The sequence below is a fragment of the Bubalus kerabau genome, chromosome 2 (assembly GCF_029407905.1).
Source record: "Bubalus kerabau isolate K-KA32 ecotype Philippines breed swamp buffalo chromosome 2, PCC_UOA_SB_1v2, whole genome shotgun sequence".
Classification (NCBI taxonomy): Eukaryota; Metazoa; Chordata; class Mammalia; order Artiodactyla; family Bovidae; genus Bubalus; species Bubalus kerabau.
In genome coordinates this window covers 45803508-45945676 of record NC_073625.1, presented here as the reverse complement: position 1 = coordinate 45945676, position 142169 = coordinate 45803508, and the positions used below count along the sequence as shown (strand labels likewise).

Sequence of the window (142169 nt, the reverse complement as noted above, 5' to 3'; positions counted from 1 at the left end):
GTCCCTGATCAGAGAGCTCCGGGCAAGGGCTCTGTGCCCAGGCCTGGAAGCCGGGTTCCCAGCACGCCGGAGAGAAGAGAGGGGTGCGGGCCTGTTACTGGGAAGGACCGAGCGAGCTGCCAGAGCGGCGGAGCTCCAGCTCTGCGCCCAGGCGCGATAGCACAGAGCCCCGGCCGAGAGGCTGCTCTGGCCTGGGTGAGCCTCGCCCAGCGCTTCCCAGCTTCTAGCGTTCTCGCCCGGGAAGGAGCAGGCTGCGGGAGTGTGGGAGACGTGACTGGCGCCTGGCTGGCCTCAGCTCCGCTCTGGCCTTCCCTTTGGACCTAGGAGACAGGCCTCTTTGCAGAAGGCTCATGGGCCGGGGTTTGCAAACTGCCAAAGCCTCCTGCAAGCAGAGCTCTTTGTCAGGCAAAGAGAGCGCCCAGGTCTGCCTTCCCAAGAGGTTGCTTGGCCGCCCAGACTAAGCACTGGGCGGAGGGAATCAGGGTCCCAGCGCCCCTGGCTGGGGGAGGCAGCAACACAGAGAGGGATCCTCCGTTTGTGCCCAGAAAGCGCCTGCCAGACTGGGCTTCCCTGGAGCTCTCCCCCAGCGTAGAGTCGTGTGGATGTGGTTTGGGGCCTTCCCTGGTGCGTTTGGGCTAGGGAGAGCACAGCCCCAGCGCAGGGGAACCAGTCCCTGAGCAGAGAGCTCCGGGCAAGGGCTCTGTGCCCAGGCCTGGAAGCCCGGTTCCCAGCACGCCGGAGAGAAGAGAGGGGTTGCGGGCCTGTTACTGGGAAGGACCGAGGGAGCTGCCAGAGCGGCGGAGCTCCAGCTCTGCGCCCAGGCGCGATAGCGCAGAGCCCCGGCCGAGAGGCTGCTCTGGCCTGGGCGAGCCTCGCCCAGCACTTCCCAGCTTGTAGCGTTTTCGCCCGGGCAGGAGCATGCTGCGGGAGTGTGGGAGACATGACTGGCGCCTGGCTGGCCTCAGCTCCACTCTGGCCTTCCCTTTGGACCTAGGAGCCAGGCCTCTTTGCAGAAGGCTCAGGATCCAGGGGTGTGCAAACTGCCAAAGCCTCCCGCAGCAGAGCTCTTTGTCAGGCAAAGAGAGCGCCCAGGGCTGCATTCCCAAGGGGTTGCTTGGCCGCCCAGATTAAGCGCTGGGCGGAGGGAATCAGGGTCCCAGCGCCCCTGGCTGGGGGAGGCAGCACCACAGCCAGAGGGATCCTCCGTTTGTGCCCAGCAAGCGCCTGCCAGACTGGGCTTCCCTGGAGCACTCCCCCAGCGTAGAGTCGTGTGGATGTGGTTTGGGGTCTTCCCCGGTGCGTTTGGGCTAGGGAGAGCACAGCCCCAGCGCAGGGGAACCAGTCCCTGAGCAGAGAGCTCCGGGCAAGGGCTCTGTGCCCAGGCCTGGAAGCCCGGTTCCCAGCACGCCGGAGAGAAGAGAGGGGTTGCGGGCCTGTTACTGGGAAGGACCGAGCGAGCTGCCAGAGCGGCGGAGCTCCAGCTCTGCGCCCAGGCGCGATAGCGCAGAGCCCCGGCCGAGAGGCTGCTCTGGCCTGGGCGAGCCTCGCCCAGCGCTTCCCAGCTTCTAGCGTTCTCGCCCGGGAAGGAGTAGGCTGCGGGAGTGTGGGAGACGTGACTGGCGCCTGGCTGGCCTCAGCTCCGCTCTGGCCTTCCCTTTGGACCTAGGAGCCAGGCCTCTTTGCAGAAGGCTCAGGGGCCGGGGGTGTGCAAACTGCCAAAGCCTCGTGCAAGCAGAGCTCTTTGTCAGGCAAAGAGAGCGCCCAGGGCTGCCTTCCCAAGCGGTTGCTTGGCCGCCCAGACTAAGGGCTGGGCGTAGGGAATCAGGGTCCCAGCGCCCCTGGCTGGGGGAGGCAGCACCACAGCCAGAGGGATCCTCCGTTTGTGCCCAGCAAGCGCCTGCCAGACTGGGCTTCCCTGGAGCTCTCCCCCAGCGTAGAGTCGTGTGGATGTGGTTTGGGGTCTTCCCCGGTGCGTTTGGGCTAGGGAGAGCACAGCCCCAGCGCAGGGGAACCAGTCCCTGAGCAGAGAGCTCCGGGCAAGGGCTCTGTGCCCAGGCCTGGAAGCCCGGTTCCCAGCACGCCGGAGAGAAGAGAGGGGTTGCGGGCCTGTTACTGGGAAGGACCGAGCGAGCTGCCAGAGCGGCGGAGCTCCAGCTCTGCGCGCAGGCGCGATAGCGCAGAGCCCCGGCCGAGAGGCTGCTCTGGCCTGGGCGAGCCTCGCCCAGCACTTCCCAGCTTCTAGCGTTCTCGCCCGGGCAGGAGCAGGCTGCGGGAGTGTGGGAGACGTGACTGGCGCCTGGCTGGCTTCAGCTCCACTCTGGCCTTCCCTTTGGACTTAGGAACCAGGCCTCTTTGCAGAAGGCTCAGGATCCGGGGGTGTGCAAACTGCCAAAGCCTCCCGCAGCAGAGCTCTTTGTCAGGCAAAGAGAGCGCCCAGGATTGCCTTCCCAAGCGGTTGCTTGGCCGCCCAGACTAAGCTCTGGGCGGAGCGAATCAGGGTCCCTGCGCCCCTGGCTGTGGGAGACAGCACCACAGCCAGAGGGATCCTCCGTTTGTGCCCAGAAAGCGCCTGCCAGACTGGGCTTCCCTGGAGTTCTCCCCCAGCCTAGAGTCGTGTGGATGTGGTTTGGGGCCTTCCTCGGTGCGTTTGGGGTAGGGAGAGCACAGCCCCAGCTCAGGGAATCCAGTCCCTGAGCAGAGAGCTCCGGGCAAGTGCTCTGTGCCCAGGCTCGGAAGCCCGGTTCCCAGTATGCCGGAGAGAAGAGAGGGGTTGCGGGCCTGTTACTGGGAAGGACCGAGCGAGCTGCCAGAGCGGCGGAGCTCTAGCTCTGCGCACAGGCGCGATAGCGCAGAGCCCCGGCCGAGAGGCTGCTCTGGCCTGGGCGAGCCTCGCCCAGCGCTTCCCAGCTTCTAGCGTTCTCGCCCGGGAAGGAGCAGGCTGCGGGAGTGTGGGAGACGTGACTGGCGCCTGGCTGGCCTCAGCTCCGCTCTGGCCTTCCCTTTGGACCTAGGAGCCAGGCCTCTTTGCAGAAGGCTCAGGGGCCAGGGGTGTGCAAAGTGCCAAAGCCTCGCGCAAGCAGAGCTCTTTGTCAGGCAAAGAGAGCGCCCAGGGCTGCATTCCCTAGCGGTTGCTTGGCTGCCCAGACTAAGCGCTGGGCGGAGGGAATCAGGGTCCCAGCGCCCCTGGCTGGGGGAGGCAGCACCACAGCCAGAGGGATCCTCCGTTTGTGCCCAGAAAGTGCCTGCCAGACTGGGCTTCCCTGGAGCTCTCCCCCAGCGTAGAGTCGTGTGGATGTGGTTTGGGGCCTTCCCCGGTGCGTTTGGGCTAGGGAGAGCACAGCCCCAGCGCAGGGGAACCAGTCCCTGAGCAGAGAGCTCCGGGCAAGGGCTCTGTGCCCAGGCCTGGAAGCCGGGTTCCCAGCACGCCGGAGAGAAGAGAGGGGTTGCGGGCCTGTTACTGGGAAGGACCGAGTGAGCTGCCAGAGCGGCGGAGCTCCAGCTCTGCGCCCAGGCGCGATAGCGCAGAGCCCTGGCCGAGAGGCTGTTCTGGCCTGGGCGAGCCTCGCCCAGCGCTTCCCAGCTTCTAGCTTTCTCGCCCAGGAAGGAGCAGGCTGCGGGAGTGTGGGAGACGTGACTGGCGCCTGGCTGGCCTCAGCTCCGCTTTGGCCTTCCCTTTGGACCTAGGAGCCAGGCCTCTTTGCAGAAGGCTCAGGGGCCGGGGGTGTGCAAACTGCCAAAGCCTCGTGCAAGCAGAGCTCTTTGTCAGTAAAGAGAGCGCCCAGGGCTTCCTTCCCAAGCGGTTGCTTGGCCGCCCAGACTAAGCGCTGGGCGGAGGGAATCAGGGTCCCAGCGCCCCTGGCTGGGGGAGGCAGCACCACAGCCAGAGGGATCCTCCGTTTGTGCCCAGAAAGCGCCTGCCAGACTGGGCTTCCCTGGAGCTCTCCCCCAGTGTAGAGTGTGTGGATGTGGTTTGGGGCCTTCCCCGGTGCCTTTGCGCTAGGGAGAGCACAGCCGCAGTGCAGGGTAACCAGTTCCTTAGCAGAGAGCTCCGGGCAAGTGTTCTGTTCCCAGGCCTGGAAGCCCGGTTCCCAGCACGCCGGAGAGAAGAGAGGGGTTGCGGGCCTGTTACTGGGAAGGACCGAGCGAGCTGCCAGAGCTGCGGAGCTCCAGCTCTGCGCCCAGGCGCGATAGCGCAGAGCCCCGGCCGAGAGGCTGCTCTGGCCTGGGCGAGCCTCGCCCAGCGCTTCCCAGCTTCTAGCGTTCTCGCCCGGGAATGAGCAGGCTGCGGGAGTGTGGGAGACGTGACTGGCGCCAGGCTGGCCTCAGCTCCGGTCTCGCCTTCCCTTTGGACCTAGGAGCCAGGCCTCTTTGCAGAAGGCTCAGGGGCCGGGGATGTGCAAACTGCCAAAGCCTCCCGCAGGCAGAGCTCTTTGTCAGGCAAAGAGAGCGCCCAGGGCTGCCTTCCCAAGCGGTTGCTTGGCCGCCCAGACTAAGCGCTGGGCGGAGGGAATCAGGGTCCCAGCGCCCCTGGCTGGGGGAGGCAGCACCACAGCCAGAGGGATCCTCCGTTTGTGCCCAGAAAGCGCCTGCCAGACTGGGCTTCCCTGGAGCTCTCCCCCAGCGTAGAGTCGTGTGGATGTGGTTTGGGGCCTTCCCCGGTGCGTTTGGGCTGGGGAGAGCACAGCCCCAGCGCAGGGGAACCAGTCCCTGAGCAGAGAGCTCCGGGCAAGTGCTCTGTGCCCAGGCCTGGAAGCCCGGTTCCCAGCACGCCGTATAGAAGAGAGGGGTTGCGGGCCTGTTACTGGGAAGGACCGAGCGAGCTGCCAGAGCGGCGGAGCTCCAGCTCTGTGCCCAGGCGCGATAGCGCACAGCCCCGGCCGAGAGGCTGCTCTGGCCTGGGCGAGCCTCGCCCAGCGCTTCCCAGCTTCTAGCGTTCTCGCCCGGGAAGGAGCAGGCTGCGGGAGTGTGGGAGACGTGACTGGCGCCTGGCTGGCCTCTGCTCCGCTCTGGCCTTCCCTTTGGACCTAGGAGCCAGGCCTCTTTGCAGAAGGCTCAGGGGCCGGGGGTGTGCAAACTGCCAAAGCCTCCCGCCAGCAGAGCTCTTTGTCAGGCAAAGAGAGCGCCCAGGGCTGCCTTCCCAAGCGGTTGCTTGGCCGCCCAGATTAAGCGCTGAGTGGAGGGAATCAGGGTCCCAGCGCCCCTGGCTGGGGGAGGCAGCACCACAGCCAGAGGGATCCTCCGTTTGTGCCCAGCAAGCGCCTGCCTGACTGGGCTTCCCTGGAGCTCTCCCCCAGTGTAGAGTCGTGTGGATGTGGTTTGGGGCCTTCCCCGGTGCGTTTGGGCTAGGGAGAGCACAGCCCCAGCGCAGGGGAAACAGTCCCTGAGCAGAGAGCTCCAGGCATGGGCTCTGTGCCCAGGCCTGGAAGCCCGGTTCCCAGCACGCCGGAGAGAAGAGAGGGGTTGCGGGCCTGTTACTGGGAAGGACCGAGCGAGCTGCCAGAGCGGCGGAGCTCCAGCTCTGCGCCCAGGCGCGATAGCGCAGAGCCCCGGCCGAGAGGCTGCTCTGGCCTGGGCGAGCCTCGCCCAGCGCTTCCCAGCTTCTATCGTTCTCGCCCGGGAAGGAGCAGGCTGCGGGAGTGTGGGAGACGTGACTGGCGCCTGGCTGGCCTCAGCTCCGCTCTGGCCTTCCCTTTGGACCTAGGAGTCAGGCCTCTTTGCAGAAGGCTCAGGGGCCGGGGGTGTGCAAACTGCCAAAGCCTCCCACAAGCAGAGCTCTTTGTCAGGCAAAGAGAGCGCCCAGGGCTGCCTTCCCAAGCGGTTGCTTGGCCGCCCAGACTAAGCGCTGGGCGGAGGGAAGCAGGGTCCCAGCGCCCCTGGCTGGGGGAGGCAGCACCACAGCCAGAGGGATCCTCCGTTTGTGCCCAGAAAGCGCCTGCCAGACTGCGCTTCCCTGGAGCTCTCCCCCAGTGTAGAGTGTGTGGATGTGGTTTGGGGCCTTCCCCGGTGCGTTTGGGCTAGGGAGAGCACAGCCGCAGTGCATGGTAACCAGTTCCTGAGCAGAGAGCTCCGGGCAAGTGTTCTGTTCCCAGGCCTGGAAGCCCGGTTCCCAGCACGCCGGAGAGAAGAGAGGGGTTGCGGGCCTGTTACTGGGAAGGACCGAGCGAGCTGCCAGAGCTGCGGAGCTCCAGCTCTGCGCCCAGGCGCGATAGCGCAGAGCCCCGGCCGAGAGGCTGCTCTGGCCTGGGCGAGCCTCGCCCAGCGCTTCCCAGCTTCTAGCGTTCTCGCCCGGGAATGAGCAGGCTGCGGGAGTGTGGGAGACGTGACTGGCGCCAGGCTGGCCTCAGCTCCGCTCTCGCCTTCCCTTTGGACCTAGGAGCCAGGCCTCTTTGCAGAAGGCTCAGGGGCCGGGGATGTGCAAACTGCCAAAGCCTCCCGCAAGCAGAGCTCTTTGTCAGGCAAAGAGAGCGCCCAGGGCTGCCTTCCCAAGCGGTTGCTTGGCCGCCCAGACTAAGCGCTGGGCGGAGGGAATCAGGGTCCCAGCGCCCCTGGCTGGGGGAGGCAGCACCACAGCCAGAGGGATCCTCCGTTTGTGCCCAGCAAGCGCCTGCCAGACTGGGCTTCCCTGGAGCTCTCCCCCAGCGTAGAGTCGTGTGGATGTGGTTTGGGGCCTTCCCCGGTGCGTTTGGGCTGGGGAGAGCACAGCCCCAGCGCAGGGGAACCAGTCCCTGAGCAGAGAGCTCCGGGCAAGGGCTCTGTGCCCAGGCCTGGAAGCCCGGTTCCCAGCACGCGGGAGAGAAGAGAGGGGTTGCGGGCCTGTTACTGGGAAGGACTGAGCGAGCTGCCAGAGCGGCGGAGCTCCAGCTCTGCGCCCAGGCGCGATAGCGCACAGCCCCGGCCGAGAGGCTGCTCTGGCCTGGGCGAGCCTCGCCCAGCGCTTCCCAGCTTCTAGCGTTCTCGCCCGGGAAGGAGCAGGCTGCGGGAGTGTGGGAGACGTGACTGGCGCCTGGCTGGCCTCAGCTCCGCTCTGGCCTTCCCTTTGGACCTAGGAGCCAGGCCTCTTTGCAGAAGGCTCAGGGGCCGGGGGTGTGCAAACTGCCACAGCCTCCCGCAAGCAGAGCTCTTTGTCAGGCAAAGAGAGCGCCCAGGGCTGCCTTCCCAAGCGGTTGCTTGGCCGCCCAGACTAAGCGCTGGGCGGAGGGAATCAGGGTCCCAGCGCCCTGGCTGGGGGAGGCAGCACCACAGCCAGAGGGATCCTCCGTTTGTGCCCAGCAAGCGCCTGCCAGACTGGGCTTCCCTGGAGCTCTCCCCCAGCGTAGAGTCGTGTGGATGTGGTTTGGGGCCTTCCCCGGTGCGTTTGGGCTAGGGAGAGCACAGCCCCAGCGCAGGGGAACCAGTCCCTGAGCAGAGAGCTCCGGGCAAGGGCTCTGTGCCCAGGCCTGGAAGCCCGGTTCCCAGCACGCCGGAGAGAAGAGAGGGGTTGCGGGCCTGTTACTGGGAAGGACCGAGCGAGCTGCCAGAGCGGCGGAGCTCCAGCTCTGCGCCCAGGCGCGATAGCGCAGAGCCCCGGCCGAGAGGCTGCTCTGGCCTGGGCGAGCCTCGCCCAGCGCTTCCCAGCTTCTAGCGTTCTCGCCCTGGAAGGAGCAGGCTGCGGGAATGTGGGAGACGTGACTGGCGCCTGGCTGGCCTCAGCTCCGCTCTCGCCTTCCCTTTGGACCTAGGAGCCAGGCCTCTTTGCAGAAGGCTCAGGGGCCGGGGGTGTGCAAACTGCCAAAGCCTCCCGCAAGCAGAGCTCTTTGTCAGGCAAAGAGTGCGCCCAGGGCTGCCTTCCCAAGCGGTTGCTTGGCCGCCCAGACTAAGCGCTGGGTGGAGGGAATCAGGGTCCCAGCGCCCCTGGCTGGGGGAGGCAGCACCACAGCCAGAGGGATCCTCCGTTTGTGCCCAGCAAGCGCCTGCCAGACTGGGCTTCCCTGGAGCTCTCCCCCAGCGTAGAGTCGTGTGGATGTGGTTTGGGGCCTTCCCCGGTGCGTTTGGGCTAGGGAGAGCACAGCCCCAGCGCAGGGGAACCAGTCCCTGAGCAGAGAGCTCCGGGCAAGTGCTCTGTGCCCAGGCCTGGAAGCCCGGTTCCCAGCACGCCGGAGAGAAGAGAGGGGTTGCGGGCCTGTTACTGGGAAGGACCGAGCGAGCTGCCAGAGCGGCGGAGCTCCAGCTCTGCGCCCAGGCGCGATAGCGCAGAGCCCCGGCCGAGAGGCTGCTCTGGCCTGGGCGAGCCTCGCCCAGCGCTTCCCAGCTTCTAGCGTTCTCGCCCGGGAAGGAGCAGGCTGCGGGAGTGTGGGAGACGTGACTGGCGCCTGGCTGGCCTCAGCTCCGCTCTCGCCTTCCCTTTGGACCTAGGAGCCAGGCCTCTTTGCAGAAGGCTCAGGGGCCGGGGGTGTGCAAACTGCCAAAGCCTCTCGCAAGCAGAGCTCTTTGTCAGGCAAAGAGAGCGCCCAGGGCTGCCTTCCCAAGCGGTTGCTTGGCCGCCCAGACTAAGCGCTGGGCGGAGGGAATCAGGGTCCCAGCGCCCCTGGCTGGGGGAGGCAGCACCACAGCCAGAGGGATCCTCCGTTTGTGCCCAGCAAGCGCCTGCCAGACTGGGCTTCCCTGGAGCTCTCCCCCAGCGTAGAGTCGTGTGGATGTGGTTTGGGGTCTTCCCCGGTGCGTTTGGGCTAGGGAGAGCACAGCCCCAGCGCAGGGGAACCAGTCCCTGAGCAGAGAGCTCCGGGCAAGGGCTCTGTGCCCAGGCCTGGAAGCCCGGATCCCAGCACGCCGGAGAGAAGAGAGGGGTTGCGGGCCTGTTACTGGGAAGGACCGAGTGAGCTGCCAGAGCGGCGGAGCTCCAGCTCTGCGCCCATGCGCGATAGCGCAGAGCCCCGGCCGAGAGGCTGCTCTGGCCTGGGCGAGCCTCGCCCAGCGCTTCCCAGCTTCTAGCGTTCTCGCCCGGGAAGGAGCAGGCTGCGGGAGTGTGGGAGACGTGACTGGCGCTTGGCTGGCCTCAGCTCCGCTCTCGCCTTCCCTTTGGACCTAGGAGCCAGGCCTCTTTGCAGAAGGTTCAGGGGACGGGGGTGTGCAAACTGCCAAAGCCTCTCGCAAGCAGAGCTCTTTGTCAGGCAAAGAGAGCGCCCAGGGCTGCCTTCCCAAGCGGTTGCTTGGTCGCCCAGACTAAGCGCTGGGCGGAGGGAATCAGGGTCCCAGCGCCCCTGGCTGGGGGAGGCAGCACCACAGCCAGAGGGATCCTCCGTTTGTGCCTAGAAAGCGCGTGCCAGACTGGGCTTCCCTGGAGCTCTCCCCCAGCGTAGAGTCGTGTGGATGTGGTTTGGGGTCTTTCCCGGAGCGTTTGGGTTAGGGAGTGCACAGCCCCAGCGCAGGGGAACCAGTCCCTGAGCAGAGAGCTCCGGGAAAGGGCTCTGTGCCCAGGCCTGGAAGCCCGGTTCCCAGCACGCCGGAGAGAAGAGAGGGGTTGCGGGCCTGTTACTTGGAAGGACCGAGCGAGCTGCCAGAGCGGCGGAGCTCCAGCTCTGCGCCCAGACGCGATAGCGCAGAGCCCCGGCCGAGAGGCTGCTCTGGCCTGGGCGAGCCTCGCCCAGCGCTTCCCAGCTTCTAGCGTTCTCGCCCGGGAAGGAGCAGGCTGCGGGAGTGTGGGAGACGTGACTGGCGCCTGGCTGGCCTCAGCTCGGCTCTCGCCTTCCCTTTGGACCTAGGAGCCAGGCCTCTTTGCAGAAGGCTCAGGGGCCGGGGGTGTGCAAACTGCCAAAGCCTCCCGCAAGCAGAGCTCTTTGTCAGGCAAAGAGAGCGCCCAGGGCTGCCTTCCCAAGCGGTTGCTTGGCCGCCCAGACTAAGCGCTGGGCGGAGGGAATCAGGGTCCCAGCGCCCCTGGCTGGGGGAGGCAGCACCACAGCCAGAGGGATCCTCCGTTTGTGCCCAGAAAGCGCCTGCCAGACTGGGCTTCCCTGGAGTTCTCCCCCAGCGTAGAGTCGTGTGGATGTGGTTTGGGGCCTTCTCCGGTGCGTTTGGGCTAGGGAGAGCACAGCCCCAGCGCAGGGGAACCAGTCCCTGAGCAGAGAGCTCCAGGCAAGTGCTCTGTGCCCAGGCCTGAAAGCCCAGTTCCCAGAAGGCCGGAGAGAAGAGAGGGGTTGCGGGCCTGTTACTGGGAAAGACCGAGCGAGCTGCCAGAGCGGCGGAGCTCCAGCTCTGCGCCCAGGCGCGATAGCGCAGAGCCCGGGCCGAGAGGCTGCTCTGGCCTGGGCGAGCCTCGCCCAGCGCTTCCCAGCTTCTAGCGTTCTCGCCCGGGAAGGAGCAGGCTGCGGGAGTGTGGGAGACGTGACTGGCGCCTGGCTGGCCTCAGCTCCTCTCTGGCCTTCCCTTTGGACCTAGGAGCCAGGCCTCTTTGCAGAAGGCTCAGGGGCCGGGGGTGTACAAACTGCCAAAGCCTCCCGCAAGCAGAGCTCTTTGTCAGGCAAAGAGAGCGCCCAGGGCTGCATTCCCAAGCGGTTGCTTGGCCGCCCAGACTAAGCGCTGGGGGGAGGGAATCAAGGTCCCAGGGCCCCTGGCTGGGGGAGTCAGCACCACAGCCAGAGGAAAACTCCGTTTGTGCCCAGCAAGCGCCTGCCAGACTGGGCTTCCCTGGAGCTCTCCCCCAGCGTAGAGTCGTGTGGATGTGGTTTGGGGCCTTCCCCGGTGCGTTTGGGCTAGGGAGAGCACAGCCCCAGCGCAGGGGAACCAGTCCCTGAGCAGAGAGCTCCGGGCAAGGGCTCTGTGCCCAGGCCTGGAAGCCCGGTTCTCAGCACGCCGGAGAGAAGAGAGGGGTTGCGGGCCTGTTACTGGGAAGGACCGAGCGAGCTGCCAGAGCGGCGGAGCTCCAGCTCTGCGCCCAGGCGCGATAGCGCAGAGCCCCGGCCGAGAGGCTGCTCTGGCCTGGGCGAGCCTCGCCCAGCGCTTCCCAGCTTCTAGCGTTCTCGCCCGGGAAGGAGCAGGCTGCGGGAGTGTGGGAGACGAGACTGGCGCCTGGCTGGCCTCAGCTCCGCTCTGGCCTTCCATTTGGACCTAGGAGCCAGGCCTCTTTGCAGAAGGCTCAGGGGCCGGGGGTGTGCAAACTGCCAAAGCCTCCCGCAAGCAGAGCTCTTTGTCAGGCAAAGAGAGCGCCCAGGGCTGCCTTCCCAAGCGGTTGCTTGGACGCCCAGACTAAGCGCTGGGTGGAGGGAATCAGGGTCCCAGCGCCGCTCGCTGGGTGAGGCAGCACCACAGCCAGAGGGATCCTCCGTTTGTGCCCAGCAAGCGCCTGCCAGACTGGGCTTCCATGGAGTTCTCCCCCAGCCTAGAGTCATGTGGTTGTGGTTTGGGGCCTTCCTCGGTGCGTTTGGGCTAGGGAGAGCACAGCCCCAGTGCAGGGGAACCAGTCCCTGAGCAGAGAGCTCCGGGCAAGTGCTCTGTGCCCAGGCCTGGAAGCCCAGTTCCCAGCACGCCGGAGAGAAGAGAGGGGTTGCGGGCCTGTTACTGGGAAGGACCGAGCGAGCTGCCAGAGCGGCGGAGCTCCAGCTCTGCGCCCAGGCGCGATAGCGCAGAGCCCCGGCCGAGAGGCTGCTCTGGCCTGGGCGAGCCTCGCCCAGCGCTTCCCAGCTTCTAGCGTTCTCGCCCGGGAAGGAGCAGGCTGCGGGAGTGTGGGAGACGTGACTGGCGCCTGGCTGGCCTCAGCTCCGCTCTGGCCTTCCCTTTGGACCTAGGAGCCAGGCCTCTTTGCAGAAGGCTCAGGGGCCGGGGGTGTGCAAACTGCCAAAGCCTCCCGCAAGCAGAGCTCTTTGTCAAGCAAAGAGAGCGCCCAGGGCTGCATTCCCAAGCGGTTGCTTGGCCTCACAGACTAAGCGCTGGGCGGAGGGAAACAGGGTCCCAGCGCCCCTGGCTGGGGGAGGCAGCACCACAGCCAGAGGAACACTCCGTTTGTGCCCAGAAAGCGCCTGCCAGACTGGGCTTCCCTGGAGCTCTCCCCCAGCGTAGAGTCGTGTGGATGTGGTTTGGGGCCTTCGCCGGTGCGTTTGGGCTAGGGAGAGCATAGCCCCAGCGCAGGGGATCCAGTCCCTGAGCAGAGAGCTCCTGGAAAGGGCTGTGTGCCCAGGCCTGGAAGCCCAGTTCCCAGCACGCCGGAGAGAAGAGAGGGGTTGCGGGCCTGTTACTGGGAAGGACCGAGCGAGCTGCCAGAGCGGCGGAGCTCCAGCTCTGCGCCCAGGCGCGATAGCGCAGAGCCCCGGCCGAGAGGCTGCTCTGGCCTGGGCGAGCCTCGCCCAGCGCTTTCCAGCTTCTAGCGTTCTCGCCCGGGAAGGAGCAGGCTGCGGGAGTGTGGGAGACGTGACTGGCGCCTGGCTGGCCTCAGCTCCGCCCTGGCCTTCCCTTTGGACCTAGGAGCCAGGCCTCTTTGCAGAAGGCTCAGGGGCCGGGGGTGTGCAAACTGCCAAAGCCTCCCGCAAGCAGAGCTCTTTGTCAGGCAAAGAGAGCGCCCAGGGCTGCATTCCCAAGCGGTTGCTTGGCCGCCCAGACTAAGCGCTGGGCGGAGGGAATCAGGGTCCCAGGGCCCCTGGATGGGGGAGGCAGCACAACAGCCAGAGGGATCCTCCGTTTGTGCCCAGAAAGCGCCTGCCAGACTGGGCTTCCCTGGAGCTCTCCCCCAGCGTAGAGTCGTGTGGATGTGGTTTGGGGCCCTCCCCGGTGCGTTTGGGCTAAGGAGAGCACAGCCCCAGCGCAGAGGAACCAGTCCCTGAGCAGAGAGCTCCGGGCAAGGGCTCTGTGCCCAGGCCTGGAAGCCCGGTTCCCAGCACGCCGGAGAGAAGAGAGGGGTTGCGGGCCTGTTACTGGGAAGGACCGAGCGAGCTGCCAGAGCGGCGGAGCTCCAGCTCTGCGCCCAGGCGCGATAGCGCACAGCCCCGGCCGAGAGGCTGCTCTGGCCTGGGCGAGCCTCGCCCAGCGCTTCCCAGCTTCTAGCGTTCTCGCCCGGGAAGGAGCAGGCTGCGGGAGTGTGGGAGACGTGACTGGCGCCTGGCTGGCCTCAGCTCCGCTCTGGCCTTCCCTTTGGAACTAGGAGCCAGGCCTCTTTGCAGAAGGCTCAGGGGCCGGGGGTGTGCAAACTGCCAAAGCCTCCCGCAAGCAGAGCTCTTTGTCAGGCAAAGAGAGCGCCCAGGGCTGCCTTCCCAAGCGGTTGCTTGGCCGCCCAGACTAAGCGCTGGGCGGAGGGAATCAGGGTCCCAGCGCCCCTGGCTGGGGGAGGCAGCACCACAGCCAGAGGGATCCTCCGTTTGTGCCCAGCAAGCGCCTGCCAGACTGGGCTTCCCTGGAGCTCTCCCCCAGCGTAGAGTCGTGTGGATGTGGTTTGGGGCCTTCCCCGGTGCGTTTGGGCTAGGGAGAGCACAGCCCCAGCGCAGGGGAACCAGTCCCTGAGCAGAGAGCTCCGGGCAAGGGCTCTGTGCCCAGGCCTGGAAGCCCGGTTCCCAGCATGCCGGAGAGAAGAGAGGGGTTGCGGGCCTGTTACTGGGAAGGACCGAGCGAGCTGCCAGAGCGGCGGAGCTCCAGCTCTGCGCCCAGGCGCGATAGCGCAGAGCCCCGGCCGAGAGGCTGCTCTGGCCTGGGCGAGCCTCGCCCAGCGCTTCCCAGCTTCTAGCGTTCTCGCCCGGGAAGGAGCAGGCTGCGGGAGTGTGGGAGACGTGACTGGCGCCTGGCTGGCCTCAGCTCCGCTCTGGCCTTCCCTTTGGACCTAGGAGCCAGGCCTCTTTGCAGAAGGCTCAGGGGCCGGGGGTGTACAAACTGCCAAAGCCTCCCGCAAGCAGAGCTCTTTGTCAGGCAAAGAGAGCGCCCAGGGCTGCATTCCCCAGCGGTTGCTTGGCCGCCCAGACTAAGCGCTGGGCGGAGGGAATCAGGGTCCCAGCGCCCCTGGCTGGGGGAGGCAGCACCACAGCCAGAGGAACACTCCGTTTGTGCCCAGAAAGCGCCTTCCAGACTGGGCTTCCCTGGAGCTCTCCCCCAGCGTAGAGTCGTGTGGATGTGGTTTGGGGCCTTCCTCGGTGCGTTTGGGCTAGGGAGAGCACTGCCCCAGCGCAGGGGATCCAGTCCCTGAGCAGAGAGCTCCTGGAAAGTGCTCTGTGCCCAGGCCTGGAAGCCCAGTTCCCAGCACGCCGGAGAGAAGAGAGGGGTTGCGGGCCTGTTACTGGGAAGGACCGAGCGAGCTGCCAGAGCGGCGGAGCTCCAGCTCTGCGCCCAGGCGCGATAGCGCACAGCCCCGGCCTAAAGGATGCTCTGGCCTGGGCGAGCCTCGCCCAGCGCTTCCCAGCTTCTAGCGTTCTCGCCCGGGAAGGAGCAGGCTGCGGGAGTGTGGGAGACGTGACTGGCGCCTGGCTGGCCTCTGCTCCGCTCTGGCCTTCCCTTTGGACCTAGGAGCCAGGCCTCTTTGCAGAAGGCTCAGGGGCCGGGGGTGTGCAAACTGCCAAAGCCTCCCGCAAGCAGAGCTCTTTGTCAGGCAAAGAGAGCGCCCAGGGCTGCCTTCCAAAGCGATTGCTTGGCCGCCCAGACTAAGCGCTGGGCGGAGGGAATCAGGGTCCCAGGGCCCCTGGCTGGGGGAGGCAGCACCACAGCCAGAGGGATCCTCCGTTTGTGCCCAGCAAGCGCCTGCCAGACTGGGCTTCCCTGGAGCTCTCCCCCAGCGTAGAGTCGTGTGGATGTGGTTTGGGGCCTTCCCCGGTGCGTTTGGGCTAGGGAGAGCACAGCCCCAGCGCAGGGGAACCAGTCCCTGAGCAGAGAGCTCCGGGCAAGGGCTCTGTGCCCAGGCCTGGAAGCCCAGTTCCCAGCACGCCGGAGAGAAGAGAGGGGTTGCGGGCCTGTTCCTGGGAAGAACCGAGCGAGCTGCCAGAGCGGCGGAGCTCCAGCTCTGCGCCCAGGCGCGATAGCGCAGAGCCCCGGCCGAGAGGCTGCTCTGGCCTGGGCGAGCCTCGCCCAGTGCTTCCCAGCTTCTAGCGTTCTCGCCCGGGAAGGAGCAGGCTGCGGGAGTGTGGGAGACGTGACTGGCGCCTGGCTGGCCTCAGCTCCGCTCTGGCCTTCCCTTTGGACCTAGGAGCCAGGCCTCTTTGCAGAAGGCTCAGGGGCCGGGGGTGTGCAAACTGCCAAAGCCTCCCGCAAGCAGAGCTCTTTGTCAAGCAAAGAGAGCGCCCAGGGCTGCATTCCCAAGCGGTTGCTTGGCCTCACAGACTAAGCGCTGGGCGGAGGGAATCAGGGTCCCAGCGCCCCTGGCTGGGGGAGGCAGCACCACAGCCAGAGGAACACTCCGTTTGTGCCCAGAAAGCGCCTGCCAGACTGGGCTTCCCTGGAGCTCTCCCCCAGCGTAGAGTCGTGTGGATGTGGTTTGGGGCCTTCGCCGGTGCGTTTGGGCTAGGGAGAGCATAGCCCCAGCGCAGGGGATCCAGTCCCTGAGCAGAGAGCTCCTGGAAAGGGCTCTGTGCCCAGGCCTGGAAGCCCAGTTCCCAGCACGCCGTAGAGAAGAGAGGGGTTGCGGGCCTGTTACTGGGAAGGACCGAGCGAGCTGCCAGAGCGGCGGAGCTCCAGCTCTGCGCCCAGGCGCGATAGCGCAGAGCCCCGGCCGAGAGGCTGCTCTGGCCTGGGCGAGCCTCGCCCAGCGCTTCCCAGCTTCTAGCGTTCTCGCCCGGGAAGGAGCAGGCTGCGGGAGTGTGGGAGACGTGACTGGCGCCTGGCTGGCCTCAGCTCCGCCCTGGCCTTCCCTTTGGACCTAGGAGCCAGGCCTCTTTGCAGAAGGCTCAGGGGCCGGGGGTGTGCAAACTGCCACAGCCTCCCGCAAGCAGAGCTCTTTGTCAGGCAAAGAGAGCGCCCAGGGCTTCATTCCCAAGCGGTTGCTTGGCCGCCCAGACTAAGCGCTGGGCGGAGGGAATCAGGGTCCCAGGGCCCCTGGATGGGGGAGGCAGCACCACAGCCAGAGGGATCCTCCGTTTGTGCCCAGAAAGCGCCTGCCAGACTGGGCTTCCCTGGAGCTCTCCCCCAGCGTAGAGTCGTGTGGATGTGGTTTGGGGCCCTCCCCGGTGCGTTTGGGCTAAGGAGAGCACAGCCCCAGCGCAGAGGAACCAGTCCCTGAGCAGAGAGCTCCGGGCAAGGGCTCTGTGCCCAGGCCTGGAAGCCCGGTTCCCAGCACGCCGGAGAGAAGAGAGGGGTTGCGGGCCTGTTACTGGGAAGGACCGAGCGAGCTGCCAGAGCGGCGGAGCTCCAGCTCTGCGCCCAGGCGCGATAGCGCAGAGCCCCGGCCGAGAGGCTGCTCTGGCCTGGGCGAGCCTCGCCCAGCGCTTCCCAGCTTCTAGCGTTCTCGCCCGGGAAGGAGCAGGCTGCGGGAGTGTGGGAGACGTGACTGGCGCCTGGCTGGCCTCAGCTCCGCTCTGGCCTTCCCTTTGGAACTAGGAGCCAGGCCTCTTTGCAGAAGGCTCAGGGGCCGGGGGTGTGCAAACTGCCAAAGCCTCCCGCAAGCAGAGCTCTTTGTCAGGCAAAGAGAGCGCCCAGGGCTGCCTTCCCAAGCGGTTGCTTGGCCGCCCAGACTAAGCGCTGGGCGGAGGGAATCAGGGTCCCAGCGCCCCTGGCTGGGGGAGGCAGCACCACAGCCAGAGGGATCCTCCGTTTGTGCCCAGCAAGCGCCTGCCAGACTGGGCTTCCCTGGAGCTCTCCCCCAGCGTAGAGTCGTGTGGATGTGGTTTGGGGCCTTCCCCGGTGCGTTTGGGCTAGGGAGAGCACAGCCCCAGCGCAGGGGAACCAGTCCCTGAGCAGAGAGCTCCGGGCAAGGGCTCTGTGCCCAGGCCTGGAAGCCCGGTTCCCAGCATGCCAGAGAGAAGAGAGGGGTTGCGGGCCTGTTACTGGGAAGGACCGAGCGAGCTGCCAGACCGGCGGAGCTCCAGCTCTGCGCCCAGGCGCGATAGCGCAGAGCCCCGGCCGAGAGGCTGCTCTGGCCTGGGCGAGCCTCGCCCAGCGCTTCCCAGCTTCTAGCGTTCTCGCCCGGGAAGGAGCAGGCTGCGGGAGTGTGGGAGACGTGACTGGCGCCTGGCTGGCCTCAGCTCCGCTCTGGCCTTCCCTTTGGACCTAGGAGCCAGGCCTCTTTGCAGAAGGCTCAGGGGCCGGGGGTGTACAAACTGCCAAAGCCTCCCGCAAGCAGAGCTCTTTGTCAGGCAAAGAGAGCGCCCAGGGCTGCATTCCCAAGCGGTTGCTTGGCCTCCCAGACTAAGCGCTGGGCGGAGGGAATCAGGGTCCCAGCGCCCCTGGCTGGGGGAGGCAGCACCACAGCCAGAGGAACACTCCGTTTGTGCCCAGAAAGCGCCTGCCAGACTGGGCTTCCCTGGAGCTCTCCCCCAGCGTAGAGTCGTGTGGATGTGGTTTGGGGCCTTCCCCGGTGCGTTTGGGCTAGGGAGAGCACAGCCCCAGCGCAGGGGAACCAGTCCCTGAGCAGAGAGCTCCGGGCAAGGGCTCTGTGCCCAGGCCTGGAAGCCCGGTTCCCAGCACGCCGGAGAGAAGAGAGGGGTTGCGGGCCTGTTACTGGGAAGGACCGAGCGAGCTGCCAGACCGGCGGAGCTCCAGCTCTGCGCCCAGGCGCGATAGCGCAGAGCCCCGGCTGAGAGGCTGCTCTGGCCTGGGCGAGCCTCGCCCAGCGCTTCCCAGCTTCTAGCGTTCTCGCCCGGGAAGGAGCAGGCTGCGGGAGTGTGGGAGACGTGACTGGCGCCTGGCTGGCCTCAGCTCCGCTCTCGCCTTCCCTTTGGACCTAGGAGCCAGGCCTCTTTGCAGAAGGCTCAGGGGCCGGGGGTGTGCAAACTGCCAAAGCCTCTCGCAAGCAGAGCTCTTTGTCAGGCAAAGAGAGCGCCCAGGGCTGCCTTCCCAAGCGGTTGCTTGGCCGCCCAGACTAAGCGCTGGGCGGAGGGAATCAGGGTCCCAGCGCCCCTGGCTGGGGGAGGCAGCACCACAGCCAGAGGGATCCTCCGTTTGTGCCCAGCAAGCGCCTGCCAGACTGGGCTTCCCTGGAGCTCTCCCCCAGCGTAGAGTCGTGTGGATGTGGTTTGGGGTCTTCCCCGGTGCGTTTGGGCTAGGGAGAGCACAGCCCCAGCGCAGGGGAACCAGTCCCTGAGCAGAGAGCTCCGGGCAAGGGCTCTGTGCCCAGACCTGGAAGCCCGGATCCCAGCACGCCGGAGAGAAGAGAGGGGTTGCGGGCCTGTTACTGGGAAGGACCGAGTGAGCTGCCAGAGCGGCGGAGCTCCAGCTCTGCGCCCAGGCGCGATAGCGCAGAGCCCCGGCCGAGAGGCTGCTCTGGCCTGGGCGAGCCTCGCCCAGCGCTTCCCAGCTTCTAGCGTTCTCGCCCGGGAAGGAGCAGGCTGCGAGAGTGTGGGAGACGTGACTGGCGCCTGGCTGGCCTCAGCTCGGCTCTCGCCTTCCCTTTGGACCTAGGAGCCAGGCCTCTTTGCAGAAGGCTCAGGGGCCGGGGGTGTGCAAACTGCCAAAGCCTCCCGCAAGCAGAGCTCTTTGTCAGGCAAAGAGAGCGCCCAGGGCTGCCTTCCCAAGCGGTTGCTTGGCCGCCCAGACTAAGCGCTGGGCGGAGGGAATCAGGGTCCCAGGGCCCCTGGCTGGGGGAGGCAGCACCACAGCCAGAGGGATCCTCCGTTTGTGCCCAGCAAGCGCCTGCCAGACTGGGCTTCCCTGGAGCTCTCCCCCAGCGTAGAGTCGTGTGGATGTGGTTTGGGGCCTTCCCCGGTGCGTTTGGGCTAGGGAGAGCACAGCCCCAGCGCAGGGGAATCAGTCCCAGAGCAGAGAGCTCCGGGCAAGGGCTCTGTGCCCAGGCCTGGAAGCCCGTTTCCCAGCACGCCGGAGAGAAGAGAGGGGTTGCGGGCCTGTTACTGGGAAGGACCGAGCGAGCTGCCAGAGCGGCGGAGCTCCAGCTCTGCGCCCAGGAGCGATAGCGCAGAGCCCTGGCCGAGAGGCTGCTCTGGCCTAGGCGAGCCTCGCCCAGCGCTTCCCAGCTTCTATCGTTCTCACCCGGGAAGGAGCAGGCTGCGGGAGTGTGGGAGACGTGACTGGCGCCTGGCTGGCCTCAGCTCTGCTCTGGCCTTCCCTTTGGACCTAGGAGCCAGGCCTCTTTGCAGAAGGCTCAGGGGCCCTGGGTGTGCAAACTGCCAAAGCCTCCCGCAAGCAGAGCTCTTTGACAGGCAAAGAGAGCGCCCAGGGCTGCCTTCCCAAGCGCTTGCTTGGCCTCCCTGATTAAGCGCTGGGCGGAGGGAATCAGCGTCCCAGCGCCCCTGGCCTGGCTGGGGGAGGCAGCACCACAGCCAGAGGGATCCTCCGTTTGTGCCCAGCAAGCGCCTGCCAGACTGGGCTTCCATGGAGTTCTCCCCCAGCCTAGAGTCGTGTGGTTGTGGTTTGGGGCCTTCCTCGGTGCGTTTGGGCTAGGGAGAGCACAGCCCCAGTGCAGGGGAACCAGTCCCTGAGCAGAGAGCTCCGGGCAAGTGCTCTGTGCCCAGGCCTGGAAGCCCAGTTCCCAGCACGCCGGAGAGAAGAGAGGGGTTGCGGGCCTGTTACTGGGAAGGACCGAGCGAGCTGCCAGAGCGGCGGAGCTCCAGCTCTGCGCCCAGGCGCGATAGCGCACAGCCCCGGCCGAGAGGCTGCTCTGGCCTGGGCGAGCCTCGCCCAGCGCTTCCCAGCTTCTAGCGTTCTCGCCCGGGAAGGAGCAGGCTGCGGGAGTGTGGGAGACGTGACTGGCGCCTGGCTGACCTCAGCTCCGCTCTGGCCTTCCCTTTGGACCTAGGAGCCAGGCCTCTTTGCAGAAGGCTCAGGGGCCGGGGGTGTGCAAACTGCCAAAGCCTCCCGCAAGCAGAGCTCTTTGTCAAGCAAAGAGAGCGCCCAGGGCTGCATTCCCAAGCGGTTGCTTGGCCTCACAGACTAAGCGCTGGGCGGAGGGAATCAGGGTCCCAGCGCCCTTGGCTGGGGGAGGCAGCACCACAGCCAGAGGAACACTCCGTTTGTGCCCAGAAAGCGCCTGCCAGACTGGGCTTCCCTGGAGCTCTCCCCCAGCGTAGAGTCGTGTGGATGTGGTTTGGGGCCTTCGCCGGTGCGTTTGGGCTAGGGAGAGCATAGCCCCAGCGCAGGGGATCCAGTCCCTGAGCAGAGAGTTCCTGGAAAGGGCTCTGTGCCCAGGCCTGGAAGCCCAGTTCCCAGCACGCCGGAGAGAAGAGAGGGGTTGCGGGCCTGTTACTGGGAAGGACCGAGCGAGCTGCCAGAGCGGCGGAGCTCCAGCTCTGCGCCCAGGCGCGATAGCGCAGAGCCCCGGCCGAGAGGCTGCTCTGGCCTGGGCGAGCCTCGCCCAGCGCTTCCCAGCTTCTAGCGTTCTCGCCCGTGAAGGAGCAGGCTGCGGGAGTGTGGGAGACGTGACTGGCGCCTGGCTGGCCTCAGCTCCGCTCTGGCCTTCCCTTTGGAACTAGGAGCCAGGCCTCTTTGCAGAAGGCTCAGGGGCCGGGGGTGTGCAAACTGCCAAAGCCTCCCGCAAGCAGAGCTCTTTGTCAGGCAAAGAGAGCGCCCAGGGCTGCCTTCCCAAGCGGTTGCTTGGCCGCCCAGACTAAGCGCTGGGCGGAGGGAATCAGGGTCCCAGCGCCCCTGGCTGGGGGAGGCAGCACCACAGCCAGAGGGATCCTCCGTTTGTGCCCAGCAAGCGCCTGCCAGACTGGGCTTCCCTGGAGCTCTCCCCCAGCGTAGAGTCGTGTGGATGTGGTTTGGGGCCTTCCCCGGTGCGTTTGGGCTAGGGAGAGCACAGCCCCAGCGCAGGGGAACCAGTCCCTGAGCAGAGAGCTCCGGGCAAGGGCTCTGTGCCCAGGCCTGGAAGCCCGGTTCCCAGCATGCCGGAGAGAAGAGAGGGGTTGCGGGCCTGTTACTGGGAAGGACCGAGCGAGCTGCCAGAGCGGCGGAGCTCCAGCTCTGCGCCCAGGCGCGATAGCGCAGAGCCCCGGCCGAGAGGCTGCTCTGGCCTGGGCGAGCCTCGCCCAGCGCTTCCCAGCTTCTAGCGTTCTCGCCCGGGAAGGAGCAGGCTGCGGGAGTGTGGGAGACGTGACTGGCGCCTGGCTGGCCTCAGCTCCGCTCTGGCCTTCCCTTTGGACCTAGGAGCCAGGCCTCTTTGCAGAAGGCTCAGGGGCCGGGGGTGTACAAACTGCCAAAGCCTCCCGCAAGCAGAGCTCTTTGTCAGGCAAAGAGAGCGCCCAGGGCTGCATTCCCAAGCGGTTGCTTGGCCTCCCAGACTAAGCGCTGGGCGGAGGGAATCAGGGTCCCAGCGCCCCTGGCTGGGGGAGGCAGCACCACAGCCAGAGGAACACTCCGTTTGTGCCCAGAAAGCGCCTTCCAGACTGGGCTTCCCTGGAGCTCTCCCCCAGCGTAGAGTCGTGTGGATGTGGTTTAGGGCCTTCCCCGGTGCGTTTGGGCTAGGGAGAGCACTGCCCCAGCGCAGGGGATCCAGTCCCTGAGCAGAGAGCTCCTGGAAAGTGCTCTGTGCCCAGGCCTGGAAGCCCAGTTCCCAGCACGCCGGAGAGAAGAGAGGGGTTGCGGGCCTGTTACTGGGAAGGACCGAGCGAGCTGCCAGAGCGGCGGAGCTTCAGCTCTGCGCCCAGGCGCGATAGCGCAGAGCCCCGGCCAAGAGGCTGCTCTGGCCTGGGCGAGCCTCGCCCAGCGCTTCCCAGCTTCTAGCGTTCTCGCCCGGGAAGAAGCAGGCTGCGGGATTGTGGGAGACGTGACTGGCGCCTGGCTGGCCTCAGCTCCGCTCTGGCCTTCCCTTTGGACCTAGGAGCCAGGCCTCTTTGCAGAAGGCTCAGGGGCCGGGGGTGTGCAAACTGCCAAAGCCTCTCGCAAGCAGAGCTCTTTGTCAGGCAAAGAGAGCGCCCAGGGCTGCCTTCCCAAGCGGTTGCTTGGCCGCCCAGACTAAGCGCTGGGCGGAGGGAATCAGGGTCCCAGCGCCCCTGGCTGGGGGAGTCAGCACCACAGCCAGAGGGATCCTCCGTTTGTGCCCAGCAAGCGCCTGCCAGACTGGGCTTCCCTGGAGCTCTCCCCCAGCGTAGAGTCGTGTGGATGTGGTTTGGGGTCTTCCCCGGTGCGTTTGGGCTAGGGAGAGCAGAGCCCCAGCGCAGGGGAACCAGTTCCTGAGCAGAGAGCTCCGGGCAAGGGCTCTGTGCCCAGGCCTGGAAGCCCGGTTCCCAGCACGCCGGAGAGAAGAGAGGGGTTGCGGGCCTGTTACTGGGAAGGACCGAGCGAGCTGCCAGAGCGGCGGAGCTCCAGCTCTGCGCCCAGGCGCGATAGCGCAGAGCCCCGGCCGAGAGGCTGCTCTGGCCTGGGCGAGCCTCGCCCAGCGCTTCCCAGCTTCTAGCGTTCTCGCCCGGGAAGGAGCAGGCTGCAGGAGTGTGGGAGACGTGACTGGCGCCTGGCTGGCCTCAGCTCCGCTCTCGCCTTCCCTTTCGACCTAGGAGCCAGGCCTCTTTGCAGAGGGCTCAGGGGCCGGGGGTGTGCAAACTGCCAAAGCCTCCCGCAATCAGAGCTCTTTGTCAGGCAAAGAGAGCGCCCAGGGCTGCCTTCCCAAGCGGGTGCTTGGCCGCCCAGACGAAGCGCTGCGCGGAGGGAATCAGGGCCCCAATGCCCCTGGCTGGGGGAGGCAGCTCCACAGCCGGAGTGATCCTCCGTGTGTGCCCAGAAAGCGCCTGCCAGAGTGGTCTTCTTGGAGCTCTGCTCCAGTGCAGAGACTTGTCGATGTGGTGTGAGGCCTTCCCCTGTGCGTTTTCCCCTAGCACAGCCCCAGTGCAGGGGAACCAGCCCCTGATCAGAGAGCTCCAGGCAGTGCTTTGTTCCCTGCCGCGTGCAGGATCTACGCCCTTCGCAAAAGTCATAAGGAAGTGGGCCGTGCATACGCAAAGGCGGGAAGGAGCCTCAGGATTCCCCCTGCAAGTTCTCGAGCATCTACCCCCAAAATAAGTGTCTGCCTACTTTCTGCTTTGTGCTCTCACCTACACCTCTGACTTTACGGGGGGGGGGTGTCCCCCACTACCTGTCTCTAAAAAAACAGTTAACTTACAGCTCCAGTTAATAATTCCTGGGAATGACAATGTTCCAACCTACAAACTCTTTTGGAAATCCTTTAGCCTGCCTGTATGGGTTTTCCGGGTACATGTGATTGGTCAGAGCCTCCCAATTGTGAGAGGCAGGAGATGTTCTAAACTGTCTAAACACAGATTCCTTTCAGTAGTTAAATGATTGATTAGAAATTGTATTGGTGAAGGGTTTTTCACTTGTTGGGCCAATTTTTGCTGTTAAGTCTCCATACCCCTTACCTACTGTGTCCTTGGCAGTGTATTGATTGATATAATGGGTATATAGAAATGTAAGTAGTAGCCTCAATGTTTGTAACCTTGGACCCTTGAGTTAATTCTTTTCTTGACTGAGCCCACCTCACCTTTGCTTATAGGAATGCAGCTTTGTCCAATGCTTTTTTGGAGTCTGGCGCCTGACTTTAGAATAATCAACTTTAGAGAAAAATAAGTTTCTTAAAATGTTAACAGGCCTCCTGGACAGAGATGATGTAAATCACCTGAACTTTTGCATAAGATAAGTTTGCAGGAAGAAAGCCTGGCTTACTGCAGGACGCTACCCCTTCCCCCATTATCCTCTAGGCATACCTTAAGGTATTAAAAACTACTTTGGAAAATAAAGCTCCTGCCAGACTGGGCTTCCCTGGAGCTGTCCTCCAGAGCAGAAATGTGTGGATGTGGTTTGGGGCCCTACCTTGTGCAAACGTTTGGGCTCCCTATCACAGCACCAGCGCAGGGGAACCAGCCCCTGAGCAGAGAGCTCCAGGCAATGCTTTGTGCCCAGGCCTGGAAGCCCAGTTTCCAGACGTGGGAGAGAAGAGGCAGGCTGGCTGCGGGAGCTTGCAAGCTGTATTGGGATGGACCGAGTGAGCTTCCACAGCGGCGGAGCTCCAGCTCTGTGCCCAGGCGCGATAGCGCAGAGCCCCGGCCAAGAGGCTGCTCTGCCTGGGCGAGCCTCGCCAAGCCCTTCCCAGCTTCTAGCGTTCTCGCCCGGGAAGAACAGGTTGCGGGAGTGGGGTAGACGTAACTGGCGCCCGACTGGCCTCAGCTCCGCTCTTCCCTTCCCTTTGCACCTATGATCCAGGCCTCCTTACAGAGGGCTTAGGTCCCGAAAGAGAGCTCTGTCAGAGGGAAGGGAAGCGCCCCAGGCTGCATTCCCAAGCTGTTGCTTGGCCGCCCAGACTCAGCACTGCACGGAGGGAATCAGGCTCTCTGTGCCCCTATGTTGGGCACGCAGATTCACACACAGGGTGTCTCCGTAGGAATCAAGAAAGATCCTGACAGAGTGAGGTTCACTAGAGTTATACTAGGGAGCAAAGACTTGTCCATGTGGTCTTGTCTTCCCTTGTGCGTTGGGGTCTCTGGGCTCAGCCCCAGCTCCGTGGAAACAACCCCTGAGAAAATATCTTCAAGATACGCTTTTCCCAGAGGCTGGGAACCAGGGTTCGTAGGAGGAGAGAAAAGCAAGCCTCCATCGGGCACGAAAATGCAGCCAACCTGCCAGTGTTTGGAAGCCTCTATTTGGAAGGATTGGGTTAGCTTCTCCTATAGGAGACCTCCAGGTCTGCTCAGAAGTCGGTAATTCCAGAGGCAGGGTGCTGGTTCCTGACTGCCCTTTGCCAGCCTTGCAAAGACATTCCTAGATTCTAGAGTTATTTTCCATGAAGCAGTAGGCTTCGGGAATATGTCAGACGGGACTGGCGCCTTATTGGCTACAGCTCAGCTATTGCCTTTCCATTCAAACTAGGACAAGGGCCTACTTTATGAAGGGTAAGGGTCTTCTTCTTTGCAAACTGCCAAGGGCTACAGCAAGGGAAGCCTAAGCGGATGGATTCTCAAGCAGGTGCTTTGCCACAAAACATCAGCACCCCACGGAGAGAATCAGGCTCCCTGTGCCCCAATGTTGGGAGTGTAGCTTCACACACAGAGTTGTCTCTATAGGAGCCAAGAATGTTCCTGAGAGATTAGGTTCACTAAACCTCTCCTACAGAGCATAGACCTATCCATTTGGTTTTGCCTTCCCCTGTGAGTTGGGTCCCCGATGTCCGCCACACCTCTGGGGAAACTGTCCTTGAGAAAAGATCTCCAGGAACAACTTCGCTGAGACTGGGAAATGCTGTTCACAGGAAGTAAGGCAAGCGAACCTCATGCAGAGAAAAAGAGGCCTTACTGTCCCTGGAGGAGCAGGCTGCCAGAGTATGTGAAACCTGACTGCTGCCTTACTGGCCTCAGTTCCACCATTGCCTGTTCATCCTAGCTAGAACCCAGGCCTACTTGGAGAAGCGTTTGGGTGCGGATTTCTACAAAGTGCCAAGGGCTACAGCAGTGAGAATTCTCTCAGCGGTAAGGGAGAGCATTGTGTGGATTCTCAAGCTGTTTTCTGAACGACAGCATCAAAATGAACAGGAGAATCAGGCTCTCTGTGCCCCTATGTTAGGTATGCAGCTTCACACACAGAGGTGTCTCTATAGGAGCCAAGAATGTTCCTGAGAGATGAGGTTCACTAGAGGCCTGCTACAGAGCATAGACCTGTCCATATGGTTTTGCCTTGCCCTGTGAGTTGGGTCCCCAAGGTCCGTCCCAGCTCAGGGGAGGGAGCCCCTGAGAAAAGATCTCCAGGGACCGTTTTTCACCCAGGCTGGCAAACGCAGTTCACAGGAGGTAATGCAAGAGAGCCTCCTGCAGGGAAAAAGAGGCCTTACTGTCCCTGGACGATCAGGCTGCAAGAGTGTGTGAGACCTGACTGGTGCCTTACTGGCCTCAGCTCCGCCATTGCATATTCCTCCGAACTAGGACCCAGGCCTACTAGGAGAAGGGTTTGTGTGCGGATTTCTAAATACTGCCAAGGGCTATAGCAATGAGAACTGTGTCACAGGTAAGGAAGAGCATTGTATGGATTTTCAAGCTGTTGTTTGAACGACAGCTTCAAAGCTGCACAGAGAGAATCAGGCTCTCTGTGTCTCCATGTTTGGTACGCAGCTTCACAGACAGGGGTGTCTCCATAGGAAACAAGAACATTCCTGACAGAGTGAGGTTCACTAGAGCTCTCCTAGAGAGCAAAGACTTGTCCATGTGGTTTTTCTTCCCCTGTGCGTTTGGGTCTCCAGGTTCGGCCCCAGCTCCGTGGAAACCCCTGAGAAAAGATAGTCAAGATCCGCTTTTCCCAGAGGCTGGAATGCGGGCTTCATAGGAGGCGGGAAAAGCAGGCCTCCTTCGGGCAACAAGAGGCAGCCAAGCGGCTTGTGTTTGGAAGCCTCTATTTGCAAGGAATGGGTTAGTTTCTCCTGACCGAGACCTCCAGATCTGCTGAGAAGATAGAAATTCCAGAGGCAGGGTCGAGGTTCCTGACTGCCCTTTGCCAGCCTTGCAAAGACATTCCTAGATTCTACCATTATCTTCCTGAAGAAGCAGGCTTCGGGAAGATGTCAGACTTGACTGGAGCCTTATTGGCCTCAGATCAGCTATTGCCTTTCCATTCAAACTAGGACAAGGGCCTACTTTATGAAGGGTAAGGGTCTTCTTCTTTCCAAACTGCCAAGAGCTACAGCAATAAGATCTCCGTCAATGTGAGGGAAGCGTAAACAGATGGATTCTCAAGCAGGTGCTTTGCCACAAAACATCAGCAGCTCACGGAGAGAATAGGCTCCTTTTGCCCCTATGTTGGGTGTGTAGCTTCACACACAGAGTTGTCTCTACAGGAGCCCAGAATGTACCTGAGAGATGAGGTTCACTAGAGCTTTCCTACAGAGCATACACCTGTCCATGTGGTTTTGCCTTCCCCTGTGAGTTGGGTTCCCAAGGTCCGCCCCAGCTCCGGGGAAACAGCCCCTGAGAAAAGATCTCCAGGAACCGCTTTTCACCCAGGCTGCGAAATGCTATTCACAGGAAGTAAGGCAAGTAAGCCTCCTACAGAGAAAAAGAGGCCTTACTGTCCCTGGAGGAGCAGGCTGCCAGAGTGCGTGAAAACTGACTGGTGCCATACTGGCCTCAGCTCCGCCATTGCATGTTCCTCCGAACTAGGACTCAGGCCTACTTGGAGAAGGGTTTGGGTGCAGATTTCTACAAACTGCCAAGGGCTACAGCAATGAGAACTCTCTCAGAGGTAAGGGCAAGAATTGTATGGATTCTCAAGCTGTTTTCTGAACGACAGCATTAAACCTGCAGAGAGAATCAGACTCTCTGCCCCCATGTTCGGTACGCAGTTTCACACACAGAGGTGTCCCCATAGGAGCCAAGAACGTTCGTCAAAGACTGAGGTTCACTAGAGCTCTCTTAGAGAGCAAAGATTTGTCCATGCGGTTTTCCCTTCCCCTGTGCGTGTGGGTCTCTGGGCTTGGCCCCTGCTCCGTGGAAACAGCCTCTGAGAAAACATCTCCAAGGACCTCTTATCCCCCAGGCTGGGAAGTGGAGTTTGCAGGAGGCGGGATAAGCAAGCCTCCTTCGGGCAAGAAGAGGCTGCCAACCGGCCTGTGTTTGGAAGCCTCTATTTGCAAGGAATGGGTTAGTTTCTCCTGACCGAGACCTCCAGATCTGCTGAGAAGATAGAAATTCCAGAGGCAGGGTCGAGGTTCCTGACTGCCCTTTGCCAGCCTTGCAAAGACATTCCCAGATTCTAGCATTATTTTCCATGAAGGAGCAGGCTTCGGGAATATGTCAGACTTGACGGGGGCCTTACTGGCCTCAGCTCAGCTATTGCCTTTCCATTCAAACTAGGACAAGGGCCTACTTGGTGAAGGGTAAGGGTCTGCTTCTTTCCAAACTGCCAAGGACTACAGCAATGAGACCTCTGTCATGGTGAGGGAAGCCTATGCGGATGGATTCTTAGCAGGTGCTTTGCCACAAATCATCAGCACCCCACGGAGAGAATCAGACTCCCTTTGCCACTATGTTGGGTGTGTAGCTACACGCACAGAGGTGTCTCTGTAGAAGCCAAGAATGTTCCTGAGAGATGACGTTCACTAGATCTCTCCTACAGAGCATAGACCGGTCCATGTGGTTTTGTCTTCCCCTGTGAGTTGGGCCCCCGAGGTCCGACCCAGCTCCGGGTTAACAGCCCCTGAGAAAAGATCTCCAGGAACAGCTTTGCGCCCAGGCTGGGAAATGCAGTTCACAGGAGGCAAGGCAAGGCAAACGAGCCTCCTGCAGTGAAAAAGAGGCCTTACTGCTCCTGGAGGAGCAGGCTGCAAGAGTGTGTGAGACCTCACTTGTGCCTTACTGGCCTCAGCTCCGCCATTGCCTGTTGTTCCGAGCTAGGACCCAGGCCTACTTGGAGAAGGGTTTGGGTGCGGATTTCTACAAACTGTCAAGGACTACAGCAATGAGAATTCTCTCAGCAGTAAGGGAGAGCATTGTATGGATTCTCAAGCTGTTTTCTGAATGACAGCATCAAAGCTACACAGAGAGAATCAGGCTCTCTGTGCCCCTATGTTGGGTATGCAGCTTCACACCCAGAAATGTCTCTATAGGAGCAAAGAATGTTCCTCAGAGATGAGGTTCAGTAGAGCTCTCCTACGGAGCATAGACCTGTCCATGTGGTTCTGCCTTCCCCTGTGAGTGGGGTCCCCAAAGTCCACCCAGCTCGGGGGAAACAGCCAGAGTAAAGATCTCCAGGAACCGCTTTTCGCCCAGGCTGGGAAACACTGTTCACAGGAAGTAAGAGCGAGCCTCCTGCAGAGTAAAAGAGGCCTTACTGTCTCTGGAGGAGCAAGCTGCCAGAGTGTGTGAGACCTGACTGGTGCCTTACTGGCCTCAGCTCCGCCATTGCATGTTCATCCGAACTAGGACCCAGGCCTACTTGGAGAAAGGTTTGGGTGCGGATTTCGACAAGCTGCCAAGGGCTACAGCAATGAGAACTCTCTTTGAGGTAAGGGAAAGCATTGTATGGATTCTCAAGCTGTTGTTTGAAGGACAGCTTCAAAGCTGCACAGAGAGAATCAGGCTCTCTGTGCCCCTATTTGGCTGTGCAGCTTCACACTCAGAATTTGACTCTGTTGGAGCCAGAAATATTCCTGAAAGACTTAGGTTCACGAAAGCTGTCCTACAGAGCAAAGACATTGGATGTAGTTTTGCCTTCCCTTGTCAGTATGGGTCCCCTAGCTTGGCCCCAGCTCCGGGGATACAGCCTCTGAAAAAAATCTTCCAAGAAGCGATTTTCCTCCAGGCTGTTAAGTGGAATTCGCAGTTTGTAAGTAAAGGAAGCCTGCTTCGTGGAAGAGCAGGCAGCCAACTGGCCCTGTGTTAGGAAGCCTGTATTTGGAAGGAATGGGTTAGCTTCTACAGCGGGAGAACCTCAGATCTGCTCAGGGGACTGAAATACTAGAGTCAGGGTTGAGGTTCTCCCCTGTCCTTTGCACGCCTTGCAAAGACATTCCTAGCTTCTAGCGTTAGTGTCCCTGTAGTAGCAGGCTGCAGGAGCGTGTGATAAATGACTGGCGCGTTCCTGTCCTCAGCTCCACTATTGCCTTTCTATTCGAACTAGAACCCAGGCCTACTTTGAGAGGGGTTAGGGCCCAGTGTTTCCAAACTGCCAAGGGCTACGGCAATGCGAGCTCTGTCAGAGGTAAGAAAAGAGCAATTGGTTGGATTCTTCAGCTGCTGCTTGGCCGCACAGCTTCCGCGCCGCATGGAGAGCATGAGACTCCTTGTGGCCCTATTTTGGGTATGCAGCAACACGCACACAGAGTGTCTGTGTTCGCTTAGGTACAGGCTTATGTACACTAGAGCTCTCCTACAGAGCAAAGATATGTGGATGTGGTTTTGCCTTTCCCTATGAGTTTGGGTCCCTTACCTCAGCCCCAGCCCCGGGGAAACAGTCCCTGAGAAAATACTTACAATAAGTGGTTTGTCCGTCAGCTGGGAAGCGAAGTTCACAGAATGCGGGTAAACGAAGCCTCCCTTGAGGAAGGAGAGTCAGCCAACTGGTGTGTGTTTGCAAGCGTGTATTTGGAAAGAACGGGTTAGCTTCTACAATGGGAGATGTCCAGATCTGCTCAGAGGACCGAAACTCATAGTCAGGGTTGAGCTCAGTGTCAGGGCCAAGCATCTCACATGCCATCTGTGAACCTTGTTAATGACATTCCTAGGTTATAGTGGCATTGCCCATGAAGGAGCAGGCTGCGGCACTGCGTCAGACATATTTGGGCGCATTACTCTGGTCAGCTCCACTATTTCCTTTCATGTACATTTTGGTCTCTAGGCCCGGTATCGAGGGGCGCACACAGGGTGTTTTCCCGCAGGATCCAAGAATGTTCCAGACAGTCCTAGGCTCACTAGCTGTTGCTAGGTCGCACATTATGCTATACTTATTGTTAATGATAAAAATACTATTGGAGCTCTAATTATTTTTTTTTCTTTTTACTTGCAATGCTAGTGATAGAACCAAAGGCTGCTATCTATATCAAACAAGAGAAACGTAAAGGAAACTAAGCAATTTTATGTAATCACATTGCCGTGGTCCTATACAGTAAACTAGAAATTCAAGGGACATGACTTTTCTGAATGCAGGAAACTCTGGTTTCATTCCTGGGTCTGGAAGATTCCCTGGAGAAGGTACAAGCTACCACTCCAGTATTCTGGCCTAGAGAATGCCATGGGCTGTATAGTCCATGGGGTCACAGAGTCAGGCACCACTGAGCCACTTTCACTTTCACATGCGGATATTATGTAAAAATAATGTGGTAACAGATCTAGAACCTTTGGCAAGCTAACGAATGAGTAATATAAATATGAATAATCAACTTTGTCCTGCATGGTGATTACTGTCTGGTATTTGCTTTGAGAGCACTTGAACTCCTCATTATTAAAGAGAAATAATCCTTTCCTCTCTGAAGCATTTGTGGACCATTCAGTTGGGTGTGGTGAATAAAATACTTAAGGATCTACTACATAAAAATGCAATAGTCAAAGCACAATATTTTTTCCCTCTGTTTCTCAAAGGATGGAATATTTTGTATTTGCCCTGATTTTATGTCTTGACTTCATGTACCATTGTATAGTGACATTTTTAGTTGAAATACAGTAGGACTAAAAATATTGATAGAATACTAATAAATCATGTTGGTATGTGTGGTTGTCACATAGGATTCACAGGAGATTTAAATTCACAGTTGTCAACGTAAAGGATTCGTGCTATTTAGCTTCTTCATGAATCTATACCACAAATGAAGAGCTTTTCACAACATATTTCACTGAGGGAACTACAAGGATGATAGGCGTAATACTACGTGTCAACTCCTGGATTTCTAAGCATTGCTCACAATACAGATCTGCTTTTCAACATCAGGGTTCTTTCAGTGTCCTTGAACAGCATTTGTTTTCCTGTTCAGTTCAGTTCAGTCGCTCGGTCGTGTCCGACTCTTTGAGACCCCCATTGAACCGCAGCACGCCAGACCTCCCTGTCCATCACCAACTCCCAGAGTTTACCCAAACTCGTGACCATTGGGTCGCTGATCCGCTGTCGTCCCCTTCTCCTCCTGTCTTCAATCTTTCCCAACATCAGGGTCTTTTCAAATGAGTCAGCTCTCCAAAAACTGGAGTTTCAGCTTCACCATCATTCCTTCCGATGAACACCCAGAACGGATTTCCTTTAGGATGGACTGGTTGGATTTCCTTGCAACCCAAGGGACTCTCAAGAGTCTTCTCCAACACCACAGTTCAAAAGCATCCATTCTTCTGCGCTCAGCTTTCTTTATAGTTCAGCTATATATTCTGTATACAGAAGAAAAACACTCATGAGTATAAAACTTGTTCACATAAAACGAGTGTATGAATTGTTATCTTCCCGACCCAGGGATCAAACCCACATCACTTCCATATCCTGCACTGGTAGGCAGAGTATTTACTGACTGTGCCACTGAGGAATCGATACACATTTCAAGAACCACTGCCATCAGCTTCTCCTGTTCATGACCGAAGTAGGAGAAAGAACGCTGGAAGAAGTACCCGTAAGCATATTATTTAGTCAAGGAACTGTTGTTATGCTGGGTACTCCAGTTATTACTGGGACAAGTCGGTTCCTCCAATGATGATGGGTATACCTGAAAAATTCTTACAAATTCATGGGATGCGATGTCAATATGATCAATGTGTTCATCTTATGCTACTGCTTCAGATAGACCTGCTTCAGCATGAAGGACTGCACTTAAAGGGATGCCTACTATTCCAGCTCAAGCAACAGATACTGCAGTGCAGATCACTGTCCTTTGTTGAACAGGATCAGCAGTTTGTCAACATAGGTAACACGCCAGAGCAAGCCTTGGGATGCAACTCTGAAAACAGGCTAGGCCCTCTTTTTCCCAAGCCCTGCGATAAAATACGAATCCAAAAAAGAAAAATAGCAACGATTTTGTCAGGACTTCCTCACTTTTGCGTTCTGGATGGCAGGAAGCACACACTGAGGCCAGATGACTGCAGGATTTAATTGTGAGCTAACATTGGCTGGGGTGGAAGCTCATCACTCTAGGAAGAATGTGGCTAAACTAAACCGTTTGACCTTCATTCACTTCATGTGCATAGAGTTCCATAATCCTTCGTTAAGGAATTCAGTAAGTTGTACTTCCTTACCCCTTCACCATCTCTTGGTTTACACGAATGTAAGTTCCTAGTCTAGCACTTATTTATACAACGAGTGTTACAGGTAGTAATAGTGCATAAATGATGATGAGCAATGACAGGAAGTTTATTTCTTCTCTGTTCGAATTCTCTATTTTTATACAACCAAGCAGTGAAATATACTTACGAATGTGAATATTTTAGTGGTGTGTAGAAATACACAGTGTTGGCACAATAATTATCAGGGTATTGTGTCTTTTTCATATATTCCTTTGGAGATTCTGTTCCATTATACGCTATCATAAGATATTCAATACAGTTTCTGAAACTATAGAGTAGGTCCTTGTGGTTTCTTTCATACGTAGTACTATGTAGTTGTTAATACTTCAAACAAAAACTGGTACACAAGTATTCATAGCGACCTTATTCACAATAGCCCAAAGGTAGAACCCATTCAAGTGTCCATCGGTGGGTGAATGAATATGCATCACAGGGTATATTCAAAAGCTTGAACAGTATTCTACCATACAAAAAGATAAACTGAAATGGTTCTGCCACTGCGCAAGACACTACAGAAATTACTCCAAAACTAACACATGGAACAAACAGATATTTCAATTCTAATTCATGCTATGTACCCAAAAGGTTTGGAAAAGGGGCTGAAAAAATGCATATTGCTGCAGTCATAGTCACAACAGCGTGATTCACACTGGCCAACAAACGGAGGCAATCTAAGTGTCCATGGACAGCCAGTTCCATAAACAAACTGTGGTAGACACACATTGGAATCTGATTCGGCTCTTCAAAGTCGGTAATTCTGACAATGCCACAATGTGGACGAACCTTATGGTCATTATATTAAGTGAAATAAACCAGACCAAAAAAGGAGAAATGTTCCGTGATTCCACTAGTATGAAATATCCAAACAAGTCAAGTCCAAAGCCAGAAAAACAGAAAGTGATTCCCAGGGATCCAAGACAGTTCATGTTTCACAGAACCCGCCCAGTTTCCCTTGGGGAAACTGACTTCTCATGACATCTCCAAAACCGATTATACAAATAATTGGAAGTCATATCCAATCAAATGAATGTAGATATAATTTTACAATGTATACCAACCTCACTCAAACGTCTCAACAGACAAAAGGCAAAATTGTATCTATGGTACCTCAGCTTTGCTTAAAACTGTACCTACAGTACCTTAGTTCTGCTTATGAAATTTAATTAAAAAAAAAAACACACTAAAGTCTATCCAAAAACGGACATAAAAATTATAACATGAACTTTAAAAAATTATAAATTTAAACTGTGAAAAACCTTATTCACACAACTTAAATGCAAGCCACAGAAAAATGTACTGACAAAATACATATATGATAAAGGATCGTACTCCAAATATACCAAAATATCTGGAACAAACAACATCATTAAAAGTGTGTAAATCTGAACTCCTGGTCAAATGAAAGATACAGATAGTAAATCAGCATATCAAAAATACTCAAAATCATATGTCATTAGGAAATTACAAGGTAAAACAGCAGTGAAGTAGCACTGCACACCTATTAGATCCAGTAAGCTCAAAAATGGGGGAGGGGGCGCGGGGCTTCTCTGGTGGCTCAGTGGTAAAGAATCTGCGTGACGATGCAAGACACTCAAGTTCAATCCCTTACCCAGGAAGATCCCACGTACCAGAGAAACTTAGCTGGATTTTTCCACAGCTAAACAAGGCTCACCTGTGACCTGAACACTACACGCCTAGCACTTACTAAACAGCTTTGAAAAAGTGTCCAGACAAAAAGTATCACACAATTACACACAGCTCTACTTCTAACAGCTAAAGACTTTCAAATATCAGGATGTCTTCGGGCGATGACTGTGTAAGCAAATTGGGATACATCCAAAGTGAAGGGAAGCAAATGCTACCCCAAAATATACCACTTCAGCATGAGAATTAGTTGGATCTAATTAACTTTCTTTTTTTTAAGAGGACACATGCTCATCTCTCACACCCAAGTTCAAGACGGCTCTTCTGTGAGTCACATTTACAAGAGAAATCTCATTTCAAAGGAATCCTCAGCATATACCAGATAGAAGGATGACAGTCTTGTGAAACTCTTTTTTTTTTAAATCAATAGGAAAACCTAAGATGTAAATCTGTAGAACGACCATATCCTTCCTTTCCTTTGGTTTTATTTTTATTAATATTGATTTTTTTTTTGTATTTGGCTGCACCAGATCGACCTTCATTGAAGCCAGCCAGATATTTAGGTAAAGGATGCAACTCTGCGTTGTGGCATGGGAGATCTAGTTCTCGGAAAAGGGATTGAACCTGGGCCACCTTCTTTGGGAGTGTCCAGTCTTAGCTACTGGACCACCAGGAAGCCCCTGATTTGGTTTTAGATGAAGATGGTATCTAAGGTGATATCTTGGGCCATTTCAGTCACTGACTCAGTTTCCTGAGTTTCTTCAAAGCACGCACGAAGGTACACATAATAAACCGGTGTGCAAAACAAGGAAAGGGAGTTCATACTACAACACTGTATGCTTACAAATAGCTAAATGGTAAATGGCATGTTATTTATTTTTAATTACTGTGGAGAAAAAAAAAGAATGCAGGATTCACACATTTTATAACATGAATAAACATTAAAACCATCTTTAGAGAAAAATATCCATATAGAAAAGGCCACACAGATCCCATATTCACTGTCTGCTCTAAGTCCATCAAGTTTGTCCAAATCAATGTACATCTCCATAGCATTCCTAAAAAAAAAAAAGCGGGGGTGGGGGGGTGGGAAGAAAAGATATATTCATACAATTGAACAATTGCTGAAAGGGAAGTGGGGCTGTGGATACTGCACTATAATTAGTGCAGAAACCAAATGATGTCCTGATTTTGGAGATTATGTGGAGGTTCTGCAGGAGAATGCACCCACTTTGGATAAAACACATAGAGTGATTTAGATGATGTGGCAAATGCGAGCACTTTTTCCCTTTGATAGGAGTTTTCTGTACATTTTACCCAGAAAGGAAATTATGTTTCAAAACAAACAAGTCGATACCATAAAAGAAAATCGAATTAGACAGGCAGAAAATTTTCTATAGAGTTCAGACTTAGGCGAAGTTCAAGGGAAGCTGTGATGCTCCACTGTCCTTGTAGGAGTCCACATGGAATGAAGAAGTACTGTGGGAACTCTATTAGTAACCACTGTGCCTTGGGTCTGCAGAACAAACAGATTTTGCAAATAAAATGTTCCCCATAACTTCACAAAAAGTTGTTAGACTACATTCAGTAAAGTTGAATAATTTTCGATCAATTTACAATCATAGAAACTACTACAACTTACAATCCCAATCAATATATAAAAATCACTTGCGTTTCTATAAACTAATAACAAACAGAAACAAACATTAAGAAAATCTCACTTATAATTGCACCCAAAAGAATAAAACATCTAGCAACAAACTTAATCAAGGACATAAAAGACCAGTAGTCAGAAAACTAGAAAGCACTGATAAAGAAACCAAAGAAAACACAAATAAACAGAAAACGACACCACGCTCAAACACTGGAACAAGAGGAATTCAAATGCCCATTTCAAACAAAGCCATCAACAAATACACTGACTGCCATCACAAAATGATATTCAATGGCCTTTTCACAGAAACAGAAATACTCCTACTAGTAGGCTGCTAATATTGAACAGGACCTTAAAGGGCCAAGAAGACTCTGAGAAAGAAGATCACTGCTGGAGATATCTTCCTCTCCGACTTCAAACTACAGCACGGCCCTGTAGTAACCACCACAGTGAGGAACTGGCAGGAACACAGACACAGGGACTCCAGGAAAGAAGAGAGAGCCCAGGAGTGAACCCACATGGACGTGGTCAGTTCATGAAAATCAAACCAGGAATGAGCCAAGAGGAAAGGACACTCTTCTGAAGAAACAGGGACAGGAAAACTGGCCAACTACTCAGAAGAACATCTGTGAAGGTCATCCTCTAGGCCATGGAACAGAAATCGAACTGAAAACCTGCCATTTGTACATGGAGCTCTCCCCACCCCCCCGCACCCCCCGCGTGCTCTGAGATGGACCTCCGGTCAGCGCTCAGCTGGACACAGGAAACATCTACTTCATCCTCATTTTCCCCTCTTGCAGCGTCTCCCTGCTGGTGGGCACTGAGGCAACCCCTCTCCTCTCAGCTGGGATGCAGCCCCATAAACCTGGAGCCCGAGTCCTGAGGGTCCTGAGGAGACAGAGCTCCCACCAGGGAAGAGCGGGCAGCCCCATGCTCACAGACCTCAGAGGGCTCACCCACAAACAGCTCTGCTGTGAGCACTCAGACTGGAAGCCCAAACTGAAATGGAGCACAATGGCTCCATGACCCTCCTCAAAACACGGCTAAGGAACAGTCAGAGCCTGGATGGAATGCAGCCATAAAAAGGAACATATTTGAGTCCGTTCTAAGGAAGGGGATGAACCGAGAGCATATTAAACAGGAAAGTCAGTCAGAAAGAGGAAAACATGGAATCGAGAAGGATGGGTCTGATGAATCTGTTCACATAGCAGCACCGGAGATGCAGACATAGAGGACAGACTTACGGACCAGGGTGGGGAATGGAGAGAGCAACATGGATGCATGTACACCAACATTTGTAAGTAGACAACCAGTGGGATTTGCTGTTAGGACTCAGGGAACTCAAACTGGGGCTCTGTAATAACCTAGAGAGGTGGGGATGGATGGGATGTGGGAGGGAGTTTCCAGAGCGAGGGGACACAAGTACATCTATGGTTCGTTCGCGTGGATGTATGACAAATCAAACCGATATTGTAAAGCAGTGATCAATGAACTAGAAATAAATAACTGTTTATTAAAAAAAAATGAAATGAACAGAAGCACAAACTTTGCAACTAACACCGGAATTCCATTTAAAAAACTATACAATTTGAGAAAACAACAAAAGGTCTCCATGATTTTGGTCTGGTGATGAGTTGTAACACACAACAAAAAAGCCAACTTACCAAATTAGGAATATACATTATTCCAAATATTGACTTTTAAGATTTTATACATTGACTGTGTGAAGGACCTTATTCCAGAGAACCAAAAGACACTCTGTTAACTGAACCAGTGACCACCCAACCTTCCAGGCAAAATAGAAGAGAAAACACCTGCAGGAGTCACCTTACCACAGGAGGTCCTGGTAAGGAACAAGGAACTAACAAGCTCCCACCAACAAGGATTCTGCACAGGTCAGCAAGAGGTCAGCAAGAAATGGGAGAGACTGCAGTCCAGAGGTCTAGCAACTTCCATCTAGCAACAAAACACAACATAGTTAAAATTATTTCAATGTTATAAAAATAAATAAATAAATAAATAAATAAAAGGACAGAAGTTCTTTGAACACATGACTGAGATTAGGGGTGAGGCAGTACATGTATGTGCCTGGAAAAACTTAAAGTATGAGAAAGTAAAGAAATTAAAGACAACAATCAAGCTGTCCAAACTGATAAAAACGAATGATTACAGAGTTTTATCTGTATACATTAGCCGATAATGCTCTGAAAAGGAATTAAAAAAATTCTCTTTCAATAATGTCAACATGAATAAAATACTTTGCCATGGATGTAACGAGGATGAAAAGACTGGCACACAGGAAATTATACACCCTGGCTGAAAAATATCCTGAATACATGGACAGATATTCCATAATGATGGAAAGACAAGATGGCAACACCATGGAATGAATCTTCAATCTGAAATGAAGATTCGATATGATTTGATCGCTCAGAGCTTTTGTGCCATCAACTGTTATTAAAGTATGAAAGAGATAGAGAAAGCTGCTGACTTAGACTTGAGGAGGGGTGTACGCCCTGCTGGGCTCTAGCCAGATATTCTACAGGCACTAGCAGTCAGCTAAGGAAAAAAAGGCACTGTCTCAGGGAATGGCAACAGGCCGCTCCCCCATGACATGCCTTGAGATAACATTGGCAGCAGGTGACTCATCCGTGGCCAAAAACTGATTGACATGAATCTTGAAGAAAGGCAGTATTCCAGGCAAATATAGCATTTCCTTAACATAGATGAGGAGAACAAGGTACGAGGAAAATATACTGTTTTGTTCAAGTCGCTTCTGAGCCTTTTGGGGGAACCGACCTGAAGCCAGAGTCTAGCACAAAACATAGGATATTTACATCGCTTGAGACAATCATTTCCTTAGGAAAAAATGCATTGCTTAGCTCAAGGTTTGTCTGCGAAATGCTTACACATCAGGAGATGACGGTAAGCTGGGTTTCCACACACAAGAACATGCATGCAAAGGACAAGCCTGCACAGCCCATCTGCCCCCCTCCCCCACAGCCAGCAGCATTTCCAAGTGACCTCCTAAGGCCTTCCCCAAACTACATGGGCACCTCTGGGTTTCCTGTTTCCCTCACTTCGAACACTTTTCTTTAAAAAAAAAAAAAAAAGAAATCCCGCACACTTCTTGATAGAATGCCACAGTGGAAGGAAAACAGGCCTTCAATATTTAAACCTCCCTGTGCCAAACACTTGGAGCTTGGTTTGGTTTGGTTTTGTGTTGAATTACACCACCACATAATTTAAACTTTTTACATGTTCTAGTTATTCAGTTCCAAAACACCAAACTTTTATTGCACAAGGTCCCCATGAAAAGGCCCACGCAGCAGGACAGCCACAGATTCTGCCATGAAAGGGCAGCAAGGTGCCCTCCCCCCTTCTTTGCTGCCTGGGCGGCCACCAGGGTTTGAAATCCATGCACCCTACTAAGTTTCTAGGGTGCAATTCGTGGACCCTTCCCTTTCCCATCCCAGCAGGTGCTCCAGGGCCCGCTGGCCTACAAAGCGCCAGAAGCAGGGCTGGGCCAGCCGGCCAGAGTTCAGGGTTCTGTCCCTTGGACTTCCAGCGGACACTAGGCTGCTTGGGAAAACCGCGCAGACTCGGAGATTTTTCAGCAGAGGGGTGGAGCGGTAAAGGCCTTGACCCCAAAGGCGAGGCCTTTCTGCGACCGCCAGGTGGGGGAGCTCCGAGAATGTGCCAACAGAGGGCGGAATACGTGGTTCCCTGCTCCACGCAGTCCCAGTGCCCTGACCTGTGGTCCGCACCCGTCCGCTGCGCCCACTGGATGCCGATCCTTGGGGACCCAGGAGCGCACGAAATGGGCGTGCCCAGCCGCAATGGCGACCCCGAGAGCACAAGTGGGAAGCCCTCCCCCACCCCCGCCAGGAGCCGACCCCCGCCGCGACCGGACCCCACCCCTCTCCCCGCGCCGCCAGGGTTCTCCCCGCCCCTGCCGCGCTTCCGGCGGGTTCCCAGCAGCAGTGGCCACCCCCGGGAGCACAACTGGGACCGATCCCCCAGCCACAGCCATCGGAATCTCGACCCGCGCAGCCCGGGTTTACCCCGCCCCGGGCGCGCTCCCGACACGTTTCCAGCCGCAGTGGCCACCTCCGAGAGCACAACTGGGAAGGCCTCCCCCACCCCCGCCAGGAGCCGACCCCCGCCCCGCGCTCCCGGTGCTTTCCCAGCCGCAGTGGGGACCCCCGAGAGCACAACTGGGACCGCCCCCCACCCCCGCCACGACCCGATTCCCGACCCGCGCCGCCCGGGTTCGCCCCGCCCCTGGCGCGCTGCCCACCTTCACCGGGGGCTCCCGGTGAGCCCCGCCCCCACGCCCCCACGCCCCCACGCCCGGTTCCAGCAGAGGCTCTCGGACCTCGCTACTGCCGCCAGGTCAAACACGAGGACAATACATCCACCCCACAGAGACAATCCAAGCTGTCTATGATTTAGGGATCGAACGAGGACTACAGAAAGGCAAGATGGCCTGACCTAGGAGGGCCATGATATGCTATAGAACCAGACAAAGTTGGTTACCAAGGAAACTTTTTTCCTTGGAACCCGGAAACCTGGTTCTTTGCATATGCAATGACCAACAATTAGCTTGTTACCCAAGCCTGCCTCGCTGCCAGCCCCACCCCCCTCCCCACTCCCCAGAAGACCGGCTCAAAGAAATATTTTAAATCTCAGGCGGAAAACTGGAAGATGTCTTGTCTGTCTCTCTGGATTTAGGTATGTGTCAGTGTGAGCCTTGTGGTTTTTGATAAGATTGCTCAAGTTCTGAGTTCTGATTTCAATGGTCTCAAGACAAGGCAGCCCTTCCAAATCAAACTCCTGGGAATACAAGAAAACATTGACCTAAATGGAAGTCAGAGTCCCGTGAGCTGGGAACTAGTCAATAGGAAATAGCTAGTGTTTTTGGTTTTGCTCCTCCACTCTAGACATGTCTAAGAGTCAACAACATTAAGCACAACCTGTTCATAGTGCCTAGGTTTCTTTTGAGGTAAAAATTGCTCTATTGTTATACCCGTCACAAGCTCGTTCGTCAGCAAGAAAGTACCCGGAAACGACAACAACAAAAGTAAAAAATGTAAATGGGATATGAGCTTTTAGACAAACCCTTAACAATAATTATACTCTAAAATATCTGCCTCTCATAGTCTTGATTGAAGGCAGAGGAGAAGGGGACGACAGAGGATAAGATGGTTGGATGGCATCACTGACTCGATGGACATGAGTTTGAGCAAGCCCCTGGAGTTGGTGACGGTCACGGAAGCCTGGCGCCCTGCAGGCCACGGGGTCCCAAAGAGGCAGACACGACTGAGCAACTGAACTGAACTGAACTGACAAACGTTTCTCCAGGTGTTTTGGTTCCCCGAGTTTCTATCCTTGTGCTAAACTAAGTGACGCCAGTGTATTGAATAGCTAGGTCATTTCCAAAGAAATGAAAGTTCTGAAACACTCACGACTTGAAAGGACCTCCCTTTTACACAGAAACAAAAGAGATTTTTGAGTCTCCATGAATAGTGTCTGGCACCATCCTGACATGTTAAATGTAAGAAAGCAATTGTTTTGTTTTGTTCTGTTCTGTTCTTGTTGGTGGGGGGTGGCGCGCTATATCGAATGCCAATATAAAAGTCAGTTCTTGGTTGCTGAAGGGAAATGCATGACCTGTTATTACACGAAGGGATGTGGAATGCAATGGCACTTGAGGAAGGAAAACGAAGTAGTTCTGTCTTCCAGGTGGCAGTTTCAGGATGGGGGAAGCAAAGGAATGGGTACAGAATGGGATAAGGAGGTTGTAGGGAAAGTGGACCCCCAGGAAAGAGTTCTGTGCCTAGCACGAGTTTTCTTGAGAGGTTGAACTGCCTTTGCTAATGGAGTTTCAGTTTCTTTACCTCTTGAGTGATCTCTTCTAGGTTGACCTAGGACAGAAATCTTTGGTTAGCTTTGGCTACGTGGAGAAGTAGTGTTTCACGGTGACATATGTGATCCCACCTGACTGTTCGCAACCCTTTTGATATCGATGCACTGCTTCTGCTGCTGCTGCCGCCGCCGCTGCTGCTGCTAAGTCGTTTCAGTCGTGTCCGACTCTGTGCGACCCCGTAGACGGCAGCCCACCAGGCCCCGCAGTCCCTGGGGTTCTCTAGGCAAGAACACTGGAGTGGGTGGCCATTTCCTCCTCCCATGCATGAAAGTGAAAAGTGAACGTGAAGTCGCTCAGTGGTGTCCGACTCTTAGCGACCCCATGGACTGCAGCCTACCAGGCTCCTCCGTCCATGGGATTTTCCACGCAAGAGTACTGGAGTGGGGTGCCATTGCCCTCTCCCATATCTATGCGCAAGCCTGCCTAAATCACTGACTTCTAGCTAGCTTTGGGATGCCAATGACCATCCACCCTTACCAGGCAACAGAGAAGAGAAACCACTTACCACAGGAGGTCCTGGTAAAGGAACAAGGAACTAACAAGCTCCCACCAACCAGGATTCTGCAGAGGTCAACAAGAGGTCAGTAAGAGATGGCAGACTGCAGTCCAGAGGTCCTAGCGACTTCCATCTTGCAGCAGAGAAGCCAGCATAGTCCAAACGAATTCAATGTTGCAACAAATAAATAAACAAATAAAAGGACAGAAGTTCTTTGCACACATGACTGAGATTAGGGGTGAGGCAGTACATGTATGTGCCCGGAAAATCTTAAAGTATAAGAAAGGAAAGAAATTAAAGACAACTCTCAAGCTGTCCAAACGGATAAAAACGAATGATTACACAGTTTTATCTGTATACATTAGCAGATAATAATCTGAAAAGGAAATTTAAAAAATTCCCTTTCAATAATGTCAACATGAATACAACACTTTGCCGTGGATGTACTGACGATGACAAGACTGGCACGCTGGAAGTTATACACCCTGGCTGAAAACTGTCCTGAATACATGGACAGATATTCCATAACGATGGAAAGACTTAGGATGGCAATCCCATGGAATGCATCTTCAATCTGAAATGAAGATTCGATAGGATTTGATCGCTCAGAGCTTTTGTGCCATCAACTGTTATTAAAGTATGAAAGAGATAGAGAAAGCTGCTGACTTAGACTTGAGGCGGGTGTACGCCCTGCTGGGCTCTAGCCAGATATTCTACAGGCACTAGCAGTCAGCTAAGGAAAGAAAGGCACTGTTTCAAGGAATGGCCCCAGGCCCCTCCCCCACGACATGCCTTGAGGTCACATTGGCAGCAGGTGAGTCATCCGGGGCCAAAAACTGATTGACATGAATCTTGAAGAAAGGCAGTATTCCAGGCAAATATAGCATTTCCTTAACATAGATGAGGAGAACAAGGTACGAGGAAAACATACTGTTTTGTTCAAGTCGCTTCTGAGCCTTTTGGGGGAACCGACCTGAAGCCAGAATCGAGCGGAAATCCATAGGATATTTACATCGCTTAAGACAAACATTTCCTTAGGAAAAAATGCATTGCTTAGCTCAAGGTTTGTCTGCGAAATGCGTACACATCAGGAGATGGCTCCGAGTTGGGTTTCCACACACAAGAACATGCATGCAAAGGACAAGCCTGCACAGCCCATCTGCCCCCCTCCCCCACAGCCAGCAGCATTTCCAAGTGACCTCCTAAGGCTTTCCCCAAACTACAGGGGCACCTCTGGGTTTCCTGTTTCCCTCACTTCGAACACTTTTCTTAAAAAAAAAAAAAAATCCTGCACACTCCTTGATAGAATGCCACAGTGCTAGGAAAACAGGCCTTCAATACTTAAACCTCCCTGTGCCAAACACTTGGGGCTTGGTTTTGTTTTGTTTTGTTCTTTAATTACACCACCACATAATTTAAACTTTTTGCAATTTCTAATTATTCAGTACCAAAACACCAAACTTTTATTGCACAAGGCCCCTATGAAAAGGCCCACGCAGCAGGACAGCCACAGATTCTGCCATGAAAGGGCAGCAAGGTGCCCTCCCCCCTTCTTTACTGCCTGGGCGGCCACCAGGGTTTGAAATCCATGCACCCTACTAAGTTTCTAGGGTGCAATTCGCGGACCCTTCCCTTTCTCATCCTAGCAGGTGCTCCAGGGCCCGCTGGCCTACAAAGTGCCAGAAGCAGGGCTGGGCCAGCCGGCCAGAGTTCAGGGTTCTGTCCCTTGGACTTCCAGCGGACACTAGGCTGCTTGGGAAAACCGTGCAGACTGAGATTTTTCAGCAAAGGGGTGGAGCGGTAAAGGCCTTGACACCAAGGGCGAGGCCTTTCTGCAACCGCCAGGTTGGGGAGCTCCGAGAATGTGCCAACAGAGGGTGGAATACGTGGTTCCCTGCTCCAAGCAGTCCCAGTTCCCTGACCTGTGGCCCGCAGCCCTCCGCTGCACCCACTAGATATGGATCCTTGGGGACACAGGAGCGTAGGAAATGGGCGTTCCTAGCCGCAGTGGCGACCCCCAAGAGCACAACTGGGACCGACCCACCACCCACAGCCATCGAAATCTTGACACGCGCAGCCCAGGTTTACCCCGCCCCGGGTGCGCTCCCGGCGCTTTTCCAGCCGCAGTGGCCACCACCGAGAGCACAACTGGGAAGCCCTCCCCCACCCCCGCCAGTAGCCAAACCCCGCCCCGCGCCACCCAGGTTCACCCCGCCCCTGGCACTCCCAGCGCGTTTCCAGTTGCAGTGGGGACCCCCGAGAGCACAACTGTTACCGCCCCCCACCCCCTCCCGACCGGAACCCCGACCCGCGCCGCCCGGGATCGCCCTGCCCCTGGCGCGCTCCCGGCGCGTTGCCCACTTCCACCAGGGGCTCCAGGTGAGCCCCGTCCCCACGCCCGGTTCCAGGAGAGGCTCTCGGACCTCGCTACTGCCGCCAGGTCAAACACGAGGACAATACATCCACCCCACAGAGACAATCCAAGCTGTCTATGATTTAGGGATAAAACGAGGACTACAGAAAGGAAAGATGTCCTGACCTAGGAGGGCCATGAGAGTCTATAGATCCAAACAAAATTGGCACCAAGGAAACTTTTTTCCTTGGAACCCGGAAAGCTGGTTCTTTGCATATGCAATGACCAACAATTAGCTTGTTACCCAAGCCTGCCTCACTGCCACCCCCACTTCCCCCCCCACTCCCCAGGAAAACGGCTCAAAGAAATATTTTAAATCTCAGGCGGAAAACTGGAAGATGTCTTGTCTGTCTGTCTGGATTAAGGTATGTGTCAGTGTGAGCCTTGCGTTTTTTGATAATATTGCTCAAGTTCTGAGTTCTGATTTCAATGGTCTCAAGACAAGGCAGCCCTTCCAAATCAAACTGCTGGAAATACAAGAAAACATTGAACTAAATGAATGTCAGAGTCCCGTGAACTGGGAACTAGTCAATATTAAATATCTAGTATTTTTGGTTTTGCTCCTCCACTATAGACATGTCTAAGAGTCAACAACATTAAGCACAACATGTTCATAGTGCCTAGGTTTATTCTAAGGTAAAAATTGCTCTATTGTTATATGTGTCACAAGCTTGTCATCAAGAAAGTACCTGGAAACAGCAACAACCAATGTAAAAAATGTAAATGTGATATGAGCTTTTAGATAAACTCTTAACAATAATTATACTCTAAAATATCTGCCTCTCATAGTCTTGATTGAAGGCAGAGGAGAAGGGGATGACAGAGGATAAGATGGTTGGATGGCATCACTGACTCGATGGACATGAGTTTGAGCAAGCCCCTGGAGTTGGTGATGGACATGGAAGCCTGGCGTCCTGCAGGCCACGGGGTCACAAAGAGTCAGACTCGACTGAGCAACTGAACTGAACTGAACTTACAATCGTTCCTCCAGGTGTTTTGGTTACCTGAGTTTCTATCCTGGTGCTAAACTAAGTGACGACAGTGTATTGAATAGCTAGGTCACTTCCAAATAAATGAAACTTCTTAAACATTCACGACTTGAAAGGACCTCCCTTTTACACAGAAACAAAAGAGATTTTTGACTCTGCATGAATAGTGACTGGCACCATCCGAACATATTAAATATAAGAAAGCAATTTTTTTGTTTTGTTTTGTTTTGTTCTGTTCTTGCAGGAAGCGGGGTGGGCGCTATTATCACTGATAGGTATGTTCACCAATCTATCAAATGCCAATATAAGAGTCAGTTCTTGGTTGCTGAAGGGAAATGTATGACTTATTATTACAAGAATGTATGGAATGCAATCACACTTTAAGAAGGAAAACGAAGTAGTTCTGTCTTACAGGTGGCATTTTCAGGACGGGAGAAGCAAAGGAATGGGTACAGAATGGGATAAGGAGGTTGTAGGGAAAGTAGGCCCCCAGAAAAGAGTTTTGTGCCTAGCACAAGTTTTCTTGAGATGTTGAACTGCCTTTGCTAATGGAGTTTCAGTTTCTTTACCTCTTAAGTGATCTCTTCTAGGTTGACCTAGAACAGAAATCTTTCGTTAGCTTTGGCTAAGAGGAGAAGTATTGTTTCACGGTGACATATGTGATCCTACCTGACTGTTCTCATCCCCTTTTATATCTATGCACTGCTGCTGCTGCTGCTGCAGCTGCTAAGTGGTTCAGTTGAGGCCGACCCTGTGCCACGCCATAGATGGCAGCCCACCAGGCCCCGCAGTCCCTGGGGTTCTCTAGGCAAGAACACTGGAGTGGGTTGCCATTTCCTCCTCCTATGCATGAAAGTGAAAAGTGAAAATGAAGTCGCTCAGTGGTGTCCGACTCTTAGCCACCCCATGGACTGCAGCCTACCAGGCTCCTCCATCCTTGGGATTTTCCAGGAGTGGGGTGCCATTGCCTTCTCCCATATCTATGCACAAGCCTGCCTAAATAATTGACTTCTAGCCAACTTTGGGATGCCCATGACCACCCACCCTTACCAGGCAACAGAGAAGAGAAAAACACTTACCACAGGAGGTTCTGATAAGGAACAAGGAACTAACAAGCTCCCACCTACCAGGATTCTGCAGAGGTCAACAAGAGGTCAGCAAGAGATGAGAGACTGCAGTCCAGAGGTCCTAGCTACTTCCATCTAGCAACAAACACCCAGCATAGTCAAAACGATTTCAATGTTAAAGAATAAATAAATAAATAAAAGGACAGAAGTTCTTTGAACACATGTCTGAATTTAGGGGTGAGGCATTACATATGTTTCCCAGGATAATCTTAAAGTGTCAGAAAGTAAAGAAATTAAAGACAACTATCAAGCTGTCCAAACTGATAAAAATGAATGATTACACAGTTTTATCTGTATACATTAGCAGATAATAATCTGAAAAGGAATTTTAAAAAATTCCCTTTCAATAATATCAACATGAATAAAACACTTTGCCATGGATGTAATGAGGATGACAAGACTGGCACACTGGAAATTATACACTCTGGCTGAAAACTATCCTGAATACATGGACAGATATTCCATAACGATGGAAAGACTTAAGATGGCAATACCATGGAATGCATCTTCAATCTGAAATGAAGATTCGATATGATTTGATCGCTCAGAGCTTTTGTGTCATCAAGTGTTATTAAAGTATTAAAGAGATAGAGAAAGCTGCTGACTTAGACTCGAGGCGGGGTGGGGGCGGGTAATAAGAGTACCCCCTGCTGGTCTTTAGCCAGATATTCTACAGGCACTAGCAGTCAGCTAAGGAAAGAAAGGAACTGTTTCAGGGAATGGCACCAGGCCCCTCCCCCACGACATGCATTGAGATAATATTGGCAGCAGGTGAGTCATCCCGGGCCAAAACTTGATTGACATGAATCTTGAAGAAAGGCAGTATTGCAGGCAAATATATCATTTCCTTAACATAGATAAGGAGAACAAGCTAGGAGGAAAACATGCTGTTTTGTTCAAATCGCTTCTGAGCCTTTTGGGGGAACCGACCTGAAGCCAGAGTCTAGCGGAAATACATAGGATATTTACATCGCTTAAGAAAAACATTTTCTTAGGAAAAAATGCATTGCTTAGCTCAAGGTTTGTCTGCGAAATTCTTACACATCAGGAGATGGCTCCGAGCTGGGTTTCCACACACAAGAACATCCATGCAAAGGACAAGCCTGCACAGCCCATCTGCCCCCCTCCCCCACAGCCAGCAGCATTTCCAAGTGACCTCCTAAGGCCTTCCCCAAAATACAGGGGCACCTCTGGGTTTCCTGTTTCCCTCACTTCGAACACTTTTCTTAAAAAAAAAAAAAATCCTGCACACTTCTTGATAGAATGCCACAGTGCCAGGAATACAGTCCTTCAATATTTAAACCTCCATTTGCAAAACACTTGGAGCTTGGTTTTGTTTTGTTTTGTTTTTTAATTACACCACCACATAATTTAAAGCTTTTACACGTTCTAATTATTCAGTTCCAAAACACCAAACTTTTATTGCACAGGGTCCTCATGAAAAGGCCCACGCAGCTGGACAACCACAGATTCTGCCATGAAAGGGCAGCAAGGTGCCCTCCCCCCTTCTTTACTGCCTGGGCGGCCACCAGGGTTTGAAATCCATGCACCCTACTAAGTTTCTAGGGTGCAATCCGTGGACCCTTCCCTTTCCCATCCCAGCAGGTGCTCAAGGGCCCGCGGGCTTACAAAGTGCCAGAAGCAGGGCTGGGCCAGCCGGCCAGAGTTCAGTGTTCTGTCCCTTGGACTTTCAGCGGACACTAGGCTGCTTGGAAGAACGGCGCAGACTCTGAGATTTTTCAGCAGAGGGGTGGAGCGGTAAAGGCCTTGACCCCAAAGGCAAGGCCTTTCTGCGACCGCCAGGTTGGGGAGCTCCGAGAATGTGCCAACAGACGGCGGAATACTTGGTTCCCTGCTCCACGCAGTCCCAGTTTCCTTACCTGTGGTCCGCAGCCCTCCGCTGCACCTACGGGATGGCGATCCTTGGGGACCCAGGAGCGGACGAAATGGGCTTTCCCAGCCGCAGTTGCAACCCCCCGAGAGCACAACTGGGAACCCCTCCCCATCCCCCCCATGAGCCGACCCCCGCCCCGCGCCGCCAGGGTTAGCCCCGCCCCTGCTGCGCTCCCGGCGCGTTCCCAGCCGCAGTGGCGACCCCCGGGAGCACAACTGGGACCGACCCCCACCCAAAGCCATCGGAATCTCGACCCACGCTGCCCGGGTTTACCCAGTCCCGGGTGCACTCCCGGAGTGTTTTCAGCCTCAGAGTCCACCTCCGAGAGCACAACTGGGAAGCCCGCCCCCACCCCCGCCAGAAGCCGACCCCCGCCCCATGCCGCCCGCGTTCGCCCCGCCCCTGCACGGTCCAGGTACCTTCCCAGCTTCTAGCGTTCATGCCCGGGTAGGAGCAGGATGTAGGAGTATGGGAGATGTGTCTGGAGCCTGACAGCCTCAGCTCTGCTCTGGCCTGCCCTTTGGACCTAGGAGCCAGGCCAACTTGCAGAGGGCTTAGGGCCCCATTGTATGCAAACTACCAAGGCCTACCGCAAGGAGAGCTCTGTCCGAGGGAAGGGAAGCGCCCCAGGCTGCGTTCCCAAGCTGTTGCTTGGCAATGCAGACTCAGCGGTAAACGGAGGGAATCAGGGTCCTAGTGCCCCTGTCTTGGGGAGGAAGCTCCACAGCCAGAGTGTTCCTCCCTTTGTGCCCAGAAAGCGCCTGCCAGACTGGGCTTCCCCGGAGCTCTGTTGCAGAGCAGAGACGTGTGGATGTGTTTTGGGGCCTTGACATGTGCGTTTGGGCTCCCTAGCACAGCCCCAGCGTAGGGGAACCAGCCCCTGAGCAAAGAGCTCCAGGCAGTGCTTTGTGCCCAGGCCTGGATGCCCAGTCCCAGCACGCGGGAGAGATGAGTTAGGCTGCCGGCGGGCCCTTGCAAGCCTGTATTGGAAAGGACCGAGTGAGCTTCCACACTGGCGGAGCTGCAGACCTGCACCCAGGCGCGATAGGACAGAGCCCCTGTCGAGAGGCTGCTCTGCCTGGGCGAGCCTCGCCAAGCCCTTCCCAGCTTCTAGCGTTTGCGCCTGCGAAGGAGCAGGCTGCGGGAGTGTGGGCGACATGACTGGCTCCTGACTGGCCTCAGCTCCGCTCTTGCCTTCCCTTTGGACCTAGGAGCCAGGCCTCCCTGCAGACGGCTTAGGGCACGGGGGTGTGCAAACTGCGAAAGCCTCCCGCAAGGAGACCTCTGTCTGAGGCAAGGGAAATGCCCCAGGTTGCATTCCCAAGCTGTTGCTTGGCAGCCCAGACTCAGCGCTGAACGGAAGGAATCAGGGTCCCAGTGCCCCTGTCATGGGGAGGGAGCTCCACAGCCAGAGTGTTCCTCCGTTTGTGTTCAGAAACCGCCTTACAGACTGGGCTTCCCCGGAGCTCAGCTCCAGAGCAGAGTCGTGTGCATGTGGTTTGGGGCCTTCCCCTGTGCCTTTGGGCTCCCTAGCACAGTCCCAGCGCAGGGGAACCAGCCCCTGAGCAGAGAGCTCCAGGCAGTGCTCTGTGCCCTGGATTGGAAGCCCACTCCCAGCACGCGGGAGAATAGAGTCAGGCCGCCGTCGGGTGCTTGCAAGCCTGTATTGGGAAGGACCGAATGAGCTTCCACTCCGGCGGAGCTCCAGATCTGCGCCCAGGCGCGATATCGCAGAGCCCCAGCCTAGAGGCTGCTCTGCCTGGGCGAGCCTCACCAAGCCCTTCCCAGCTTCTAGCTTTCGCACAGGGGAAGGAACAGACTGCGGAAGTGGGGGAGACGTGACTGGCGGGCGCCTTACTGGCCTCAGCTCCGCTCTTCCCTTCCCTTTGCACCTATGATCCATGCCTCCTTGCAGAGGGCTTAGGGACCGAAGGAGAGCTCTGTCAGAGGGAAGGGAAGCGCCCCAGGCTGCATTCCCAAGCTGTTGCTTAGCCGCCCAGACTCAGCGCTGCACAGGGGTAATCAGGCTCCCTGTGCCCGCAGCTTCACACACAGGTGTGTCTCCGTAGGAATCAAGAAAGATCCTGACAGAGTGAGGTTCATTAGAGCTATACTAAAGAGCAAAGGCTTGTCCATGTGGTCTTGCCTTCCCCTGTGCCTTTGGGTCTCCAGGCTCGGCCCCAGCTCCGTGGAAACAACCCCTGAGAAAATATCTTCAAGATCCGCTTTTCCCAGTGTCTGGGAACCGGGGTTCGTAGGAGGAGAGAAACGCACGCCTCCATCGGGAACGAAAAGGCAGCCAACCTGCCTGTGTTTTGAAGCCTCTATTTGGAAGGAATGGGTTAGCTTCTCCTAAAGGAGACCTCCAGATCTGCTCAGAAGTCGGTAATTCCAGAGGCAGGGTACTGGTTCCTGACTGCCCTTTGCTAGCCTTGCAAAGATATTCCTAGATTCTAGAGTTATATTCCATGAAGGAGCAAGCTTCGGGAATGTGTCGGACGGGACTGGCTCCTTATTGGCCTCAGCTCAGCTATTGCCTTTCCATTCAAACTAGGACAAGGCCCTACTTTATGAAGGGTAAGGGTCTTCTTCTTTGCAAACTGCCAAGGGCTACAGCAATGAGACCTCTGTCAAGGTGAGGGAAGCCTAAGAGGATGGATTCTCAAGCAGGTGCTTTGCCACAAAGCATCAGCACCCCACGGAGAGAATCAAGCTCCCTGTGCACCAATGTTGGGAGGGTAGCTTCACACACAGAGTTGTCTCTATAGGAGCCAAGAATGTTCCTGAGAGATTAGGTTCACTAAACCTCTCCTACAGAGCATAGACCTGTCCATGTGGTTTTGCCTTCCCCTGTGAGTTGGGTCCTCGAGGTCCGCCACACCTTCGGGGAAACTGTCCCTGAGAAAAGATCTCCAGGAACCACTTCGCCGAGGCTGGGAAATGCTGTTCACATGAAGTAAGGCAAGCGAATCTCCTGCAGAGTAAAAGAGGCCTTACAGTCCCTGGAGGAGCAGGCTGCCAGAGTGTGTGTAACCTGACTGTTGCCTTACTGGCCTCAGCTCCGCCATTGCCTGTTCATCCGAGCTAGCACTCAGGCCTACTTGGAAAAGCGTTTGGGTGCAGATTTCTACAAAGTGCCAAGGGCTACAGCAGTGAGAATTCTCTCAGTGGTAAGGGAGAGCATCTTATGGATTCTCAAGCTGTTTTCTGAACGACAGCATCAAAATGAACAGAGAGAATCAGGCTCTCTGTGCCCCTATGTTAGGTACGCAGCTTCACACACAGAGGTGTCTCTATAGGAGCCAAGAATGCTCCTGAGAGATGAGGTTCACTAGAGGTCTGCTACAAAGCATAGACCTGTCCATGTGGTCTTGCCTTCCCCTGTGCCTTTGGGCCCCGGGCTCGGCCCCAGCTCCGTGGAAACAACCCCTGAGAAAATATCTTCAAGATACGCTTTTCCCAGAGGCTGGGAACTGGGGTTCATAGGAGGAGAGAAAAGCAAGCCTCCTTCGGGCACGAAAGGCAGCGAACCTGCCTGTGTTTTGAAGCCTCTATTTGGAAGGAATGGGTTAGCTTCTCCTAAAGGAGACCTCCAGATCTGCTCAGAAGTCGGTAATTCCAGAGGCAGGGTGCTGGTTCCTGACTGCCCTTTGCCAGCCTTGCAAAGACATTCCAAGATTCTAGAGTTATATTCCATGAAGGAGCAGGCTTCGGGAATGTGTCAGACGGGACTGGCTCCTTATTGGCCTCAGCTCAGCTATTGCCTTTCCATTCAAACTAGGACAAGGGCCTACTTTATGAAGGGTAAGGGTCTTCTTCTTTGAAACTGCCAAGGGCTACAGCAATGAGACCTCTGTCAAGGCGAGGGAAGCTTAAGAGGACGGATTCTCAAGCAGGTGCTTTACTACAAAGCATCAGCACCCCACGGAGAGAACCAAGATCCCTGTTCCCCAATGTTGGGAGGGTAGCTTCACACACAGAGTTGTCTCTATAGGAGCCAAGAATGTTCCTGAGAGATTAGGTTCACTAAACCTCTCCTACAGAGCCTAGACCTGTCCATGTGGTTTTTCCTTCCCCTGTGAGTTGGGTCCCCGAGGTCCGCCACACCTCCGGGGAAACTGTCCCTGAGAAAAGATCTCCAGGAACCGCTTCGCTGAGGCTGGGAAACGCTGTTCACAGGAAGTAAGGCAAGCGAATCTCCTGCAGAGAAAAAGAGGCCTTACTGTCCCTGGAGGAGCAGGCTGCCAGAGTGTGTGAGACCTGACTGGTGCCTTACTGGCCTCAGTTCCACCATTGCCTGTTCCTCCGAACTAGGACCCAGGCCTATTTGGAGAAGCGTTTGGGTGCGGATTTCTACAAAGTGCCAAGGGCTACAGCAGTGAGAATTCTCTCAGCGGTAAGGGAGAGCATTTTATGGATTCTCAAGCTGTTTTCTGAACGACAGGGTCAAAATGAACTGAGAGAATCAGGCTCTCTGTGCCCCTATGTTAGGTACGCAGCTTCACACACAGAAGTGTCTCTATAGGAGCCAAGAATGTTCCTGAGAGATGAGGTTCACTAGAAGTCTGCTACAGAGCATAGACCTGTCCATATGGTTTTGCCTTGCCCTGTGAGTTGGGTCCCCGAGGTCCGCCCCAGCTCAGGGGAAGGAGCTCCTGAGAAAAGATCTCCAGGGACCGCTATTCCCCCAGGCTGGCAAACGCAGTTCACAGGAGGTAACGCAAGCGAGCCTCCTGCAAGGCACAACAGGCCTTAGTGTCCCTGGACGATCAGGCTGCCAGAGTGTGTGAGACCTGACTGGTGCCTTACTGGCCTCAGCTCCGCCATTGCATGTTCCTCCGAACTAGGACCCAGGCCTACTAGGAGAAGGGTTTGGGTATGGATTTCTAAATACTGCCAAGGGGTATAGCAATGAGAACTGTGTCACGGGTAAGGAAGAGCATTGTATGGATTTTCAAGCTGTTGTTTGAACGACAGCTTCAAAGCTGCACAGAGAGAATCAGACTCTGTGTCTCCATGTTCGGTACACAGCTTCACAGACAGGGGTGTCTCCATAGGAAACAGGAACGTTCCTGACAGAGTGAGGTTCACTAGAGCTCTCCTAGAGAGCAAAGACTTGTCCATGTGGTTTTTCTTCCCCTGTGCGTTTGGGGCTCCAGGCTCGGCCCCAGCTCCGTGGAAACAACCCCTGAGAAAAGATCTTCAAGATCCGCTTTTCCCAGAGGCTGGGATGTGGGGTTCATAGGAGGCGGGAAAAGCAGGCCTCCTTCAGAGAGCAAGAGGCAGCCAAGCGGCCTGCGTTTGGAAGCCTCTATTTGGAAGAATGGGTTAGCTTCCCCTAAGGGAGACCTCCAGATCTGTTCAGAAGTCGGTAATTCCAGAGGCAGTGTGCAGGGTCCTGACTGCCCTTTGCCAGCCTTGCAAAGACATTCCTAGATTCTACAGTTATCTTCCTGAAGAAGCAGGCTTTGGGAATATGTCAGACTTGACTGGCGCCTTATTGGCCTCAGCTCAGCTATTGCCTTTCCATTCAAAGTAGGACAAGGCCCTACTTTATGAAGGGTAAGGGTCTTCTTCTTTCCAAACTGCCGAGGGCTACAGCAATGAGACCTCCGTAAATGCGAGGGAAGCATAAGCGGATGGATTATCAGGAAGGTTCTTTGCCACCAAGCATCAGCACCCCACGGAGAGAATCAGGCTCCCTTTGCCCCTATGTGGGGTGTGTAGATTCACACACAGTGGTGTCTCTACAGGAGCCAAGAATGTTCCTGAGAGATGAGGCTCACAAGAGCTCTCCTACAGAGTGCTCACCTGTACATGTGGTTTCGCCTTCCCCTGTGAGTTGGGTCCCTGAGGTCCGCCCCAGCTCCGAGAAAACAGCCTCTGAGAAAGGATCTCCAGGAACCGCTTTTCGCCCAGGCTGGGAAAAGCTGTTCACAGGAAGTAAGGCAAGTGAGCCTCCTGCAGAGAAAAAGAAGCCTTACTGTCCCTGGAGGAGCAGGCTGCCAGAGTGTGTGAAAACTGACTGGTGCCATACTGGTCTTAGCTCCGCCATTGCCTGTTCCTCCGAACTGGGACTCAGGCCTACTTGGAGAAGGGTTTAGGTGCAGATTTCTACAAACTGCCAAGGGCTACTGCAATGAGAACTCTCTCAGAGGTAAGGGCGAGAATTGTATGGATTCTCAAGCTGTTTTCTGAACGACAGCATTAAACCTGCACAGAGAGAATCAGGCTCTCTGCCGCCATGTTGGGTACGCAGTTTCACACACAGAGGTGTCCGCATAGGAGCCAAGAACGTTCGTCAAAGACTGAGGTTCACTAGAGCTCTCTTAGAGAGCAAAGACTTGTTCATGTGGTTTTGCCTTCCCCTGTATGTGTGGGTCTCTGGGCACAACCCCAGCTCCGTGGAAACAACCCCTGAGCAAAGATCTCCAAGAATCTGCTTTTCCCCCATGCTGGGAACCAGGGATCATAGGAGGCAGGAAAAGCAAGCCTCCTTCAGGCAAGAAGAGGCAGCCAACCGGCTTGTGTTTGGAAGCCTCTATTTGCAAGGAATGGGTTAGCTTCTCCAGAAGGAGACCTCCAGATCTGCTCAGAAGATAGATATTCCAGAGGCAGGGTCGAGGTTCCTGACTGCCCTTTGCCAGCCTTGCAAAGACATTCCTAGATTCTAGCAATATTTTCCATGAAGGAGCAGGCATCGGGAATATGTCAGAGTTGACGGGTGCCTTACTGGCCTCAGCTCAGCTATTGCCTTTCCTTTCAAACTAGGATCAGGGACTACTTGGTGAAGGGTAAGGGTAAGCTTCTTTCCAAACTGCCAAGAGACACAGCAATGGGTCCTCTGTCAAGGCGAGGGAAGCGTAAGTGGATGGATTCTCAAACAGGTGCTTTGCCACAAAGCATCAGCACCCCACGGAGAGAATCAGGCTCCCTGTGCCCCTATGTTCGGTGTGTAGCTTTACACACAGAGGTGTCTCTGTACGAGCCAAGAATGTTCCTAAGAGATGAGACACACTAATGTCTCCTACAGAGCATAGACGTGTCCATGTGGTTTTTCCTTCCCCTGTGAGATGGGTCCCCGAGGTCCACCCCAGCTCTGGGGATAGTGCTCCTGAGAAAAGATCTCCAGGAACCGCTTTTTGCCCAGGCTGGGAAACGCAGTTCACAGGAGGCAAGGCAAGCGAGCCTCCCGCAGGGAAAAATAGGCCTTACTGTCCCTGGACGAGCAGGCTGCCAGAGTGTGTGACACCTGACTGGTGCCTTACTGACCTCAGCTCCGCCATTGCATGGCCATCCAAACCAGGACCCAGGCCTACTTGGAGAAGGGTTTGGGTGCGGATTTGTAAAAACTGCCAAGGGCTACAGCAATGAGAAGTCTCTCAGAGGTAAGGGAGAGCATTGTATGGATTCTCAAGCTGTTGTTTGAATGACAGCTTCAAAGCTGCAAAGAGAGAATCAGGCCCTGTGTGCCCCTTGTTGGGTACGCAGCTCCACACACAGAGGTATCCCCGTAGAATCCAAGACTTTCCTCACATACTGAGGTTAACTAGAGTTCTCCTACAGAGCAAAGACTTGTCCATGTGGTTTTGCCTTCCTCTGTGCGTGTGGGTCTCCGGGCTCGGCTCCAACTCCGTTGAAATAGCCCCTGAGAAAAGATCTCCAAGAACCACTTTTCCCCCAGGCGGGAAGCGGAGTTCACAGGAAGCGGAACAAGCAAGCCTCCTTCGGGCAAGTAGAGGCAGCCAACTAGCCTGTGTTTGGAAGCCTCTATTTGGAAGGAATGGTTAGCTTCTCCAAAAGAAGACCTCCAAATCTGCTCAGAAGATGGAAATTCCAGAGGCAGGGTCGAGGTTCCTGACTGTCCTTTGCCAGCCTTGCAAAGACATTTCTAGATTCTAGCGTTATTTTCCATGAAGGAGCAGGCTTCAGGAATATGTCAGACTTGACTGGCGCCTTACTGGCCTCAGCTCAGCTATCGCCTTTCCATTCAAACTAGGACAAGGGCCTACTTGGTGAAGGGTAAGGGTCTGCTTCTTTCCAAACTGCCAAAGGCTACAACAAAGAGACCTCTGTCAAAGAGAGGGAAGTGGAAGCGGATGGATTCTCAAACAGGTGCTTTGCCACAAAGCATCTGCACCCCACGGAGAGAATCAGGCTGCATTTGCCCCTATGTTGGGTGTGTAGCTTCAAACACAGAGGTGTCTCTATAGGAGCCAAGAATGTTCCTGGGAGATGAGGTTCACTAGAGCTCTTCTACAGAGCATAGACCTGTACATATGGTTTTGCCTTCCCCTGTGAGTTGGGTTCCCAATGTTCGCCCCAGCTCCAAGGAAGAAACCCCTGAGAAAACACCTCCAGGAACTTCTTTTCGTCCAGACTGGGAGACACAGTTCACAGAAGGCAAGGCAAGCGAGCATCCTGCAGAGAAAAAGAGGCCTTACTGCCCCTGGAGGAGCAGGCTGCAAGAGTGTGTGAGACCTGACTGGTGCCTTACTGGCCTCAGCTCCGCCATTGCATGTTCCTCCGAACTAGGACCCAGGCCTACTAGGAGAAGGGTTTGGGTGCGGATTTCTAAAAAACTGCCAAGGGCTACAGCAATGAGAACTCTCTCAGAGGTAAGGGAGAGCATTGTATGGATTCTCAAGCTGTTGTTTGAATGACAGCTTCAAAGCTGCAAAGAGAGAATCAGTCTCTCTGTGCCCCCTTGTTGGGTACGCAGCTTCACACACAGGGGTGTCTCCATAGGAGTCAAGAACGTTCCTGACAGAGTAAGTTTCACTTAGAGGTCTCCTGGAGAGCAAAGACTTGTCCATGTGGTTTTCCTTCCCCTGTGCGATTGGGTCTCTGGTCTCGGCCCCAGCTCCATGGAAACAACCCCTGAGAAAATATCTTCAAGATCCGCTTTTCCCAGAGGCTGGGAACAGGGCTTCATGGGATGCAAGAAAAGCAGGCCTCTTTCGGGCGCGAAGAGGCAGCCAACCGGCCTGTTTGGAAGCCTCTATTTGGAAAGAATGGGTTAGCTTCTCCTAAAGGAGACCTCCAGATCTGCTCAGAAGTCGGTAATTCCAGAGGCAGGGTGCTGGTTCCTGACTGACCTTTGCCAGCCTTGCAAAGACATTCCCAGATTCTAGAGTTATTTTCCATGAAGGTGAAGGCTACGGGAGTATGTCAGACTTGGCAGGCACCTTATTGGCCTCAGCTCAGCTATTACCTTTCCATTCAAACTAGGACAAAGGCCTACTTTATGAAGGGTAAGGGTCTTCTTCTTTCCAAACTGCCAAGGGCTACAGCAATGGGACCTCTGTCAAGGTGAGGGAAGCCTAAGTGGATGGATTCTCAAGCAGGTGCTTTGCCACAAAGCATCAGCACCCCACGGAAAGAATCTGGCTCCCTTTGCCCCTACATTGCATGTGTAGCTACACACACAGAGGTGTCTCGATAGGAGCCAAGAATGTTCCTGAGAGAGGAGGTTCACTGTTGGGGGCCAGAGTGAGGCACTCCGCCCATGGCAAAGGTCATGAGGAAGGAGGCTCGACATACGCAAAGGCGGGATCGAGCCTCAGGATAGGAGGCCAGAATGTTCCTGAGAGATGAGGTTCACTAGAGCTCTCCTACAGAGCATAGACCTGTCCATGTGCTTTTGCCTTCCCCTGTGAGTTGGGTCCTCGAGGTCCTCCCCAGCTCCGGGGAAGGAGCCCCTGAGAAAAGATCTCCAGGGACCTCTTTTCCCCCAGGCTGGGAAATGCAGCTCACAGGAGGGAAGTCAAGTGAGCCTCCTTCAGGGAAAAAGAGGGCTTACTGTCCCTGGACGATCAGGCTGCCAGAGTGTGTGAGACCTGACTGGTGCCTTACTGGCCTCAGCTCCGCCATTGCATGTTCCTCCGAACTAGGACCCAGGACTACTTGGAGAAGGGTTTGGGTGCGGATTTCTAAAAACTGCCAAGGGCTACAGCAATGAGAACTCTGTCACGGGTAAGGAAGAGCATTGTATGGATTTTCAAGGTGTTTTTTGAACGACATCTTTAAAGCTACACAGAGAGAATCAGGCTCTCTGTGCCCCCATGTTGGGTACGCAGCTTCGCACATAGGGGTGTCTCCATATGAATCAAGAATGTTCGTGACAGAGTGAAGTTCACTAGAGCTCTCCTAGAGAGCAAAGACTTGTCCATGTGGTTTTTCTTCCCCTGTGAGTTTGGGTCTCCAGGCTTAGCCCCAGCTCCGTGGAAACAACCCCTGAGAAAAGATCTTCAAGATCCGCTTTTCCCAGAGCCTGGGAAGCTGGGTTCATAGGAGGCAGGAAAATCAAGCCTCCTTCGGGCACGAAGAGGCAGCCGACCGGCCTGTTTTTGGAAGTCTCAATATGGAAGGAATGAGTTAGACTCTCCTAAAGGAGACCTCCAGATCTGCTCAGAAATCGGTAATTCCAGAGGCAGGGTGCAGGCTCCTGACTGCCCTTTGCCAGCCTTGCAGAGACATTCCTAGATTCCAGCGTTATTTTCCATGAAGGAGCAGGCTTCGGGAATATGTCAGACTTGACTGGCGCCTTATTGGCCTCAGCTCAGCTCTTGCCTTTCCTTTCAAACTAGGACAAGGGCCCACTTTATGAAAGGTAAGGGTCCTCTTCTTTCCAAACTGCCAAGGGCTACAGCAATGAGACCTCTGTCAAGGTGAGGGAAGCGTAAGCTGATGGATTCTCAAGCAGGTGCTTTGCCACAAAGCATCAGCACCCCACGGAAAGAATCTGGCTCCCTTTGCCCCTACATTGCATGTGTAGCTACACACACAGAGGTGTCTCGATAGGAGCCAAGAATGTTCCTGAGAGAGGAGGTTCACTGTTGGGGGCCAGAGTGAGGCACTCCGCCCATGGCAAAGGTCATGAGGAAGGAGGCTCGACATACGCAAAGGCGGGATCGAGCCTCAGGAGTCCCCCTGGAAATCCTCGAGCATCTACCCCCATAACCAGAGCCTGCCTACCTTACTACTTTGTGCTCTCACCTACACCTCTGACTTTACGGGGGGCTGTCCCCCACCACCTCTTTCGGAGAAGGAGTTAACCTAGAGCTCCAGTTGATAAAAACCCCTGGGTGTGACAAGAGTGTTTTAACCTACAAACTCCTCTGAAGGTTCTCTAGCCTGCCTGACAGGCTTGTCCGGCCACATGTGATTGCTCACAGCCTCCCAACCATGAGAGGCACGAGATGCTTTAAACCTTCTAAAAACAGGTTCCTTAGAAAAGTTAGAAAATTATTAGTATAAGTATAATGGGCTGATTAGAAATCATATTGGTGAAGGGTTTTTCATTTGTTGAGCTGATGTTTACTGCTAAGTCTCCACATCCCCTGCCCTTATACACATTAATGAATATATAGAAGAAATAAGTATTAACCTTTGATATAAATCACGTTAGACCTTAGGCTAAGTAAATTCTTTCCTTAACTAAAACCCACTACACCCTCACTCTATAGGAATGTAACTTTATTTGGGTGCCGTCTGTTTTAAGAATAATCACCCCTGGAGAAATAAGTGTCCTGATTGACTGACCGCTGTCACAAGGAGAGGGTCGTAAATTGTCAGCAGGCCCCCCAGCCAGAAGATGATGTAACACCCCTAAGACCTCTGTATACTTTTGTATGAAGCACCTGACTTTGATAAAAGTCAGGACTGCTGACCCCACGTGACTTTTGCATAACATCTCAGTGCATAAAAGTAGACCATGGAAAATAAAGAATTGGGATCAGTTTCTCGAAATACTGGTCTCCCCATGTCTCTCTCTCTCTCTCTCACTCTGGTTGAGTCTCCATCTGGAGTGCGGAACCCACCAAGCTTACTAATTTTGCCTGGGCTTCTAAGATCCGACCGGGGAGGCCTCAGTGTCTCCTCTCCTTCGGGAGAATGGAAGGAGGCCTGCGTCCTACGTAAGTGGTGCAAGCTTCTTGTCTTGAAGTTTTATTGGTCCCCCACGTAAACCAAGCTACTCAGCCTCTTTTCTCCACTGAATTTTCCTACTGAACTATCCTCATTTTATTACTCTTTATATCCTTAATTAACGTTTAATTAAGCAGTTGTTCCCTGACCCTCGCCTACGCCGTCTCTGCTTTGAATACCCTGGATCAGCTGGGGCTGGACCCCGGCAGTTCACTAGAGATCTCCTACAGAGCATAGACCTGTCCATTTGGTTTTGCCTTCCCCTGTGAGTTGGGTCCCCGAGGTCTGCCCCAACTCCGGGGAAACAGCCCCTGAGAAAAGATCTCCAGGAACTGCTTTCCGCCCAGGCTGGGAAACGCTGTTCACAGGAAGTAAGGCAAGCGAGCCTCCTGAAGGGAAATAGAGGCCTTACTGTCCCTGGAGGAGCAGGCTGCCAGAGTGTGTGACACCTGACTGGTGCCTTACTGGCCTCAGCTCTGCTATTGCATGTTCATCTGAACTTGAACCCAGGCCTACTTGGAGAAGTGTTTGTGTGCCGATTTCCAGAAACTGCGAAGGGCTACAGCAATGATAACTCTCTCAGTGGTAAGGGAGAGCATTGTGTGGATTCTCAATTTGTTGTTTGAACGACAGCGTCAAAGCTGCACAGAGAGAATCAGGTCTCTGTGTCTCTATGTTGCCTATGCAGCTTCCCACACAGAGATGTCCCCATTGGAGCCAAGAACATTCCCCATAGAGTGAGGTTCACTAGAGCACTCCTAGAGAGCAAAGACTTATCCATGCGGTTTTCCCTTCCCCTGTGCGTGTGGGTCTCCGGGATCGGCCCCTGCTCCGTGGAAACAGCCTCTGAGAAAAGATCTCCAAGAACCTCTTATCCCCCAGGCTGGGAAGTGGAGTTCGCAGGAGGTGGGATAAGCAAGCTTCCTTCGGCAAGAAGAGACAGCCAACCGGCCTGTGTTTGGAAGCCTATATTTGCAAGGAATGGGTTAGTTTCTCCTGACTGAGACCGCCAGATGTGCTGAGAAGATAGAAATTCCAGAGGCAGGGTCGAGGTTCCTGACTGCCCTTTGCCAGCCTTGCAAAGACATTCCCAGATTCTAACGTTATTTTCCATGAAGGAGCAGGCATCGGGAATATGTCAGACTTGACTGGCGCCTTACTGGCCTCAGCTCAGCTACTGCCTTTCCATTCAAACAAGGACAAGGGCCTACTTGGTGAAGGGTAAGGGTCTGCTTCTTTCCAAACTGCCAAGGACTACAGCAATGAGACCTCTGTCAAGGTTAGGGAAGCCTATGCGGATGGATTCTTAGCAGGTGCTTTGCCACAATGCATCAGCACCCACGGAGAGAATCAGACTCCCCTTGCCACTATGTTGGGTGTGTAGCTTCATGCACAGAGGTGTCTCTGTAGAAGCCAAGAATGTTCCTGAGAGATGAGGTTCACTAGAGCTCTCCTACAGAGCATAGACCTGTCCATGTGGTTTTGTCTTCCCCTGTGAGTTGGGCCCCCGAGGTCCGACCCAGCTCCAGGGAAACAGCCCCTGAGAAAAAATCTCCAGGAACAGCTTTGCGCCCAGGCTGGGAAATACAGTTCACAGGAGGCAAGGCAAGCGAGCCTCCTGCAGGGAAAAAGAGGCCTTACTGCTCCTGGACGATCAGGCTGCAAGAGTGTGTGAGACCTCACTTGTGGCTTACTGGCCTCAGCTCCGCCGTTGCCTGTTGTTCCGAGCTAGGACCCAGGCCTACTTGGAGAAGGGTTAGGGTGCGGATTTCTACAAACTGTCAAGGACTACAGCAATGAGAATTCTCTTAGCAGTAAGGGAGAGCATTGTATGGATTCTCAAGCTGTTGTTTGAATGAGAGCTTCAAAGCTACACAGAGAGAATCAGGCTCTCTGTTCCCCTATTTTGGCTGTGCAGCTTCACACACAGAATTTGACTCTGTTGGAGCCAGAAATATTCCTGAAAGACTTTGGCTCTCCAAAGCTGTCCTCCAGAGCAAAGACATTGGATGTGGTTTTGCCTTCCCTTGTCAGTATGGGTCCCCTAGCTTGGCCCCAGCTCCGGGGATACAGCCTCTGAAAAAAATCTTCCAAGAAGCGATTTTCCTCCAGGCTGTTAAGCGGAATTCGCAGTTTGCAAGTTAAGGAAGCCTGCTTCGTGGAAGAGCAAGCAGCCAACTGGCCCTGTGTTAGGAAGCCTGTATTTGAAAGGAATGGGTTAGCTTCTACAGCGGGAGAACCTCAGATCTGCTCAGGGGACTGAAATACTAGAGTCAGGGTCGAGGTTCTCCCTTGTCCTTTGTGCACCTTGCAAAGACATTCCTAGCTTCTAGCGTTAGTGTCCCTGTAGTAGCAGGCTGCAGGAGCGTGTGATAAAGGACTGCCGAGTTCCTGTCCTCAGCTCCACTATTGACTTTCTATTTGAACTAGAACCCAGGCCTACTTTGAGAGGGGTTAGGGTCCAGAGTTTCCAAACTGCCAAGGGCTACGGCAATGCGAGCTCTGTCAGAGGTAAGAAAAGAGCAATTGGTTGGATTCTTCAGCTGCTGCGTGGCTGCACAGCTTCTGCGCCGCATGGAGAGCATGAGGCTCCTTGTGGCCCTATTTTGGGTACGCAGCAACATGCACACAGAGTGTCTGTGTTCACTTATGTACAGGCTTATGTGCACTAGAGCTCTCCTACAGAGCAAAGACCACTCAGTGGGCTCCAAGAATACCTGTCGCGACTCAAGAAGAGAGTGGAGTCCTTTGCTTCCCCTCGAGATGAGGTCTGACTCCCCGGGTGAGTATGGAATGCAACCCCAAATCCCTGTCGCCTATGGAGAGGAACATTAAGTCCTGGATACAAGCCTAGATGAGGTCTAGTTTGCCCTTCAGTGAATGGAGCCCAATCCCCAGCTCTCCCTGGCAACTCGAATGGAAGATTAGACTTCCTGGGCCAACACAAGAGGAAGCCTGAATTCCCCGTCGTAACTCGAGAATCCCACCGCAACTCGAGAAAAACCACGTGCTTTCCTCGTCATCGCAAGATGAGGCCCTTTGTCCGCTACAGCATCTCAAGAGAAGTCCCACGTTCCATCCTGAAGTGCGAAACGGTACTTGGCATCCTTGATGCGACCCCAAAAGTTCCGCGACATACCAGACTCACTCAAGGGGAACACCGAGGTTCCCGGCACCACTTCATCTGAGCCCCTTCTCCTCTCCTGATTGCGACAGGAGGGTCGACTCCCCTTACTGTCTGCAAGGGGTTCCCGACCTTCCGGGCGCACCTCAGGATGAGGCCGGTCTCATGAGGAAGTTCGAGACGTAGCCTCGTGGGTGGTGCCATATGCCGAAAGACACCAATTTCACGGTCCACTCTTGAAAAGAACCCGATGCCAGCACACCTCTTTGAAGGAAAACCTGTGGATGAAGGCACAACACGAAGGGGCATTGACACCCGTGTGCATCGTCCAGAAAAACCCGCAGGTCCCACAGACATTTCGACAAGTGGCCTGTCACCCTGTAAACAACTCGAAAGGCAAACGAAGGCCCATTCCTCAACAGAAGACTAGGTGTGACTCTCTTGTGCCTCCTCTGCAGGGACCATGGGATCCGAGTCAGAAACGGAGAGGAAGCCTGAGGTTCCTGCGTTCACTCGAGATGAGGCCCTCTTCCATTTCACCACACGCAGTGGAGTCCCGAGAGGACCCTACCAACTCCACAGTTTCCCTGAGTTCTCAGAGGCACAATGAGAAGCTCCCTGAGGTCACAGGCACAAGTCGAGGGAACCCTGGGTTTTCTGCCGCGACTCGAGAAAGACCTCGAGAGTGCTTCAAAATGTCTTGAGTCGCGATTCCCCTCCCGTGACTCGAGAGCCAGGACGCGCTCCCCCTCGCCACGCGCATGGAGACCTGACTTCCCTGGCGCCGCACGAGAGGCTCCCTGAGATCCTCGTCGTGCCTCGGGAGAAAACCCCCACGGGCGACGCAGCTCGAGGAAACCCCTGAGACGCCACTGTCCTCGCGAGCTGAGGGCCTTCTTTTCCTGCATGGCCTGGAGAGCAATCCTGGGTCCTCTCTCCAAACGGAAGAGGAGGCTGGACTCCCTTGAGGCCGCTCAGGGGGCTCCAAGAGACCCGCGTCGTGGCTCAAGAGGAGAGCGGAGTCCTTGGCTTCCCCTCGAGACGAGGCCTGACTCCCCGGGGGAGCCTGGAATGCAACCCCGAGATCCCTGCCTTCCCTGGAGAGGAATATTAGGTCCCGGACACACGCCTAGGTGAGGTCTCTTCGGCCCTGCAGTGACTCGAGCGCAACCCCCAGCTTTCCCTCGCAACTCGAGGGGAAGATTGGGCTTCCCAGCGCCAACCCAAGGGGAAGGCTGAGATCCCCGTCGTAACTCGAGAATCCCGCCGCAACTCGAGAAAAACCACGTGGTTCCCACCTCTTGGCAAGATGAGGCCCGTGCCCGCGACGGCGTCTCAAGGGAAGTCCCCTGTTCCGCCCTGAAGGGCGAAACGGTCCCTGACAGCCTTCCTGCGACCCCCAAAAGTTCCCCGACACGCCGGGTTCCCTCGAGGGGAACACCGAGGGTCCCGGCAGCGCTTCCTCTGAGCCCCTTCTCCCCTCCGGATCGCGCCAGGAGAGTCGATTCCCCTGCGTGGTCTGGAAGGGGTTCCCGGCCTTCCCGGCGCACCTGAAGATGCGGCCGGTCTCACGAGGAAATTCGAGACGAGCCACGTGGGTGGTGCCACATGCCGAACGCCCCCGATTCCCCGGTCCGCTCTTGAGAAGGACCCGAGGCCCGGACCCCTCTTCGAAGGCAACCCTGTGGGTGAAGGCACAACACGAAGGGGCACTGCCACCCCCGTGCATCGTCCGCAAAGCCCCGCGGGTTCCACACACAGCTCGACGGGGGGCCTGAGAACTCCTGAGCAACTCGAGAGGCCAGCGGGGTTCCCTTCCTCAGACAAGACGAGGCCTGACTCTCCTGTCTCAACTCTGCAGGGACCCTGCGGTCGGAGTCCGAAACGGAGAGGAAGCCTGAGGTTCCTGCCTCCCCTCGAGGTTAGGCCCTCTTCCCTTGCGCCAGACCCAGCGGAGTCCCGAGGGGCCCCGCCACCTCCACAGGATCCCTCGCCTCTCAGAGGCACCCTGCGAAGTTCCCTAAGGTCCCCGGCAGAAGGCGAGGGAAACGAGGGTTTCCCGCCGCCCCCCGACAAAGACCTCGAGAGTCCTTCTTCAACGCGTCTCGAGGCCCTAGTCCCCTCCCGTGACTCGAGAGCCAGGACGCGCTCCCCCTAGCCACGCGCATGGGGACCTGACTTCCCTCGCGCCGCACGAGAGGCTCCCTGAGATCCTCGCCGTGCCTCGGGAGAAAACCCCCACGGGCGCCGCAGCTCGAGGAAACCCCTGAGACGCCACTGTCCTCGCGAGCTGAGGGCCTTCTTTTCCTGCATGGCCTGGAGAGCAATCCCGGGTCCTCTCTCCAAACGGAAGAGGAGGCTGGACTCCCTTGAGGCCTCTCAGGGGGCTCCAAGAGACCCGCGTCGTGGCTCGAGAGGAGAGCGGAGTCCTTGGCTTCCCCTCGAGACGAGGCCTGACTCCCCGGGGGAGCCTGGAATGCAACCCCGAGATCCCTGCCTTCCCTGGAGAGGAATATTAGGTCCCGGACACACGCCTAGGTGAGGTCTCTTCGGCCCTGCAGTGACTCGAGCGCAACCCCCAGCTTTCCCTCGCAACTCGAGGGGAAGATTGGGCTTCCCAGCGCCAACCCAAGGGGAAGGCTGAGATCCCCGTCGTAACTCGAGAATCCCGCTGCAACTCGAGAAAAACCACGTGGTTCCCACCTCTTGGCAAGATGAGGCCCGTGCCCGCGACGGCGTCTCAAGGGAAGTCCCCTGTTCCGCCCTGAAGGGCGAAACGGTCCCTGACAGCCTTCCTGCGACCCCCAAAAGTTCCCCGACACGCCGGGTTCCCTCGAGAGGAGCACCGAGGGTCCCGGCAGCGCTTCCTCTGAGCCCCTTCTCCCCTCCGGATCGCGCCAGGAGAGTCGATTCCCCTGCGTCGTCTGGAAGGGGTTCCTGGCCTTCCCGGCGCACCTCAGGTTGAGGCCGGTCTCACGAGGAAATTCGAGACGAGCCACGTGGGTGGTGCCACATGCCGAACGCCCCCGATTCCCCGGTCCGCTCTTGAGAAGGACCCGAGGCCCGGACCCCTCTTCGAAGGCAACCCTGTGGGTGAAGGCACAACACGAAGGGGCACTGCCACCCCCGTGCATCGTCCGCAAAGCCCCGCGGGTTCTACACACAGCTCAACGAGGGTCTGAAACCCCCTGAGCAACTCGAGAGGCCAGCGGGGTTCCCTTCCTCAGACAAGACGAGGTCTGACTCTCCTGTCCCAAATCTGCAGGGACCCTGCGGTCGGAGTCTGAAACGGAGAGGAAGCCTGAGGTTCCTGCCTCCCCTCTTCCATTACACCAAAAACAGTGGAGGCTCGAGAGGCCCCTCCCAAATCCACAGTATCGCGACTTCTCAGAGGCACCTTTAGAAGCTCCCTGAGGTCACTTGCACAAGTCGAGGGAACACAGGGTTTCCTGACGCAACCTGAGAAAGACCTCGAAAATCCTCCTTCAAAGCGTCTTGAATTCCGATTCCCCTACCATGACTCGAGAGTAATGACGCGTTCCCCCTCGCCACTCGCATGGAGACTTGACTTCCCTGGCACCACACGAGAGGCTCCCTGAGCTCCCCGTCATACCTCGTGAGAAATTTCACACTGGCTCCCCAGCTCGAGAAAACCCACGATACGCCTCCGTCATCGCGAGATGAAGGCCTTCTTTTCCTCCATGGCCTGGAGAGCAATCTCGAGGCCTCTCTTCAAACTCCACAGGAGGCCTGACTCCCTTTAGGCCACTCTGTGGGCTCCAAGAGATACCCGTTGGGACTCGAGAGGAGAGCGGAATTCTTTGCTTCCCCTATATACCAGGCCTGACTCCTCAGGTGAGTCTGGAATGCAACCCCGAGATCCCTGTCGCCCCTGGAGAGGAACATTAGGTCCTAGACACAAGCATAGATGAGGTCTCATTTGCCCTGAAGTGACTCGAGAGCAATCCCCTGCTCTCCCTCGCACCTCGAATGGAAGAATGGACTTCCCTGGGACAACACAAGAGGAAGCCTGAATTCCCCGTCGTAATTCGAAAATCCTGCTGCAACTCGAGAAAAACCACGTGGTTCCCCCGTCATCGCAAGATGAGGCCCTTGGCAGGTACAGCGTCTCAGGAGAAGCCCCACGTTCCATCTTGAAGTTTAAAACGATAATTGGCAACCTTGATGTTACCACAAAAGTTCCCCGACACCCTGGTCTCACTCGAGGGGAACACCAAGGTTTGGTGCACCGCTTGTTCTGAGCCCCTTATCCCCTCCTGATTGCGACAGGAGGGTCGATTACCCTGCTTTTTCTGGAAGGGGTTCCGGACCTTCCCGGCGCACCTCAGGATGAGGCCGGTCTCACGAGGAAATTCGAGACGTAGCCTTGTGGTTGGTGCCACACGCCGAAAGACCCCGATTTCCCTGTCTGCTCTTGATAAGAACCCAATGCTAGGACACCTCTTTGAAGGCAATCCTGTGGACGAAGGCACAAAACGAAGGGGTCTGACACCCTCCTGCATCATTGGAAAAGCTCGCAAGTTCCACATACAGATCAACAAGTGGCCTGTCACCCCGTGAACAACTTGAGAGGCAAGAGGAGTTAAATTCCTCCACACAAGACGAGGCCTGACTCTCCTGTCCCAACTCTGCATGGACACTGAGATCCGATTCAGAAATGGAGAGAAACCATGAGGTTCCTGCCTCAACTCGAGATAAGGCCCTCTTTTACTGCACCAAACCCAGTGGAGTTCGGAGCGGCCCCTCCCAACTGCACAGTATCCCTGACTTCTCAGAGGCACCCTGAGAAGCTTCCTGAGGTCACGGGCATAAGTCGAGGGAACCCAGGGTTTCCTGCCATAACCTGAGAAAAACCTCGAGAGTCCTTCTTCACGCGTCTTGAGGCCCAATTCCCCTACCATGACCGGAGAAAAATGACGCGCTCCCCCTCACCACGCACATGAAGATCTGACTTCCCCGGCACCAAATGAGAGGCTCCCTGAGCTCCCCATCGTACCTCGTGAGAAACCCCACACTGGCGCCGCAGCTCGAGAAAACCCACGAGACGCCCCTGTCATGGTGAAATGAGGGCCTTCTTTCCTGCATGACCTGAAGAGCAATCCCGAATCCTCTCTCCAAACTCCAAAGGAGGCTTGACTCCCTTTAGGTCACTCAGTGGGCTCCAAGAGATACCCGTCGATACTCAGGAGGAGAGCGGTGTCCTTTGCTTCCCCTCGAGATGAGGCCTGACTACGAGGGTGAGTCTGGAATGCAACCCTGGATCCCTGTCGCCCCTGGAGAGGAACCTTAGGTCCTGGACAAAAGCCTAGATGAGGTCTCTTTGGCCCTGCAGTGACTCAAGCGCAACCCCTAGCTTTCCCTTGCAACTCGAATGGAAGATTGGCCTTTCTGGGCCAACACAAGAGGAAGCCTGAATTTCCAGTCGTAATTCGAGAAACCCGCCGCAACTCGAGAAAAATCACGTGGTTCCCCGTATTGCAAGATGAGGCCCTTGCCCCCTACAGCGTCTCAAGAGAAGTCTCACATTCCGTCTTGAAGTGCAAAACAGTACTTGGCACCCTTGAGGCGACCCCAAAAGTTCCCCTATATACTGATCTCACTAGAAGGGACACTGAAGTTCCCGGCACCACTTCATCTGAGGCCTTTCTCCTCTCCTGATCGCGATAGGAGGGTCGATTCCACTGCTTTGTCTCGAAGGGGTTCCCGACCTTCCCGGCGCACCTCAGGATGAGGCCGGTCTCATGAGGAAATTCGAGACGTAGCCTCGAGGGCCATACTACATGCCGAAAGACCCCGATTCCATGGTCCACTTTTGATCAAAACCAGACTCCTGGACACCTCTTCGAAGGCAAGCCTGTGGATGAAGGCACAACACGTAGGGGCACTGACACCCCGTGCATCTTCCGGAAAAACCCGCAGGTTCCTCACACAGCTCCACAAGTGGTCTGTCACCTCGTGAACAACTCGAGAAGCAAGCGGAGTTCCATTCCTCCACACAAGACGATGCCTGACTCTCCTGTCACAACTCTAGGGACCTTGTGCACCGAGTCAGAAATGGAGAGGAAGCCTGAGGTTCCTGCCTCCACTCAAGACGAGGCCCTTTTCCATTGCCACAAAACCAGTGGAGTCCCGAGAGGCCCGTCCCAAATCCACAGTATGCCTGACTTCTCAGAGGCACCCTGAGAAGCTCCCTAAGGTCACCGGCAGAAGTCGACGGAACCCAGGGTTTCCTGCCGCAACCCGAGAAAGACCTCGAGAGTCCTGCTTTAACGTGTCTTGAGACCCGATTCCCGTACCATATCTCGAGAGCAATGACGTGCTCCCCCTTGCCATGCGCATGGAGACCTGACTTCCCTGGCGCCACACGAAAGGCTCCCTGAGCTTCCCGTCGCACCTCGTCAGAAACCGCACACTGGCACCACAGCTCGAGAAAACCAACAAGACGCCCCTGTCATCGCGAGATGAGGGTCTTCTTTTCCTGCATGGCCTGGAGAGCAATCCTGAGTCCTCTCTCCAAACTCCACAGGGGGCTTGACTCCCTTTAGGCCACTCAGTGGGCTCCAAGAGACACCTGTGGTGACTCGAGAGGAGAGCGGGGTCCTTTGTTTCCCCTCGAGTCGAGCTCGGACTCCCAGGATGCGTCTGGAATGCAACCCCGAGATCGCTGTCGCCCCTGGAGAGGAATATTAGGTCCTGGACACAAGCCTAGATGAGGTCTCTTTTGCCCTGCAGTGACTCAAGAGCAAACCCCAGCTCTCCCTCGCAACTCGAATGGAAGATTGGACTTCCCTGGGCCAACACAAGAGGAAGCCTGAATTCCCCGTCGTAACTCGAGAATCCCGCCGCACCTTGAGAAAAACCACGTGATTCCCCCGTCATCCCAAGATGAGGCCCTTGCCCTCTACAGCGTGTCAAGAGAAGCCCCAAGTCCGTATTGAAGTGCAAAACGGTACTTGGCACCCTTGAAGCAACCCCAAAAGTTTCCCGACACACCGGTCCCACTCGAGGGGAACACCGAGGTTCCCGGCACGACTTCAACTGAGCCCTTTCACTCCTCCTGATCGCGACAAGATGGTCGATTCCCCTGCTTTGTCTGGAAGGGGTTCCCGATCTTCATGGCGCACCTCAGGATGACACCAGTCTAATGAAGAAATTCGAGATGTAGCCTCATGGATGGTGCCACGTTCTGAAAGACCCCGATTTCCTGCTCCGCTATTGATAAGAACCCGATGTCCGGACACCTCTTTGAAGGCAACCCTGTGGATGAAGGCACAACACGAAGGGGCACTGACCCCCTCATGCATCTTACGGAAAAAACCGAAGGTTCCACTCACAGCTCGACAAATGGTCTGTTATCCTGTGAAAAACTCGAGAGGCAAGCGGAGTTCCATTCCTCCACACAAGACGAGGCCTGACTCTCCTGTCCCAACTCTTCAGGGACCCTGTGGTCGGAGTTTTAAATGGAGAGGAACCCTTAGGTTCCTGCCTCAACTCGAGATGAGAACCTTTGCTATTGCACCAAACCCAGTGGAGTTCCGAGAGCCCCTCCCAAGTCCACAGTATGCCTGACTTCTCAGAGGCACCCTGAGAAGCTCCCTGAGGTCACCGGTTCAAGTCGAGGGAACCCAGGGTTTCCTGCCCCAACCTGAGAAAGACCTCGAGACTCCTTCTTCAATGCGTCTTGAGTCCCGATTTCCCTACCATGACTCGAGAGCATTTATGGGCGCCCACTCATCACACGCATAGAGACCTGACTTTCCTGGCGCCACTCGAGAGGCTCCCTGAGCTCCCCGTCGTACCTCGTGAGAAAACTCATACTTGCGCCCCAACTCGAGAAAACCCACAAGACGCCCCCGTCATTGCAAGCTGAGGGCCTTCTCTTCCTGTATGGCCTGGAGAGCAATCCCGAGTCCTCTCTCCAACTCCACAGGAGGCTTGACTCCCTGGAGGCCACTCAGTGGGCTCCAAGAGATACCTATCACGACCCAGGAGGATATCAGAATCCTTTGCTTCCCCTCGAGCCAAGGCCTGACTCACTGGGAGAGTCTGGAATGCGTCCCCGTGATCCCTATCGCCCCTGGAGAGGAACATTAGGTCCTGGACACAAGCCTAGATGAGGTCTATTTTGACCTGCCGTGACTCGAGAGCAATTCCCACCCAGCTCTCCCTGGCAACTCGAATGGAAGAATGGACTTCCCTGGGCCAACACAAGAGGAAGCCTGAATTCCCCGTTGTAAGTCAACAATCCCATCGCAACTTGAAAAAAACCACATGGTTTCCCCTTCATCACAAGATGAGGCCCTTGCCCGCCACAGCATCTCAAGAGAAGTCCCACGTTTCGTCTTGAAGTTTGAAACAGTATTTGGCAAGCTTCATGTGACCCCAAAAGTTCCCTGACATACCGGTCTCACTCGAGGGGAACACCGAGGTTCCCGGCACCACTTCATCTGAGCCCCTTCTCCCCTCCTGATTGCGACAGTAGGGTCAATTAACCTGCTTTGTCTGGAAGGCTTTCCCCACCTTCCAGGGGCACCTCAGCATGAGGCCCGTCTCACGAGGAAATTCGAGACGTAGCCTCGTGTGTGGTGCCGCATTCCAAAAGACCCCGATTTCCTGGTCCGCTCTTGATAAGAACCCGATGCCCGCACACCACTTCGAAGGCAACCCTGTGGATGAAAGCACATCACTAAGGGGCACTGACACCCCCATGCATTGTCTGGAAAAAACCGCAGGTTCCACACACAGCTCGACAAGTGGCCTGTCACTCCTTGAACAACTCGAGAGGCAAGCGGAGTTCCATTCCTCCACACAAGACGAGGCCTGACTCTCCTGTCCCAACTCTGCAGGGACCCTGCGATCTGAGTCAGAAATGGAGAGGAACCCTGAGGTTCCTTCCTGATCTCGAGATTAGGCCCTCTTCCATTGCAGCAAACCCAGTGGAGTCCCGAGAGGCCTCTCCCAGCTCCATAGTATCCCTGACTTCTCAGAGGCACCCTGAGAAGCTACCTGAGGTCACAGGCACAAGTCGAGGGAACCCAGGGTTTCCTGCCGCAACCCGAGAAAGACCTCGAGCGTCCTTTTTCATTGCGTTGAGCCCTGATTCCACTACCATGACTCGAGAGCAATGACGTGCGCCCCCTCGCCACTCGTATGGAGACTTGACTTCCCTGACACCACACGAGAGGCTCCCTGAGCTCCCGGTCGTACCTTGTGAGAAACCCCACACTGGCACCGCAGCTCCAGAAAAACCACGAGACTCCCCCGACATCGCGAGATGAGGGCCTTCTTTTCCTGCATGGCCTGGAGAGCAATCCCGCGTGCTCTCTCCAAACTCCACAAGAGAGGAGCCAAGATTGCTGAGGAGTAGGACGGGGAGAACTCTTTCCCCCCCAAACAATTTCATCAAAAGAGCATTTAAACGTCGAGTAAATTCCACAATACAACTTATGAATGCTGCCAGAGGACATCAGGCACCCAGAAAAGAACCCAACTCTTGGAAAGTAGGTAGGAAAAAGTATAAAAGACAAAAAAAAAGAGACAAAAGAGGGAGGGAGGGATTTCCATCCCGGGAAGATAGTCTTAAAAAGAGAAAAGTTTCCAAACACCAGGAAAGCTTTTCACTGCCAAATCTTTGCCAAGCTTTGGAAGCACAAAGGGCAACATAAGGGGGATAAAAATAAATAAACAATTAAAACTCGCAGATTGCAAGCCCTACGGTAACTCCCCCAGCCGCGAAGCAGTGCAGACGCCTGCTCACACCATTAGCAAGCAGGGGCTGGGCAGGGAGGCGCGGCGCGGGCTGCATCGCTTAGAGTAAGAATCTGGCCTGAATACCCTGAGCGCTATCTGAACGAAATAACTTGGGCTAGCAAACCAGACTCTGGGATATCTACCACGCAAAAAGCCAGCCCTAACCTAAGACACCGCCAGGCCCGCACACGGAACAAAGGACTGAACAGAGATACCCGGCTGCAGACCTTCCCCCTCCGGTGACAGGCAGCCAGAGCCGGAAGGGGGCAATCGCAGCCCCAGAGAGACATTATCTATAAAACTGTAAGCAGGCTTCTTTGCTAACTAAAACTTCTTGGGGATCTGGACGGTCAACATCTGCCTGAGAAGGTGCGCCTGTTTTACACCCAGATAACCGAGTGGCGGGGAGGCGATAAGTCACAACATTGGCGCTCGCCAAACACCTCATCACCCGAGCTGCTCGGACCTGGGAAGAGCACAAACAGGCCCAACCGAGTCTGTGCCTCTGAGGACTACCCGAGTGCCTGAACCTGAGCGGCTTGGACCTGGGAGGTGCATGCATCCCAGGGCCAGCCTCGGATTGTTCCCGGTGGAACAACCTAGAGCCCGAGCAGTGTGGGCAGGGAGGCTACACGCGCCGTGAGCGGGGGCAGACCCAGTGTGGCTGAGGCACTGCGAGCGCACGCCAGTGTTATTTGTTTGCAGCATCACTCCCTCCCTCCCTCCCCACAGCGCAACTGAACAAGTGAGCCTAAAAAAAAAAAGTGTCCTCCACCATCCCCTTTGTGTCAGGGCGTAAACCAGACACTGAAGAGACCAGCAAACAAAAGAAGCTATAACAGAGGGAAACGCCTTGGAAGCTACAGGCAATAGATTAAAACCCTGTGGTTACTAGGACTACATAGGAAGGCGCCTATAGATCTTGAGAAATATAAGTCGGACCAAGGAACTAGCCAAAAATGAACTGAACCCACGATACTCACAACAAAACCAGAGAAAGTCCTAGATATATTTTTATGATCATTCTTTCTTTTTTTTAATTTTTTTAATTTTAAGTCCTCTATTGTTCCTTTAATTTTCACTTTTATAACCTATTACTTTGCAAAAAAAAAGACCCTATTTTTTTCTTCTTCAGCAAACTTCATATATATATATATATATAAAATAATTTTTTGACCTTGTTTTTTTGTTTTGTTTTTTTTTTTTCTTCTTTTCTTTAACATTGTATTTTTGAAATTCCAAACTCTACTCTAGATTTTTAATTTATGCTTTTTGGTATTTGATATCAATTTTGTACCTGTAGTTTCTTTATAATTTTTGCGACATTGCCTGTTTTTGTTTGTTTGTTTTCTCTTTAGTTTTCTTCTTCCTTTTTTTTAACATTGTATTTTTGAAATTCCAAACTCTACTCTAGATTTTTAATTTTTGCTTTTTGGTATTAGTTATCAATTTTGTACCTGTATTTTCTTGATAATTTTTGCGACCTTGTTTGTTTTTCTTTGTTCGTTTTTTCTCTTTCTTTTCCTTCTTCTTTTCTTTAACATCGTATTTTTGAAATTCCAAACTCTACTCTAGATTTTTAATTTTTGCTTTGATGTATTTTTTACCAATTTTGTACCTTTTAAGAACTCAATCTTCAGTACCCATTTTTCACTAGGGAGTGAGATTACTGGCTTGACTGCTCTCTCTCCCTTTGGACTCTCCTTTTTCTCCACCAGGTCGCCTGTGTCTCCTCCCTAACCCCTCTCTACTCTACCCAACTCTGTGAATTTCTGTGTATTCCAGATGGTGGAGAACACTTAGGGAACTGATTACTGGCTGGATCTGTCTCCCTCCTTTTCATTCCCCCCTTTTATCCTTCTGGCCACCTCTGTCTCCTTCCTCCTTCTTCTCGTCTCTGTATAACTCTGTGAACATCTCTGAGCGGTCCAGTTGTGGAGTGCACATAAGGAAGTGACTACTGGCCAGCCCACTCTCTCCACTATTGATTCCACCTGATCTCATTTGGGTCACCTCTAACTCCCTCCTCCCTCTTCTCTTCTCCATGTAACGCTGTGAACCTTTCTGAGTGACCCTCACAGTAGAGAAACTTTTCTTCTTTAACGTAGATGTTTTATCAATGGTGCTGTATAGAAGGAGAAGTTTTGAAACTACTATAAAAGTAAGACAGATAACTGGAAGCAGGAGGCTTAAGTCCAAACCCTGACTCCAGGGAACTCCTGACTCCAAGGAACATTAATTGACAGGAGCTCATCAAATGCCTCCATACCGACACTGAAATCAAGCACCACACAAGGGCCAACAAGTTCCAGGGCAAGACATACCAAGCAAATTCTCCAGCAACAAAGGAACGCAGCCCTGAGCTTCAAGATACAGGCTGCCCAAAGTCACCCCAAAACCACAGACATCTCATAACTCATTACTGGACACTTCATTGCACTCCAGAGAGAAGAAATATAGCTCCACCCACCAGAACACGGACACAAGCTTCCCTAACCAGGAAACCTTGACAAGACACCTGTACAAACCCACACACAGTGAGGAAATGCCACAGTAAAGAACTCCACAAACTGCCAGAATACAGAAAGGACACCCCAAACTCAGCAATTTAAACAAGATGAGACAGAGGAATACCCAGCAGATAAAGGAACAGGATAAATGCCCACCAAACCAAACCAAAGAGGAAGAGATAGGGAATCTACCTGATAAAGAATTCCGAATAAGGATAGTGAAATGGATCTAAAATCTTGAAATTAAAATGGAATCACAGATAAATAGCCTGGAGACAAGGATTGAGAAGATGCAAGAAAGGTTTAACAAGGACCTAGAAGAAATAAAAAAAGAGTCAATATATAATGAATAAGGCAATAAATGAAATTAAAAACACTCTGGAGGCAACAAATAGTAGAATAACAGAGGCAGAAGATAGGATTAGTGAATTCGAAGATAGAATGGTAGAAATAAATGAATCAGAGAGGATAAATGAAAAACGAATTAAAAGAAATGAGCACAATCTCAGAGACCTCCAGGACAATATTAAACGCTACAACATTCGAATCATAGGGGTCCCAGAAGAAGAAGACAAAAAGAAAGACCGTGAGGAAATACTTGAGGAGATAATAGTTGAAAACTTCCCTAAAATGGGGAAGGAAATACTCACTCAAGTCCAAGAAACCCAGAGAGTCCCAAACAGGATAAAGCCAAGGCGAAACCCCCCAAGACACATATTAATCACATTAACAAAAATCAAACACAAAGAACAAATATGAAAAGCAGCAAGGGAAAAACAACAAATAACACACAAGGGAATTGCCATAAGGATAACAGCTGATCTTTCAATAGAAACTCTTCAAGCAAGGAGGGAATGGCAAGACATACTTAAAATGATGAAAGAAAATAACCTACAGCCCAGATTATTGTACCCAGCAAGGATCTCATTCAACTATGAATGAGAAATCAAAAGCTTTTCAGACAAGCAAAAGCTGAGAGAATTCTGCACCACCAAACCAGCTCTCCAACAAATACTAAACAGGAAACACAAAAACGGTGTATAAATTCAAACCCCAAACAATAAAGTAAATGGCAATGGGATCATACTTATCAGTAATTACCTTAAACGTAAATGGGTTGAATGCTCCAACCAAAAGGCAAAGACTGGCTGAATGGATACAAAAACAAGACCCCTACATATGTTGTCTACAAGAGACCCACCTCAAAACAGGGGATACATACAGACTGAAAGTGAAGGGCTGGAAAAAGATTTTCCATGCAAATAGGGACCAAAAGAAAGCAGGAGTAGCGATACTCATATCAGATAAAATAGACTTTAAAACAAAGGCTGTGAAAAGAGACAAAGAAGGTCACTACATAATGATCAAAGGATCAATCCAAGAAGAAGATATAACAATTATAAATATATATGCACCCAACGCGGGAGCACCACAGTATGTAAGAAAAATGCTAACAAGTATGAAAGGAGAAATTAACACTAACACAATAATAGTTGGAGATTTTAATACCCCACTCACACCTATGGATAGATCAACTAAACAGAAATTTAACAAGGAAACACAAACTTTAAATGATACAGTAGACCAGTTAGACCTAATTGATATCTATAGGACATTTCATCCCAAAACAATGAATTTCACCTTTTTCTAAAGTGCACATGGAACTTTCTCCAGGATAGATCACATCCTGGGCCATAAAGCTAGCCTTGGTAAATTCAAAAAAATAGAAATCATTCCAAGCATCTTTTCTGACCACAATGCAGTAAGATTAGATCTCAATTACAGGAGAAAAACTATTAAAAATTCCAACATATGGAGGCTGAACAACACGCTGCTGAATAACAAACAAATCACAGAAGAAATCAAAAAAGAAATTAAAATGTGCATAGAAACGAATGAAAATGAAAACACAACAACCCAAAACCTGTGGGACACGGTAAAAGCAGTCCTAAGGGGAAAGTTCATAGCAATACAGGCACACCTCAAGAAACAAGAAAAAGTCAAATAAATAACCTAACTCTACACCTAAAGCAACTAGAAAAGGAAGAAATGAAGAACCCCAGGGTTAGTAGAAGGAAAGAAATCTTAAAAATTAGAGCAGAAATAAATGCAAAAGAAACAAAAGAGACCATAGCAAAAATCAACAAAACCAAAAGCTGGTTCTTTGAAACGATAAATAAAATTGACAAACCATTAGCCAGACTCATCAAGAAACAAAGGGAGAAAAATCAAATCAATAAAATTAGAAATGAAAATGGAGAGATCACAACAGAAAACACAGAAATACAAAGGATCATAAGAGACTACTATCAACAATTATATGCCAATAAAATGGACAACGTGGAAGAAATGGACAAATTCTTAGAAAAGTACAACTTTCCAAAACTGGACCAGGGAAGAAATAGAAAATCTTAACAGACCCATCACAAGCACGGAAATTGAAACTGTAATCAAAAATCTTCCAGCCAAGAAAAGCACAGGTCCAGACGGCTTCACAGCTGAATTCTACCAAAAATTTAGAGAAGAGCTAACACCTATCCTGCTCAAACTCTTCCAGAAAATTGCAGAGGAAGTAAACTTCCAAACTCATTCTATGAGGCCACCATCAGCCTAATACCAAAACCTGACAAAGATCCCACAAAAAAAGAAAACTACAGGCCAATATCATTGATGAACATAGATGCAAAAATCCTTAACAAAATTCTAGCAATCAGAATCCAACAACACATTAAAAAGATCATACACCATGACCAAGCGGGCTTTATCCCAGGGATGCAAGGATTCTTCAATATCCGCAAATCAATCAATGTAATACACCACCTTAACAAATTGAAAAATAAAAACCATATGATTTTCTCAATAGATGCAGAGAAAGCCTTTGACAAAATTCAACATCCATTTATGATAAAAACTCTCCAGAAAGCAGGAATAGAAGGAACATACCTCAACATAATAAAAGCTGTATATGACAAACCCACAGCAAACATTATCCTCAATGGTGAAAAATTGAAAGCATTTCCTCTAAAGTCAGGAACAAGACAAGGGTGCCCACTTTCACCATTACTATTCAACATAGCTTTGGAAGTTTTGGCCACAGCAATCAGAGCAGAAAAAGAAACAAAAGGAATCCCAATTGGAAAAGAAGAAGTAAAACTCTCACTGTTTGCAGATGACATGATCCTCTACATAGAAAACCCTAAAGACTCCACCAGAAAATTACTAGAACTAGTCAATGACTATAGTAAAGTTGCAGGATATAAAATCAACACACAGAAATCCCTTGAATTCCTATACACTAATAATGAGAAAACAGAAAGAGAAATTAAGGAAACAATTTCATTCACCATTGCAACGGAAAGAATAAAATACTTAGGAATATACCTACCTAAAGAAACTAAAGACCTATATATAGAAAACTATAAAACACTGGTGAAAGAAATCAAAGAGGACACTAATAGGTGGAGAAATATACCATGTTCATGGATTGGAAGAATCAATATAGTGAAAATGAGTATACTACCCAAGGCAATTTATAGATTCAATGCAATCCCTATCAAGCTACCAACAGTATTCTTCACAGAGCTAGAACAAATAATTTCACAATTTGTATGGAAATACAAAAAACCTCGAATAGCCAAAGAGATCTTGAGAAAGAAGAATGGAACTGGAGGAATCAACCTACCTGATTTCAGGCTCCGCTACAAAGCCACAGTTATCAAGACAGTATGGTACTGGCACAAAGACAGAAATATAGATTAGTGGAACAAAATAGAAAGCCCAGAGATAAATCCACACACATATGGACACCTTATCTTTGACAAAGGAGGCAAAAATATACAATGGATTAAAGACAATCTCTTTAACAAGTGGTGCTGGGAAATCTGGTCAACCACTTGTAAAAGAATGAAACTAGAACACTTTCTAACACAATACACAAAATAAACTCAAAATGGATTAAAGATCTAAACGTAAGACCAGAAACTATAAAACTCCTAGAGGAGAACATAGGCAAAACACTCTCTGAAATACATCACAGCAGGATCCTCTATGACCCACCTCCCAGAATATTGGAAATAAAAACAAAAATAAACAAATGGGACCTAATTAACCTTAAAAGCTTCTGCACATCAAAGCAAACTATTAGCAAGGTGAAAAGACAGCCTTCAGAATGGGAGAAAATAATAGGAAATGAAGCAACTGACAAACAACTAATCTCAAGAATATACAAGCAACACCTACAGCTCAACTCCAGAAAAATAAATGACCCAATCAAAAAATGGGCCAAAGAACTAAATAGACATTTCTCCAAAGAAGACATACAGATGGCTAACAAACACATGAAAAGATGCTCAAAATCACTCATTATCATAGAAATGCAAATCAAAACCACTATGAGGTACCATTTCACGCCAGTCAGAATGGCTGCAATCCAAAAGTCTACAAATAATAAATGCTGGAGAGGGTGTGGAGAAAAGGGAACCCTCTTACACTGTTGGTGGGAATGCAAACTAGTACAGCCACTATGGAGAACAGTGTGGAGATTCCTTAAAAAACTGGAAATAGAACTGCCTTATGATCCAGCAATCCCACTGCTGGGCATACACACTGAGGAAACCAGAAGGGAAAGAGACACGTGTACCCCATGTTCATCGCAGCACTGTTTCTAATAGCCAGGACATGGAAGCAACATAGATGTCCATCAGCAGATGAATGGATAAGAAAGCTGTGGTACATATACACAATGGAGTATTACTCCGCCATTAAAAAGAATAGAATGAATCAGTTCTAATGAGGTGGATGAAACTGGAGCCTATTGTACAGAGTGAAGTAAGCCCGAAAGAAAAACACCAATACAGTATACTAACGCATAAATATGGAACTTTGAAAGACGGTAACAATAACCCTGAGTACGAGATAGCAAAAGAGCCACTGATGTATAGAAGAGTCTTATGGACTCTGTGGGAGAGGGAGAAGGTGGGAAGATTTGGGAGAATGGCATTGAAACATGTAAAATATCATGTATGAAAAGAGTTGGCAGTCCAGGTTTGATGCATGACACTGGATGCTTGGGGCTAGTGCACTGGGACGACCCAGAGGGATGCTATGGGAGGGAGGAGGGAGGAGGGTTCAGGATGGGGAGCACATGTATACCTGAGGCGGATTCATTTTGATATTTGGAAAAACTAATACAATTATGTAAAGTTTAAAAATAAAATAAAATTTTTAAAAAAATCCACAGGAGGCTTGACTCCTTTTAGGCCACTCAGTGGTCTCCAAGAAATACCCGTCGGGACTCGAGAGCAGAGCAGAGTCCTTTCCTTCCTCTCGAGATGAGGCCTGACTCCTCGGGTGCGTCTAAAATGCAACCCCAAGATCTCTGTCGCCCCTGGAGAGGAACATTAGGTCCTGGACACAAGCTCAGATGAGGTCTCTTTTGCCCTGAAGTGACTCGAGAGCAATCCCTAGCTCTCTCTCGCAACTCCAATGGAAGATTGGACTTCCCTGGGCCAACACAAGAGGAAGCCTGAATTCCCCATCGTAACTCGAGAATCCCGCCGAAACTCGAGAAAAACCACATGGTTACCCCGTCATCGCAAGATGAGGCCCTTGCCTGCTACAGCATCTAAAGAGAAGTCCCAGGTTTCTTCTTGAAGTGTTTTCACACTTCAAGTGTGAAAACTTGGCACCCTTGATGCGATTCCAAAAGTTCCCTGACACCCTGGTCTCTCTCGAGGGGAACACCAAGGTTCCCGGTACGACTTCATCTGAGCCACTTCTCCCCTCCTGATTGCGACTGGAGGGTCGACTCCCGTGCTTTGTCTGGAAGGGGTTCCCAACCTTCCCGGCGCACCTCAGGATGAGGCCGGTCTAACGAGAATATTTGAGACGTAGCTTCATGGGTGGTAACACATGCCGAAAGACCCCGATTCCCCGGTCCGCTCTTGATAAGAACCCGATGCCCGGACACCTCTTCAAAGGCAACCCTGTGGAAGAAGGCACAACACGAAGGGGCACTGACACCCTCGTGCATCGTCCGGAAAAACCCGCAGATTCCAAACACAGTTCGACAAGTTGCCTGTCACCCCGTGAATAACTCGAGAGGCAAGCGGAGTTCCATTCCTCCTTACAAGACGAGGCCTGACTCTCCTGTCCCAACTCTGCAAGGGCCCTGCGATCAGAGTCAGAAATGGAGACGAACCCTGAGGTTCCTGCCTCCACTCGAGATGAGGCCCTCTTCTATTGCACCAAACCCAGTGGAGTCCCGAGAGGGACCTCCCAATTCCAGGGTATCCTTGACTTCTCAGAGGCACACTGAGAAGCTCCCTGAGGCCACCGGCACTAGTCGAGGGAACCCAGGGTTTACTGCCGTGACCCAAGAAACACCTTGAAAGTCCTTCTTTAACGGTTCTTGAGGCCCGATACACCTACCATGACTCTACAGCAATGACGCGCTCCCCCTCTCAATGCGCATGGAGACCTGACTTCCCAAGCGCCACATGAGAGGCTCCCTGAGCTCCCCGTAGTACCTCATGAGAAACCCCACAATGGCGCTGCAGCTCGAGAAAACCCACGAGACGCCCCCTTCATCGCGAGATGATGGCCTTCTTTTCCTGCATGGCCTGGAGAGCAATCCCGAGTCCTCTCTCCAAACTCCACAGGAGGCTTGACTCCCTTTAGGCCACTCAGTGGGCTCCAAGAGATACCCGTCGCAACTCGAGAGGAGAGCGGAGTCCTTCGCTTCCCCCTCGAGACATGGACTGACTCCCTGGGTGCATCAGGAAAACAACCCCGAGATCCCTGTCCCCCCTGGAGACGAACATTATGTCCTGGACACAAGCCTAGATAAGGTCTCTTTTGCCCTGCAGTAACTCAAGCGCAATCCCTAGCTCTCCCTCGCAACTTGAATGGAAGACTGGACTTCCCTGGGCCAACACAAGAGGAAGCCTGAATTTCCTGACCTAACTCGAGAATCCCGCCACAACTCGAGAAAAACGACGTGGTTAACCCGTCACCACAAGATGAGGCCCTTGCCAGCTACAGCGTCTCAAGAGAAGTCTCACGTTCCGTCTTGAAGTTTGAAATGGTACTTAGCACCTTTGATGGGACCCCAAAAGTTCCCCGACATCCCAGTTTTACTCGAGGGGAACATCGAGGTTCCCGGCACCACTTCATCTGAGCCCCTTCTCCCCTCCTGATCGGGACAAGAGGGTCGATTCACTTGCTTTGTCTGAAAGGGTTACCGACCTTCCTGGTGCACCTCAGGTTGAGGTCCGTCTCAAGAAGAAATTCGAGACGTAGGCTTGTGGGTGGTGCCACATGCCGAAAGACCCTGATTTCCTGGTCTGCTCTTGATAAGAACCTGAAGGCTGGATACCTCTTCGAAGGCAACCCTGTGTATGAAGGCAAAAAACGAAGGGGAACTGACACCCCCATGCATCGTCTGGATAAAACCGCAGGTTCCACACACAGCTCGACAAGTGGCCTGTTATCCGGTGAACAACTCGAGAGTCCAGTGGAGTTCCATTCCTCCACACAAGACGAGGCCTGACTCTCCTGTCCTAACTCTGTAGGGACTCTGTGTTCAGAGTCAGAAATGGAGAGCAACCCTGAGGTTCCTGCTTCAAATCGAGATGAGGCCCTCTTCTGACAAGGTCCAGCCTCGGCTGGTCCAGGGTTTTCAAAGGGGAGACAGAGTAGGCGACCTATTGATTTATTTATCAAAGATATAAAGAGTAATAGAATGAGGATAGCTCAGTAGGAAAATTTAGTGGAGAAAAGAAGCTGAGTAGCTTGGTTTATGCGGAAAATCAGTATAACCCGTGACACCAGGTTAGCTCTGACCATGGAGGCCGCAGGCTCCCTCTCGAATAGCGAAAAGTGCCCCACCTTAGACACCTTCTCAAGTGGTCTTCGAAGCCCAGGCAAATAAATGGTCGCAGAGGATATCCGCGCTCCAGATGGACACTCATCTGAAAATTGAGGGGAAGAATGACATTAGGAGACTAAGCGTTGGCAATCAAGGCCCGTAGCTTTATTTTCAACAGGGGTTTTTATACCCTAAGTTACACATAGAGGATAATGGGGATGCAAAGTCAGCAGCCTTTGATCCTTATCAAAAACCAGGGTTTCTTTCCTGCAAATGTATCGTATACAAATGGTTTAGTTGATTTACGTCATCTTCTAGCCAGAAGGCCTATTAACATTTTATGACTCTTGACAAAGACTTATCAACCGTAAGACTTATTTTCTCTAAGAGTAATTATTTTAAGGTTTGGCCCCATCTTTCGAAGATAAAATTGCATTCCTATAGGGCAGATGTGTAATGGGTTTACAACAAAGGAAAGAATTTATTACCTTAAGGGTCTAAAGTTAGTAACACCAAGGCCACTACTTATTTCTTCTACATACCAACTATATTAATTAATACACATTCAAGGATACAATTCAGGGGATGTGGAAACTTGGCAACAAGCATTGGTTCATCAATGAAATCTTTTACTAGTTTTATTCTGACAGTTTCTAACTCTCTGAGAGGCTCTAAGCTATTTGAATATCTTAAGCTTCCCGTGCCTGTCGAGGCTCGGAGACTGTAAACAATTGTATGCATTGCTGTAGGAGACCGGGTAAACTTGTCAGGCGAGTTAGAGAGCCATCTGACGTGTTTGGATTTAAACACTCCTAATTGCCCAGGAACTTTATTAATTGGAGCTGTAAGTTAGCTCTTTGACAGAGAGAGTGAGATGGTGGTGGGGCTCAGCCCCCAGTAAAGTCAGAGGTGAGAGCACAAAGCAATAAAGTAGGCAGACTCTGGTTTTCGGGGGTAGGTGCTCAAGAATATCCGGGAGGACTCCCGAGGCTCGATCCCGCCTTTGTGTATGCCCAGCCTCCTTCCTCATGACCTTTGTCACGAGTGGAATGTCTCTCGCCGGCTCCCGGCATCTCCCCGTTTTTTATTTCTTAAAACAGCCAGATGTAGCTCAGTCGCGAGCCTCTGAATACTCTGCCGAAGAATCCTGACAATACAAGGAAGAATGATTATGAGAAGCAGAATTAAAGCAGCCACCGCAGCATAGCTAAAGACATTAGACAGAATATTCTTTCCTGAGATGTAGTTAGGGAAAGTATGGAAGAAATCATTTGCTGTTCCAGCAGCAGTAAAATCTAATCGGGAGTGCTCCATGGTTGCTATTTGATAGTGAAGTTTCCCTACGTCTCAACCAATGTCAGAGCTGTTCCAGATACCTGAAATATGGTTTTTAATGTTTTCCCATTCAAAATCTGTCTCATTTACTTTCAGGGGTGTTACACATATCCACCGATAGTCAGCATGACAAGACAATGCCATTTTCACCTTTAAAGCCTGCAATTCAGTCCCAATATGTATAACTGCTTCCACTAGGGCGTCTACCCTCATTTCTAATTTTCTCTCTATAGCTTCCTGTGTTGCCAATGTTAAAGAAACATTTTTGGACATAGAATCAACATATTGAGCAGTATGTACTTGTTGAGTCAATGATATTGCTGCCACAGTAACAGAAGTGATTGCACTTATCAAAGCTGCTGTTCCCAAGATAAGTAAGCCCACAAACCGTCGTGTTTGCATTAAATCCTGTAGTTGTTGTAATACAGCAAGACCATAATTCAATAAGTGGTTACATCATAAGATAAGGTGAATGTTGTAGCATTACAAAGGAGCAAACATTATATTGAGGGTTTAAACAAGATGAACCAGGGAGCAGCTGTAGGCGTCAGCCCGGGGGAGCAGTGTCCCCAGCATCAGGAGGCAGAACGCGAGCGGCAGGCTGTGGGCCAAGGCGCCTATGGCGGGCGGAGGGGCAGGGTTCGTGGTTTAGGGCTAGCCGCCACCGCTTGGGCTCAGGGCGGTCCCCTCTCGCCGGTGGGGCCACGCTGGTCTGGACGGCACTCCGCGGGCGCGCTTTCCTCTCTGGCCCTCACTCGCTGCACAGACTTCTTTGCTCTAGGTCATGGGGTGCAGCGAGGAGGGTGCGAGGCGCTGCTGGCGGCACGGAGGCGAGAGCTGGCTGGGGGAGGGGGAGCGAGCAAGTGCGCGCGCCGCGAACCTGGTCTTTGGGGAATGTGACATGACGAATTTGTCTGAGATCCAAACCGGAGAATCTGCATTCTGTAGAAATATACAAGCATACCCTCTCCCACAAGTTAGCAACACATCTGGCCTTTTTCACGCTCCCGTAAGGAGGCCTTTTTACTTGACCAGGGGCCGAGTCGTAGCCTGTAATTCAGGCATCTAGTGTCTCATCATTGTAGTCTGCCCCTGTGTGTTTACGTTTAAGTGATTAATTACAATTGGAACATAACTTCACTATTTGTCTAGCTGTTTCCCTATGGATATGTTAATTTAGGTCTAATGTTTAGTTTAGGTCTCTGTATAAATTTAAGTAATAAATGTATAACCTCCTTATCTCATTTTGGTATACAGGTATACAGATATACCTAAATGCAACATGCATTTATATATGTATTTATATATGGCAACAAGTATAAAGTTATTGACATATAATATATATAAATCAATATACTTGAATTAATCTTTATAATTAATATATTAATTAATATATATTACAGCAATACAACACATACACAGCTAATACCAACCAACACAAACCAATATACTGTAATAATACATGTCACACATTTATAATTATACAGTATATAGAACATATATCATCACAGCACATCAATCCATACCAATTAATATCAGCCACACACACATTATATTACTGCCATATATATTTAATTATACAGTATATATATATGTGTGTGTGTATATAGTATACATATTAATTTATATACAAATTAATTAAGTATAGATCTATAAATAGAATTAGGTATACCTTTATTATATTTTATTTATACCCATACCTAATTAGGCAAACGGTAATTAGGCAAATACATTTATATTATGTATTTATAACAATATATATTGTTAAATGTACCACCTGTACAGCATCTCCACCCCACATACCACTTTCTCTAATCCCACCAACTCATTTTCAGTATTATGTGTTGGCCAGGAGCTGGGCCAGTCTTTCCCAGCAATGTTAAGAGACGTCTGTTCCTGTGTCTAATAGCCCTGGCGTTTTATTCTCTTGAAGTAAAAGATCTTTTAAAGGCCTTGGAACTGTAATTTCCTGCACCCAAAAGGCTAGATCACTAGATCCAAATGTTTTGTGGCTCTTAGCTTGAGAAGTCAAGTTTTTCCTTGTCTGATAGTAAGGTAAAAGTAAAAGCTGTGTTACTCTTTGACCTTTATTAATTTGTACAGTTTTGATAGGCAGTGAGATCAAGACTTTAATTTCTCAATATCATCAGAATCTACTACACCATGCACCAGCGAAATTTCTTTTCTTTCTTTTTTATTTATTTATTTATTTTTTTTAAAGAGAGCGAGCTACGCCCCAGGACAAATCTTACAATGTCCTCAGATAGGGGGCCAGCCACTCCGGTTGGAATTGGAGTAAGCGGCACATCAGGGGTTAATATTGTTATTAAATCTCCTTGCCTTTTCGCTTTTCTCCTAGCCTGGGTGAGACCCCCCTGAGGGAGTTTTCTCCAAGGAGCATGCTCTGCATATTGTGTACTAAAAGCTCCTTTGTTTAAAAAACTTTTATCTTCCTCAGTCTTAGGCAACACTTTGGGAGGCTTTGGGGGCAAAGTGGGGAACTCCTGGGTCCTGGGAGGCACAATCGAAGGCGGTGGCGGTCGCCTTAAATCAGAAAGTGGTGGATAAGTTTTTTAAAGGTTTGCGCAGAGGGGGAGGGAGCTCGCCAGGGCTCTCGGCCGCAGCGTCCTGTAAGCCCTCTCCTTCCTCGGGAGGTAGACCACTTTCTCCCTCCTTTTTTTTTTTTCAATGGCAGAAAATATGATCTGTGCAGTAAATGGAGACTCACCACCATCCACCTCTATAGCCTCCCCATAGGCTATTTAACAGCCTCGTGATGGAGGTCCAGGACATTTCTAATCATATTCCACAGTCCATAAATATTTGTCTATTCTTTGATGCAGAGAAATCCATTTTTAATTTTTTTTTTAATTTTAGAGAATATTTTTATTTATTTTGTAACCTCTTTACCCTGGCTAAACTGCAGAGGGGACTAGAAAAGAAGCCTCAAGGTGAGGATCAAGTTCATCCTTGGGACTAGAGAAAATCCTTCTCCGGGAAACTCCTAGCGGTGGCCCTTTACCCCGACATGGAGGAGGAGGCATAGGGGGATGGGAGTGTCCCGAAGTTTTCCTCTTCTGTTCCGGAGATCCTTTAACTGTTTGGTAACTACATCTTACGAACTGTCTGATCGGGGATGTTTCCCTCAACCTCCTAGGAGCGGATGGTCTGATTAGGGATGTTTTCTTAAACTTTTAGGAGCATCTTTAGATAAAAAAAAAAAAAAAACAATCCTCATCAGAATGGCATCAAGCTGCTGTTTCCTCTAAACCTTTTTCAAATTGAGGGGAGAGCTGATCTTTCTTTTCATCCCTATCTTTTACATGCTCATTGGCAGTCATAGCGGCTAGCCATTCATTTAGCTGTCGATAGCTAGGTATAGCCTCTTCATTTTCACTTTTCTTTATAACAGGTACCTTTTCAGATTTGCTTTTTTGTTTAACAGGTACTTTTCCAACTTTACTTTCCTCTTTAACAGGTACCTTTTCAAATTCATGAGCTGGATCTAAAACATCTCTAGTCATATTCCACAGAGGAAAGGTGTAAGTAGGGATTTTTTCCAAACCTTGCTGAGCACAATAAGCTCTTAGCTGTTTTCCTAGTTTTTTCAAGATATCTAGGTTAACAGTGCCTTGTTGTAGAAACCAAGGGCAGTGGTCTTGTACAAATGTAAAAAATGATTGAATGGAAGATTTTTTAACCTTGATTCTTCTTTTACTTAATAACTGTAAAATTACTCCTATAAAGAGCTGTCTTTCATTTGATTCAGTGTTGCCCATGTCAGAAACTTAAGGATAGTAAAAGATTTTGCTTTTAGCTATCTAAAGATTAGGCCTTTTTTGTCAGCCTTTTTAGAAACCGTTTTTTCTCTCTAACTCTTCAACACTTCCCACTCCTCTCGCCCTGTCTATTCTACAGGGGGATCTGCAGCCCCCTAAGTGGGATCCTATCTGTCCCCAAAACTGAACACTGGGGGAATGGGGTTGGGGATTTACCTTCGAAATGCCTGTCTCGGGCGCCACCTGCAGAAGTCCAGCCCCAGCTGATCCAGGGTATTCGAAGGGAAGATGGAGTAGGCGACCTATTTATATATTTATTTATTCATCAAAGATATAAAGAGTAATAGAATGAGGATAGCTCAGTAGGAAAATTCAGTGGAGAAAAGCAGCTGAGTAGCTTGGTTTACGCGGAAAATCAATATAACCCGTGACACCAGGTTAGCTCTGACCACAGAGGCTGCAAGTGCCCTCTAGAATAGAGGAAGGTGCCCCACCTTAGACACCTTATCGAGTGGGTCTTCGAAGCCCAGGCAAATAAATGGTCGCAGAGGTTATCCACGCTCCGGATGGACACTCATCTGAAAATTGAGGGGAATAATGACATGGGGAGACCAAGCGTTGGTGAGCAAGGCCCGTAGCTTTATTTTCAACACAGGTTTTAATACCCTAAGTTACACATAGAGGATAATAGGGGATGCAAAGTCAGCAGTCTTTAATCCTTATCAAAAACCAGGGTTTCTTTTCTGCAGATTTATCGTATAAAAATGGTTTAGATGATTTACATCATCTTCTGGCCAGAAGACCTATTAACATTTTATGACTCTTGACAAAGACTTATCAACCATAAGAGTTATTTTCTCTAAGAGTAATTGTTTAAGGTTTGGCGCCATCTTTCGAAGATAAAATTGCATTCCTATAGGGAGGATGTGTAATGGGTTTACAACAAAGAAAAGAATTTATTACCTTAAGGGTCTAAAGTTACTAACATCAAGGCCACTACTTATTTTTTCTACATACCAACTACATTAATTAGCACACATTCAAGGATACAATTCAGGGGATGTGGAAACTTGGCAAAAAGCATTGGTTCATCAATGAAATCTTTTACTAGTTTTATTCTGACAGTTTCTAACTCTCTGAGAGGCTCTAAGCTATTTGAATATCTTAAACTTCCCGTGCATCTCGAGGCTGGGAGACTGTACACAATCGTATGCATAGCTGTAGGAGACCAGGTAAACTTGTCAGGCGAGTTAGAAAACCATCTGAGGGGTTTGGATTTAAACACTATTAATTGCACAGGAACATTATTAGTTGGAGCTGTAAGTTAGCTCTTTGACAGAGAGAGTGAGATGGTGGTGGGGGACATCCCCAGTAATGTCAGAGGTGAGAGAACAAAGCAATAAGAAGGCAGACTTTGGTTTTTGGGGGTAGATGCTCAAGAATATACGGGGGAACTCCCGGAGGCTCGATCCCGCCTTTGCGTATGCCGAGACTCTTTCCTCATGACATTTGTCACGAGTGGAATGTCTCTCGCTGGCTCCCGGCAATCTTCCATTGCACCAAAAGCAGTGGAGTCCCGAGAGGCCCCTCCCAAAACCACAGTATCAGTGTCTTCTCAGAGGCACCCTGAGCAACTCCCTGAGGTCACCGGCACAAGTAGAGGGAACACAGGGTATCCTGCCGCAACTCGAGAAAGACCTCAAGAGTCCATCTTCAACGCGTCTTGAGGCCGGATTCCCCTACCAGGACTCGAGAGCAATGAAACGCTCCCCCTCGCCATGCGCATGGACACCTGATTTCCCTGGCGCCACATGAGAGGCTCCATGAGCTCCCCGTCATACCTCGTGAGAAACCCCACACTGGCGCCGCAGCTCGGGAAAACCCACGAGACGCCACCGTCATCGCAAGATTGGGGACTCTTTTCCTGCCTGACCTGGAGAGCAATCCCTGGTCCTCTGTCCAAACTTCACAGGAGGCTTTACTCCCTTTAGGCCACTCAATGGGCTCCAAGAGATACCTGTCGCGACTTGAGAGGAGAGCAGAGTACTTTGTTTCCCCTCGAGACGAGGCCTTACCTTGGGTGAGTCTGGAATGCAACCGCAAGATCCCTGTTGCCCCTGGAGAGGAACATTATGTCCTGGACAAAAGCCTAGATGAGGTCTATTTTGCCCTACAGTGACTCGAGAGCAACACCGATCTCTCCCTCGCAATTCGCATGGAAGATTGGTCTTCACTGGGCCAACACAAGAGGAAGTCTGAATTTCCCGTTGTAACTCGAGAATGCCGCCGCAACTCTTAAAAACCACGTGGTTCCCCATTCATCGCAATATGAGGACTTTGCCCACTACAGAGTCTCAAGAGAAGTCCCATGTTTCGTCATAAACTTCGAAATGCTACTTGGCACCCTTGATGCGACCCCAAAAGTTCCCCAATATACCGGTCTCACTCCAAGGGAACACCGAAGTTCCTGGCACCACTTCATTTGAGCCCCTTCTCCCCTCCTGATCACGGCAGGAAGGTCGATTCCCCTGCTTTGTCTAGAAGGGGTTCCCGACCTTCATGGCGCACCTCAGGATGAGGCCAGTCTCATGAAGAAATTCGAGACGTAGCCTCGTGTTGGTGCCACGTGCCGAAAGACCCTGATTTCTCGGTCTGCTCTTGATAAGAACCCGATGCCTGGACACCTCTTCTAAGGCAACCCTGTGGAGGAAGGCATTACACGAAGGGGCACTGGCAACCCTGTTCATCATGCGGAAAATCCCGCAGGATCCACATACAGCTCCACAACTGGACTGTCACCCCTTAAACAATGAGAGAGGCAAGCGGAGTTCCCTTCCTCAGACAAGATGAGGCCTGAGTATCCAATCCCAACTCTGCAGGCATGCTTCGATCTGAGTCAGAAATGGAGAGGAAACCTGAGGTTCCTGCCTCAACCCAAGATGAGGCCCTCTTCCATTAAAACGAACCCAGTGGAGTCCCGAGAGGCCCCTCCCATCTCCACAGCATCCCTGACTTCTCATAGGCATTCTGAGAAGCTCCTTGAGAACACGGGCAAAAGTCGAGTGAAACAAGGGTTTCCTGCCACAACCAAAGAAAGACCTCGAGAGTCCTTCTTCAATGCGTCTTGAGGTCAGATTCCCCTACCATGGCTCGAGAGCAATAACACGCTCCCCCTCGCCACGCACACGGAGACCTGACTTCCCTGGCGCCACACGAGAGGCTCCCTGAGCTCCCCGTCGTACCTCGTGTGAAACCCCACACTGGCACCGCAGCTCGAGAAAACCCACAAGACCCCTCAGTCATCGCAAGATGAGGGCCATCTTTTCCTGCATGGCCTGGAGAGTAGTCCCAAGTCCTCTCTCCAAACTTCACAGGAGGCTTGACTCCCTTTAGGCCACAAAGTGGGCTCCAAGAGGTGCCCGTCGCGACTCGAAAGGAGAGCGGAGTCCTTTGTTTCCCTTCGACACGAGGCCTGACTCCCCGGGTGAGCCTGGAATGCAAACCTGTGATCCCTGTGGCCCTTGGAGAGGAAATTAGGTCCTGAACACAAGCCTAGATGAGGTCTCCTTTGCCCTACAGTGACTCGAGCGCAACCCCCAGCTCTCCCTCGTAACTCGAATGGATGATTGGACTTCCCTGGCCCAACACAAGAGGAAGCCTGAAATCCCCGTCGTAACTCGAGAATCCCTCCACAACTCGAGAAAAACCACGTGGCTCCCCCATCATCACAAGATGAGGCCCTTGGCCGCTACAGCGTATCAAGAGAAGTCCCACGTTCCATCCTGAAGTACAAAACGGTACTTGGCACCCTTGATGCGACCCTCAAAGTTCCCTGACATACCGGTCTCACTCGAGGGAAACACCAAAGTTCACGGCACCACTTCCTGTGAGCCCCTTCACCCCTGCTGATCGAGATAGGAGGGTCGATTCCCATGCTTTGTCTGCAAGGGGTTCCCGACATTCCCTGCGAACCTCCGGATGAGGCCGGTCTCATGAGGAAATTCGAAAAGTAGCCACATGGTTGGTGCCACATGCCGAAAGATCCCGAATTCCCGGTCCACTCTAGATAAGAACCTGATGCCCGGACATCTCTTCGAAGGCAACCCTGTGGATGAAGGCACAACACGAAGGGACACTGACATCCCCATGCATCGTCTGGAAAAACCCGCCAATTCCACTCACAGCTCCAAATGTGGACTGTCACCCCATGAACAACTCGAAAGGCAAGTGAAGTTGCATTCCTTCACACAAGACGAGGCCTTACTCTCCTGTCCCAACTCTTCAGGGACCCTGCGATCGGAGTCAGAAATGGAGAGGAACCCTGAGGTTCCTGCCTCAACTAGAGAAGAGGCCCTCTTCCATTGAACCAAACTCAGTGGTGTCCCGAGAGGCCCCTCCCAACACCACAGTATCCCTGAATTCTCAGAGGCTCCCTGAGAAGCTACCTGAGGTCACTGGCACAAGTCGAGGGAACCCAGAGTCTCCTGAAGTAACCCGAGAAAGACTTGCAGAGTCCTTTTTCAACGTCTCTTGATGCCCGATTCCCCTACCATGACTCCAGAGCAAGGACGCGCTCCCCTCGCCACAAGCAGGAAAACTGACTTCCCTAGTACCACACAAGAGGCTCCCTGAGTACCCCATCGTACCTCGTGAGAAAACCCACAGTGGCGCCACAGTTCAAGAAAAACCACAAGATGCCCCCATCAAGGAGAGATGGGGGCCTTCTTTTCCTGCCTGACCTGGAGAGCAATCCCTGGTCCTCTCTCCAAACTTCACAGGAGGATTGACTCCCTTTAGGCCACTCAGTTGGGTCCAAGAAATACCCGGTACGACTCGAGAGGAGAGCGGAGTCCTTTGCTTCCCTCGAGACGAGGCCTGACTCCCCGGGTGAGTTTGGAATGCAACCCCGAGATCCCTGTCGCCCCTGGAGAGGAACATTATGTCCTAGACACAACCCTAGATGAGGTCTATTTTGCCCTACAGTGACTCGAGAGCAACCTCCATCTCTCCCTCACAATTCGAATGGAAGATTGGTCTTCCCACGGTCAACACAAGAGGAAGTCTGAATTTCCCGTCGTAACTCGAGAATCCAGCCTCAACTCTTAAAAACCATGTTGTTCCCCCTTCATCACAATATGAGGCCCTTGCCCGCTAGAGTCTCAAGAGAAGTCCCACGTTCCATCTTAAAGTTCGAAATGCTACTTGGCACCCTTGATGCGACCCCAAAGTTCCCCAACATACCGGTCTCACTCCAGGGGAACACCGAAGTTCCCGGCATCTCCAGGGACGTCCCATGTTCCGTCCTTAAGTGCGAAACGGTACTTGACACCCTTGATGCGACCTCAAAAGTTCCCCGACACGCTGGGTTCCCTCGAGGGGAACACCGAGGGTCCCGGCACCACTTCATCTGAGCCCCTTCTCCCCTCCTGATCGCGACAGGAGAGTCGATTCCCCTGCGTGGTCTGGAAGGGGTTCCCGGCCTTCCTGGCGCACCTCGGGATGAGGCCGGTCTCAGGAGGAAATTCGAGACTAGCCACGTGTGTGGTGCCACGTGCAAAACGACCCCGATTTTCTGGTCCGCTCTTGATAAGAACCCGATGCCCGGGACACCTCTTTGAAGGCAACCCTGTGGGTGAAGGCACAACACGAAGGGGCACTGACACCCTCGTGCATCATCCGGAAAAACCCGCAGGGTCTTCACACAGCTTGACAAGGGGCCTGAGATTCCCGAAACAACCCAAGAGGCAACCGAAATTCCGTTCCTCAGACAAGACGAGGCCTGACTCTCCTTTCCCAACACTGCAGGGACTGTGCAGTCGGAGTCAGAATTGGAGAGGAAGCCTGAGGTTCCTGCCTCCCCTCGAGATGAGGCCCTCTTCCATTGCGCCAAACCCAGCGGAGTCCCAAGAGGCCCTGCCAAATCCACTGCATCCCTCACCTCTCAGAGGCACCCTGGGAAGTTCCTTCAGGTCCCCGGCAGAAGTCGAGGGAAGCAAGGGTTTCCCGCCGCAACCCGAGAAATACCTCCAGAGTCCTTCTTCAACGCGTCTTGAGGCCCTAGTCCCTTCCCATGACTCAAGAGTGATGACCAGCTCCCCCTCGCAATGCGCAAGGAGACCTGACTTCCCTTGCGCCGCACGAGAGGCTCCCTGAGTTCCTCGTCGTGCCTCGTGAGAAAACCCCCACGGGCGCCGCAGCTCGAGGAAACCCATGAGACGCCCCCGTCATCGTGAGATGAGGGCCTTCTTTTCCTGCGTGGCCTGGAGAGAAATCCCGAGTCCTCTCTCCAAACTGAAGAGGAGACTCGACACCCTTGAGTCCACTCAATGGGCTCCAAGAGATCCGTTTCGCGACTTGAGAGGAGAGCGGAGTCCTTTGCTTCCCCTCGAGGCGAGGCCTGACTCCCTGGGGGAGTCTGGAATGGTAACCCGAGATCCCTGTCTTCCCTTGAGAGGAATATTAAGTCCTGGACACACGCCTCGATGAGGTCTCTTTGGCCCTGTAGTGACTCGAGCACAACCCCCAGCTTTCCCTCGCAACTCGAATTGAAGATTGGGCTTCCCAGGGCCAACACAAGAGGAAGCCTGAAATCCCCGTCGTAATTCGAGAATCCCGACGCAACTCGAGAAAAACGATGTGGTTCCAACGTCTTCACAGGATGAGGCCCTTGCCCGCTACAGCGTCTCCAGGGAAGTCCCATGTTCCGTCCAGAAGTGCGAAACGGTACTTGGCTCCCTTGATGCGACCCCAAAAGTTCCCTGAAACGCCGGGTTCCCTGGAGGGGAACACCGAGGGTCCCGGCACCACTTCATCTGAGCCCCATCTCCCCTCCTGATCGCGACAGGAGAGTCGATTCCCCTGCTTTGTGTGGAAGGTGTTCCCGGCCTTCCCGGCGCACCTCAGGATGAGGCTGGTCTCACGAGGAAATTCAAGATGAGCCACGTGGGTACTGCCACATGCCGAACGACCCCGATTTCCCGGTCCGCTCTTGAAATGAACCCGATGCCCGGACAACTCTTTGAAGGCAACCCTGTGGGGGAAGGCACAACACGAAGGGGCACTGACACCCCCGTGCATCGTCCGGAAACACCCGCAGGTTCCACACACAGCTTGACAAGGGGCCTGAGGCCCCCTGAACGACTCGAGAGGCAAGCGGAGTTTCATTCCTCAGACAAGACGAGGCTTGACTCTCCTGTCCCAACTCTGCAGGGACCCTGCGGTCGGAGTCAGAAATGGAGAGGAAGCCTGACGTTCCTGCCTCCAATCGAGATGAGACCCTCTTTCATTTCGTCAAACCTAGTGGAGTCCCGAGAGGCCCCTCCAACTCCTCAGTATGCCTCACCTCTCAGAGGCACCTGGGAAGTTCCCTAAGTTCCCTGGTAGAGGTCGAGGGAAACGAGTGTTTCCCGTCCCAACCCTAGAAAGACCTCGATGGTCCTTCTTCAATGCATCTTGAGGCCTTAGTCCCTCCCATGACTCGAGAGCTATGACGCGATCTGCCTGGCCACACGCATGGAGGCCTGACTTCCCTGGCGCCGCACGAGAGGCTCCCTGAGCTCCCCATCATATCTCGTGAGAAATCCCACACTGGCGCCGCAGCTCGAGGAAACCCATGAGACGCCCCCGTCATCACGAGAGGAGGGCCATCTTTAACTGCATGGCATGCAGATCAAGCGTGAACCTTCTGTCCATGCTACACAGGACGCTTGACTCCCTTTAGGCCACTCAGTGGGCTCCAAGAGTTACGCGTCCCGACTCGAGAGGATAGTGGAGTCCTTTGCTTCCACTCGAGACGAGGTGTGACCCACCGGGTGAGACTGGAATGCGACCCCGATATCCCTGTAGCCCCTGGAGAGGAACATTATGTCCTGGACCCAAGCCTAGATGAGGACTCTTTGCCCTGAAGTGACTCGAGAGCAACCCCCAGCTCTCTCTGACTAGTTGAATGGAAGATTGGACTTCCTGGGCCAACACAAGAGGAAGCCTGAATTCCCCGTCGTAACTCGAGAATCCCGCCTCAACTCGAGAAAAACCACGTGTTTCCCTCGTCATCGCAATATGAGGCCCTTGCCCGCTACAGCATCTCCAGAGAATTCCCACATTCCGTCTTGAAGTGCGAAACTACTTGGCACCCTTGATGCGACCTCAAAAGTGCCGCGACATACTGGTCTCACTCGAGAGGACCACCGAGGTTCCCGGCACCACTTCATCTGAGCCCCTTCTCCTTTCCTGATCGCGACCGGTGGGTCGATTCCCCTGCTTTGTCTGCAAGGGGTTCCCGACCTTCCCGGTGCACCTCAGGATGAGGCCGGTCTCACGAGGAAATTCGTGGGTGGTACCACATGCTGAAAGACCCCAATTTTCCGGTACGCTCTTGAAAAGAACCCGATGCCCGGACATCTCTTTGAAGGCAACCCTGTGGATGAAGGCACAACACGAAGGGGCACTGACACCCCCGTGCATCTTCTGGAAAAACCCGCAGGTTCCACACACAGCTCAACAAGTGGCCTGTCACTCCGTGAACAACTCGAAAGGCAAGCGGAGATCCATTCCTCCACAGAAGACGAGGCGTGACTCTCTTGTCCATACTCTGCAGGTACCCTGCGACCCGAGTCAGAAATGGAGAGGAACCCTGAGGTTCCTGCCTCCATTCGAGATGAGGCCCTCTTCGATTGCACCAAACCCAGTTGAGTAACGAAAGGCCCCTCCCAAATCCACAGTGTCCCTGACTTCTCAGAGGCACCCTGAGAAGTTGCCTGAGGTCACCGACACAAGTCGAGGGAACCCAGGGTTCCCTGCCGCAACCCAAGAAAGACCTCGAGAGTCCTTATTCAATGCGTCTTGAGGCCCGATTCACCTACTATGACTCGAGAGCAATCACGCACTCCCCTTCACCACACGCATGGAGACCTGAAGTCCCTAGCACCACACGAGAGGCTCTCTGAGCTCCCCGTCATACCTCGTGAGAAATCTGATACTGGCGCCGCAGCTGGAGAAAACCCACGAGACGCCCCTGTCATCGCGAGATGAGGGCCTTTTTTCCTGCATGGCCAGGAAAACAATCCCGAGTCATCTCTCCAAACTCCATAGGAGGCTTCACTCCCTTTACGCCACTCAGTAGGCTCCAAGAGATACCCGTCCCGACTTGACAGGAGAGTGGAGTCCTTTTTTTCCCCTCAAGACGAGGCCTGACTCTCCGGGTGAGTCAAGAATGCAACCCTGAGATCCCTGTCGGCCCAGTAGTGGAACACTAGGTCCTGGACACAAGCGTAGATGAGGTCTATTTTGCCCTGCAGTGACTGGAGAGCAATACCCAGTTCTAACTCGCAACTCGAATGGAATACTGGATTTTCCTGGCGCCACACAAGAGGCTCCCTGAGACCCCGTGGTACTTCATGAGACACCCCACACTGGCGCCGCAGCTCGAGAAAACCCACTAGACGCCACCGTCATCTCGAGATGAGGGCCTTCTTTTCCTGCATGGCCTGGAGTCCAATCCCGAGTCCCCTCTCCAAACTCCACAGGAGGCTTGACTCCCTTTAGTACACAGAGTGGGCTCCAAGAGATACCCATCACGACTCGAGACGAGAGCGGAATTCTTTGCTTACCCTCGAGGTGAGAACTGACTCGCCAGATGAGTCTGGAATTGAAACCCGAGATCCCTGATGCCCCTGGAGAGCAACGTTAGATCCTGGACACAAGCCTAGATTAGGTCTCTTTTGCCCGGCAGTGACTCTAGCGCAATCCCCAGCTCCCCCTAGCAACCCGAATGGAAGATTGGATTTCAAGGCCAACAAGAGGAAGCCTGAATTCCCGGTCATAACTCGAGAATCCCACCGCAACTCGAGCAAAAACACGTGGTTCCCCCGTCATCGCAAGATGAGGCCCTTGCCCGCTACAGCGTTTCAAAAGATGTCCCAGGTTCCGTCTTGAAGTGCGAAACGGTACTTGGCACCCTTGATGCAACCCCAAAAGTCCCCCAACATGCCGGTCTCACTCGAGGGGAACACCGAGGTTCCTGGCACCACTTCATTTAAGCCCCTTCTCCCCTCCTGATCGTGACCAGTGGGTCGATTCCCCTGCTTTGTCTGCAAGGGGGCCCGACCTTCCCTGCACAACTCAGGATGAGGCCGGTCTCATGGGGAAATTCGATACGTAGCTTTGTGGGTGGTGCCACTTGCCGAAAGACTCCAATTTCCCGGTCCGTTCTTGATAAGAATCCGATGCTCGGACACCTCTTGGAAGGCAGCCTTGAGTATGAAGGTACAACACGAAGGGGCACTAACACACCTGTGCATCATCCGGAAAAACGGGCAGGTTACACACACAGCTCGACAAGTGGCCTGTCACCTCGAGAACAACTCAAGAGGCAAGAGGAGTCCCATCCTCCAGAAAAGACGAGGCCTGACTCTCCTGTACCAACATGCAGGGACCTTGCGATCTGAGTCAGAAATGGAGAGGAACACTGAGGTTCCTGCTTCAACTCGAGATGAGTCCCTCTTACATTCCACCAAATGCAGAGGAGTCTCGAGAGGCCCCTCCAAACTGCACAGTATCCCTGACTTCTCAGAGGCACTCTGAGAAGCTCCCTGAGGTCGCAGGCACAAATCAAGGGAACCCTGGGTTTTATGCAGTGACCCGAGAAAGACCTCGAGAGTCCTTCTTCAACCCGTCTTGAGGCCCGATTACCCTACCATGACTCGAGAGCAATGACGAGCTCCCCCTAGCCATCTCATGGGGACCTGACTTCCCTGGCGCCACATGAGAGGCTCCCTGAGCTCCCTCTCGTACCTCGTCAGAAACCCGGCACTAGCGCGGCAGTCTAGAAAACCCACGAGACGCCGCTGTCATCGCGAGATGAGGGCCTTCTTTTCCTGCATGGCCTGGAGAGGAATCCCGAGTCCTCTATCCAAACACCACAGGAGGCTTGACTCCCTTTAGGGCACACAGTGGGCTCCAAGAGATACCCATCGCGACTCAAAAGGACAGCGGAGTTCTTTGCTTCCCCTCGAGACGAGGCCTGATTCCCCGGGTGAGTCTGGTATGCAACCCCGAGATCCCTGTCGCCCCTAGGGACGAACATTAAGTCCTGGACACAAGCCTAGATGAGGTCTATTTTGCCCTGCAGTGACTCGAGAGCAATCCCCAGGTCTCCCTTGAAACTCGAATGGAAGATAGGACTTCCCTGGGCCAACACATGAGGAAGACTGTATTCCCCGTGGAAACTCGAGAATCTCGCCACAACTCGAGAAACGCCACGTGGTTCCCCCGTCATCGCAAGATGAGGCCCTTGCCCCCTACAGCGTCTCAAGAGAAGTCCCACGTTCCGTCTTGAAGTGTGAAACGGTATTGGCACCCTTGATGCGACCTCAAAAGTTCCTTGACACACCGGTCTGACTCGAGGAGAACACCGAGGTTCCTGGCACCACTACATCTGGGCCCCTTCTCCCCTCCTGATTGCGACAGGAGGGTCGATTCCCCTGTTTTGTCTTGAAGGGGTTCCCGCCTTTCCGGGTGCATCTCAGGATGAGGCCGGTCTCACGAGGATATTCGAGACATAGCCTCGTGGATGGTGACACATGCCGAAAGACCCCGATTTCCCGGTCCGCTCTTGATAAGATCCCGATGCCCGGACACCTCTTTGAAGATAACCCTTATGATGAAGGCACAACACGAAGGGGCACTGACACCCCCGAGTATCATCCGGAGAAACCCGCAGGTACCACACACAGCTCGAGAAGTGACCTGTCACCCCGTGAACAACTGGAGAGGCAAGCAGAGTTCCATTCCTCCACACAAGACGAGGCCTGACTCTCCTGTTCGAACTCTGCAGCAAAACTGCGATCCGAGTCAGATCTGGCCCAGGGGAAGTCAGGAGAGGAAACATGAGTTTCCTGCCTCCACTTGAGATGACGCCCTCTTCCATTGCACCAAACCCAGTGGAGTCCCGAGAGGCCCCTCCCAACTGCACAGTATCCCTGACTTCTCAGAGGCACCCTTAGACCTTCCTGAGATCACCGGCACAAGTCGAGGGAACCAAGGGTTTCCTGCCCCAACCCTTAAAAGACCTCGAGAGTCCTTCTTCAACGCGTCTTGAGGTGCGATTCCCCTACCATGACTCGAGAGCAATGACGCGCTCCCCCTAGCCACGCGCATAGAAACCTGACTTCTCTGGTGCCACAGGAGAGGCTCCCTGAGCTCCCCATTATACCTCGTGAGCAACACCACACTGGAGCCGCAGCTCGAGAATACCCACGAGACGCCCCAGTCCTCACGAGATGAGGGCCTTCTTTTGCTGTATGGCCTGGAGAGCAATCCTGAGTCCTCTCTCTAAACTCCACAGGACGCTTGACTCATTTTAGGACACACAGTGAGCTCCAAGATATACCCGTCCCGACTCGACAGGAGAGCGGTGTCCTTGGCTTCCCCTCGAGATGAGGTCTGACTCCCCGGGTGAGTCGAGAATGCAATGCCGAGATCGCTGTTGCCCCAGCAGAGGAACATTAGGTCCTGGACACAAGCCTAGATGAGGTCTATTTGGCCCTGCAGTGTCTCGAGAGCAATCCCCAGTTCTAACTCGCAATTCGAATGAAAACTGGACTTCCCTGGGCCAGTTGAACAGGAAGCCTGAATTCCCCGTCGTAACTCGAGAATCCCGCCGCAACTCAAGAAAAACCACGTGGTTCCCCCATCATCGAAAGATGAGGCCCTTGCCCGCTACAGCGTCTCAAGAGAAGTCCCATGTTCCGTATTGAAGAGCGAAAAGTTACTTGGAACCCTTGATGTGACCCCAAAAGTTCCCCGACATACCAGTCTCACTTGAGGAGAACACCGAGGTTCCCAGTACTACTTCATCTGAGACTCTTCTCCCCTCTTGATCGCGACAGGAGGTTCGATTCCCCTGCTTTGTCTGGAAGGCATTCCCGACCTTCCTGGCGCACATCAAGATGAGGTCAGTCTCACGAGGAAATTCGAGACATAGCCTCGTGGGTGGTGCAACATGCCAAAAGACCCCGATTCCCTGGTCCGCTCTTGATAAGAACCCGATGGCAGAACCCAACTTGAAGGCAATCCTGTGGATCAAGGCACAACACGAAGGGGCAGTGACACCCCGGTGCATCATCCAGAAAACCCCGCAAGTTCCACATACAAATCGACAAGTGGCCTGTCACCCCATGAACAATGCGAGAGTCAAGTGGAGTTCCATTCCTCCACACAAGATGAGGCCTGACTCTCCTGTCCCAACTCTGCAGGGACTCTGCGATCCGAGTCAGTTCCAGCACATTCGAAGCCAGGAGAGGAACCCTGAGGTTCCTGCCTCAACCTGTCATGAGGCCCTCTTCCATTGCACCAAACCCGTGGAGTTCCAAGAGGCCCCTCCCAACTCCACAGTGTCCCTGACTTCTCAGAGGCACGCTGAGAAGCTTCCTGAGGTCACTGGCACAAGTCGATGGAACCCAGGGTTTCCTGCTGCAACCCAAGAAAGACCTCGAGAGTCCTTCTTTAACACGTCTTCAGGCCCAATTCCCCTACCATGACTCGAGAACAATGACGGGCTCCCTCTCACCACGTGCATAGAGACCTGACTGCCCTGGCACCACGTGAGAGGCTCACTGAGCTCCCAGTCTTACTTCGTGAGAAACCCCACACTAGCGCCACAGCTCGAGAAAACCTACGAGACGCCCCAGTCATCGGGAGATGAGGGCCTTCATTTCCTGCATTGCCTGGCGAGCAATCCCGTGTCCTCCCTCCAAACACCAGAGGAGGTTTGACTCCCTTTAAGCCACTCAGTGGGCAACAAGACATACCCGTCCGACTCGAGAGGAGAGCAGAGTCCTTTGCTTCCCCTCGAGACGAGGCCTGACTCCAGGGTGAGTCTGGAATGCAACCCTGAGATCCCTGTCGCCCCTTGACATGAACATTAGGTCCTGCACACAAGCCTTGGTGGGGTCTCTTTTGCCTTCAGTGACTAGAGCGCACCTCCAGCTCTTCCTCGAATCTCGAATGGAAGATAAAACTTTTGTGGGCCAACACAAGAGGAAGCATGAATTCCCTGCCGTAACTCAAATATCCCACCACAACCCGAGAAAAACCAAGTGGTTCCCCAGTCATCCCAAGATGAGGCCCTTGCCCGCTGGAGCACCCCAAGAGAAGTCCCACGTTCCATGTTGAAGAGCGAAACGGTACTTGGAACGCTTTATGCTACCCCAAAAGTTACCCGACATACCTGTCTCACTTGAGGGAAACACCGAGGTTCCCAGCAGCACTTCATCTGAGCCACTTCTCCCCTCCTGATCGCCACAGGAGGGTCGATTCCTCTGCTTTGTCTGGAAGGGTTTCACGACCTTCGCGGCACAGCTCAGGATGAGGCCGGTTTCATGAGGAAATTCGAGACTACCCACGTGGGTGGTGCCAAATGCTGAACGACCCTGATTTCCTAGACCGCTCTTCATAAGAACCCGATGCCCGGACACCTCTTCGAAGGCAACCCTGTGGATGAAGACACAAAACGAAGGGTCACTGACACCCCCGTGCATCGTCAGGAAAAACCTGCAGATTCCACACACAGTTTGACAAGGGGCCTGAAACCCCATGAACAACTCGAGAGACAAGCGGAGTTCCATTCCTCAGAAAAGACGTAGCCTGACTCTCCTGTCCCAACTCTGCAGGGACACTACGATCAGAGTCAGAATTGGAGAGGAAGCCTGAGGTTCCTGCCTCCACTCGAGATGAGGCCCTCTTCCATAGCTACAAACCCAGTGGAGGCCCGAGAGGCCCCGCCAACTCCACAGCGTCCCTCACCTCTTAGAGGCACCCTGGGAAGTTCCCTCAGGTCCCCGGCAGAAGTCGGGGGAAATGAGGGTTTCCCGCCGCAACCCGAGAAACATATCGAGAGTCCTTCTTCAATGCATCTTGAGGCCCTAGTCCCCTCCCATGACTCGAGAGCAATGACGCGCTCCTTCTCGCCACATGCATGGAGACTTGACTTCCCTGGCGCCACACGAGAGGCTCCCTGAGATCCTCGTCGTGCCTCGCGAGAAAACCCGCACGGGTGCCGCAGATCGAGGAAACCCCTGAGACGTACCCATCCTCGCGAGGTGAGGGCCTTCTTTTCCTGCCTGGCCTGGAGAGCAATCACGAGTCCTCTCTCCAAACTGAAGAGGAGGATTGACTCCCTTGAGGCCACTCAGGGGGCTCCAAGATATCCGCGTCGCGACTCGAGAGGAGAGCGGAGTCCTTTGCTTCCCCTCGAGGCGAGGCCTGACTCCCCGGGGGAGCCTGGAATGCAACCCCGAGATCCCTGCCTTCCCTGGAGAGGAACATTAGGACCTGGACACACTCCTAGATGAGGTCTCTTTTGCCCTGCAGTGACTCGAGCGTAACCCCCAGCTTTCCCTCGCCACTCGAATAGAAGATTGGGCTACCCAGGGCCGACACAAGAGGAAGCCTGTAATCCCCGTCGTAACTCGAGAATCCCGCCACAACTCGAGAAAAACCACGAGGTTCCAACGTCTTTGCAAGATGAGGAACTTGCCCACTATGGCGTCTCAAGGGAAGTCCCATGTTCCGCCCTGAAGTGCGAAACGGTACCTGACACCCTTCGTGCAACCCCCAAAGTTCCCCGACACGCTGGGTTCCTCGAGGGGAATACGAAGGGTCCCGGCACCACTTCATCTGAGCACCTTCTCACCTCCTGATCACGACAGGAGAGTCGATTCCCCTGCGTTGTCTGGAAGGGGTTCCAGGCTTTCCCAGCGCACCTCAGGATGAAGCCTGTCTCAAGAGGAAATTCGAGACGAGCCACGTGGGTGGCGCCACATGCCGATCGACACTGATTTCCCGGTGCACTCCAGAGAAGAACCCGATGCCCAGACACCTCTTCTAAGGCAACCCTGTGGGTGAAGGCACAACACGAAGGGGCACTGACACCCCCGTGCATCGTCCAGAAACACCCGCAGGTTCCACACAGCTCGACGAGGGGCTTGAGAGCCATTGAACACCTCAGGAGGCAAGCGGAGTTCCCTTCCTCAGACAAGACGAGGCCTGACTCTCCTGCCCCAACTCTGCAGGGACCCTGCGGTCGGAGTCCAAAATGGAGGCGAAGCCCGAGGTCCTTCCTCCCCTCGAGATGAGGCCCTCTTCTATTGTGCCACCCAGAGGGGTCCCGAGAGGCCCCGCCAACTCCACAGCATCCCTCGCCTCTCAGAGGCAGCCTGGCAAGTTCCCTAAGTCCCCGGCAGAAGTCGAGGGAAACGAGGGCTTCCCGCCATAACCCGAGAAAGACCTCGAGAGTCCTTCTTCAATGCGTCTGGAGGCCCAGGTCCCCTCCCATGACTTGAGAGCAACGACGCGCTCCCCGTCGCCACGCCCGTAGAGACCTGACTTCCCTGGCGCCGCACGAGAGGCTCCCTGAGATCCTCGTCGTGCCTCGGGAGAAAACCCCCACGGGCGCCGCAGCTCGAGGAAACCCCTGAGACCCCCCCTTCATCGCGAAGTGTGGGCCTTCTTTTCCTGCCTTTCCTGGAGAGCAATCCCGAGTCCTCTCTCCAAACTGAAGACGAGGCTTGACTCCCTTGAGGCCACTCAGTGGGCTCCAAGATATCCGCGTCGCGACTCGAGAGGAGAGCGGAGTCCTTGGCTTCCTCTCGAGACGAGGCCTGACTCCTGGGGAGTCTGGAATGCAACCCCGAGATCCCTGCCTTACCTGGAGAGGAATATTACGTCCCAGACACATGCCTAGGTGAGGTCTCTTCAGCCCTGCAGTGACTCGAGCGCAACCCCCAGCTTTCCCTCGCAACTCGAGGGGAAGATTGGGCTTCCCAGGGCCGACAAAAGAGGAAGCCTGAAATGCCTGTCGTAAGTTGAGAATCCCGCCGCACCTCTAGGAAAACCACTTGGTTCCAATGTCTTCGCAAGATTAGGCCCTTGCCCGCTATGGCGTCTCAAGGAAAGTCCCAGGGTCCTTCCTGAAGTGCGAAACGGTACCTGACGCCCTTCACGAGACCCCCAAAAGTTCCCCGACACACCGGGTTCCCTCGAGGGGAACACCGAGGGTCCCGGCACCACCTCATCTGAGCCCCTTCTCCCCTCCCGATCGCGACAGGAGAGTCAATTCCCCTGCGTTGTCTGGAAGGGGTTCCCTGCCCTCCTGGCGCACCTCAGGATGAGGCCGTCTCACGAGGAAATTTGAGACGAGCCACGTGGGTGGTGCCACATGCCGAACGACCCCGATTCCCCGGTCCGCTCTTGAGAAGAACCCGATGCCTGGACACCTCTTCGAACGCAACCCTGTGGGGGAAGGCACAACACGAAGTGGCACTGACACCCGCGTGTTTCGTCCGGAAACACCCACAGGTTCCACACACAGCTCGACGAGGGGCCTGAGACCCCCTGAGCAACTCGAGAATCAAGCAGAGTTCCCTTCCTCAGAGGAGACGAGGCCTGACTCTCCTGTCCAAACTCTGCGGGGACCCTGCGGTCGGAGTCTGAAATGGAGAGGAAGCCTGAGGTTCCTGCCTCCCCTCGAGATGAGGCCCTCTTCCATTGCGCCAAGCCCAGCGGAGTCCCGAGAGGCCCCGTCAACTCCACAGTATCCCTCACCTCTCAGAGGCCCCCTGGGAAGTTCCCTAAGGTCCCCGGCAGAAGTCCAGGGAAATGAGGCTTTCCCGCCACAACCCGAGAAAGACCTCGAGAGTCCCTCTTCATCGCGTCTGGAGGCCCTAGTCCCCTCCCAGACTCGAGAGCCGTGATGCGCTCCACCTCGCCATGTGCATGGGGACCTGACTTCCCTGGCGCCGCACGAGAGGCTCCTTGAGATCCTCCTTGTGCCTCATGAGAAAAGCCCCAGGGGCCCCGTGGCTCGAGGAAGCCCCTGAGACCCCCCCTTCATCGCGAAGTGTGGGCCTTCTTTTCCTGCCTTTCCTGGAGAGCAATCCCGAGTCCTCTCTCCAAACTGAAGACGAGGCTTGACTCCCTTGAGGCCACTCCGGGGGCTCCAAGAGATTCACGTCGTGGCTCGAGAGGAGAGCGGAGTCCTTTGCTTCCCCTCGAGGCGAGGCCTGACTCCCCAGGGGAGTCTGGAGTGCAACCCCGAGATCCCTGTCTTCCCTTGAGAGTACTACTAGGTCCTGGACACACGCCTAGATGAGGTCTCTTTGGCCCTGAAGTGACTCGAGTGCAACCCCCAGCTTTCCCTCGCAACTCGAATGGAAGATTAGGCTTCCTGGGGCCAACAAAAGAGGAAGCCTGAAATCCCCGTCGTAACTCTAGAATCCCGCTGCAACTCGATAAAATCCACATGGTTCCAACGTCTTCGCAAGATGAGGCCCTTGCCTGCTACAGCGTCTCAAGGGATGTCCCAGGTTCTGTCCTGAAGTGCGAAAAGGTACCTGACACCTTTCATGCGACCCCCAAAAGTCCCCCACACGCCGGTTTCCCTCGAGGGTAACACCGAGGGTTCCGGCCCCACTTCATCTGAGCCCCTTCTCCCCTCCTGATGGTGACAGGAGAGTCGATCCCCCTGCGTGGTCTGGAAGGGTCCCCGGCCTTCCAGGCACACCTCAGGATGAAGCCGGCCTCACTAGGAAATTTGAGAGTAGCCCCGTGGGTGGTCCCACATGCCGAAAGACCCCGATTTCCCTGTCCACTCTTGAAAAGAACCCGAGGCCTGGACACCTCTTCGAAGGCAACCTTGTGGGTGAAGGCACAACACAAAGGGGCACTGTCACCATCGTGCATCGTCTGGAAACACCTGCAGGTTCCACACACAGCTCGACAAGGGGCCTGAGACCCCCTGAGCACCTCGAGAGGCAAGCAGAGTTCCCTTCCTCAGACAAGACGATTCCTGACTCTCCTGTCCCAACTCTGCAGGGACCGTGCGGTCGGAGTCCGAAACGGAGAGGAAGCCTGAGGTTCCTGCCTGCCCTGGAGATGAGGCCCTCTTCCATTGCGCCAAACCCAGCGGAGTCCTGAGAGGCCCCGCCAACTTCACAGCATCCCTCATCTGTCAGAAGCACACTGGGAAGTTCCGTAAGGTCACCGGTAAACTTTTATTGCACAAGGTCCCCATGAAAAGGCCCACGCAGTAGGACAGCCACAGGTTCTGTCTGCCATTAAAGGGCAGGAAGGTGCCCTCCCCCCTTCTTTGCTGCCTCGGCGGCCACCAGGGTGCAATTCGCGTACCCTTTCCTTTCCCATCCTAGCAGGTGCTCCAGGGCCCGCTGGCCTACAAAGTGCCAGAAGCAGGGCTGGGCCAGCGGGCCAGAATTCAGGGTTCTGTCCCTTGGACTTCCAGCGGACACTAGGCTGCTTGGGAAAACTGCGCAGACTCTGAGGTTTTTCAGCAGAGGGGTGGAGCGGTAAAGGCCTTGACCCCAAAGACAAGGCCTTTCTGCGACCGCCAGGTTGGGGAGCTCTGAGACTGTGCCAACACAGAGCGGAGTACATGGTTCCCTGCTCCACGCAGTCCCCGTTCCCTTACCTGTGTTCCGCAACCCTCCGCTGTGGCCAATGGATGCCGATCCTTGGGGATCCAGGAGTTCACGAAATGGGCATTCCCAGCCGCAATGGCGACCCCCGACAGAACATCTGGAAAGCCCTCCCCCACCCCCTCCAGGAGCCGACCCCCGCTGCGAACGGACCCCCACCCCGCCCCGCGCAGCCAGGTTTCGCCCCGGCCCTGCCGTGCTCCCGGAGGGTTCCCAGCCACATTGGCGACCCCTGGGAGCACAACAGGGACCGACCCCCCACCCACAGCGAGTGGAATCTCGACCTGTGCACCCCAGGTTTACCCCGCCCCGGGTGCGCTCCTGGCGCGTTTCCAGCCGCAGTGGCCACCTCCGAGAGCACAACTGGGAAGCCCTCCCCCACCCCCGCCAGGAGCCGACCCCCACCCCGCGCCCCCCGTGTTCGCGCCGCCCCTGCCGCGCTCCCGGTGCCTTCCCAGCCGCAGTGGGGACCCCCGAGAGCACAACTGTTACCGCCCCACCCCCCCCCGCCACGACCCAATTCCGACCCGCGCCGACTGGTTTCGCCCCGCCGCTGGCGCGCTCCAGGGGTGCTGCCCACCTTCACCAGTGGCTCCCGGTGAGCCCCGCCCCCACGCCCGGTGCCAGGAGAGGCACTCGGACCTCGCTACTGCCGCCAGGTCAAACATGAGGACAATACATACACCCCACAGAGACAATCCAAGCTGTCTATGATTTAGGGATAAAACGAGGACTACAGAAAAGCAAGATGACCTGACCTAGGAGGGCCATGATATTCTATAAAACCAGACAAAGTTGGTTACCAAGGAAACATTTTTCCTTGGAACCTGGAAAGCTGGTTCTTTGCATATGCAATGACCAACAATTAGCTTGTTACCCAAGCCTGCCTCGCTGCCACCCCCACTCTCCCCCCCCACTCCCCAGGAAAACGGCTCAAAGAAATATTTTAAATCTCAGGCAGAAAACTGGAAGATGTCTTGTCTGTCTGTCTGGATTAAGGTATGTGTCAGTGTGAGCCTTGTGTTTTTTGATAATATTGCTCAAGTTCTGAGTTCTGATTTCAATGGTCTCAAGACAAGGCAGCCCTTCCAAATCAAACTGCTGGAAATACAAGAAAACATTGACCTAAATGAATGTCAGAGTCCCGTGAACTGGGAACTAGTCAATATTAAATATCTAGTATTTTTGGTTTTGCTCCTCCATTATAGACATGTCTAAGAGTCAACAACATTAAGCACAACCTGTTCATAGTGCCTAGGTTTCTTTTGAGGTAAAAATTGCTCTATTGTTATATCTGTCACAAGCTTGTCAGCAAGAAACTACCTGGAAACGACAACAACAAAAGTAAAAAATGTAAATGTGATATGAGCTTTTAGACAAACTCTTTACAATAATTATACTCTAAAATATCTGCCTCTCATAGTCTTGATTGAAGGCAGAGGAGAAGGGGATGACAGAGGATAAGATGGTTGGATGGCATCACTGACTCAATGGACATGAGTTTGAGCAAGCCCCTGGAGCTGGTGACGGACACGAAAGCCTGGCGTCCTTCAGGCCATGGGGTCCCAAAGAGTCAGACACGACTGAGCAACTGAAATGAACTGAACTAACAAATGTTTCTCCAGGTGTTTTGGTTACCCGAGTTTCTATCCTTGTGACGACAGTGTATTGAATAGCTAGGTCATTTCCAAATAAATGAAAGTTCTGAAACATTCACGACTTGAAAGGACCTCCCTTTTACACAGAAACAAAAGAGATTTTTGACTCTCCATGAATAGTGTCTGGCACCATCCTGACATGTTAAATGTAAGAAAGCAATTGTTTTGTTTTGTTTTGTTCTGTTCTTGGGGGTGGGGTGAGGGGGGCGGGCTATAGCAAATGCCAATATAAAATTCAGTTCTTGGTTGCTGAAGGGAAATGTATGACTTGTTATTACAAGAAAGTATGTGGAATGCAATGGCACTTGAGGAAGGAAAACGAAGTAGTTCTGTCTTACAGGTGGCAGTTTCAGGATGGGAGAAGCAAAGGAATGGGTACAGAATGGGATAAGGAGGTTGTAGGGAAAGTGGACCCCCAGAAAAGAGTTCTGTGCCTAGCACAAATTTTCTTGAGATGTCGAACTGCCTTTGCTAATGGAGTTTAAATTTCTTTACCTCTTAAGTGATCTCTTCTAGGTGGACCTAGAACAGAAATCTTTTGTTAGCTTTGGCTAAGTGGAGAAGTAGTGTTTCACGGTGACATATGTGATCCTTCCTGACTGTTTGCAACCCTTTTGATATCGATGCACTGCTTCTGCTGCTACTGCTGCCGCTGCTGCTGCTAAGTCGTTTCAGTCGTGTCCGACTCTGTGCGACCCCATAGATGGCAGCCCACCAGGCTCCGCAGTCCCTGGGGTTCTCTAGGCAAGAACACTGGAGTGGGTTGCCATTTCCTCCTCCCATGCATGAAAGTGAAAAGTGAACGTGAAGTCGCACAGTGGTGTCCGACTCTTAGCCACCCCATGGACTGCAGCCTACCAGGCTCCTCCATCCATGGGATTTTCCACGCAAGAGTACTGGAGTGGGGTGCCATTGCCTTCTCCCATATCTATGCACAAGCCTGCCTAAATAATTGACTTCTAGCTAGCTTTGGGATGCCAATGACCATCCACCCTTACCAGGCAACAGAGAAGAGAAAAACACTTACCACAGGAGGTCCTGGTAAGGAACAAGGAACTAACAAGCTCCCGCCAACCAGGATTCTGCAGAGGTCAACAAGAGGTCAGTAAGAGATGGAAGACTGCAGTCCAGAGGTCCTAGCAACTTCCATCTTGCAGCAGAGACCCAGCATAGTCAAAACGAATTCAATGTTGCAAAAAATAAATAAACAAATAAAGGACAGAAGTTCTTTGAACACATGACTGAAATTAGGGGTGAGGCAGTACATGTATGTGCCCGGAAAATCTTAAAGTATGAGAAAGGAAAGAAATTAAAGACAACTATCAAGCTGTCCAAACTGATAAAAACGAATGATTACACAGTTTTTTTCTGTATATATTAGCAGATAATAATCTGAAAAGGAATTTAAAAAAATTCCCTTTCAATAATGTCAACATGAATACAACACTTTGCCATGGATGTAACGAGGATGACAAGACTGGCACACTGGAAATTATACACCCTGGCTGAAAACTATCCTGAATACATGGACAGATATTCCATAACGATGGAAAGACTTAAGATGGCAATACCATGGAATGCATCTTCAATCTGAAATGAAGATTCAATATGATTTGATCGCTCAGAGCTTTTGTGTCATCAAGTGTTATTAAAGTATTAAAGAGATAGAGAAAGCTGCTGACTTAGACTCGAGGCGGGGTGGGGGGGTAGTAACAGTACCCCCTGCTGGTCTTTAGCCAGATATTCTACAGGCACTAGCAGTCAGCTAAGGAAAGAAAGGAACTGTTTCAGGGAATGGCACAAGGCCCCTCCCCCACGACATGCATTGAGATAATATTGGCAGCAGGTGAGTCATCCCGGGCCAAAACTTGATTGACATGAATCTTGAAGAAAGGCAGTATTGCAGGCAAATATATCATTTCCTTAACATAGATAAGGAGAAGAAGCTGGAGGAAAACATACTGTTTTGTTCAAATTGCTTCTGAGCCTATTGGGGGAACCTACCTGAAGCCAGAGTCTAGCAGAAATACATAGGATATTTACATCGCTTAAGACAAACATTTCCTTAGGAAAAAATGCATTGCTTAGCTCAAGGTTTGTCTGCGAAATTCTTACACATCAGGAGATGGCTCCGAGCTGGGTTTCCACACACAAGAACATCCATGCAAAGGACAAGCCTGCACAGCCCATCTGCCCCCCTCCCCCACAGCCAGCAGCATTTCCAAGTGACCTCCTAAGGCCTTCCCCAAAATACAGGGGCACCTCTGGGTTTCCTGTTTCCCTCACTTCGAACACTTTTCTTAAAAAAAAAAAAAATCCTGCACACTTCTTGATAGAATGCCACAGTGCAAGGAAAACAGGCATTCAATACTTAAACCTCCCTGTGCCAAACACTTGGAGCTTGGTTTTGTTTTGTTTTGTTTTGAATTACACCACCACATAATTTAAGCTTTTTACACTTTCTAATTATTCAGTTCCAAAACACCAAACTTTTATTGCACAAGGTCCCCATGAAAAGGCCCACGCATCAGGACAGCCACAGATTCTGCCATGAAAGGGCAGCAAGGTGCCCTCCCCCCTTCTTTGCTGCCTGGGCGACCACCAGGGTTTGAAATCCATGCACCCTACTAACTTTCTAGGGTGCAATTCGTGGACCCTTCCCTTTCCCATCCTAGCAGGTGCTCCAGGGCCCGCTGGCCTACAAAGTGCCAGAAGCAGGGCTGGGCCAGCCGGCCAGAGTTCAGGGTTCTGTCCCTTGGACTTCCAGCGGACACTAGGCTGCTTGGGAAAACCGTGCAGACTGAGATTTTTCAGCAAAGGGGTGGAGCAGTAAAGGCCTTGACCCCAAGGGCGAGGCCTTTCTGCAACCGCCAGGTTGGGGAGCTCCGAGAATGTGCCAACAGAGGGCGGAATACGTGGTTCCCTGCTCCAAGCAGTCCCAGTTCCCTGACCTGTGGCCCGCAGCCCTCCACTGCACCCACTAGATGTGGATCCTTGAGGACTCAGGAGCGTAGGAAATGGGCGTTCCTAGCCGCAGTGGCGACCCCCAAGAGCACAACTGGGACCGACCCCCCACCCACAGCCATCGAAATCTCGACCCGCGCAGCCCAGGTTTACCCCGCCCTGGGTCCGCTCTCGGTGCTTTTCCAGCTGCAGTGGCCACCACCGAGAGCACAACTGGGAAGCCCTCCCCCACCCCCCCCAGGAGCCGACCCCCGCCCTGCGCCACCCGGGTTCACCCCGCCCCTGCCGCACTCCCAGCGCGTTTCCAGCTGCAGTGGGAACCCCCGAGAGCACAACTGTTACCGCCCCCCACCCCCTCCCAACCGGAACCCCGACCCGCGCCGCCCGGGATCGCCCCGCCCCTGGCGCGCTCCCGGCGCGTTGCCCACTTCCACCAGGGGCTCCCAGTGAGCCCCGTCCCCACTCCCGGTTCCAGGAGAGGCTCTCGGACCTCGCTACTGCCGCCAGGTCAAACACGAGGACAATACATCCACCCCACAGAGACAATCCAAGTTGTCTATGATTTAGGGATAAAACGAGGACTACAGAAAGGAAAGATGTCCTGACCTAGGAGGGCCATGAGAGTCTATAGATCCAAACAAAATTGGGTACCAAGGAAACTTTTTTCCTTGGAACCCGGAAAGCTGGTTCTTTGCATATACAATGACCAACAATTAGCTTGTTACCCAAGCCTGCCTCGCTGCCACCCCCACTCCCCCCCCCCCACTCCCCAGGAAAACGGCTCAAAGAAATATTTTAAATCTCAGGCGGAAAACTGGAAGATGTCTTGTCTGTCTGTCTGGATTAAGGTATGTGTCAGTGTGAGCCTTGTGTTTTTTGATAATATTGCTCAAGTTCTGAGTTCTGATTTCAATGGTCTCAAGACAAGGCAGCCCTTCCAAATCAAACTGCTGGAAATACAAGAAAACATTGACCTAAATGAATGTCAGAGTCCCGTGAACTGGGAACTAGTCAATATTAAATATCTAGTATTTTTGGTTTTGCTCCTCCACTATAGACATGTCTAAGAGTCAACAACATTAAGCACAACATGTTCATAGTGCCTAGGTTTATTCTAAGGTAAAAATTGCTCTATTGCTATATGTGTCACAAGCTTCTCAGCAAGAAAGTACCTGGAAATAGCAACAACCAATGTAAAAAATGTAAATGTGATATGAGCTTTTAGATAAACTCTTAACAATAATTATACTCTAAAATATCTGCCTCTCATAGTCTTGATTGAAGGCAGAGGAGAAGGGGATGACAGAGGATAAGATGGTTGGATGGCATCACTGACTCGATGGACATGAGTTTGAGCAAGCCCCTGGAGTTTGGTGATGGACACGGAAGCCTGGCGTCCTGCAGGCCACGGGGTCACAAAGAGTCAGACTCGACTGAGCAACTGAACTGAACTGAACTTACAATCGTTCCTCCAGGTGTTTTGGTTACCTGAGTTTCTATCCTGGTGCTAAACTAAGTGACGACAGTGTATTGAATAGCTAGGTCACTTCCAAATAAATGAAACTTCTTAAACATTCACGACTTGAAAGGACCTCCCTTTTACACAGAAACAAAAGAGATTTTTGACTCTGCATGAATAGTGACTGGCACCATCCGAACATATTAAATGTAAGAAAGCAATTTTTTTGTTTTGTTTTGTTTTGTTCTGTTCTTGCAGGAAGCGGGGTGGGCGCTATTATCACTGATAGGTATGTTCACCAATCTATCAAATGCCAATATAAGAGTCAGTTCTTGGTTGCTGAAGGGAAATGTATGACTTGTTATTACAAGAATGTATGGAATGCAATCACACTTTAAGAAGGAAAACGAAGTAGTTCTGTCTTACAGGTGGCATTTTCAGGACGGGAGAAGCAAAGGAATGGGTACAGAATGGGATAAGGAGGTTGTAGGGAAAGTAGGCCCCCAGAAAAGAGTTTTGTGCCTAGCACAAGTTTTCTTGAGATGTTGAACTGCCTTTGCTAATGGAGTTTCAGTTTCTTTACCTCTTAAGTGATCTCTTCTAGGTTGACCTAGAACAGAAATCTTTCGTTAGCTTTGGCTAAGAGGAGAAGTATTGTTTCACGGTGACATATGTGATCCTACCTGACTGTTCTCATCCCCTTTGATATCTATGCACTGCTGCTGCTGCTGCTGCAGCTGCTAAGTGGTTCAGTTGAGGCTGACCCTGTGCCATGCCATAGATGGCAGCCCACCAGGCCCTGCAGTCCCTGGGGTTCTCTAGGCAAGAACACTGGAGTGGGTTGCCATTTCCTCCTCCTATGCATGAAAGTAAAAAGTGAAAATGAAGTCGCTCAGTGGTGTCTGACTCTTAGCGACCCCATGGACTGCAGCCTACCAGGCTCCTCCGTCCTTGGGATTTTCCAGGAGTGGGGTGCCATTGCCTTCTCCCATATCTATGCACAAGCCTGCCTAAATAATTGACTTCTAGCCAACTTTGGGATGCCCATGACCACCCACCCTTACCAGGCAACAGAGAAGAGAAAAACACTTACCACAGGAGGTTCTGATAAGGAACAAGGAACTAACAAGCTCCCACCTACCAGGATTCTGCAGAGGTCAACAAGAGGTCAGCAAGAGATGAGAGACTGCAGTCCAGAGGTCCTAGCAACTTCCATCTAGCAACAAACACCCAGCATAGTCAAAACGATTTCAATGTTAAAGAATAAATAAATAAATAAATAAAAGGACAGAAGTTCTTTGAACACATGTCTGAATTTAGGGGTGAGGCATTACATATGTTTCCCAGGATAATCTTAAAGTGTCAGAAAGTAAAGTAATTAAAGACAACTATCAAGCTGTCCAAACTGATAAAAATGAATGATTACACAGTTTTATCTGTATACATTAGCAGATAATAATCTGAAAAGGAATTTTTAAAAATTCCCTTTCAATAATATCAACATGAATAAAACACTTTGCCATGGATGTAACGAGGATGACAAGACTGGCACACTGGAAATTATACACCCTGGCTGAAAACTATCCTGAATACATGGACAGATATTCCATAACGATGGAAAGACTTAAGATGGCAATACCATGGAATGCATCTTCAATCTGAAATGAAGATTCGATATGATTTGATCGCTCAGAGCTTTTGTGTCATCAAGTGTTATTAAAGTATTAAAGAGATAGAGAAAGCTGCTGACTTAGACTCGAGGCGGGGTGGGGAGGGTAGTAACAGTACCCCCTGCTGGTCTTTAGCCAGATATTCTACAGGCACTAGCAGTCAGCTAAGGAAAGAAAGGAACTGTTTCAGGGAATGGCACCAGGCCCCTCCCCCACGACATGCATTGAGATAATATTGGCAGCAGGTGAGTCATCCCGGGCCAAAACTTGATTGACATGAATCTTGAAGAAAGGCAGTTTTGCAGGCAAATATATCATTTCCTTAACATAGATAAGGAGAACAAGCTGAAGGAAAACATACTGTTTTGTTCAAATCGCTTCTGAGCCTTTTGGGGGAACCGACCTGAAGCCAGAGTCTAGCGGAAATACATAGGATATTTACATCGCTTAAGAAAAACATTTTCTTAGGAAAAAATGCATTGCTTAGCTCAAGGTTTGTCTGCGAAATTCTTACACATCAGGAGATGGCTCCGAGCTGGGTTTCCACACACAAGAACATCCATGCAAAGGACAAGCCTGCACAGCCCATCTGCCCCCCTCCCCCACAGCCAGCAGCATTTCCAAGTGACCTCCTAAGGCCTTCCCCAAAATACAGGGGCACCTCTGGGTTTCCTGTTTCCCTCACTTCGAACACTTTTCTTAAAAAAAAAAAAAATCCTGCACACTTCATGATAGAATGCCACAGTGCAAGGAATACAGTCCTTCAATATTTAAACCTCCATTTGCAAAACACTTGGAGCTTGGTTTTGTTTTGTTTTGTTTTTTAATTACACCACCACATAATTTAAAGTTTTTACACTTTCTAATTATTCAGTTCCAAAACACCAAACTTTTATTGCACAGGGTCCTCATGAAAAGGCCCATGCAGCTGGAAAACCACAGATTCTGCCATGAAAGGGCAGCAAGGTGCCCTCCCCCCTTCTTTGCTGCCTGGGCGGCCACCAGGGTTTGAAATCCATGCACCCTACTAAGTTTCTAGGGTGCAATCCGTGGACCCTTCCCTTTCCCATCCCAGCAGGTGCTCAAGGGCCCGCTGGCTTACAAAGTGCCAGAAGCAGGGCTGGGCCAGCCGGCCAGAGTTCAGTGTTCTGTCCCTTGGACTTCCAGAGGACACTAGGCTGCTTGGAAAAACCGCGCAGACTCGGAGATTTTTCAGCAGAGGGGTGGAGCAGTAAAGGCCTTGACCCCAAAGTCAAGGCCTTTCTGCGACCGCCAGGTTGGGGAGCTCCGAGAATGTGCCAACAGACGGCGGAATACTTGGTTCCCTGCTCCACGCAGTCCCAGTTCCCTTACCTGTGGTCCGCAGCCCTCTGCTGCACCTACGGGATGGCGATCCTTGGGGACCCAGGAGCGGACGAAATGGGCTTTCCCAGCCGCAGTTGCAACCCCCCGAGAGCACAACTGGGAACCCCTCCCCATCCCCCCCATGAGCCGACCCCCGCCCCGCGCCGCCAGGGTTAGCCCCGCCCCTGCCGCGCTCCCGGCGCGTTCCCAGCCGCAGTGGCGACCCCCGGGAGCACAACTGGGACCGACCCCCACCCAAAGCCATCGGAATCTCGACCCGCGCAGCCCGGGTTTACCCAGTCCCGGGTGCGCTCCCGGCGCGTTTTCAGCCTCAGTGTCCACCTCCGAGAGCACAACTGGGAAGCCCGCCCCCAACCCCGCCAGAAGCCGACCCCGCCCCACGCCGCCCGCCTTCGCCCCGCCCCTGCCGCGGTCCAGGTACCTTCCCAGCTTCTAGCGTTCATGCCCGGGTAGGAGCAGGATGTAGGAGTATGGGAGATGTGTCTGGAGCCTGACAGCCTCAGCTCCGCTCTGGCCTGCCCTTTGGACCTAGGAGCCAGGCCAACTTGCAGAGGGCTTAGGGCCCCATTGTATGCAAACTATCAAGGCCTACCGCAAGGAGAGCTCTGTCCGAGGGAAGGGAAGCGCCCCAGGCTGCATTCCCAAGCTGTTGCTTGGCAACGCAGACTCAGCGGTAAACGGAGGGAATCAGGGTCCTAGTGCCCCTGTCTTGGGGAGGAAGCTCCACAGCCAGAGTGTTCCTCCGTTTGTGCCCAGAAAGCGCCTGCCAGACTGGGCTTCCCCGGAGCTCTGTTGCAGAGCAGAGACGTGTGGATGTGTTTTGGGGCCTTGACATGTGCGTTTGGGCTCCCTAGCACAGCCCCAGCGTAGGGGAACCAGCCCCTGAGCAAAGAGCTCCAGGCAGTGCTTTGTGCCCAGGCCTGGATGCCCAGTCCCAGCACGCGGGAGAGATGAGTTAGGCTGCCGGCGGGTCCTTGCAAGCCTGTATTGGAAAGGACCGAGTGAGCTTCCACACTGGCGGAGCTGCAGACCTGCGCCCAGGCGCGATAGGACAGAGCCCCTGTCGAGAGGCTGCTCTGCCTGGGCGAGCCTCGCCAAGCCCTTCCCAGCTTCTAGCTTTCGCGCAGGGGAAGGAACAGACTGCGGAAGTGGGGGAGACGTGACTGGCGGGAGCCTTACTGGCCTCAGCTCCGCTCTTCCCTTCCCTTTGCACCTATGATCCATGCCTCCTTGCAGAGGGCTTAGGGCCCGAAGGAGAGCTCAGTCAGAGGGAAGGGAAGCGCCCCAGGCTGCATTCCCAAGCTGTTGCTTAGCCGCCCAGACTCAGCGCTGCACAGGGGTAATCAGGCTCTCTGTGCCCGCAGCTTCACACACAGGTGTGTCTCCGTAGGACTCAAGAAAGATCCTGACAGAGTGAGGTTCACTAGAGCTATACTAAAGAGCAAAGGCTTGTCCATGTGGTCTTGCCTTCCCCTGTGCCTTTGGGTCTCCAGGCTCGGCCCCAGCTCCGTGGAAACAACCCCTGAGAAAATATCTTCAAGATCCGCTTTTCCCAGTGTCTGGGAACCGGGGTTCGTAGGAGGAGAGAAACGCACGCCTCCATCGGGAACGAAAAGGCAGCCAACCTGCCTGTGTTTTGAAGCCTCTATTTGGAAGGAATGGGTTAGCTTCTCCTAAAGGAGACCTCCAGATCTGCTCAGAAGTCGGTAATTCCAGAGGCAGGGTACTGGTTCCTGACTGCCCTTTGCTAGCCTTTCAAAGATATTCCTAGATTCTAGAGTTATATTCCATGAAGGAGCAGGCTTCGGGAATGTGTCAGAGGGGACTGGCTCCTTATTGACCTCAGCTCACCTATTGCCTTTCCATTCAAACTAGGACAAGGCCCTACTTTATGAAGGGTGAGGGTCTTCTTCTTTGCAAACTGCCAAGGGCTACAGCAATGAGACCTCTGTCAAGGTGAGGGAAGCCTAAGAGGATGGATTCTCAAGCAGGTGCTTTGCCACAAAGCATCAGCACCCCACGGAGAGAATCAAGCTCCCTGTGCCCCAATGTTGGGAGTGTAGCTTCACACACAGAGTTGTCTCTATAGGAGCCAAGAATGTTCCTGAGAGATTAGGTTCACTAAACCTCTCCTACAGAGCATAGACCTGTCCATGTGGTTTTGCCTTCCCCTGTGAGTTGGGTCCTCGAGGTCCGCCACACCTCCGGGGAAACTGTCCCTGAGAAAAGATCTCCAGGAACCGCTTCGCCGAGGCTGGGAAATGCTGTTCACATGAAGTAAGGCAAGCGAATCTCCTGCAGAGTAAAAGAGGCCTTACAGTCCCTGGAGGAGCAGGCTGCCAGAGTGTGTGAAACCTGACTTTTGCCTTACTGGCCTCAGTTCCACCATTGCCTGTTCCTCCGAACTAGGACCCAGGCCTATTTGGAGAAGCGTTTGGGTGCGGATTTCTACAAAGTGCCAAGGGCTACAGCAGTGAGAATTCTCTCAGCGGTAAGGGAGAACATTTTATGGATTCTCAAGCTGTTTTCCGAACGACAGCATCAAAATGAACTGAGAGAATCAGGCTCTCTGTGCCCGTATGTTAGGTAAGCAGCTTCACACACAGAAGTGTCTCTATAGGAGCCAAGAATGTTCCTGAGAGATGAGGTTCACTAGAAGTCTGCTACAGAGCATAGACCTGTCCATATGGTTTTGCCTTGCCCTGTGAGTTGGGTCCCCGAGGTCCGCCCCAGCTCAGGGGAAGGAGCCCCTGAGAAAAGATCTCCAGGGACCGCTATTCCCCCAGGCTGGCAAACGCAGTTCACAGGAGGTAACGCAATCGAGCCTCCTGCAAGGCACAACAGGCCTTAGTGTCCCTGGACGATCAGGCTGCCGGAGTGTGTGAGACCTGACTGGTGCCTTACTGGCCTCAGCTCCGCCATTGCATGTTCCTCCGAACTAGGACCCAGGCCTACTAGGAGAAGGGTTTGGGTATGGATTTCTAAATACTGCCAAGGGGTATAGCAATGAGAACTGTGTCACGGGTAAGGAAGAGCATTGTATGGATTTTCAAGCTGTTGTTTGAACGACAGCTTCAAAGCTGCACAGAGAGAATCAGACTCTGTGTCTCTATGTTCGGTACACAGCTTCACAGACAGGGGTGTCTCCATAGGAAACAGGAACGTTCCTGACAGAGTGAGGTTCACTAGAGCTCTCCTAGAGAGCAAAGACTTGTCCTTGTGGTTTTTCTTCCCCTGTGCGTTTGGGGCTCCAGGCTCGGCCCCAGCTCCGTGGAAACAACCCCTGAGAAAAGATCTTCAAGGTCCGCTTTTCCCAGAGGCTGGGATGTGGGGTTCATAGGAGGCGGGAAAAGCAGGCCTCCTTCGGAGAGCAAGAGGCAGCCAAGCGGCCTGCGTTTGGAAGCCTCTATTTGGAAGAATGGGTTAGCTTCCCCTAAGGGAGACCTCCAGATCTGTTCAGAAGTCGGTAATTCCAGAGGCAGTGTGCAGGGTCCTGACTGCCCTTTGCCAGGCTTGCAAAGACATTCCTAGATTCTACAGTTATCTTCCTGAAGAAGCAGGCTTTGGGAATATGTCAGACTTGACTGGCGCCTTATTGGCCTCAGCTCAGCTATTGCCTTTCCATTTAAACTAGGACAAGGCCCTACTTTATGAAGGGTAAGGGTCTTCTTCTTCCCAAACTGCCGAGGGCTACAGCAATGAGACCTCCGTAAATGCGAGGGAAGCATAAGCGGATGGATTATCAGGAAGGTTCTTTGCCACCAAGCATCAGCACCCCAAGGAGAGAATCAGGCTCCCTTTGCCCCTATGTGGGGTGTGTAGATTCACACACAGTGGTGTCTCTACAGGAGCCAAGAATGTTCCTGAGAGATGAAGCTCACAAGAGCTCTCCTACAGAGTGCTCACCTGTACATGTGGTTTTGCCTTCCCCTGTGAGTTGGGTCCATGAGGTGCGCCCCAGCCCGGGAAAACAGCCTCTGAGAAAAGATCTCCAGGAACCGCTTTTCGCCCAGGCTGGGAAAAGCTGTTCACAGGAAGTAAGGCAAGTGAGCCTCCTGCAGAGAAAAAGAAGCCTTACTGTCCCTGGAGGAGCAGGCTGCCAGAGTGTGTGAAAACTGACTGGTGCCATACTGGTCTCAGCTCCGCCACTGCCTGTTCCTCCGAACTGGGACTCAGGCCTACTTGGAGAAGGGTTTAGGTGCAGATTTCTACAAACTACCAAGGGCTACTGCAATGAGAACTCTCTCAGAGTTAAGGGCGAGAATTGTATGGATTCTCAAGCTGTATTCTGAACGACAGCATTAAACCTGCACAGAGAGAATCAGGCTCTCTGCCGCCATGTTGGGTACGCAGTTTCACACACAGAGGTTTCTCCATAGGAGCCAAGAACGTTCATCAAAGACAGGTTCACTAGAGCTCTCTTAGAGAGCAAAGACTTGTTCATGTGGTTTTGCTTTCCTCTGTATGTGTGGGTCTCCGGGCATAACCTCAGCTCCGTGGAAACAACCCCTGAGCAAAGATCTCCAAGAATCAGCTTTTCCCCCATGCTGGGAACCAGGGATCATAGGAGGCAGGAAAATCAAGCCTCCTTCGGGCAAGAAGAGGCAGCCAACCGGCCTGTGTTTGGAAGCCTCTGTTTGCAAAGAATGGGTTAGCTTCTCCAGAAGGAGACCTCCAGATCTGCTCAGAAGATAGAAATTCCAGAGGCAGGGTCGAGGTTCCTGACTGCCCTTTGCCAGCCTTGCAAAGACATTCCTAGATTCTAGCAATATTTTCCATGAAGGAGCAGGCATCGGGAATATGTCAGAGTTGACGGGTGCCTTACCGGCCTCAGCTCAGCTATTGCCTTTCCTTTCAAACTAGGATCAGGGCCTACTTGGTGAAGGGTAAGGGTCTGCTTCTTTCCAAACTGCCAAGAGACACAGCAATGAGACCTCTGTCAAGGCGAAGGAAGCGTAAGCAGATGGATTCTCAAACAGGGGCTTTGCCACAAAGCATCAGCACCCCACGGAGAGAATCAGGCTCCCTGTGCCCCTATGTTCGGTGTTTAACTTTACCCACAGAGGTGTCTCTGTACGAGCCAAGAATGTTCCTAAGAGATGAGACGCACGAACGTCTGCTACAGAGCACAGACCTGTCCATGTGCTTTTTCTTTCCCCTGTGAGATGGGTTCCCGAGGTCCACCCCAGCTCTGGGGATAGAGCCCCTGAGAAAAGTTCTCCAGGAACTGCTTTTTGCCCAGGCTGGGAAACGCAGTTCACAGGAGGCAAGGCAAGCGAGCCTCCGGCAGGGAAAAATAGGCCTTACTGTCCCTGGACGAGCAGGCTGCCAGAGTGTGTGACACCTGACTGGTGCCTTACTGACCTCAGCTCCGCCATTGCATGGCCATCCAAACCAGGACCCAGGCCTACTTGGAGAAGGGTTTGGGTGCGGATTTGTAAAAACTGCCAAGGGCTACAGCAATGAGAAGTCTCTCAGAGGTAAGGGAGAGCATTGTATGGATTCTCAAGCTGTTGTTTGAATGACAGCTTCAAAGCTGCAAAGAGAGAATCAGGCCCTGTGTGCCCCTTGTTGGGTACGCAGCTCCACACACAGAGGTATCCCTGTAGAATCCAAGACTTTCCTCACATACTGAGGTTAACTAGAGTTCTCCTACAGAGCAAAGACTTGTCCATGTGGTTTTGCCTTCCTCTGTGCATGTGGGTCTCCGGGCTCGGCTCCAACTCCGTTGAAATAGCCCCTGAAAAAAGATCTCCAAGAACCACTTTTCCCCCAGGCGGGAAGCGGAGTCCACAGGAAGCGGAACAAGCAAGCCTCCTTCGGGCAAGTAGAGGCAGCCAACTAGCCTGTGTTTGGAAGCCTCTATTTGGAAGGAATGGTTAGCTTCTCCAAAAGAAGACCTCCAGATCTGCTCAGAAGACGGAAAATCCAGAGGCAGGGTCGAGGTTCCTGACTGTCCTTTGCCAGCCTTGCAAAGACATTTCTAGATTCTAGCGTTATTTTCCATGAAGGAGCAGGCTTCAGGAATATGTCAGACTTGACTGGCGCCTTACTGGCCTCAGCTCAGCTATCGCCTTTCCGTTCAAACTAGGACAAGGGCCTACTTGGTGAAGGGTAAGGGTCTGCTTCTTTCCAAACTGCCAAAGGCTACAGCAAAGAGACCTCTGTCAAAGAGAGGGAAGCGGAAGCGGATGGATTCTCAAACAGGTGCTTTGCCACAAAGCATCTGCACCCCACGGAGAGAATCAGGCTGCATTTGCCCCCATGTTAGGTGTGTAGCTTCAAACACAGAGGTGTCTCTATAGGAGCCAAGAATGTTCCTGGGAGATGAGGTTCATTAGTGCTCTGCTACAGAGCATAGACCTGTCCATATGATTTTGCCTTCCCCTGTGAGTTGGGTTCCCGATGTTCGCCCCAGCTCCAAGGACGAAACCCCTGAGAAAACACCTCCAGGAACTGCTTTTCGTCCAGACTGGGAAACGCAGTTCACAGAAGGCAAGGCAAGCGAGCCTCCTGCAGAGAAAAAGAGGCCTTACTGCCCCTGGAGGAGCAGGCTGCAAGAGTGTGTGAGACCTGACTGGTGCCTTACTGGCCTCAGCTCCGCCATTGCATGTTCCTCCGAACTAGGACCCAGGCCTACTAGGAGAAGGGTTTGGGTGCAGATTTCTAAAAAACTGCCAAGGGCTACAGCAATGAGAACTCCCTCAGAGGTAAGGGCGAGAATTGTAAGGATTCTCAAGCTGTTTTCTGAACGACGGCGTTAAACCTGCAGAGAGGGAATCAGACTCTCTGCCCCATAAGGTGTCCCTGTAGGAACCAAGAACGTTCGTCAAAGACTGAGGTTCACTAGAGCTCTCTTAGAGAGCAAAAACTTGTTCATGTGGTTTTGCTTTCCTCTGTATGTGTGGGTCTCTGGGCATAACCTCAGCTCCGTGGAAACCACCCCTGAGCAAAGATCTCCAAGATCTGCTTTTCCCCCATGCTGGGAACCAGAGATCATAGGAGGCAGGAAAAGCAAGCCTCCTTCGGGCAAGAAGAGGCAGCCAACCGGCCTGTGTTTGGAAGCCTCTGTTTGCAAAGAATGGGTTAGCTTCTCCAGAAGGAGACCTCCAGATCTGCTCAGAAGATAGAAATTCCAGAGGCAGGGTCGAGGTTCCTGACTGCCCTTTGCCAGCCTTGCAAAGACATTCCTAGATTCTAGCGTTATTTTCCATGAAGGAGCAGGCATCGGGAATATGTCAGAGTTGACGGGTGCCTTACCGGCCTCAGCTCAGCTATTGCCTTTCCTTTCAAACTAGGATCAGGGCCTACTTGGTGAAGGGTAAGGGTCTGCTTCTTTCCAAACTGCCAAGAGACACAGCAATGAGACCTCTGTCAAGGCGAGGGAAGCGTAAGCAGATGGATTCTCAAACAGGGGCTTTGCCACAAAGCATCAGCACCCCACGGAGAGAATCAGGCTCCCTGTGCCCCTATGTTCGGTGTTTAACTTTACCCACAGAGGTGTCTCTGTACGAGCCAAGAATGTTCCTAAGAGATGAGACGCACTACCGTCTCCTACAGAGCACAGACCTGTCCATGTGGTTTTTCCTTCCCCTGTGAGATGGGTCCCCGAGGTCCACCCCAGCTCTGGGGATAGAGCCCCTGAGAAAAGTTCTCCAGGAACCGCTTTTTGCCCAGGCTGGGAAACGCAGTTCACAGGAGGCAAGGCAAGCGAGCCTCCTGCAGGGAAAAATAGGCCTTACTGTCCCTGGACGAGCAGGCTGCCAGAGTGTGTGACACCTGACTGGTGCCTTACTGACCTCAGCTCCGCCATTGCATGGCCATCCAAACCAGGACCCAGGCCTACTTGGAGAAGGGTTTGGGTGCGGATTTGTAAAAACTGCCAAGGGCTACAGCAATGAGAAGTCTCTCAGAGGTAAGGGAGAGCATTGTATGGATTCTCAAGCTGTTGTTTGAACGACAGCTTCAAAGCTGCAAAGAGAGAATCAGGCTCTGTGTGCCCCCTTGTTGGGTACGCAGCTCCACACACAGAGGTATCCCTGTAGAATCCAAGACTTTCCTCACATACTGAGGTTAACTAGAGTTCTCCTACAGAGCAAAGACTTGTCCATGTGGTTTTGCCTTCCTCTGTGCGTGTGGGTCTCTGGGCTCGGCTCCAACTCCGTTGAAATAGCCCCTGAAAAAAGATCTCCAAGAACCACTTTTCCCCCAGGCGGGAAGCGGAGTCCACAGGAAGCGGAACAAGCAAGCCTCCTTCGGGCAAGTAGAGGCAGCCAACTAGCCTGTGTTTGGAAGCCTCTATTTGGAAGGAATGGTTAGCTTCTCCAAAAGAAGACCTCCAGATCTGCTCAGAAGACGGAAATTCCAGAGGCAGGGTCGAGGTTCCTGACTGTCCTTTGCCAGCCTTGCAAAGACATTTCTAGATTCTAGCGTTATTTTCCATGAAGGAGCAGGCTTCAGGAATATGTCAGACTTGACTGGCGCCTTACTGGCCTCAGCTCAGCTATCGCCTTTCCGTTCAAACTAGGACAAGGGCCTGCTAGGTGAAGGGTAAGGGTCTGCTTCTTTCCAAACTGCCAAAGGCTACAGCAAAGAGACCTCTGTCAAAGAGAGGGAAGCGGAAGCGGATGGATTCTCAAACAGGTGCTTTGCCACAAAGCATCTGCACCCCACGGAGAGAATCAGGCTGCATTTGCCCCCATGTTGGGTGTGTAGCTTCAAACACAGAGGTGTCTCTATAGGAGCCAAGAATGTTCCTGGGAGATGAGGTTCACTAGAGCTCTGCTACAGAGCATAGACCTGTCCATATGATTTTGCCTTCCCCTGTGAGTTGGGTCCCCGAGTTCCGCCCCAACTCCGTGGAAACAGCCCCTGAGAAAAGATCTCCAGGAACTGCTTTCCGCCCAGGCTGGGAAACGCTGTTCACAGGAAGTAAGGGAAGCGTGCCTCCTGAAGGGAAATAGAGGCCTTACTGCCCCTGGAGGAGCAGGCTGCCAGAATGTGTGAGACTTGACTGGTGCCTTACTGGCCTCAGCTCCGCCATTGCATGTTCATCTGAACTTGAACCAAGGCCTACTTGGAGAAGTGTTTGTGTGCCGATTTCCAGATACTGCGAAGGGCTACAGCAATGATAACTCTCTCACTGGTAAAGGAGTGCATTGTGTGGATTCTCAATTTGTTGTTTGAATGACAGCGTCAAAACTGCACAGAGAGAATCAGGTCTCTGTGTCTCTATGTTGGGTATGCAGCTTCCCACACAGAGATGTCCCCGTTGGAGCCAAGAACATTCCCCATAGAATGAGGTTCACTAGAGCACTCCTAGAGAGCAAAGACTTATCCATGCGGTTTTCCCTTCCCCTGTACATGTGGGTCTCCGGGATCAGCCCCTGCTCCGTGGAAACAGCCTCTGAGAAAAGATCTCCAAGAACCTCTTATCCCCCAGGCTGGGAAGCGGAGTTTGCAGGAGGTGGGATAAGCAAGCTTCCTTCGGCAAGAAGAGACAGCCAACCGGCCTGTGTTTGGACGCCTATATTTGCAAGGAATGGGTTAGTTTCTCCTGACCGAGACCGCCAGATGTGCTGAGAAGATAGAAATTCCAGAGGCAGGGTCGAGGTTCCTGACTGCCCTTTGCCAGCCTTGCAAAGACATTCCCAGATTCTAACGTTATTTTCCATGAAGGAGCAGGCATCGGGAATATGTCAGACTTGACTGGCGCCTTACTGGCCTCAGCTCAGCTACTGCCTTTCCATTCAAACAAGGACAAGGGCCTACTTGGTGAAGGGTAAGGGTCTGCTTCTTTCCAAACTGCCAAGGACTACAGCAATGAGACCTCTGTCAAGGTGAGGGAAGCCTATGTGAATGGATTCTTAGCAGGTGCTTTGCCACAAAGCTTCAGCACCCACGGAGAGAATCAGACTCCCTTTGCCACTATGTTGGGTGTGTAGCTTCATGCACAGAGGTGTCTCTGTAGAAGCCAAGAATGTTCCTGAGAGATGAGGTTCACTAGAGCTCTCCTACAGAGCATAGACCTGTCCGTGTGGTTTTGTCTTCCCCTGTGAGTTAGGCCCCCGAGGTCCGACCCAGCTCCAGGGAAACAGCCCCTAAGAAAAAATCTCCAGGAACAGCTTTGCACCCAGGCTGGGAAATGCAGTTCACAGGAGGCAAGGCAAGCGAGCCTCCTGCAGGGAAAAAGAGGCCTTACTGCTCCTGGACGATCAGGCTGCAAGAGTGTGTGAGACCTCACTTGTGCCTTACTGGCCTCAGCTCCGCCGTTGCCTGTTGTTCCGAGCTAGGACCCAGGCCTACTTGGAGAAGGGTTTGGGTGCAGATTTCTACAAACCATCAAGGACTACAGCAATGAGAATTCTCTTAGCAGTAAGGGAGAGCATTGTATGGATTCTCAAGCTGTTGTTTGAATGACAGCTTCAAAGCTACACAGGGAGAATCAGGCTCTCTGTTCCCCTATTTTGGCTGTGCAGCTTCACACACAGAATTTGACTCTGTTGGAGCCAGAAATATTCCTGAAAGACTTAGGCTCACCAAAGCTGTCCTCCAGAGCAAAGACATTGGATGTGGTTTTGCCTTCCCTTGTCAGTATGGGTCCCCTAGCTTGGCCCCAGCTCCGGGGATACAGCCCCTGAAAAAAATCTTCCAAGAAGCGATTTTCCTCCAGGCTGTTAAGCGGAATTCGCAGTTTGCAAGTTAAGGAAGCCTGCTTCGTGGAAGAGCAAGCAGCCAACTGGCCCTGTGTTAGGAAGCCTGTATTTGAAAGGAATGGGTTAGCTTCTACAGCGGGAGAACCTCAGATCTGATCAGGGGACTGAAATACTAGAGTCAGGGTCGAGGTTCTCCCCTGTCCTTTGCGCACCTTGCAAAGACATTCCTAGCTTCTAGCGTTAGTGTCCCTGCAGTAGCAGGCTGCAAGAGCGTGTGATAAATGACTGCCGCGTTCCTGTCCTCAGCTCCGCTATTGACTTTCTATTCGAACTAGAACCCAGGCCTACTTTGAGAGGGGTTAGGGTCCAGTGTTTCCAAACTGCCAAGGGCTACGGCAATGCGAGCTCTGTCAGAGGTAAGAAAAGAGCAATTGGTTGGATTCTTCAGCTGCTGCGTGGCCGCACAGCTTCCGCGCCACATGGAGAGCATGAGGCTCCTTGTGGCCCTATTTTGGGTATGCAGCAACACGCACACAGAGTGTCTGTGTTCACTTATGTACAGGCTTATGTACACTAGAGCTCTCCTACAGAGCAAAGACATGTGGATGTGGTTTTGCCTTTCCCTATGGATTTGGGTCTCTTACCTCGGCCCCAGCCCCGGGGAAACAGCCCCTGAGAAAATACTTACAATAAGTCTTTTGTCCATCAGCTGGAAAGCGAAGTTCGCAGAATGCAGGTAAATGAAGCCTCCCTTGTGGAAGGAGAGGCAGCCAACTGGTGTGCATTTGCAAGTGTGTATTTGGAAGGAACGGTTTAGCTTCTACAATGGGAGACGTCCAGATCTGCTCAGAGGACCAAAACTCAGAGTCAGGGCTGAGCTCAGTGTCAGGGCCGAGCATCTTGCATGCCATCTGTGAACCTTGTAATGACATTCCTAGGTTATAGTGGCATTGCCCATGAAGGAGCAGGCTGCGGCACTGTGTCAGACATGTTTGGGCGCATTACTCTGGTCAGCTCCACTATTTCCTTTCATGTACATTTTGGTCTCTAGGCCCGGTATCAAAGGGTGCACACAGGGTGTTTTCTCGCAGAATCCAAGAATGTTCCAGACAGTCCTAGGCTCACTAGCTGTTGCTAGGTCGCACATTATGCTATACTTATTGTTAACAGTAAAAATACTATTGGAGCTCTAATTATTTTTTTTTCTTTTTACTTGCAATGCTAGTGATAGAACCAAAGGCTGCTATCTATATCAAACAAGAGAAATGTAAAGGAAACTAAACAATTTTATGTAATCACATTGCCGTGGTCCTATACAGTAAACTAGAAATTCAAGGGACATGATTTTTCTGAATGCAGGAGACTCCGGTTTCATTCCTGGGTCTGGAAGATTCCATGGAGAAGGTACAAGCTACCACTCCAGTATTCTGGCCTAGAGAATGCCATGGACTGTATAGTCCATGGAGTCACAGAGTCAGGCACCACTGAGCCACTTTCACTTTCACATGTGGATATTATGTAAAAAAAAATGTGGTAACAGATCTAGAACCTTTGGCAAGCTAACGAATGAGTAATCTAAATATAAATAATCAACTTTGTCCTGCATGGTGATTACCTTCTGGTATTTGCTTTGAGAGCAGTTGAACTCCTCATTATTAAAGAGAAATAATCTTTTCCTCTCTGAAACATTTGTGAACCATTCAGTTGGGTGTGGTGAATAAAATACTTAAGGATCTAATACATAAAAATGCAATAGACAAAGCACATTATATTTTCACTCCCTTTCCCAAAGGATGGAATATTTTGTATTTGCCCTGATTTTATGTCTTGACTTCATGCACCATTGTATAGTGACATTTTTAGTTGAAATACAGTAGGACTAAAAATATTGATAGAATACTAATAAATCATGTTGGTATGTGTGGTTGTCACATAGGATTCACAGGAGATTTAAATTCACAGTTGTCAACGTAAAGCATTCATGCTATTTATCTTCTTCATGAATCTGTACCACAAAGGAAGAGCTTTTCGCAACATATTTCACTGAGGGAACTACAAGGATGATAGGCGTAATACTATGTGTCAACTCATGGATTTCTAAGCATTGCTCACAATACAGATCTGATTTTCAACATCAGGGTTCTTTCAGTGTCCTTGAACAGCATTTGTTTTTCTGTTCAGTTCAGTTCAGTCGCTCGGTCGTGTCCGACTCTTTGCGACCCCCATTGAACCGCAGCACGCCAGACCTCCCTGTCCATCACCAACTCCCAGAGTTTACCCAAACTCGTGACCATTGGGTCGCTGATCCGCTATCGTCCCCTTCTCCTCCTGTCTTCAATCTTTCCCAGCATCAGGGTCTTTCACTCCAGTTTTTGGAGAGCTGACTCATTTGAAAAAAAAACTGGAGTTTCAGCTTCACCATCAGTCCTTCCGATGAACACCCAGAACGGATTTCCTTTAGGATGGACTGGTTGGATTTCCTTGCAACCCAAGGGACTCTCAAGAGTCTTCTCCAACACCACAGTTCAAAAGCATCCATTCTTCTGCGCTCAGCTTTCTTTATAGTTCAGCTATATATTCTGTATACAGAAGAAAAACACTCATGAGTATAAAACTTGTTCACATAAAACGAGTGTATGAATTGTTATCTTCCCGACCCAGGGATCAAACCCACATCACTTCCATATCCTGCACTGGTAGGCAGAGTATTTACTGACTGTGCCGCCTAGGAATCTATACACATTTCAAGAACCACTGCCATCAGCTTCTCCTGTTCATGACCGAAGTAGGAGAAAGAACGCTGGAAGAAGTACCCGTAAGCATATTATTTAGTCAAGGAACTGTTGTTATGCTGGATACTCCAGTTATTACTGGGACAAGTCAGTTCCTCCAATGATGATTGGTATACCTGAAAAATTCTTACAAATTCATGGGATGCGATGTCTATATGATCAATGTGTTCATCTTATGCTACTGCTTCAGGTAGACCTGCTTCAGCATGAAGGACTGCACTTGAAGGGATGCCTACTATTCCAGCTCAAGCAACAGATACTGCAGTGCAGATCACTGTCCTTTGTTGAACAGGATCAGCAGTTTGTCAACATAGGTAACACGCCAGAGCAAGCCTTGGGATGCAACTCTGAAAACAGGCTAGGCCCTCTTTTTCCCAAGCCCTGCGATAAAATACAAATCCAAAAAAGAAAAATAGCAACGATTTTGTCAGGACTTCCTCACTTTTGTGTTCTGGATGGCAGGAAGCACCCACTGAGGCCAGATGACTGCAGGATTTAATTGTGAGCTAACATTGGGTGGGGTGGAAGCTCATCACTCTAGGAAGAATGTGGCTCAGCTAAACCGTTTGACGTTCCTTCACTTCATGTACATAGAGTTCCATAATCCTTCGTTAAGGAATTCAGTAAGTTGTACTTCCTTACACCTTCACCATCTCTTGGTTTACACGAATGTCAATTCCTAGTCCAGCACTTATTTATACAACGAGTGTTACAGGTAGTAATAGTGCATAAATGATGATGAGCAATGACAGGAAGTTTATTTCTTCTCTGTTTGACTTCTCTACTTTTATATAACCAAGCAGTGAAATATACTTACGGATGTGAATATTTTAGTGGCATGTAGAAATACATAGTGTTGGCACAGTAATTATCAGGGTATCGTGTCTTTTTCATATATTCCTTTGGAGATTCTGTTCCATTATACGTTACCATAAGATATTCAATACAGTTTCCGAAACTGTAGAGTAGGTCCTTGTGGTTTCTTTCATACATAGTACTATGTAGTTGTTAATACTTCAAACAAAAACTGGTACACAAATATTCATAGCGACCTTATTCACAATAGCCCAAAGGTAGAACCCATTCAAGTGTCCATCGGTGGGTGAATGAATATGCATCACAGGGTATATTCAAAAGCTTGAACAGTATTCTACCATACAAAAAGATAAACTGAAATGGTTCTGCCACTGCATAAGACACTACAGAAATTACTCCAAAACTAACACATGGAACAAACAGATATTTCAATTCTAATTCATGCTATGTACCCAAAAGATTTGGAAAAGGGGGCTGAAAAAATACATATTGCTGCAGTCATAGTCACAACAGAATGATTCACACTGTCCAAGAAACAGAGGACAATCTAAGTGTCCATGGACAGCCAATTCCATAAACAAACTGTGGTAGACACACAATGGAATCTTTTTCGGCCCTTCAAAGTCAGTAATTCTGACAGTGCCACAATGTGGACGAACCTTATGGTCATTATATTAAGTGAAATAAACCAGACCAAAAAAGGAGAAACGTTCTGTGATTCCACTAGTATGAAATATCCAAACAAGTCAAGTCCAAAGCCAAAAGAAGCAGAAAGTGATTGCCAGGGATCGAAGACAGTTCATGTTTCACAGAACCCGCCCAGTTTCCCTTGGGGAAACTGACTTCTCATGACATCTCCAAAAATAATTGGAAGCCATATCCAGTCAAATGAATGTAGACATAATTTTATAATGTACACCAACCTCACTCAAACTTCTCAACAGATAAAAGGCAAAATTGTATCTATGATACCTCAGCTTTGTTAAAAACTGTATCTACAGTACCTTAGTTTTGCTTATGAAATTTAACCAAAACAAAACAAAACACTAAAGTCTATCCAAAAAAGGACATAAAAATTATAACATGAACTTTAAAAAATTACAAATTTAAACTGTGAAAAACCTCATTCACAAAACTTAAACACAAGCCACAGAAAAATATATTGACAAAATACATATATGATAAAGGATCATACTCCAAATATACCAAAATATCTGGAACAAACAACCTCATTAAAAGTGTATAAATCTGAACGCCTGGCCAAAGAAAAGATACAGAGAGTAAATCAGCATATCAAAAATACTCAAAATCATATATCATTAGGAAATTACAATCTAAAACAGCAGTGAAGTAGCACTGCACACCTATTAGATCCAGTAAGCTCAAAAAGGGGAAGGGGGCACGGGGCTTCTCTGGTGGCTCAGTGGTAAAGAATCTGCGTGACGATGCAGGACACTCAGGTTTGATCCCTTACCCAGGAAGATTCCACCTGCCAGAGAAATTTAGCCGGATTTTTCCACAGCTAAAAAAGGCTCACCTGTGACCTGAACACTACACATCTAGCACTTACTAAACAGCTTTGAAAAAGTGTCCAGACAAAAAATATCACACAATTATACACAGCAGCTCTACTTCTAACAGTTAAAAACTTTCAAATATCAGGATGTCTTCGGGCGATGACTGTGTAAGCAAATTGGGATACATCCAAAGTGAAGGGGAGCATATGCTACCCCAAAATATACCACTTCAGCATGAGAATTAGCTGGACCTAATTAACTTTCTTTTCTTTAAGAGGACACATGCTCATCTCTGAAACCCAAGTTCAAGACGGCTCTCCTGTGAGTCACATTTACAAGAGAAATCTCATTTCAAAGGAATCCTTGGTATATACCAGATAGAAGGATGACAGTCTTGTGAAACTTTTTTTTTTTTTATCAATAGGGAAAGCTAAGATGTAAATCTGTACAACAACCATACCCTGCATTTCCTTTGGTTTTATTTTTATTAAACATAGTTTTTTTTTTTTTTTTTTTCTTTTTTGGCTGCACCAGATCGACCTTCGTTGAGGCCAGCCAGATATCGCTGTGGCATGGGAAATCTAGTTCTCAGATCAGGGATTGAACCTGGGCCTCCTTCTTTGGGAGTGTCCAATCTTAGCTACTGGACCACCAGGAAGCCCCTGATTTGGTTTAAGATGACGATGGTATCTAAAGTGATATCTTGGGCCATTTCAGTAAATGACTCAGTTTCTTGAGTTTCTTCAAAGCACGCACAAGGTACACATTATTAAACCGGTTTGCAAAACAAGGAAAGGTAGTTCATACTACAACACTGTATGCTTACAAATATCTAAATGGTAAATGGCATGTTATTTATTTTTAATTACTGTGCAGAAAAAAAATAATGCAGGATTCACACATTTTACAACATGAATAAACATTAAAATCATCTTCAGTGAAAAATATCCATATAGAAAAGGTCACACAGATCCCATATTCGCCGTCTGCTTTAAATCCATCAAATTTGTCCAAATCACTGAAAATCTCAGTAACATTCTTAAAAAAAAAAAGATGGGAAGAAAAATTATATTCATACAATTGAACAATTACTGAAAGGGAAGTGGGGCTGTGGATGTAGAAACCATATGATGTCCTGATTTTGGAGACTATGTGCAGGTTCTGCAGGAGAATGCACCCATTTTAGATAAAACACATAGACTGTTTTAGATGATGTGGCAAATGTGAGCACTTTTTCCCTTTGCTAGAAGTTTTCTGTACATTTTACCCGGAAAGGAAATTATGTTTCAAAACAAACAAGTCAGATGAGACAGGCATGAAAATTTTCTATAGAGTTCAGACTTACCCAGGTGAAGTTCAAGGAAAGCTGTGATGCTCCACTGCCCTTGAAGGAGTCCAAATGGAATGAAGAAGTACTGTGGGAAGTCTATTAGTAACCACCATGCCTTGGGTCTGTGGGAGAAACAGATTTTATAAATAAAATTTTCCCCATAACTTCACAAAAAGTTGTTAGACTACATTCAGTAAAGTTTAAAAATTTCTGATCAATTGACAATCATATAAAATACTACAACTTACAATCCCAATAAATATACAAAATTCACTTGCATTTGTGTACATTAATACCAATCAGAAAAAAAAATTAAGAAAATCCCACTTATAATTGCATCCAAAAGAATAAAACATTTAGCAACAAACTTAATCAAGGACATAAAAGACCAGTAGTCAGAAAACTAGAAAGCACTGATAAAGAAACCAAAGAAAAGACAAATAACCAGAAAACTATTCCACGCTCAGGCACTGGAACAATGAGGAATTAAAATGTCCATTGCAAACAAAGCCATCAACAAATACACTGACTGAAATCACAAAATGATATTGAATTCCCTTTTTCACAGAAACATAAATACTCCTACTAGTAGGCTGCTAATATTGAACAGGACCTTAAAGGGCCAAGAAGACTGAGAAAGAACACAGCTGGAGGCATCCTCCTCTCCGACTTCAAACTACAGCACGGCCCTGTAGTAACCGCCACAGTGAGGAACTGACAGGAACACAGACACAGGGACTCCAGGAGAGAAGAGAGAGCCCAGGAATGAACACATATGGACGTGGTAAGTTCATGAAAATCAAACCACGAACGAGCCAAGAGGAAAGGACAGTCTTCTGAAGAAACAGGGACAGGAAAACTGGCCACCTACTCGGAAGAACATCCGTGAAGGTCATCCTCTAGGCCATCGAAAAGAAATCAAACTGAAAACCCGCCATTTGCACATGGAGCTCTCCCCCCCAGCCCCAACTCCCAAGTCTCGGAGATGGACCTCCAGTCAGCGCTCAGCTGGACACAGGAAACGTCTACTTCGTCCTCATTTTCCCCTCTTGCAGCGCCTCCCTGCTGGCGGGCACTGAGGCAACCCCGCTCGTCTCAGCTGGGATGCAGCCCCATGACCCTGGAGCCCGAGCCCTCAGGGGCCTGAGGAGACAAAGCTCCCGCCAGAGAAGAGCGGGCAGCCCTGCGCTCACAGACCTCAGAGGGCTCACCCACAAGCAGCTCTGCTGTGAGCACTAAGGCTAGAAGCCCCAACTGAAATGGAGCACAATGGCTCCATGACCCTCCTCAAAACACGGTTAAGAAACAGTCAGAGCCTGGATGGAAAGCGGCCCTAAAAAGGAACACATTTGAGTCCGTTCTACGGAAGAAGATGAACCTAGAGTGTATTAAACAGGCAAGTCAGTCAGAACGAGAAAAACATGGAATTGAGAAGGATGAGTCTGACAAATCTGTTCACATAGCAGCACCGGAGATGCAGACATAGAGGACAGACTTAGGGACAAGAGTGGTGAAAAAGAGGGAGAGGGTGAGATGAATGGAGAGAGCACCATGGACGCCAACATTTGTAAATAGACAACCAGCGGGAATTTGCTGTTAGGACTCAGGGAACTCAAACTGGGGCTCTGAAATAACCTGGAGAGGTGGAGATGGAAGGGATGTGGGAGGAAGATTCCAGAAAGAGGGGACGTTTGTGTGGATGTATGACAAATTAAACTGATATTGTAAAGCAGTGATGAATCAACTAGAAATAAATAACTGTTTAAAAAGAGAGAGAGATGAAATGAACAGAAGCACAAACATTGCAACTAACAATGGAGTTCCATTTAAAAAACTATACAATTTTAGAAAACAACAAAAGATCTACATGGCCTTTGGTCTGGGGATGAGTTCTAACACACAACAAAAAAGCCAACTTACCTAATTAGGAATATACATTATTTCAAACATTGACTTTTACAATTTTATATATTTACTCTGAGAAGGACCTTTTTCCAGAGAACCAAAGGACACTCTGTTAAATGAACCAGTGACCACCCAACCTTGCCAGGCAACAGAGAAGAGAAAACACCTTCAGAAGTCATCTTACAACAGGAGGTCCTGGTAAGGAACAAGGAACTAACAAGCTCCCACCAACCAGGATTCTGGAGAGGTCAGCAAGAGGTCAACAAGAGATGGGAGACTGCAGTCCAGAGGTCCTAGCAACTTCCACCTAGCAACAAAGACCCAGCATAGTCAAAACGAATTCAGTGTTACAAAAAAATAAATAAATAAAAGGACAGAAGTTCTTTGAACACATGACTGAGATTAGGGGTGAGGCAGTACATATATGTGCCAGGATAATCTTAAAGTACAAGAAAGGAAAGAAAGTAAAGACAACTATCAAGCTGTCCAAAGTGATGAAAATGAATGATTACACAGTTTTATCTGTATAAACTAGCAGATAATAATCTGAAAAGGAATTTAAAAAAATTCCCTTTCAATAATGTCAACATGAATAAATTGCTTTGCCATGGATGTAACGAGGATGACAAGACTGGCACACTAGAAATTCTACACCATGGGTGAAAAATATCCTGAATACATGGACAGATATTCCATAGTGATGGAAAGACTTAAGATGGCAATACCATGGAATGCATCTTGAATCTGAAATGAAGATTCGATATGACTTGATCGTTCAGAGCTTTTGTGTCATCAAGTGTTATTAAAGGATAAAAGAGATAGAGAAAGCTGCTGACATAGACTTGCGGCGGGGTGGGGGTGAGGAGCAGTAAGCGTACCCCCTGCTGGTCTTTAGCCAGATGTTATACAGCCCCTAGCATTCTGCTAAGGAAAAAAAGGCAATGTCTCAGAGCATGGCACCAGGCCCCCTCACCCACGACATGCATTGAGATAACATGGGAAGCAGGTGAGTCATCCCAGGCAAAAAAATGATTGACATGAATCTTGAAGAAAGGCAGATTTCCAGGCAAATATATCATTTCCTTAACATAGATTAGGAGAACAAGGTACGAGGAAAACATACTGTTTTGTTCAAGTCGCTTCTGAGCCTTTTGGGGAAACCGACCTGAAGCCAGAGTCTAGCGGAAATACATAGTATATTAACATCGCTTAAGACAAACATTTCCTTAGGAGAAAATGCATTGCTTAGCTCAAGGTTTGTCTGGGAAATTGTTAAACATCAGGAGATGGCTCCGAGCTGTATTTCCACACACAAGAACATCCATGCAAAGGACAAGCCTGCACAGCCCATCTGCCCCAACCCACAGCCAGCAGAATTTCCAAGTGACCTCCTTAGGCCTTTCCCAAACTACAGGAGCACCTCTGGGTTTCCTGTTTCCCTCATTTTTCAGACTCTTTTCTTAAAAAAAAAAAAAAAAGAAAAACAAAAAACAAATAAAAAAGCATACACATTTCTTCATATAATGCCACAGTGGAAGGAAAACAGGCCTTCAATATTTAGACCTCAATTTGCTTTATTTTTTTTTAAATTACACCACCACATAATTTAAAATTTTTACACGTTCTAATTATTCAGTTCCAACACACCAAACTTTTATTTCACAGGGTCCCCATGAAAAGTCCCACGCAGCTGGACAGCCACAGATTCTGCCATGAAAGGGCAGCAAGGTGCCCTCCTCCCTTCTTTTCTGCCTGGGCGGCCACCGCGTTTTTAAATCCATGCAGCCTACTAAGTTTCTAGGGTGCAATCCGTGGACCCTTCCCTTTCCCATCCCAGCAGGTGGTCAAGGGCCCGCTGGCCTACAAAGTGCCAGAAGCAGGGCTAGGCCAGCAGGCCAGAGTTCAGGGCTCTGTCCCTTGGACTTCCAGCGGACACTAGGCTGCTTGGGAAAACCTCGCGGCTCCGAGCTTTGCGCAAAGGGGTGGAGCGGTAAAGGCCTTGACCCCAAAGGCGAGGCCTTTCTGCAACCGCCAGGTTGGGGAGCTCCGAGAATTGAATACGTGGTTCCCTGCTCCACGCAGTCCCAGTTCCCTTACCTATGGTCCGCACCCCACTGCTCCACCAACTGGATGCCGATCCAGGGGAACCAGGAGCGCACTAAATGGGCGTTCCCGGCCGCAATGGCTACCCCGAGAGCACAACTGGGGATACCCCCACCCACCGCTGCCATGACCCACCTCCCCGTCCCGCGCCGGCCGGGTTCGTCCGCCCCTGGTGCGCTCTTGGTGCGTTCCCAGCCGCAGTGGTGACAACCGAGAGCACAACTGGGACCCCCACCCGCGCCCCGACACGACACGACCCCCGCCCCTTGCTGCCCGGGGTTCGCCCCGCCCCGGGTGCGCTCACGGTGCTGTCCCCACCTTCACCATGGGCTTCCGGTGAGCCCCGCCCCCACGCCTGGTTCCAGGAGAGGCTCTCGGACCTATTTCACCTACTGCCAGCAGATGAAACCCGAGGACAAGTAAATCCACCCCACAGAGACAATCCAAGCTGTCTATGATTTAGGGATAAAAGGATGACTACAGAAAGGATAGGTGACCTGACCTAGGAGGGCCATGATATTCTATAGATCCAGACAAAATTGGTTACCAAGGAACCTTTTTGTCTTGGAACCCAGAAAGCTGGTTCTTTTCATATGCAATTACACACAATGAGCTTGTTACCAAAGCCTGCCTTGCTGCCACCCCCCACCACCCAGGAAAACGGCTCAAAGAAATATTTTAAATCTCAGACGGAAACCTGGAAGATCTCTTGGCTGTCTGTCTGGATTTATGTATGTCTCAGTGTGAGCCTTGTGGGTTTTGATAATATTGCTCAAGTTATGAGTTCTTATTTAAATGGTCTCCAGAAAGGGTAGCCCCTACATATCAAACTGTTGGAAATACAAGAAAACTTTGACCCAAATGAATGTCAGAGTCCCATGAACTGGGAAATAATCAATATTAACTATCTAGTATTTTTGTTTTCGCTACTCTAGTCTAGACATATCTAAGAGTCTTCATGACCCAGATAATCACGAAGATGTGATCACTGACCTAGAGCCAGACATCCTGGAATGTGAAGTCCAGTGGGCCTTAGAAAGCATCACTATGAACAAAGTTAGTGGAGGTGATGGAATTCCAGTTGAGCTATTTCAAATCCTAAAAGATGATGCTGTGAAAGTGCTACACTCAATAAGCCAGCAAATTTGGAAAAGTCAGCAGTGGCCACAGGACTGGAAAAAGGCAGTTATCATTCCAATCCCAAAGGAAGGCAATGCCAAAGAATGCTCAAACGACCGCACAATTGCACTCATCTCACATGCTAGTAAAGTCATGCTGAAAATTCTCCAAGCCAGGCTTCAGCAATACGTGAACCGTGAACTTCCTGATGTTCAAGCTGGTTTTAGAAAAGGCAGAGGAACCCAAGATCAAATTGCCAACATCCGCTGGATCAGGGAAAAAGCAAGAGAGTTCCAGAAATAAATCTGCTTCTGCTTCATTGACTATGCCAAAGCCTTTGACTGTGTGGATCACAGTAAACTGTGGGAAATTCTGAAAGAGATGGGAATACCAGACCACCTGACCTGCCTCTTGAGAAATCTGTATGCAGGTCAGGAAGCAACAGTTAGAACTGGACATGGAACAACAGACTGGTTCCAAATAGGAAAAGGAGTACATCCAGGCTGTATATCATCACCCTGCTTATTTAACTTATATGCAGAGTACATCATGAGAAATGCCGGACTGGAAGAAACACAAGCGGGAATCAAGATTGCCGGGAGAAATGTCAATCACCTCAGATACGCAGATGACACCACTCTTATGGCAGAAAGTGAAGAGGAACTCAAAAGCCTCTTGATGAAAGTGACAGTGTAGAGTGAAAAAGTTGGCTTAAAACTCAACATTCAGAAAACAAAGATCATGGCATCCGGTGCCATTACTTCATGGGTAATAGATGAGGGAACAGTGGAAACATTGTCAGACTTTATTTTGGGGGGGCTCCCAAATCACTGGAGATGGTGACTGCAGCCATGAAATTAAAAGACGCTTACTCCTTGGAAGGAAAGTTATGACCAACCTAGATAGCATATTCAAAAGCAGAGATATTACTTTGCCAGCAAAGGTCTGTCTAGTCAAGGCTTTGGTTTTTCCTATGGTCATGGATGGCTGTGAGAGTTGAACCGTGAAGAAGGCTGGGCGCCGAAGAATTGATGCTTTGGAACTGTGGTGTTGGAGAAGACTCTTGCGAGTCCCTTGGACTGCAAGGAGATCCAACCAGTCCTTTCTGAAGGAGATCAGCCCTGGGATTTCTTTGGAGGGAATGATGCTGAAGCTGAAACTCCAGCACTTTGGCCACCTCATGCCAAGGGTTGACTCATTGGAAAAGACTCTGATGCTGGGAGGGATTGGGGGCAGAAGGAGAAGGGGACGACAGAGGATGAGATGGCTGGATGGCATCACTGACTCGATGGACGTGAGTCTGAGTGAACTCCGGGAGTTGGTGCTGGACAGGGAGGCCTTGCGTGCTGCGATTTATGGAGTCGCGAAGAGTCGGACACGACTGAGCGACGGAAATGAACTGAACTGAAGAGTCATCAACATTAAGCACAAAATGTTCATAGTGCCTAGGTTTATTCTACGTTAAAAACTGCTATATTGTTATATCTGTCACAAGCTTGTCAACAACAAAGTACCTCTAAACAACAACAAAGCTAAAAAATGTAACTGTGATATGAGCTTTTAGAGAAACCATTCACAATAATTATACTCTTAAATATCTGTCTATAATAGTCTTGATTGAAGGCAGAGGAGAAGGGGACGACAGAGGATAGGATGGTTGGATGGCATCACTGACTCGATGGACATGAGTTTGAGCAAGCCCCTGGAGTTGGTGATGGACACGGAAGCCTGGCGTCCTGCAGGCCACGGGGTCCCAAATAGTCAGACACGACTGAGCAACTGAACTTACAATCGTTTCTCCAGGTTTTTTGGGTACCTGAGTTTCTATCCTTGTGCTAAACTAAGTGACGACAGTGTATTGAATAGCTAGGTCATTTCCAAATAAATTAAAGTTCTGAAACATTCACGACCTGAAAGGACGCAGAAACAGGAGATTTTTTGCTGTCCATGAATAGTGTCCGGCACCGTCCTGACATGTTCAGTGTAAGAAAGCAATTTCTTTGTGTTGTTTTCTTTTGTTCTTGTGGGTGGAGGGTGGGGGGCGGGGGCGGGGTATTATCACTGATACGAATGTTCACCAATCTATAGAATGCCATTATAAAAGTCAGTTCTGGGT

The 142169-nt window shown here is 52.2% G+C and overlaps 1 long non-coding RNA gene across 3 annotated transcripts; it reads right to left on the bottom strand.

Moving 5' to 3' along the window:
• Window positions 1-31067: 31067 nt before the first annotated feature.
• Window positions 31068-103650, bottom strand: LOC129643292 (uncharacterized). Of its 3 annotated transcripts, none has more exons than XR_008710224.1 (3): window positions 103441-103650; window positions 37884-38007; window positions 31068-31850 (listed from the first exon to the last, which is right to left on the bottom strand). It is a non-coding gene; the product is annotated as an uncharacterized LOC129643292 (long non-coding RNA). The 3 variants fall into 3 exon arrangements; XR_008710225.1 differs by lacking the exon at window positions 103441-103650 and adding an exon at window positions 42486-42941; XR_008710223.1 differs by lacking the exon at window positions 103441-103650 and adding an exon at window positions 42052-42236.
• Window positions 103651-142169: the final 38519 nt, after the last annotated feature.